We start from the raw sequence: 144,179 nt of genomic DNA, 5'->3' as shown, positions 1-144,179 counted from the left end.
CTTGGTTTGGCAGGCAGGTTTTAAAAAGCAGGAAGAACATTGTTATCCTCAGGCTTCCCCCAATTAAACATTCTTGGTGCAAAAAACATGAATATTAATAAACATAATATGAAGTACACTTATGACAGTCAACCAACAAAACTTGATATTGCAATAATTTCCAATTCATGAGCTATAACTAATGATTGAGCTTGCACAGACCCAGCTAAGTGGTAGCTAAGCTTTAAGCTTTGGTCCTAACTTTTTCCGTGACGATCGTGGTAGTTGTTGGGGATCAAGTCTTACCACTGGATATGCTGTATCAGCGCTTTCTTCTTCCAGGACCTGTAAGACTCTGACTTGACTGTGCCCTGGAAGGGAGAGGGGAAAACATCCCCAGGACCACATCTACCCCCACACCCAACTAAGGGGGATGGGAGGAGCAGAGGTGTCTAGATTTGCAAAGGAAAGGTTCAGCACTTCAGGGGCTGTTGAGCCTTGAATTTAAAAATAAAGACCAGACTTTTCAATGAATTAATTTAATAATCAGGTGTTAAGTGGCTACGGAGGGCCAGATATTGTGCTTTGGAATGTACTGTTGGTATAGGGGGAGTGGCAAGTTCAGCAAATAGTTCTACCCTTAAGCAACTCCCATGGCAGAGACCAGATATGTATGTACGTGCTCTGGAAGAGAGATCAGGGAAAGCAGAATCTTAGTTGCTGGCTGAGTGAAGACATTTTGTTTTCTCAATCTTGAGTGGAATATGCAGTTTTGAAATTGTAGTTAAATTGGAGGAGCAGGGGCTGGGCTGAAGCATGATTTCCTGTGATACTTCCTGTGTGGGCCATTGGGGAGTATCTAGCTTTTTTTAAATGAAGTGATTACACCCACAGGGAGTGATTTAAAACCCACCCTTCCCCAGCTATCTGTGACCACCACCTAAGGACCCCACCTTTGTTCAGTGACAAGAGGCACAAAATGGAATAGACAAACTGTATTGGCCTTTACTTTCTTATCACTTCATGTTGATCTCTAACTGCCCAGAGGCTCTGAAGCTCCAGACCTCAGAGACCTATTTCCCTTCCCCACTCCCACCTCACAACATAGCAGCTGGCAGGTGTTGTACTAAGTGCTGGAGACAGAAGGAGAAACGATGTGGTTATCAACCTCAGACTGTCTGGAATCTAATGTGGAGGACAGACACAGTGATGCACAACTATAACATGACGTGATCCTTTCTACAACGGAGGAGGGATTGTGCATGTCAAATTTAGGAGGGATTTTGGAGCATGCTAAAGACTCCCTGGGAGAGGAGGTGACTGCTTCGGCTCACTTTCAAAGTATGAGTTTGCTATGGGGACGAGAGTAATAGTATTCCAGACCAAGTGGCCAGATTTGCACAGTCCAAGTAATGTAGAACCCCAGGCATGTTAGAGATGAGGGTAATCAAGTGGGACTGGAGTGAAACAAGCCATGATTGTGGGACCTCTGGAAGTCTAAATCTCTTTCACATATGTGGTTCTGGGACCCCTGCACCTAAGGAAGGGCAGGACCAATATGGGGGGTGGGGCTAGGGGGCCTGGGTCTATCCCTGGATGAGGGTAAGCTCTAGATGTCCACATGGTGGAATAGATGGGATGTGTCCTGACATAAAGGAGAAGAGGAAGATTTCTTCCCCTCAACCTAAATTTTCCCCTAGATTAGAGGTAAGGGTGGAGCTTTTTGAGAGGTTATAGCCATTCTCTTTTTTCTCAGCTTCCGTTACAGGAAATGCTGTGTTGATTTAGTTACAGTGGTTTGGTTTGTGTTCCAAGATCAGTCAGCCCACAGCACTTGTAGGGAGGGAGCACCCACTCTGTATAGATCACACTGGGCCCTAGAGACTGGGTTCCTGCCCTCAGGAAGCTCCCAGGACCCAGCCGCCACTGCAGGCACAGAGCACTGAAGGGAGAACCCAGAGAAGCCAGACAGCAGTGCAGAGCCAGCCTTGGTGTGGCTGGAGTAGAGGAGGGGAAGATAGCAACTGGAAGTGGGCACTCAGTTTGGGAAAACTGTCTGGAAGCAGGTTTGGGAAAGAGGAAGATGTGTGTTCCCAAAGCCCATGGGTAAGCACTCAGAGTGGAGGCCACAGATCTCTATGTTGAGATATAGAGGCAAGTCCAGTATTCATTTCCCATCTCAGGAACACGCAGTGGAGTTCCTACCCAAGTGGTAGCATCAGTACATGATGTTGTTATGTGCCGTTGAGTTGAGTAGAACTGCCTGGTAGGGTTTCCAAGGAACAGCTCTTGGATTCGAACTGCTGACTTTTTGGTTAGCAGCCAAGCTCTTAACCATTGTGCTACCAGGGCTCCTAATACATCATAGCTGTGGCCAAAAATTGTTGTAAAAGATGCCATGAGGATACATCTCTGTCGTCACTACTTAGAAAAAATTTTTGTTACTCAAGTCCCCAATATTCTTCTCTGAGGAACCAAAGACTTCCATAAGCTTCGTATATAAGAGATCAAAAACAAAAACCCATTGCCGTTGAATCAATTCTGACTCATGACAACCCCGTGTGTTACAGAGTAGAACTGTTCCATAGGGTTTTCTTGGCTGTAATCTTTACAGAAGCAGATCACCAGGCCTTTCTTCCATGGTACCACTAGGTGGGTTCAAACTGCTGTCATTTAAGTCGGTAATCAAAAAAACAAAACCTGTTGCTGTCGAGTTGATTCTGACTCATAGCAACCCTAAAGGACAGAGTAGAACTGCCCCATAGAGTTTCCAGGGAGCAGCTGGTGGATTCGAACCGCCAGCCTTTTGGTTAGCAGCTGAACACTTAACCACTTTGCCACCAGGGTCCCTTAGGTTAGTAGTCGAACACATACCTTGTAGGAACGGATACTCAAAAAACCAAACCCACTGCCATGGAGTCGATTGTAGGAAAGGATAGGAAGCCAATAATTAATTACCTTGAAGAATACCATGGTCTTACATGTTAATGGTGATTGTCTCTGGGAGATAGAGTTTCAGATTATAATTTATAAATTATTGTTTATAAAATAATTTATAAATTATTTTATACTTTTCTTTGTTGCTTGAAATTTCTTACAGAGGCCATGCAAAACTTAAAAATAAAGTTTTCTCCAAAAAAAAAAAGCAAACAAAGCATTACTAAAGGTCTTCAGGACCTTGGTATGTTTTATTCATAAAAATCTAGCAGAAACTCAGGGTCCCTCTTAGGCATGGGCTGGAAGTTCTGAACTTAATTTTTTAGTCAGCATTCACTGACCCAGGCACTCAGGGACTGAGCCGTCTAGGAAATATGACATCATTTAACCTTCAGAGCAACCAGTAAGGTATCAATATTTCCATTTTAAAGATGAGGAAAGTTTGAGAGAGGGAGGTTAAGAAAATTGCCCAAGGCCACAGTGTCACTGCTAGACCTCTCCGATTCCAAAACTAGTGCTTATCAAGTTGTACTCCATGGAACATCAAGGTCTTTGAGCTATTAATAAGCAATTTTCCATGTAAGAATAGGATTTGTAGTTATATGACCAAAAAGCCAGTTGTCATCCTCAAGTTGGCTCCAACTCATGGCAACCCCATGTGTATCAGGGTAGAACTGTGCTCCATAGCTTTCTGATGGCAGATTTTTTTGGAAGTAGGTCACCAGGCCTTTCTTCCAAGGCACCTCTGAGTGGACTCAAACCTCCAACTTTTCAGTTAGCAGCTGAACACATTAACCATTTGGGCTACCCAAGGGGACTCCTGTAGTTATTTAGGTCTACTTTACTTTCTGTTAGAGACCCAACATGTACATTCTGTTACTTAGAAGTCATTCATTAAAAAAAATTTTTTTTAACAACTTTTTATTTTTTTAATTTTTCCTTTTTTTTTTTTTTTTACCATGGAGTGCCCTTACTCTCTATTGTTATTTTTTGTTTGTTAAACATAGTGGTCTGTGTAATGCCAAGGCTGCCTACTGGAGCTCCACTGACTGGTAAGATAAGGCTAAAGATTGAGAACTGATAGGGGTTTTTGATGCTTCTGTCTAACTGTATCCACTTCTGTTGTTGTTAGCCCCTGACTCATGGAGACCTTATGCACAACAGAACAAAATGGTGTCTGGTCCTGCCCCATGATCTGTTGCAGATTGGATCATTGTAAGCTATAGGGTTTTCATTGGCTGCTTTTTGGAAGTAAAGATCACCAGGCCTTTCTTGCTGAAGCCTCATAAGCATCATAGAAACATGCAAGCCACCACTGACAGACTGGTGGTGGCTACATGTGAGATGCCCTGGCTGAGAAGCAAACCTGACTCTCCTACATGGAAGATGAAAATTCTACCACTGAGCCACCTTTTATCTGCTTCTAGGCTTGGTTAAATTCAAGGCTGGATTAGACGGTGCTGCAAGTACAGGTCAAAGAAAAGAATGAGGATGGAACTAGAAATCCACAAGACAGTTTATTAGCCCAAGCTCTCTACCTGGAGGAAACTACAGGTTGAACTTCTGTATCAGGCCTTGGGAGGTGGCCACAGCTAACTGTCATTTGGTCAGGGAGGTTTCCTGGAAGCTGATGTCAGGGACTTTCTTCACAGAGCCATGAATCATAGGACTAGGAGTCACAGACTTTGACTGCAAGAGGAATGTCAGTTCTTTTGGGACTCTAAGGGTTGGTAAAGTGGAAGGCTTGATAATTAGCCAGTGGCGGTGAGAGAATAAATAAGGATCTCCAGGCTAGAAGAGAACGCTGCCCTGCAAAGGGAACCTGCCTGTCTCAGGGAATTGAAGAAAGGGAAATGGAGCAGCAGTCTCTCTAAGTTTATGAACATTGGGGCCATCATTGCAGTCACTGAAGTAGTGACAGCCTTCACCAAATGTGCATATTTCCTCCATCAGTTGGGTGTGAGTCTTTGTAAGCAGAAAATCAAGGAAGGAGAAAAGGGAGGTTTTCCTTCCCTTCCATGAAGGAAGGAATCAGTGGGGAAATTCCTAGAGCTGTTGGTACCTCTTTATTGGGAGCTCTGTGGACAATTAGGTTACTAGGCCTGAGGCAGCTGCCATAGAATCCCAGAATGTTGGAACTGAGGTGATTCTAGGAGGCATTTGGCCCAATCCACTTCTGTTATGATGGTAAATTATTTGCCTATGTCCAAACGATAGCTTATTGGCAGAATAAAATCTCAGATCATGGCTCCTGATGCTGTCGTCTCATGTTCATTCCACTGTACCATATTACTTGGAGTTAATGAGCTAAAGTCCAATTATTTGCTCATCGAACAAGCTTATTTTGAGCACACTGCACTATGGTTTTTTATGAGTCCTGGGGAGAATGGTTAAGTGCTTGGTGGCTAGCTGAAAGGTTGGCAGTTTGAAATCACCCAGTGGCTTCACCAGGAGAAAAGACCAGGCGATCAGCTCTTGTAAAGGTTATAGCCTAGGAATCCCTATAGGGTAGTTCTTCTCTGTCATGTAGGGTTGTTATGAGTCGGAAACAACTGGATGGCACAAACAACATATACCAGGTACTCTGTTAGGCCCTGAGGATTCAAAGATGAATAAAATAGCTCTTGCCTTCAAGGAGCTCATAGGCTAGTGAGGAAGGAGATAATTATAAAAGTGGTTAGTACAATGACAGAGATGCACAGATATTACAGGTACTCATTGGAGGGTTGGAGAGTTGAGCTTGGATGTTCTCTCTTGCTGTCTTCAAGTTCAATAATCTTTTCTGATGCAATGTCTAAGCTGCCATAATCCATTCCGGTATTTTAGTATATTTTCCATCTCACACATTGCAGTTGTTATCTTTAGAATCTAAATTTCAGTCTTTTTAATATTTTCATCTCTCTACTTAATTGTTTGAACATATAAAATCTACTTTAATGTCCTTACCTGCTATTTCTAACATCTGGGTCAGTTCAAATTGATTAATTTATCTCCTCATTGTGAGTTGTGGGTTTCTGCTTCTTCTGTGTTTGATATTTTGAGTGAAGCCAGACATTGTGATTTTTACCTTGTTGCGTGCTAGGTATTTTTTTATTCCTATAAGTCTTGAACTTTTTGGGGGATGCGCTTAAGTTACTTGGAAAGTGTTTGATGCTTTTGTGTCTTGCTTTTAAGATTTGTTAGGTGGAACTGGGGCATTGTTCAGCTTAGGGCTACTTATTCCCCACTACTGTGAGTTGGAACCAACTCAACGGCATCTAACAACAATAATAGCAACAACAACTGAGGAAAGACCCTCTGTGTCCTCTACCCAATGCCTTGTGAACTTTGAGGTTTTCCAGTTTAGTGGGTGGGAACAGGCACCTAGTCCCAGCTCTAGATGAGTGCCAGACACTGTTCATAGGACACCCAATCTTGGATAGTTTCTTCACATGCATGTATTGATCAGTACTCAGCTGAATTCTTTTTTTTTTTAATTGTCATTTTTTTTGTTGCACTTTAGATGAAGGTTTATTGAACAAACTAGTTTCTCATTAAACAATTAATACGCATATTGTTTTATGACCTTGGTTGCCAACCACACATGTCAGTACTCTCCCCTTCTCGACCTTGAGTTTGCCATTCAGCTGAATTCTTGATGGGCTTTGAGGTAATGGGCCTCCAAAAATGTCCGTGTTATGATCCCTGGAACCTATAAATGGACTTAGCAGATGTGAATGAATTAATATCTTGTGATGGGGACATTATCCTGGTACACCCAATCTAATCATATGGATTCTTATAAGAAAGAGATAAGACAGCAGAGTGGGAAGTAAAAGACGTGACAACAAAAGCAAGAGGTTGGAGTGATTCAAGGAAGGAGCCAAGGAATGCAGGTGACCATCAGAAGCTGGCAAAGGCAAGAAAATTGATTTTTTTCTAAACTCCTTAGAAAGCGTGCATTACTGCCAAAACGTTGATTTTAGACTCCTAACCTCCAGAGCTGTAACAAATAATTTGTTTTTTCAAATGACTAAGTTTGTAGTAATTTGTTATAGTGGCAATAGGAAATTAACACAGGCACCCTCTGCAGTTCTTTGGTGTTTGCTTTCTGTACATCTCTTTCCTTTGGCGTGTGAACCCTAGCTGCCTTGGCCTTCTCAGAATCTCAGTTCTGTCTCATCAACTCAACGAGTCTGCCAGGCTTCCCCTCTCTGCCCCATGGCCTGAAAACTATGTCAATACAGGAAGCTGGGGCAGTCATAGGGCCTACATAATTTATATCCCATGACTGTCTCCCATCGTCTGATATCCTGTATCTTGCAAGCCATAGTTTTATATAATTTTTCCATTTTTTGGTTGTTTCAGGTGAGAAAGTGCATATGATTCCTACTAATCCATTTTGTCCAGAAGCACATATCCCAAATATGTGATTTTATATTTGCTTGTGTTGTTGTTGCTGTTAGGTGCCATTGAGTCTATTCTGACTCATTGTGACCCACGTACAACAGAACGAAATGCTGCCTTGTCCTATGCCTCCATTGCTATATTTGAGCCCATTGTTGCATTGTGTCAATCCATCTCGTTGAGGGCCTTCCTCTTTTTCACTCACCCTCTACTTTACCAAGTATGGTCTCCTTCTTCAGGGATTGTTCTCTCTTGATAACATGTCCAAAATACGAAAGACGAAGTCTTGTCCTCCTGGCTTCTAAGGAGCATTCTGGCTCTACTTCTAAGACAGATTTGTTTGTTCATCTGGACGTCCATGGTATATTCAGTATTCTTTGCCAACACCATAATTCAAATGCATCAGTTCTTCAGTCTTATTCTTTGTCCGACTTTCACATGCATATGAGGCGATGAAGATACTATGGCCTGGGTCAGGCACACCTTAATCCTCAAAGTGTCATCTTTGCTTTTTAACACTCTAAAGAGGTCTTTTGCAACAGATTTGCCCAGTGCAGTACATCATTTGATTTCTGGACTGCTGCTTCCGTGAGCACTGATTTTGGATCCAAGTAAAATGAAATCCTTGACAACTTCAATCTTTTCTCCACTTATCATGATGTTGCTTATTGCTTCAGTTGTGAGGATTTTTGTTTTCTTTATGTTAAGGTGTAATCCATACTGAGGGCCATTCTGTAGTCTTTGATCTTCATCAGTAAGTGCTTCAAGCCCTCTTCACTTTCAGCAAGCAAGGTTGTGTCATCTGTATATCGCAGGTTGTTAATGAGTCTGTCTCCGGTCCTGATGCCATGTTCTTCTTGATACAGTCTGGCTTTTCAGATTGTTTGCTCAGCATACAGACTGAATAAGTGTGGTGAAAAGATACAGTCCTGAAACACACCTTTTCTGATCTTAAACCATGTAGTATCCCCTTGTTCTGTTCGAATGACTGCCTCTTGGTCTATGTACAGGTTTCACATGAGCACAATTAAGTGTTCTGGAATTTCCATTCTTCACAATGTTATCATAATTTGTTATGATCCACACTCTTGAACGCCTTTGTATAGTCAATAAAACACAGGTAAACATCTTTCTAGTGTTCTCCACTTTCAGACAAGTTTCATCTGACATCAGCAATATTCTTCATTCCACGTCGTATTCCGAATCTGGCTTGAATTTTCTATAGCTGTATTTTCTTATAGACATATTTTTTATAAAGGTGACATTCAGCTTTTTTTTGTACTAAGGCTTCAATATCTGGTGTGTATATATATACATATATATACGTACACTTAAAGCACATCTTAAGTCAGACTGTTGTTTTTTCAGAGTAGAACTAGTTCTTAGGGTTTGCTTGGCTGTAGTCTTAATGGAAGCAGATTGCCAGTCCTATCTTTCTTGGACCAACAACCTTTAGGTTAGTAGTAGAATGCAAACCATTTATGCCACTTAGGAACCTTTAAGTGGGATTAACCAGATGGATTTAAGTGCTCAATAGCTACAGCATAGCTCCAGAGTGTAGCAGAATCGTCATAGTCAATGTTTAGCTGCTAAAAAGGACTACACTCAGTTGAATGTATCAGCTTGAATGTCACCTCCTCCATGAAATAATCCTTGATCAGCAGAACTAAAAATCTTCGAACTTTTAAGGCATTTTGGTACTGTTTTCTGGGTGTTGACATACTGTACTGTGCAAAAAGCCTATGGTAAGGACTCCCAAGATGAAAAATGATAAAAGTCACATCCTAAGAGTTAAACTAATAAAAAAAATCTTCTAGATAAAACTAATCAGTTTATTTATCCATAGGTGTGTCAAAGCCTTTGTCTACTTCTAACTAATATAATAGAGTGGTTCTTTAAAACTAAATAATCATGAGTTCCATTTGTTGAGTACTGACAATATATGCCAAGCTCTGTGGTAAAATTATTTAATCTTCCCATCCGTTCAATGAGGTATAGGTATTATTTTCATTTCACATATGAAGAAATTGTGACTAGACATGTTAAGTAGGTTTCTAAATCTCACATACCTATTCAGTGACATATGTGAGAGTCAAATTCAAGTTTGACTTCAAAACCTGTATATTAAATCATTACATACTTTTTAACCCTCCAAGCTTATCTGTCTTAGTTCCTAGTTCTGCTGTAACAAAAATACCACAAGTGTTTGTAGTACATGAGGAGACCCCATACCCATCACATTTATAATGGATGGATCGCTTTTGTGTGGCCCTTCTCACCATGGTCTTGTAACCCCCACCCAAGTGATTGGGTGGGATTGTGCAAATAGGGTAATTGTAGCCCACCAATTGTGACTGGTCTGTTTTGCTATCCTGCTGGGCTTGCAATGAGCCATTGCAGAGGCAGGAGAGAGAGGATCCCACCACCACCAAGGAAGAAGAACCAGGAGCAGAGAATATATCCTTTGCACCTGGGATCCCTGCGCTGAGAAGCTGCTGGAACCAAAAGATAGGGAGAGAGAGCTCGAGAAGTAGTGGCAGAGAAAAGATGGCAGGAGATGGCACGGCTGCCAGGAGAGAAAGCTGAGTGCCTCTGGGCAGGAGGCTTGCTGACGGTGTAAAGTGCCTCTGGGCACTTATTGGCAGCACTAAAGAGCTTTGTAACACTTGCCTGAGCAGGGTAGAGGCTGAGGGCCAGAGAGACATGCCTTTAAGCACGGCTTGGAAGAGGCTGTCCTGATGGAAGAACTATATCCTGAGTGTTCCTGAACCTGAACTGTAACTGGTTACTTCTCTAATAAGCCCCATGATCATGAGTATTGTCTGTGAGTTCTGTGTGGCTATTGCAGTGAATTATTGAACCCAGCAAAGAATTAAACAGTGCCATGGGAGGGATGGTTGTTGTCAGAATTGGTAAAGATGGCGGAGAGAAGAGGCATGTCTGGCCTTCACCTCATAGTAATCAGCCTTGTGCTGTTGGTCCTGATTCTCCTTTCCACTTGTGAAGTTAGAGGAGGTCAGACACCGTGCCCACACCATTTTTACACCCTTTAAGCATATCCCCTCCCTACCCCCACCCCCAATCCCTGACAGTCACCAATCTGCTTGGCTCCATGGATTTACTTATTCTGGATATTTCACAAAAATAGAATGTCTTAGCCTCCTGGTTCCATCGTAACAAAAATACTACAAGTGGATGAGTTTAAAGGGCAGGAATTCATTGTATGAAAGTTTTAGAAGCTAGAAGTCCAAATCGGGATTGGCTCTTGTGGAAGATCCTTCCTTGTCAGTAGCCCTCAGTGTTCTTTGGCATTTCTTGGCTTATAGAGGGTTCCTTGAATGGTCTGCTCCACCTGTGTGTGTCCCTCCTTACCTGTTTTCCATTTTCATAAGACTCACTCATAGGGATTAGGCTTAGGACCCACCCTACTCCAGTATGATCTCATTAACAGAAAGGAAAAAAAGCCCTTATTTCCAAACAAGGTCACATTCAAGGTACAGGGATTACGATTTCAACATATGTTTTAAGCATTTTGTCTTTTTAACAGAGAAATTTACTCTGTTGTGAAACAAGTGGCTCAAGTTTATCCATAGCCTGGAGATCATCTGATTCCTGAGTACCTTGACGCTACAAAGAGGGTACTATAGATTGTACAATCAATCCATGTACTGCAAAGGCATAGTTCAAATTGAAAAAAAAAAAAAGTTCACATTTTGCTTTATACATCAGTTTCATGTGCAGTTTTTAAAGATTATTCACTTAACAAAACCTCATTACCTCTGAAAGAAAGTTGAAAATTATGTATCTGGATCTCTAGAATTGAAGACTAGACACTGGGTATTGATGTCCTCACACATACACACAAATGATATGCTATTAAAAAAAAAAAAGTAAGCTTTCATTGCTATATCTTTTTTCCTTCTCCATTGGATACTTGTTGGTCTGTTTTTATTTCAGCTGTGAGATTGTCAGATTCAGGAGGATGGCTATTGCTTAGTCATAGTTGTATCTACCACAGCATCTAGAACAGAAAACACCATGAATGTTTCTACAATAAAAGAATGAATGAGGCATAGCTATGTTCTACCTACGTTCATGTAAAGTAGGTAGAACATAGCTATGAGCATTAGGCCATGGGCTTGATGAGCCATGGGCTTTCTCCACAACTGATTGGCTAGCCAGTCTCTGACCTTGAAGCCTACCTTTCTGAGTAAGTACCCAGGTGCTAGTCACTGACGCTGCACATGGACCACAAAGCACTGTCCTTGCTGTGTATCACTGTGACTTATCCTCGTCTAAGGATGCCTCTATTGTTCTCTTCTACAGTTCTTTATTCAATGTTAAGCATTTTAGATTTGCAAAAATGAGTGTCCAGGATGAGCCAACTGATATCTCAACTCAGAGACTAAGAGAGCACAGAGATTGGAGAGACTTCCCAGAGCAGAACCACAGCTCAAACCCAACATGATGCTGATGATCCTTGAACTTCGAACATTTATGTCCTCTGATCTCCCATGTCACATTGCAGAGTCAGGTCACTTATTTTTTCTCTTCCTTCTAATTTTTAGGGTGAGCATATCAGCATGGGCGTAAGTAGCCTGAAATTGCTGAAGTATGTCCTGTTTTTCTTCAACTTGCTCTTTTGGGTAAGTGTGTCTCTTTTGAGCATGGTTGAGCTTACCATTCCCCGGCTAAGCTCTACTTCTCTCTACTGAATAGCCTGATGTGGAGTGTAACCCCTGTCTGGGTCATGTTTAGCTTAGGAGCAAAGAAATAATAATTTCTTCCCCACTTCCTGTCTTGCCACATGTAAGCCTGCAAAATGTAAATATACCAATGTAATTATTAACAAGGGTGCTTTTGCTTGCTACTGCTCACTGCTATGGTGGGAAACTTGAGCCTACATTCTGTATATCTGGATACTGGTTTGTTTTGTTTTGTTTTTTTGTGGACACCTTGGAAAAGTGGCTGATTGAAGTGGAAGTCACTCTTCCCGAGGAGGTTTCACTGTCAGATTCAGTAACCAAATTTCAGACATAGGATGGATTGGTACTTACATTTCAAGGAGAAGATTCTTAAAAGTTTGTGTTCTCTAGCTGACTGCCTAGCAATATGAGCTTCCTCAAGCAGGGTGTCCTCTCTACATGGTCATGGTTTCCAAAAGGAAGGTCATGTGAGCAGTTGAGGGAACAAGGAGTAGGGGATTTGAAGTATTAAGTTAGACATACTATATGGTAAAGATACTGTGTGGCTCTACACAGTGAGTTTTCCCTGGTATTTGGAAATGAGTAGGATGAAGCACAAATGGGACTCCACAGGAGGAAACTGGAATTACCTGTCTTTTAGGAGCATGGGAAAGTTGGGTAAGTAGGTTGTTCATGAGAGTCTTTATACAGCCAATGGAAAAATGTGATTCTGATCTAAAGCAAGTGAGAATAGGAGGAGATACTCAAGAACTAGCACAGTATTCTTCCTCAGATGTTGTGGGATTCTTGTTTTCAGTTCTGTGGCTGCTGCGTTTTGGGATTTGGGATTTACTTCCTGATGTACAACAACTTTGGGGCGCTCTTCCATAACCTCCCCTTCCTCACACTGGGCAATGTACTTGTCATCGTGGGATCCATTATCATGGTAGTTGCCTTCCTGGGCTGCATGGGCTCCATCAAGGAGAACAAGTGCCTGCTTATGTCGGTGAGTCCCTAGCAGCAGATGTGGTACGTTAAATGCAGAGTGGTAATGCCTTAAGTCCTAAGCAAGATGTTGCTTGGTAGCTCACCTGTAAGCCCAGGGAAATCATAGGAACATAGGACTGGTACCTCAGGATAGCCAAGTATGTCCAGAGCAACAGTATTTTATTTCTGACTGGGAGCCAGAGGGATAGATGGGAGACTGCATTGCTATCCTCCTTGGCATCCATCTTACACTGTAAATGATAACCATTGTCATTACTGTAATTTCTCTTCATGACATTTTATTTCTTCTCCATGTCTAGCTGAGATTAAGTGTCATCCATTCACCTAAGCCCTCCTCACAACTAGTATATATTTTCAGGAGCTGATTCAGAGTCAGTAACTCTGATGGAAAATCTAGTCTCTAGACTCTGGCCTCACCAAAATGACAAAGGACACTTCCCTAACCCACATTTTTACAAGATACCCCATAGTGTCAGTGACCCAACTTGAGTGAGAGTGTAGGCTACAGCCATTGAAATCTAACATGAGGATGCTAGAGCATCCTCTCAGCAAACTGTCCTGAAGGAGCATCTTCAGGCTTAGATTTTTCCTAGAAACTTGATGAAAAAAAGATCTCATTTCTCTCTTGACCCCAGCACAGAGTTTGGTATAACAGTGCCACTTTATCCATAGGTATGGCTCCTAATCACTTTGGTTCTTCCTTAAGTCATTTGGTTAATCCTCTTTCTCGTATGAGTCAACTGTTAAACTGGAAATCAGAGAAAATAAGAAAAAGTCCCTGTTCTCACAGCAAAAGGTGGGAGAAAATAGACATGGAGAACAGGTTTTAAGTAGTCAAAACCAGTCTTGGGGTAAAAAAGTGATGGAGAGAGTATGTGAAAATGTGTTTTCTTTTGTGTATGATTAGCACAAAGGGGGAAAGTGTCTAAAGCTAGGAACAAATATGAGTCAGGACTGTGATTAGAGCACCTCTGCCTCCATCTGTACAAGGTTTTTCTTAGCTTCCACCAGCACCTGCCCCCACCATGCTAACTCTGATCTCTCAGAAAGGCCCAGGCCCAAAACTAAAGACACATGGTTCAGTTTTCTGGCCTTTTGCTCAACTGTTTTGGTAGGCTTTTGCCAAAATTGCTTCATTTATTCTCTTTCACTCAACAGATGGTATTGAATACGTGTTGTGTGCTTGGTGCTCTGATAGGCACAATGGGTAGGAAGGAACAGTGTTAGAAGACAGCTGATCTACCCCCTAAAGGCTTGGAGTCTAGTTGTAGGAAAAAACCCGTTGCTGTTGAGTCGATCCCAACTCATGGCCACCCTATAGGACAGAGTAGAACTGCCCCATAAAGTTTCCAAGGAGTGCCTGGTGGATTTGAACTGCCGACCTTTTGGTTAGCAGCCATAGCTCTTAACCACCATGGCACCAGGGTTTCCAATTGTAGGAAAAGAATACGTATTTCTCACAAAACAAGAGAAGGCTTACAAAGGGTTGAGCAGGCAGGAACAGAAACCTCCTTAACCCCCTGCACATGTGTAGAGACCTGCTTGGTTGCTTCCAGGGTGGAATGGGAGTGGGAGGAGAACCAGAATTTGTGCTGTGAACATGTTTCTGCTTTGCAACAGTTCTTTGTTCTACTGCTTGTTATCCTCCTTGCTGAGGTGATCTTGGCCATCCTGCTTTTCGTGTATGAACAGAAGGTACGTCATAAAGGGCACAACTCATTGTCTCATTTGCTGAAAGTGAGGTGTATGTGGTGGAGAAGAAATTGGCATAGAGTAAGCCCTATAATAGGGGAAGGATCAAAGTGGATTTATGGAGGAAAGGGAGATTAATTGTAATTGGGGATAGAAAAAAACTCATGGAGGAGATTATATTTGAGTGGTGCCTTGAAGGATGATTAGGAAGAGTAGTAAAAACCAGTTTATCTTCCTATAACTACTTAGTTTTCTGTCTGCTTGGCAGTAGGGAATGTGGGGGTGCCTAAGAGAGCCCATATTTTGATGGCCCCTTTTTGTTCTGTGTAAACCAGAGTTCTGGAAAGTCAAGAGTCCATTGTGTACTTCATCCTTCAACGCCATCACACTCTCAGCTCGTCTTCCTATATACAACTTACTCCCCTCATTTCCTTAGCTTTGAGGAGACAGTTCAGAAAGGAAGAGGAAATTGAACTAGTAGAATATGCTAAACTTAAATTTTGAGTCCTAAAAATTACTTATTCCTTGAACTCATCTGTTTTTTACAATGTCTCCACTGCTGGAATGTGCCTGCTCAGCTGGGTGAGTATGTGGCCAAGGGCCTGAAAGACAGCATCGATCACTATGGCTCAGACAACAGCACCAAGGCAGCGTGGGACTCCATCCAGTCATTTGTGAGTACAGGTGGAATCCTCCTGAGCTTAACCGTTCCTTTTCTGGAAGTTTCAGAACCTAAAGTCCAGAGCCCTGACGTCCAGAATGATGCCATGGCATCACAAACAAGGGAGCACAAGAATCAACCTGACTGATACCAAGTTATCCACACTCTCCCTTTCATCCCTCATCAACTCAGATAGACTCACTGTTTAAGCCCTACTAGTATGTAAGGAAGACCTAAACATGTCATACTGGATTAATTGATGTATTTTCTAAAATTTTACTGTAAACAGGAATTATATAAGAAATCTCTATTGAATTCCTGAGTAACCCCAACTAAGTATCTGCATTCTGTTTCTCATGCCCTCTCCCCACCCACAAACATGCATGTGGTACTCTGCATTCCTACGGTGGTGGTGATTGATGATGGGCAACATAGATGGGGTCAGTGGAGCCAGCCTGGCATTGGCACAGTCTGTGTCCCAAACACTACCCCTGTGACCACATGGAGCCACACTCATGGCCTTGTCATGCCTGCTTAGTGCGGAGTAGGAGAAGTAGCACAGGAATTAGAGCTTAGAAGCCAGGATTGGGTAACTTTGGGCAAGTCACTTAATCTCTCTGGATCCCCAATTCCTTTTTTTAAATTTTTGTTTATTTTTCCAACTTTGTATAGAAACCTTTTTATTATAGGATTTTCAGGCATATACAAAATAAAGAATAGTAGCAAAATGTATCTCCATGGACATATCATATAGGTTGAACATTTACAGTGGTGCAGTGGTTAAGCACTTGGCTGCTAACCAAAATGTTGGCGGTTCAAACCCACCAGCTGTTCCATGGGAGAAAGATGTGGCGGTCTACTTCCATAAGGATTACAGCCTTGGAAACCCTATAGGGCAGTTCTACTCTGCTAACAGGTGCCAGTGTTGCCTCGTTTAATCCCCTAAACTTTTGTTATTGTTGTTGTTAGAATATTTTAAAACAAATCCTAGATATAGCATTTCATCCATTAAATATAAAGTATGTGTCTCAAAAGTAAGAATTTCTTTTTAACACAACTAATTTCTTTATTGGAGCCCTGGTGGGACAGTGGTTAAGTGATACAGCTGCTAACCAAAAGGTCAGCAGTTCAAATTCACCAGCTATTCCTTGGAAACCCTACGGGGCAGTTCTACTTTGTCCTATAGGGTCGCTGTGGGTCGGAATTGACTCAATAGCAATGGGCTTGGTTGATCAGGTTAATTTCTTTATCATACCTAAAAATTTACAATAATTCCTTAACATCAACTAGCAAATAGTCTATAATCAAATTTTCCTCATCTTCTCAAAAACATTTTTAACGGATTTGTTCCAATCAAGATCCAAACAAGGTTCACATGTTATGTTTGGGTATGTCTTTTAAATCTCTTTTAGTCTATAAGAGTTTTTCTCTCTGCTCATGCTATTTATTTGTGGAAAGAAATTAGGTTATTTGTCCTATAGAATTTCCCACTTCCTGGATCTGGCTAGTTGCTTTCTCAAGGTATTTTGGTGTCATGGAGACTTATCTCCCATAAACCCTGTAAATCTAGAGGGTTGATGCAGGCTCAGTTTTTTGCCAAGACTACCTCATAGGTGGTACTTCCCATTGCATCATGTGAGTAGGCACATAATGTGTCTGATGGTCCTACTTTTAGTGATTTTAAGATTGATCATTGGTTTCAGGTATGGTCAGCCCAATCTCTCCATTATCAAGTCCCCTAGGTACCTATTTCCTAATATGTAAAACGTGAATAAGCTTGCATTCTCTACTTCACAGGGTTCTTATGTGAATTAAATGGTATAACCAAATGTGAAAGCACTTTGTTCTAAGAAGCCTATAAGTCAGGGCAATTCTGGATTTTCTGTTATAGAGTCAGATCTGAAGGGATCATCTCTCCATCTCAAGGATCAGTTTTTTTTTTTTTTCTTTTCGTTTTGTTTTTCCTGTTAGCTTTCTAACCATCATGTTTTTGGGGTTTGGCTTTTAGCTGCACTGTTGTGGTGTAAATGGTACGATGGATTGGAAAAAGGAAATACCAAAATCTTGCGAAGGTCAAGTTGAGGTAATTTTTGGGGCATCTTTCCTGTTATTAGCCTCTTTGATTAAACTTTTAATTACCTTAGAAACTTTAGTTGTGCACATCCTAGTCCTCCCAGACAGAAACAGGAAACTTTGAACAAAAGAAAGACTAAGGAGACAACCCCAGGTAGCTAGACAAATCAGGGAAAAGCAGGAACAAACTCATGTAGATTAAAGACACTGTGAAGAATCTTGTTACACTGAAATATTACATTGCAGGGAGAAAGTTTGTATGAAAGTGGCAGAGTAGAGTCTAGATTTTTCTTAAGCAAGAGGTAGGTCCTCTTATGGTTGAAAGTGAGATTAGTAGAGCTGAAGTAGAACAGATTCTCCTGCTGTCTGTTCCCCTGCTCTCCTTCCTTGGAGATGGCAGGATACAGCCCCTTAATGAAATCTATCATAACTTCAAAGTGAAGGAATGATGAGATGGGAGAGAGAGTTAGTAGAACTGCTGAAACAACCTATACACTTAATTTGTACATTCAGAATAGACTCAGAGAAGCCAAAATCATCTTCCAACCACACCAAGTCCCTAAGGTCCTGTCCTCACCTTATGTTACCATCTCTTGGGGTTGTTTGGAAGTCTCCAGAATTTTCACATCTGTGGAGGAAGATGATGACACCTACCAACCAACCCTAGAGCTAGGTAGGGATATCAGGGGCTTACTGGCTGTTGAAGCAAAAGATGAAATGCCAGTCAATCCTAGGATTGCAGAGCCCATAATTCCCATTTGTTAACCCCAGGTCAGCAGTAAGTGTTCAAAGAACAAAAGATCATCTGCTGCTGACATGCTTCTTTGGAGCTAATTTAACTCAGTGGGTAACAATTTAGGACTTTTACATTATTGTATCACTGTCAGAAAATCCTCTAGTTTAATATTCTCTATGGAAACTCTGGTGGTATAGTGGTTAAGAGTTACGGCTGCTAACCAAATGGTCAACAGTTCAAATCCACCAGGCACTCCTTGAAAACTTTGTGGGCCAGTTCTACTCTGTCCTATATGGTCACTTTGAGTTGGAACCAACTCAACGGCGACGGGTTGTTTTTTTTTTAATGTTATGCCTCAGTTTCTCCATCCATACAAAGAAGATAAAACTACAATAATTAGCCTAAGTTTCTTGGCATTACATAAGTCAAAATAAAAAGGTATCTTCCCAAATAAACCTCCTGATAAGGTTGAATAATTCAGTAGCATCACTTGCACCTGTAATTTTTTTCTAGGGTTGCTATGTGAAAGCAGAACAGTGGTTTCGCTCCAATTTCCTGTATATTGGAATCATCACTATCTGTGTATGTGTGATCCAGGTAAGAGCTTAGCCGTAGGAATATTGTGAGAATCAAATGAATTTATCCAGATGAGGTTTTAGAACAGTACAAGGTATGTAATATATGCTAAATGATTGTTAGCTATTTGTATTAGTTTAAAACTCCCCCTGGTCAAGTAGTAAATGATATTATTGCCACTTTGTCTTATGGCATACAGTACCTATGTCACAAAACGATGTATCTGGTCAACATATCCGTCAGAGTTATGAGTGATTCACAGTCAAACTAAAAGCCCCCAAGCAGAGCCCCACTTTGGTTCTTCACTCAACTGGTCTGGAAAAGAGCCTGTGATGAATTAAACATTTTACTTGAAAAAAGTGGTTTTGCATGCTAAGAAGGAGTTGATAATTAAAATTATAATCAATCTGCTTAGTTTGCAAGTCTGGGTTGAATGGGGGTAGTTTTGGGTCCTTTTTTATTATGTGATATTTTGACCATTTTCTCACCCATGTATAGCACAGATTAGCTAAGATTTAATCAGGAAGCTCAGAGAAGCCATTTTCTCTGTTTGGAAAACCAATGAGGCATAGAGAATGGGTAGAGATAACTCACCACACGATGTGTTCGATGAGCAGAACTTAACTATACTGGCAGCAAGACTTCTTTCACATAAGGAAACAAAAGATGTCCCAACGCTTTATAGTCTACTGTCTTGCCATCATTATTTTCAGTCCATCCTCAAGCATGAGGAGGGAACTCCTGAGAGGGAATTGGAAGTAACGGAGGGAAGGGTAGTCTCAGTATGATGGACAGTTTCTCTGTCCCTGGAGCCAATCCCAGGGGTTGTGGAGAGATGACTTCTCCTACGAAGACCTCACGTTTTCCCAACTCTTTTCTCAGGTGTTGGGGATGTCTTTTGCGCTGACCCTGAACTGCCAGATTGATAAATCCAGCCACATCTTAGGGATGTGACCTGCAACTACCCTGTATTGGAGAGACTTGTTTTATCTTTGGAAATCCAAAACCACTTGTAACATGAATCCCTAAATGATCACCTCCTGGACTGGCACTTTTGTCCTCCACCCATCTCTTCCCTGGTTTCATCACTGCCTCAAACAACTAGATATGAGGGTATTGGTCAGGAGTTTCCCATCTCAGGCAGCAAACCAATCATACATCAGCTCGTGGCAGCAGCCCCATGCCACTCAAGGTGGTGACACTAACACCAAGGGTTTTTCAGACATGACAGGGCCAGAGAATCTGTGGCATTAACATCTCAAGATCAAACGGTAGGTCCAGGATTTGAATTTTGGTATCTTCCCATTGTCAGCCTCAAGCCTCTAAATCATGTTCAGTCTACTCTACAAAGTTAAGCAAGAGACAGGCTAAAGCTAAAGGGTGTTCTGGGGCCACACTCACTGAATCATTGTCACAACCCTCTGTTTCCTTTCGACTAGAAGAATGACAGAGTACTGTTTCCCCAAAGGGTGAGGTTTCTTTTCAATTTCCTTATTAAATGGGCTTGCTGACTTATTCTAAGTCGTTCCAGAAGAAACTATCCAGTGATTCATATCCTGACTTTAACCAGTCTCTTAGCTTTTGATTTACATAGTCATGGAGGAGCTCAGTAGCACCTGTGTCTCTGATAGGTTAGCTGATAATCCCATTTAGAAGAATTCTGCTGTTATTTCTTTATCAGATAAGGTTTTATAAATGTACTATTTTAACACTTCAATAAATAAAATATCTTATGTTCTCAACCACAGTATTCTTATTCTTATACCTCATACCTACCTTCCATGACTCAGCCTGATGTCCCAGCCTTAAAAGTGAGCTCAAATAGTGTCAGTAAGCCAGGTGTATTAGTTATCTTTTGCTGCAAAACAAATTATTCCAGAACTTAGTGGCCGAAAACAACAGACATTTATTATCTCACAGTTTTTGTGGATCAGGAATTTGGGAGCACCTATGTAGGTTATTCTGGTTCATAGTCTCTCAAGGCTGTAATCAGGGTATAGGCCAGTGCTACAGTTATATCAAGGCTCAATTGGAAGAGGATCTGCTTTCAAGCTTTCTTACATGGCTGTTTGCAGCCCTCAGTTCTTTGTTACATGGGCCTTTCCACAGGGCTTCTTTAAGACAGGCAGCTGGCTTTCCCTATAGCAAGAGTTCCAAGAGAAAGCATGAGAGAAAGGACCCAAAGCAGAAGCCACAGTCCCTTTATAGTCTAACTCAGAATTGATATCACTTCTGGCATATTCTTTTCCTTAGAAGTGAGTCAATAAGTTCAGCCCATATTCAAGGAGAGATTACACAAGAGTGTAAATATCATTGGGGCTCATTGGGAGCTAGCTTAGAGATTTCTAACCACACTATGTTTGTTGGGTAAAGAGAAGCAGCTAAATTGAATTATCTGTGAGTCCTAGATATGGTGACTGTATTTTGTAAAGCAAAAAATAAAAACATATCTAATAAGGAAGTGAACATCCAAATAAGGAGCCCTGGTGGCACAGTGGTTAAAGTACTTGGCTGCTAACTGATAGGTTGGAGGTTTGAACCCAGAAGCTGCTTCAAGGGAGAAAGATGTAGCAGTCTTCTCCCACAAAGATCCTGTTGGGGCAGTTCTACCCTGCCTTATAGGGTCACTATGAGTCGGAATTGACCCGACAGCACACAGCAACAACAACATTCAGGTGTAGAGAAGTCAGGGGTGGGAGAAGAATTGGTTTCTACTCTCAAAGTTTTGTACATGATCTCCCACCTTCAATTAAGGAGAATTGGTCATTTGAGTGATAGTCTATAGAGAAACCTACATCTTTTGCACTTTCATGAGGAAAACAAAGAAGGTACAGCGGAGACATGCCCTTGAGTACCATAGGTGTCAAAAGTATCTCAAATTCAATGTGTACAAAATGAAATTTATCATAGTATCTTCCAAACCAGCTCTTCTTTGTTTCCTATATCAGTAAGTGATACTACCACCCACCTAGTTACCCTAGCCTGAAACCTGGACTTTGTCCTTAACTCCAGCCTGTATTTCACTCCCAACATCTAATCACTCAGGAAGTTCTAAGGATTCACCTACCAAATAATCTCAAATCCATCCATTCTCCTCGTCTCATTTTTGCCTGTGTTCCTTCAATAACCTCAACAGCCCACTCTCTGGTCTAGTATCCACCACTGGCCCCATCTAAGCTATTTTCTACACAGCAGCCAGAGTAATACTTCTCAAACATAAACATAACCAGGACACTTTCCTGCTTGGAACCCTTCAATGACCCTCTGTTGCTGTTAGGACAAAGTCCAAATTCCTTATTATACCTACCAGGCCCTCCATCATATATCCTACTCTTAGCTCTCCAGCCTCACCTCTTGCCGTTCTCATCCTTGCATTCTACGGTTTAGCTATATTGAAGTTTAGTTAGTTTCTCTAGGCTTTACTTATATTTCATTTTTCCCACTCAACCACTGATTCCCTTTGTCCAAATATTTCCTAGTCCCTCATTCCTCTGAGAAAGATTTAATTTCACTAAGCTGAATGTTGAGGTCTTTCTATGTAGGAGGAACCCTAGCAGTGCAGCAGTTAAGAGCTTGGCTGCTAACCAAAATTTCGGCAGTTCGAATCCACCAACCACTCCTTGGAAACCCTATAGGACAGTTCTACTCTGTCTTACAAGGTCGCTATGAGTTGAAATCAACTCAATGGTAACAGGTGGCTTGGTTTTTGGTTTTTCCACGTGCGAGGCACCATGCTAATTACTTTACACACATCTTCCCATTTAAACCTTGACAGAATGTCCCTTGTATGTGTTTCCATAACACACTAATAGAAACTTCATAGAACTTGCCACATTTTATTTTAATTGCCTATTTTTTTGTCTTTATCATCCATTAGCCTGGTCAAGTTAAAAAGTGAGAGAAAATGTACAAATTAATTATAATTAAGAATGGGGGCATAACCACAAATACAGTTAAGGTTTAAAAGCCCATCAGAGAATATGATTTAAAAAACAAAAAACTAGGCAATTGTCATGGATTGACTTATGTCCCCTGAAAAATGTGTGTATCAATTTGGCTAAGCCATGATTCCCAATTGTGGTTGTTTTCCATTTTGTGATTGTAGTTTTATGTTAAAGAGGGTTAGGGTGAGATTGTCTCATCCTTGCTAAGGTCACATCCCTGATCCAATGTAAAGGAGTTTCCCTGGGGTGTGACCTGCACCACCTTTTACCTTACAACCAAGCAGAGAGTTTGGGGACCTCATACCACCAAGAAAGTAGTGCCGGGAACAGAGTGTGTCCTTTGGACCTGAGATTCCTGTGCTGAGATGCTCCCAGACCGAGGGAAGACTGATGCATCACAAGGACCTTCCTCCAGAGCTGACAGAGAAAGAAAGCCTTCCCCTGGAGCTGGCGCCCTGAATTCTGACTTCTAGCATACTGTACTGTTAGAGAATAAACTTCTCTTTGTTAAAGCCATCCACTTGTGGTATTTCTGTTACAGCAGCACTAGATGACTAAGACAGTGATCAATATGGGAAAAAAAAGGAGAAGCTATATAAAATAGATATCATCCAAGTTGACTGAAAAAGCAAAAGAGAATTTCTGTTTCTGATAATACAGCAAATAATGTTACTAAACTAAAATTCCCACTATGAACAACTAAAATGCTGGATAAAAGCTTTAAAACATTTTCTTAAAACAACTTTTGAGCTGAAAAGGAAGTAAGGAATACTCAAATCAGAGAATGAGAAATGGTGGAAGCCATAGAAGAAAGAGGAGTTTGAGGGCACTTGCAAACCAGGTGAACTTGGGCATAAAATTTTCATGACCTCATAGGACAAGGGGCATAGGAGGCAAAGTTCAAGGCCTGCCTAATGTGGGGCGTCTAATCAGAGATCTTCCACTTCTAAGCCAAGGACCCCAAACGTCTCTACACTCAATGTATGAGTGAACTAGAAATATGACTCACTTTCAACAAGGATTGCATGAACAACTGTCTGAAACTTGGCAACTTAGCAGAGGGGGACAACACCCCTGAGAAGTTATGTCAATAATATGACTACCATGGAGGCTTAAAACTCAAATTTACAGCACCTGAGTTATCCCAAAACAAAGTTAGAATTTCATTTAAAGTAGCCCCAAACTGAAATTTTTCCAAGTTTCTGGCAGAATCAAAATACACATACCTTCTGTAGAAACACACATTAATACCAGGTTTCCATAAATTTCCCAAAACAAATTTAGAATGAAATTGAATTACTTACAGTCCAAATTCACTAAACACATGATGAAAGAAGGCGCTAAGATCAAGAACCAAGAGAAACCACAAATAGCAGAAACAGACCCATAGATCTTCAGGTATTGGGGTTACTTCACACACACAAAAAATGGAAACTCTGGTGGCATTGTAGTTAGGAGCTATGGCAGCTAACCAAAAGGTCAGCAGTTCAAATTCACCAGGCACTCCTTAGAAACCCTATGGGGCAGTTCTCTGTCCTATAGGGTTGCTATCAGTCTAAATTGACTCAACAGCAAAGGGTTTGGTTTTTTGGTTTGGTAACACAAAATATAAAATAGCCATGTTTTCCTGTATTTAAGAAAGTAAATAGAAGTTTTAAAATATGTGCATAAAATATGAAACTAAGGAAAGACTAAGCATTTTGAAAAATGAAAATATGATAATTAAAAATTAAACCCCAGTGCTGTTGAGTCGATTCCGACTCATAGCGACCCTATAGGACAGAATAGAGCTGCCCCCCACAGAGTTTCCAAGGAGCGCCTGGCAAATTCAAACTGCCGACCCTTTGGTTATCAGCCATAGCACTTAACCACTACGCCACCAGGGTTTCCAAAAATTAAACAAATGTGTTTAATAGCTGATTTGATATAACTTGAGAGATTAACAAAATGGAAGATTTATACAAGGAATTTAATCAGAATGTAGTTGTGAGTTGAACTGTATCCTCCCACTCTCCCAATATATGTGTAAGTCCTAACCCCAGCACCTGTGAATGTGACCTTATTTGCAAATACTGCTAGTCCCCAACTTATAATGGGGTTCTGTCCCAATGAATCTGTCTTAAGTTGGTTCTGAAGTAAACCAAATGGAATACCTTTTTTTGTTTGTTTGTTTTCATTATTATTGCCTTTTGTTATCAATATCTTTATAAATCTGATCTTTATTTGCCTTTGAGGCTTGGAAATATTACATATAAACTTAGAGATATGTTTTCGTACATACATAAAAAATATACAAATCATAAAAACTTATTCTGACAATGAAGAAGAGTTGGACGATGTTGGTGTTTTGTCAGATGTGATAATAACTCCACTTGTGGAAGGTTCTACATCATCTGGACTATCCGTGGGAATGGGGATGGCATTTCTAGTCATAAAATTAGTGAGAGTTTTCTGTATGGCCCTTTTCTTTTTTTCTTCATATAATTTGCAGTAACATCTCACTGCTTCCTGACTGAACCTGCCTATCGACTTTAGCAAAGCAACCAGACTTTGTGTCCATGTCTTCAAGCAGCTGAAGCACCTGAGCTGGAATCGACTCAATGGCAACAGGTTATGGGTTAATCCTTTCACTGTAAAGTTTTTTTTGACAACTTCTCTCCTTCCTCTTCCTCAGTATCTCTTTCTTCTTTGGCATTTCTTTCCTGTTTAAAATCCATTAAGTTCTGATCTGTCAATTCTCCTTCTTTGTAATCTATAAGCTAGCTGTTCCGCATCAGCAATATCAAGTTCTAAATTCAGTGTTCTTGCCATATGGACTATTTTTCCACCAATCTCTTCCATCGTATTATCCTGATCAGAAGCTTGGAATGAGTTCACATAACTCAGCAATTTTTTCCATATCATCTGCATGCATTTTCCCATAACTTCCTCCTAGGAAGATGCAATGTTCCAGATACACTGACAGTTGCAAGTGCTATTTGTCATAATTCAAATACGGTGTAAGTCTGGGATTGCCTGGAGGGTCTTTGAAGATGTAAAGAAGTATCTTGAGATGACATCTTCCTGGATTTAGGATGGACCCTTGTAAAAATGGCACGGCAGAGGCATCTGATGTCCTCTAACTTCACAAGGGGGAAGAAGAATCAAGATCAACAGCCCAAGGCTGATTCCTATGAGGTGAGGTCAAACATAACTCCTCTCGCCAGCCCTTTTTACCAATTCTGACACTATCTGTCCCTCCCATGGTGCACTCTACTTCTCTGTTGAGTTTGATAATTCATTACAATGGCCACACAGAACTCACAGACCATACTCAAGATTATGGGGTTTATTAGGGAAGTAACAGGTTACAATTCAGGTTTAGGAATGCTCGGGATACGGTTCTTTGATCAGGACAGCTTCTTCTCAGTTGTGCTGGCAGGCTCACCTCTCTCTGACCCCTCAGCCTCTGCCCTGCTTGAGTGTTACAAAGCTCTTTTAGCTCTGCCAATAAGTGCCCAAGGTACCCCAATCCACCACGAAGCCTCGGCCTGAAGGCTGTCAGCTTTCTCGCTCTACTGGCTAGGGAGCCCACTGCACCATCTCTAACAGTCTCCTGCTGTTCTCCTGCTGACATTTTTCTTCTGCTGCTTCTTGCCATCTCCAGTGTTATAGCTTTCCCTCTCTGTATTCTGTGTTACAGCTCCTCCTCTCTCTTAGAGTCTCCCTTTAAGCCTAGCAGGATGGGAAAAATGATCAATCCCCTCATTATACTTCCATACACCTCATTTGCATAGTTCTACCCAGTCATTTGGTAAGAGTTACAAAAACTATGACCAGAAGGGTCATATTAAGTAATTCACTGCTCTGCAACCCTAAACCCTATGACTGGTGTACTTATAGAGTGAGATTTGAGATACAGACACAGAGGAGAGACCCAGAGAGGAAGTCCATGTGAAGACAAAAGAAGCATCTACAAGCCAAGGAACACGAAGGATTGTTGACAACCAGAAGCCAGGAGAGAGGCATGGAATGAATTCTTCCTCAGAGAAACCAATCCTTCTGACACTTTGATTTTGGACTTCTGGCCTCCAAAACTATGAGAGAATATGTTTCCGTTGCTTTAAGCTACCAAGTTTGTGTATTCTGTTACTGCAGCCCTAGTACAGTAACACATAGAAAGAGTAGAAAATAGGAAAGCAAGCTTAAGAAATGATGAGGATGGAGTTACAGTCTAACATAAGTGTAACTGGATTTCCAAAAATAGGAAATACAAAGCACAATAGACACAATATTTGAAGTTGTAATGGCTGAAAATATTCCATAGCTGATGAAAGACACAATCCTCAAATAAGAGGCCCAATGAATGATATTCATGGGGGAAAAAGAAATGCACACCTAGACACATCATGGTTAACTTGGAGTAAAACAAAGAAAGCAATTTAAAAACGGCCTTAGAAATTGTGGTTCTAGTAATGGGTAAGCAGAGGTGAAACACTAGAGACCAAAGCTGTCTATGTCCAGAGGGCATGAGCAAATATCACGAATACTTGTGTTTGGATTCTTTGAGAGGATCTATTCATTATGGGAGCAGGGGATGTTATGTGATACTTTCATATGGAGCCTCATTCTCAGAGTAAGGGCAAACCACTTGAGTGAGGTTGACCCACTACACTTATCTCCAAACTCTGAGAATTCCAGAATGTACTGCTATAGGTCTGAACCAAGGAGAAGAGGAAAAAGAACAGGAAAAGCAAGAGGAAACCTGTGTGGCTGTGGCCACAGATTACATTTCCCATAGCTTTGCACACTAAGTAAGCAAGTTCTGGGTGGACTAGTGACTTTCAGAGCTTAAACTTGGTTTGCAATGGTCCCAACTAAACATACTCCTGAAACCTGGCAGAAACAAACCCAAAACCTATCTGGAGAAGGGAAAGTCCATCTTATACCTCAGGAAACTCCCACAAATAATTTTTCAGGGACAATGGACAGCAAACAGTCAAATATTACAAGCCATAAAAGAAAATCAAGGAAATGGTTTACTCCATAAAAGAAAATAAAATAACATACCATGAATAACAACCGATATAAACCAGTCAGCACAGACAGAACTGCACAGACTTTAAATATAAGACTTTTCAGGCACATTTTTCAATCAGCTATGCTTACAATGCTATTAAAGTAAATTACAACTTTAAATTTTCTGCAGGTAATGTTGTTGTTGTTAGGTGCTGTCAAGTCAGCTCCTACTCACAGCAACCCTATGAACAACAGAACACTACCTGGTCCTGTGCCATCCTCACAATTGTTATGCTTGTGCCCATCGTTACAGCCACTTTGTCAATCCACCTCATTGAGGGTCTTCCTCTTTTTCACCGACCCTTTACTCTACCAAGCATGATGTCCTGCTCCAGGGATTGATCCCTCCTGATAACATCTCCAAAGCGTGTGAGACATAGTCTAGCTATTCTCACTTCTAAGAAGCATCCTGGCTATACTTCTTCCAAGACAGATTTGTTCACTCTTCTGGCAGTCCATGATATAGTCAATATTCTTCACCAACACAATAGTTGAAAGGTGTCAATTCTTCTTCAGCCTTCCTTATTCTTTGTTCAACTTTTGCACGCGTATAAGGCGATAGAAAACACCATGGCTTTGGTCAGGCTGAACTTAGTCCTTAAGGTGACATCTTTGCTTTTTAAGACTTTCGAGAGGTCTTTTGCAGCAGATTTGCCCAATGCAAGTTATCATTTGATTTCTTGACTGGGCATTGACTTCCATGGGCATTGACTGTGGAGCCAAGTAAAACAAAAGCCTTTACAACTTCAATATTGTCGCCATTTATCATGATGTTACTTTTCGGTCCAGTTGTGAGGATTTTTTTTTTTTTATGCTGAAGTGTGTCTTAGGCTGGGTTCTCTAAAGAAACAAAACCAATAAAGCATATAAGTATATATATAGAGAGAGATTTATATCAAGGAAATGGCTTATGCCATTGTAAAGGCTGAACATCCCAAGTCCTTGGGTCAGCATAGAGGCTTCTCCTGATGCACGTAGCCATAGGGCTGGTGAACTCAAGATCCACAGGGCTCTTGCTCACAGGCTATGAAGATCAATTAATCCCAAGATCAGCAGGCAAGACCACAGGCAAGCTGCTAACTCAAGTACCAAGAACTGGAGGTCAGATGAAACAAGAGCCAGCTGCAGGATCCAGAATGAGCAAAACCCCTTTAGCCTTGCCACAATGTCAATTTATATTTGAAGCAGGCCACAGGCCCAAGGAAACTCCCTTTCAACTGATTGGCTACTCACTGCAGATCCTATCATGGAGGTGATCACATTATATCAAATCTCATCATAGAAGTGATCATAACATCACACAACTGCCAAACCACTGAGAATCATGGCCCAGCCAAGTTGATACACAACCTTAACCATCATAAAATAAGCATGAGGAATAGAAAACCATAAAAAGTCATGGATTTAAGAAAAAACCAAACGACTTCTAGAAATAAAACAGGCAATAACAAATTAAACACTCAATGTATTTGACAGCAGATTAAATGTAAGTAGAAGACAGAATTTGTGAACTGGAATATAGAACAGAAGAAAATGTTCAGAATGCAGCACAGAGATATAAAAACATAAGAAATGTGGAGAGGGCAAGAAATGTAGAAAACACAGTTTGAATCCATTTGATTCAAGCCCTAGAGAAGTGGAGAAAATAAATGGGCAAAAAATATTTGAAGACAGTATAGCTAAAACCTGATGAAGGACCCCAATGCATAGTTTCAAAATGTCCACTTAATATCAGAAAGAAAAAATAATAAATCCATACCCATAAGCATCATAAAGAAACTGAAGAACACCAAAGACAGAGAAAGTCTTAAAAGCAGTCAGAAAAAAGACAGATTTTTTTTTTTTTTTGTACTTTAGGTGAAAGTTTACAGAGCAAATTAGTTTCTCATTCAAAAACTTTCACACAAATTTTTTCACAACATTGGTTGCAATCCCTGCAATACGTCACCATTCTCCCCCTTTCTGCTCCAGATTCCCTTGAGTGTGTTTGTCTAGTTTTCCTGTCCCTTCCTGCCGTCTTATCTTTGCTTTTGGGTACAAGTTGCCCATTTGGTCTCATATACTTGATCAAACTAAGAAGCACATTCCTCACTTGTGGTATTGTTTGCTTTATAACTAAAACCAAAAACCAAACCCACTGCTGTAGAGTCAATAATTTTTGGCTGAAAGGTGACTCCAGGCTTGGCTTCAGCTCTGAGTTAGAAGGGCGTTTGGGGACCATAGTCTCAGGGGTTTCTCCGGTCTCTTGTCAGAAGAGTAAGTCTGGTCTTCTTTGTGAATACGAATTTTGTTCTACATTTTTCTCCAGCTCTGTCCTGGATCCTCTATTGTGATCACTGCAGAGCAATTGATGATGGTAGCTGGGCACCATCTAGTTCTTCTGGGCTCAGGCTGGAGGAGGCTGTGGCTCATGTGGTCCATTAGTCCTTTGGACTAATATTTTCCCTGTGTCTTTTGTTTTCTTCATTCTCCTTTGCTCTGGATGGGATGGAACCAATAGATGTATCTTAGATGGCAGCTCGGAAGCTTTTAAGACCCCAGATGCTCCTCACGAAAGTAGGATGTAGAACATTTTCTTTATGAACTATGCTATGCCAGTTGACCTAAATGACCCTCAGGAACACAGTCCCCAGCTCTCAGCCCCAGTAACTCAGTCCCTCAAGGTGTTTGGGTGTGCCTGGGAAGCTTCTATGACTGTACTCTACTATGTGTCTGAATATACATGCTGTATATACAAATATGTATGTAAAAACATCCACAGCCTAACCTATATATGTATGTGAGCATACATATCTGCTGTCTTAGTTATCTGGTGCTGCTATAACAGAAATACCACAAGTGTATTTCTTTAACAAACAGAATTTTATTTTCTCACAGTCTCATGGGCTGGAAGTACGAATTCAGGGCACCAGCTCCAGGGGAAGGCTTTCTCTCTGTGTCGGCTCTAGAGGAAGATCCTTCTCATCAATCTTCCCCTGTCAAGGAGCTTCTCAGTGCAGGGATCCCAGGTCCAAAGCATGTGCTATTCTCCTTGCTCTTGTTTCTTCGTGGTATAATGTCCCCCCCTCACTGCTCGCTTCTCTCTTTTATATCTAAAAAGAGATTGACTTAAAATAAAACTTAATCTTGTAGATTGAATCCTGCCTCATTAACTTAACTGCTGCTACTCCCACCTCATTAACATCATAGAGGTAGAATTTACAACATATAGAAAAACCACATCAGATGACAAAGTTGTGGACAATCACACAATACCGAGAATCATGGCCTAGCCGAGTTGACCTATATTTTGGGGGGGCACACGATTCAATCCATAACATCTGCCTATGTAAATTATTATTTGTTTTTACTCTTGTTGTATGGTTGTATGTGCTATAGTATTTACTGTGGTTGCCTCTTTTTTTTTTTTTAATCTCTTCTGTTCCCGTAAGTGTCTTCCTTTGCCTTGGTCAAGTTGTGCTGATTTCCCCTATATTGTAGATTGTCTTTCCCATCACCAGAGTTAACACTTCTCAACTATCTAGTTAGTAATTTCCCCTCCTTACCCCTCCTCTCCCTTGAAACCATCAAAGATTGTGTCTTTCTTCATGTAAACATTTTCTTGAGTTTTTATAATCATGGTCTCATACAATATTTATCCTTTTGTGATTGACTTATTTCACTCAACACAATGCCCCCCAGATTCATCCATGTTGTGAAATGTTCCACTGATTCATCATTGTTCTTTATTATTGTGTAGTATCCCATTAAGTGTATGTACCATAATTTGTTTATCCGTTCATCGTTGTTGGGCCCTTAGATCGTTTCCATCCTTATGCTCTTGTGAATAGTGCTACAGTGAACATGGGTGTGCTTATGTCTATTCGTGTGACAGCTCTTATTTATCTATGATGTATTCCTAAGAGTGATATTGCAGATCAAAAGGTATTTCTATTTCTAGCTTTTTGAGGCGTCGTCATATCATTTCCATAGTGGTTGTACCATTTTACATCCCACCAGCAGTGTATGAGCGTTCTAATCTCCCCACAGCCTAGCCAGCATATATCGTTTTCTGAATTTTTAATCAGTGCCATTCTTGCAGGAGTGAAATGGTATCTCATCGTGATTTTGATTTGTATCTCTGTAATGGGTAATGAAACCCCAGTGGTGTAGTGGTTAAGTGCTATGGCTGCTGACCAAGGGGTTGGCAGTTTGAATCCACCAGGGGCTTCTTGGAAACTCTGGGGGCAGCTCTACTCTGTCCCATAGGGTTGCTATGAGTCAGAATTGACTCGACGGCAGTGGGTTTGGTTTTTTGGAATGGGTAATGATCACGAGCATCTTTTCACGTATTTGTTGGCCACTTGAATGTCCTCTTTGGTGAAATGTCTGTTCATGTTCTTTGCCTATTTTGTGATTGGTTTGCTGGTCTTTTTATTGTTGAATTATTGACATTTTCTGTATATTTTAGAGATTAAACTGTTATCAGATATGCCTTTGCCCAAAATTTTTTTCCCAGTCTGTAAGTTCTCTTTTCATACTCTTGGAAAAGTCTTTTGATGAGCATAAGTATTTAATTTTTAGGAGGCCCTAATTATCTAGTTTATTTTCTGGAATTTGTGCATTTTTAGTAATGCTTGATACTCTATTTATGCCATAAACTAGGGCCCCTAGCATTGTCCCTGTGTTTTCTTTCATGAACTTTATAGTGTTAGGTTTTACATTTGGGTCTTTGGTCCATTTTGAGTTAGTTTTTCTGTGTGAGGTGAGATATGGATCCTGCTTCATTTTTCTGCAGATGGATATCCAGTTTTGTCAGCACCACTTGTTGAAAAGACTACCTCTTCCCCATTTAATGAACTTTGACCATTTGTCAAGGATCAGGTGTTCATTAAAAAAAAAACATTGTTGTTGAGTCTATTCCGACTCATAGCGACTGTCATGAATTGAATTGTGTCCCTCAAAAATATGTGTCAACTTGGTTAGGCCATCATTTCCAGTATTGTGTGGTTGTCTTCCATTTCATGATTGCAATTTTATGTTAAAGAGGATTAGGGTGGGATTGTAACACCACCCTTACCCAGGTCATGTCCCTGATCCAATGTAAAGAGAGCTTCCCCGGGATGTGGCCTGCACCACCTTTTATCTCTCAAGAGATAAAGAGAAAGGGAAGCTAGCAGAGAGTGGGGAACTCATACCACCAAGAAAGCAGTACTTGGAGCAGAGTGCATCCTTTGGGCCTGCAGTCCCTGCACCTGAGAATCTCCTCAACCAGGGAAAGATTGAGGACAAACACTTTCATCCAGAGCCAACAGAGAGAGAAAGTCTTCCCCTGGAGTTGACACCCTGAATCTGGACTTTTAGCCTATTTTACCGTGAAGAAACAAATTTCTCTTTGTTAAAGCTGTCCACTTGTGGTATCTCTGTTCTAGTAGCGCTAGATGACCAAGACAGAATTTGGTGCCAAGAGTAGGGTGCTGATCTAACAGATACATAAAATGTGGAAGCGGTTTTGAAACTGTGAATGGATAGAGGAGTGACAGTGGCAGAGAACCAGCACAACAGAGAACTGGCAGCAGCAGAGCCAGGAGACCAGTGAGAGACTGCACTGGAGCTGACGCATGCAGTGAGAGAGCTGAGTGCCTGTGAGCAGAAGGCTTCCTGGTAGTTTGGGGTGCCTCTGGGCACTTATCAGTGGAGCTACTTTGGAACATTTGCCCCAGAAAGGGAGATGTGGGCATGAAACCCCAGGGCCAAGAGGCCAAAAAACCGGGAAGCAGAAGCTGAAGAGACAACAAACACAGGAATCCAAGCTGCCTCAGTCTCCAAAGGTATGGCCTTTTCCTCTGGGGTTTCAAAGGATGGAGCCATGGCCTCTGCTGTTTCTAAGGGGAGAGTAAGCACTCAGAGGGACTAAGAGAATGGTGCACCTAAAGCTGAGGGAGTAGAGTTACTGTCTCAGTGGGCCTGGAAGGCAGAGATGAAGCCCAGGGCCTATGAGCCTCCACTCAGAATCCAGAGAGTGTGGCCAATGTGTAGAGTTTAGAGAGCATGGCCATTGTGTAAATTGTTTCAGAGGACAGACTATTATTTACAAAGCCTTGAGAGCTAATGTAACGTGTTCTGCTGATTTGCTTGGTGCCTGTTACCCCTTCTTTTCCTCTAGTTTCTCCCATTTGTAATGGAAATGTGTAGCTTGTGCCTGTTTTGCCATTGTACCTTTGGAATCAGATAACTTGTATTCTAGATTTCACAGATGAAGAGGAATATTTGGATCTTAGACTTGGAGTTAAGACTTTTGCTATGCTATGATGGGGTGAATATGTTTTGCATGTCACAAGGATGTGACTTTTGGGGGGCCAAAGGATAGAATGTCATGGATTGAATTGTGTCCCCCCAAAACTGTGTTGACTTGATTAGGCCTCCATTTCATGATTTAACATAAAAGTTAAAGAGGATTAGGGTGGGACTGTAACACCAGCCTTACCCAGGCCAAATCCCTAATCCAATGTAAAGAGAGTTTCCCTGGAATGTTGCCTGCACCACCTTTTATCTCTCAAGAGATAAGAGGAAAGAGAAGCTAGCAGAGAGTGGGGACCTCATACCACCAAGAAAGCAGCACTGGGAGCAGAGTGCGTCTTTTGGGCATGGGGCCCCTGCACCTGAGACTCTTCTCAACCAGGGGAAGATTGAGGACAGAGAGAGAGAGAGAGAGAAAGTCTTCCTCTGGAGCCGACACCCTGAATTTGGACTTTTAGCCTATTTTACTGTAAATAAATAAATTTCTCTTTGTTAAAGCCGTCCACTTGTGGTATCTCTGTTATTGCAGCACTAGATGACCAAGACAGTGACCCTATAGGACAGAGTAGAACAGCTCCATGGACTTTCCAAGGGGCGCCTGGTGGATTTGAACAGCTGACCTTTTGGTTAACAGCTGTAGCTCTTAAACACTATGCCACCAGGGTTTCCGGGTGTCCATAGGTGGATGAATTTATTTTGGGGTTCTCAATTCTGTTCCATTGGTCTAAGTATCAGTTGTTGTACCAGTACCATGCAGTTAACTACTGTAGTTGTATTGTAATTCTGAGATCGAGTAGTGTGAGACCTCCTACTTTGTTCTTCTTCTTCAGTAATGTTTTACTCATCCAGGGACTCTTTCCTTTCATATAAAGTTGGCAATTAGCTTTTCCATCTCATAAAGAATACGGTTGGAATTTGGGTCGAGATTGCATTGTATCTATAGATTGCGTCAGGTAGTGTTGACATTTTCACAATGTAAAGTCTTCCTATCCATGAGCATGGTATGTTTTTCCATTTTTGAAAGTCTCTTTTGTTTTCCTGAAGTCGTGTTTTGTAGTTTTCTTTGTATAAGTCTTTTACATCCCTTGTAGGTTTATTTCTAACCATTTTATCTTTTGGGAAGCTATTGTAAATGGTAGTTTTCTTAATTCCCTTTACGGAGTTCTCTTTTTGGTGTAGAGGAATCTAAACTTTTGTATGTTGGTCTCATACCCTGTCACTTTGGTGAATCCTTCCTTCTATTAGTCCCAGTAGCTTTCTTGTGGGCTCTCTAGGGTTTTCTATGTATAGAATCATATCGTCTTTGAATAGAGATAGTTTTACTTCTTCTTTACCAATTTGGATGCTCTTTATTTTTCTTTCTTGTCTTATTGCTCTAGCTAGGACCTCCAGTACAATGTTGGATAAGAGTGGTGATAAAGGGCTTCCTTGTCTGGTTCCCATTCTCAGGGGGAATGCTGTTGGTCTCTCTCCATTGAGAATAACGTTGGCTGTTGGCCTGGTGTATATGCCCTCAATTATGTTGAGGAATTTTCCTTCTATTCTATTTTGGTGAGAGTTTTTATCAGTAATGGGTGTTGGACTTTATCAAATGACTTTTCTGCATTGATTGAGATGATCATGTGATTCTTTCCCTTTGTTTTTTTTATTTGAACTTTAGATGAAGGTTTATAGAACAAACTAGAGTTTCATCAAACAGTTAGTACACACATTGTTGTATGACACTGGTTAACAACCCCACGACATGTCGACACTCTCCCTTCTCAACCCTGGGTTCCTTATTGCCAGCTTTCCTGTTCCCTCCTACTTTCCAGTCCCTGCCCCAGGGCTGGTGCACCCCTTTAGTCTTGTTTTTTTCCATGGGCCTGTTCAATCTTCAGCTGAAGGGTGAACTTCAGGGGTGGCCTCATTACTAAGCTGAAAGAGTGTCCCGGGGTCATACTCTCTGGGTTTCTCCAGTCTCTGTCAGGCCAGCAAGTTTGGTCTTTCTTTTTGAGTTAGAACTTTGTTCTACATTTTTCTCCACCTCTGTCCCAGACCCACTATTGTGATCCCTGTCAGAGCAGTCGGTGGTAGTAGCCAGGCACCATCTAGTTTTACTGGACTCATTCTAGTGGAGGCCATGGTAGATGTGGTCCATGAGTCCTTCGAACTACTCTTTCACTTGTGTCTTTAGTTTTCTCCATTCTTCCTTGCCCCCAAAGGCATGAGACCAGTAGAGTGTTCTAGATGGCTGCTCACAGTCTTTTAGGACCCCAGAAGCTACTCACCAAAGTAGAATGTAGAACATTTTCTTTATAAATGATGTTAAGCCAATTGAGCTAGATGTTCCCTGAGACCATGGTCCCAACAGCCCTCAGCCCAGCAATTCGTTCCCTCCGGGAGTTTGGGTCCATGGAGCTATCATGGCCCTGTCTTGTACAGGTTGTGCTGGCTTCCCCAGTATTGTGTACTGCCTTACCCTTCACAAAAGTGTTTATTAAGTGTTTTTCCATCCCCACTACTCCCCACCCTCATAAGCATCAAAGATATTTTCTTTTTGTATGTAAACCTTTTCATGTGTTTTTACAGTAGTGGTCTCATACAATATTTGTCCTTTTGTGATCGACTTATTTCTCTGAGCATAATGCCCTCCAGATTCATCCATGTTATGTGATGCTTCACAGATTCATCGTTGTTCTTTAGCGTTGCATAATACTCCATTGGAAAACCTGGTTGCGTAGTGGTTAAGTGTTACGGCTGCTAACCAAGAGGTTGGCAGTTCAAATCTGCCAGGTGCTCCTTGGAAACTCTATGAGGCAGTTCTACTCTGTCCTATAGGGTCATTATGAGTCTGAATCGACTCGACGGCAGCAGATTTTTTAATACTCCACTGTGTGTATGTACCACAGTTTGTTTATCCACTCATCTGTTGACGGGCATCTAGGTTGTTTCCATTTTTTTGCTATTGTGAACAATGCTGCAATTTTCTTTGTTTTTTTATGTGGTAGGTTACATTGATAATTATATTGAACCATCCTTGCAAAACTGGCATGAACTCCACTTAGTCATGGTGTCTTATTTTTTTGATATGCTGTTGGATCCCATCAGCTAGAATTTTGTTGACAATTTTTAATGTCAGTTGTTCACAAGGGATATTGATCTATAATTTTCTTTTTTAGTGGTGTCTTTGCCTGGCTTTTGTATCAGAGTTATGCTGACTTCATAGATGAATTTGTTTGTTTTCCAAATTCTGGAATAGTTTGAGTAGTGTTGGTGTCAACTGTTCTCTGAATGTTCGGTAGAATTCTCTGGTGAAAACATCTGGGCCAGTGGTTTTTCATTGTTGTTTTCTTTTTTATGAATTCTTCAATTTTGTCTTTTGTCATGGGTTTGTTCATATTTTCTACCTCCGTTTGTGTTAGTTTAAGTAGGTAGTGTGTTTCTAGGAATTTGTCCATTTCCTGTAGGTTTTCAAATTTGTTGGAGTATAACTTTTCGTAGTATTGCTATGATCCTTTCTATTTCAGCTTGTTTTGTTGTGATGTCACTCATCGCATTTTTTATTTGGGTTATTTTTATCTTCTTTTTTTCTTTTGTCAGTTTGGCCAGTGGTTTGTCAATTTTATTGATCCTTTCAAAGAACCAGCTTAGTCTTGTGGATTGTTTCAATTTTTTTTTTTTGTTTATTTCTGCTCTAATCTTTATTATTTCTTTTCTTCTGACATCTGTGACCTTCTTTTGCTGCTCTTTTTCTGTTTGAGTTGTAGATTTAAGGTATTGAAAAATTTGGCCCTTCTTTTTGGGTGTGTGTGTTTATTGCTATAACTTGGCTTCTGAGTACTGCTTTTGCTGTGTCACGAAGGCTTTAATATGTTGTATTTTCATTCTCGTTTGATTCTAGGAATTTTTTAAATTTCATTTTAAATTTCTTTTATGACAGTGGTTTTTAAGCATGGCATTGTTCAGTTTTCAAGTATTTGATTTTTTTCCTTGTACTCCCTATTACTGATTTTTAATTTTACAACATTGTGATCCGAGAATATGCTTTCTATTATTCCTGTATTTTCAAATTCATTGACATTTGCTTTGTGGCCTAGGATATGGTCTCTTCTAGAAAATGGTCCATGTGTGGTGGAGAAGAATGTGTACTGCATGGCTGTTGGGTGGAGTGCTCTGTATATGTCTATGAGATCAAGTTGATTGATTGTACTATTTAGATCTTCTGTATCTTTGTCGAATTCTTTCTAGTTGTTCTGTCCATCATTGAAAGTGGTGTGTTAAAGTCTCCTACTATTATTGTAAAACCAACTATTTCTGTTTTCATTTCTGTTTGGGTTTGTTTTATGTATTTTGGAGCTCTGTCGTTGGCTGTGTAGATATTTATTATGGTTATGGATTGATCCCTTAATCATTTATAATGTCCTTCCTTGTCTCACATGATAGAGTTTGATTTTAAAGTATATTTTATTAGAGATTAATATTGCCACTCTGACTCTTTTTTGGTTATTGTTTGCTTGATATATTTTTTTCCATCCTTTGATTTTTAACCTCTTTATGTTTAAGGTGTGTCTCTGTAGGTAATGTATTGATGGGTCATGTTTTCTTATCCATTCTGCCACTTTGTGCCTCTTGATTGGTGCATTTAACCTGTTTACATTCAGTGTGATTATCAGTAGATATATATTTACTGCTGTCATTTTGTTATGCTTTTTTGGGAGGAGGGAAGATGATGTTGACACTTTCGTTTTCCACTTAATTTTCTGTGCTGACTTCTTTTTGTTTGTGGATTGTCTTCTCATTTCATCTTTGTGGATTTACAGTTTACTTAGTCTTTTTTTATTTTGGTAAGTAGGTTTGCTAATTTTCTTTGTGGTTACTGTGAGGCTTACCTTTATCATCTTATGCTTCAAACAGTTTGCTATTTTAAGATATCACCTTGACTTCCTCTGTAACTGCACCATTCATTCCCCTTTTTTGTTTCAAAGTTGTTGTTGATTTCAGATTGATGTCCCTGGTTCCCTGTTTTTGGTTCTGTAGCTTTATTTTGCTTTTGAGATTTCTCTATCTTGGTTGGCATCTTGTTGATGCCATCATGTAGCTTGCTCTCAGGTTGTCATTCTGCTGTTGTTTGTTCCCTAACCCAAGGACTCCTTTTAATATTTCTTGCAAAGATGGTCTGGTTTTTACAAATTCCCTTAATTTCTATTTATCTGGGAAGTCTTAATTATTTGAGAGACAGTTTTGCTGGGTATATGATTCTATGTTGGCAATTCTTTTCTTTCAGGGTTTTATATATGTCATCCATTGCATTCTTGCCTGCATGGTCTCTGCTGAGAAATCAGAGCTTAGCCTCATTGGAGGCTCTTTGTAAGTGTTATTTTATTTTTCTAGAGCTGTTCTCAGAATTCTTTCTTTATCTTTGGACTTGGAAAGTTTGATTATGATATCTGTTGTTGATTTTCTTATCGGGTCTATTCTGTATGGGGTTCATGGAGCTTCTTGGATGGAAATATTCTCATCTTTCATGACACTGGTAATGTTTTCTTCCAGCAAATCTTCAAAAATTTTCTCTGTGCTTTTTTTGTTTTTGTTTTCTTTATTTTTTTTTTGGACTCCTCCTTTTCTGGGATTCCCATCACACCTAAATTATTCCTCTTCATAGTGTCCCACATAACTCTTAGGCCTTCTTCATTTTTTTTCATTCTTTTTTCTAATTATTCCTTAAACAAATTGATATCAAGGATTTTGTCTTCTTTTTCACTAATTCTTTCTTCCATTGTTTCAATTCTACTTCTATGTCATTCTACTGAGATATCTATTTCTGATGTTTTATTGTTAATATTCTGGATTTCTAACTGATGCTTTTGTATGATTTCTAATTGTCTATTTAATTTGTCATTTTGTCCTTGTATTGCTTTCCTGAATTGATCTAAGGTTTTGTCTGTTTTCCTTGATGTCTTCAAAGACTCTGTATATAAGCCTTTTGAATTCCTTACCACACAGCCCCGTTACCATCTCTTCCTCAGGAATATTTTCTGCCTCTTTATTTTGGTCATTTTGTTGAGCCATCTTGTCTTGTTTCTTTATATTATTGGGTATTATCTGTTAGCTCTGAAGCATTAATGTGTTGTTTTATTTATGATTTTTTTGTTTTCATTTGATTTATCAGCATGGGTGGGTTGGGTACTCCTTGACGATCACTTGCCTGGCAGCACAGGGGTGTTCACTTCCTGCCCTGAGTTGGGTGGAGAAACAGTGGGCAGGGCGAGCCTTCATAGCTGTTCACTGTACATGTGAGATGGCTGAGGTCATATGGGGCCAGGGCTATAGAGTGGAATAGGAATGCTCACAGTCACTCATCAGGTGGGTGGGCAATGGTCAAGGAGCAAGGCAGGTATCTAGGGGGTATTGAGGGATCCTTCTGATGGAGGAGGTGTGGGGTCACCAGCTGAGGGGTGCACAGGCACACTCTCTGACAGGAGAAGGGCAGGGTGGGCCACTGGGTAGAAGCATAAGCACCCTCTCTAGTGGGGGAGGGGCAGACTGGTAAGCCAGGGGGCCTACAGACACTTTCCACAACAGGAGAGGAGTGGGACAGGTGACCGAGGTGAGCACAGCCACTCTCCCAGTTAGGGGAAGTGTGGGGCAGGTAGATGAGGGTCATGCAGGTGCTTTCTCTGGCGTGGGAGGGACAGGGCAGGTAGCTGGGCATCACACAGGCATTCTCCTGGGCAGGGAAAGTGTAGGGCAGGTGGCCAGGGATTGCACAGGAGCTCTTTCCAGCAGAGGAGGGGTGTAGCAGGGGCCAGGTGGGAGAAGTGTGGGATGGGGTGCCTAGATGGGCTCATGGTCCTCTCTCTGGTGGGGCAGGGGTAGGTCAGGCAGCTGAGGTTATGAAGCTGCTTTCCTGTGCAGGAGAGGGGCAGTGCAGGTGGCTGGGGGTCATGCCAGCTCTCTCTCCAGTATGGGAGGGGAGGACAGATGGCCAGAGAAGGGGTCAGCAAGAGAGAAAAAGAATGTGTTTGAGATTTGTCTATTGTTCTGTGCTCACCACTCATCCTAACAGTCAGGTACTGGTGCTGGAGAGTCACCCTGTCTCTGGGTCCTGGCTCCCTCCCTGGTCTGTGCATGCTGGGATCCCTGATGCTCTTGTCCTCCCTCCTGTACTTTCCCTCCTTAACTCCAGTTCAAGGTGAGCATCCTGCTCATCTTGCTTCACTCCAATATGTCAACACAATTTCTCTGTCTCCTACTGGGAGTTCTGTGATGTTGTCTTCCTGTGTTCCTCACCCAGGATGGCTGCTGGCCTTGTCTCAAAATGGCCCTGCTGTGCCAGGCTGTCTGGCAGGGCACCTGTACTCTGTATCTCTCCCTTATGGCAACTCATTCAGTTTCTTTTTCCAACTGGTGTTTGATCTAATTCTATGTCCTTTCATTTGATGCTCAGGGTTCCAGGGCTGTCACCTGTATCTGTTTCACTTTGTTTCTCGGGTTTTTGCTAAAGAGGGATGGTGTGGTGCAACTGAATAGGCCACAATCTTGAATCCTCTCTTAGAGACAGATTATTATGTTCTGTCTTGAATTACATTTAGATTGAAGAACCTGTGACACAGTGGTTAAGCACTGGGTTGCAGTTCAAACCCACCCAGTGGCTCCACAGGAGAAAAGACATGGTGATCTGTTCCCATAAAGATTACAGTTTAGGAAACACTTTGGGGGAAGTTCTACTCTGTCACATGGGTTGGCTATGAGTCAGAACCAATTCAAAAGCACACAGCAACATAGCAACAATAGTTAGATTGACCACTGACTTATCAGTAGTAACTCTTTCCAGAAGACAGTAAATTCCAAAGTACTTAAATTCAAATAAGAATGTTCTTAGACAAATAACAACCAAGAGAATTTGTCACAAACAGACACTCACTAAAGGAAATTTAAAAGCCTATATTTAAGACAGAAAGTTATCCTAGATAGAAGGTCTAAAATACAAGACAATCAAGAGGAAAAAACGTGATAAATATGCAAGCAAGTGTAAATGACCATTGATTCTATTAAAAAAATATTATTATAAAGTATTATAACGTATTGTGAGAGTAAAAAAAAAGAGAGATAGATTTAAAATACCAGGCAACAATAGGTCAAAACAGGGATAAATGGAGTTAAAATGTTCATTGCGTATCCAGAAGATGAGTAAATATTTTGATTAACTTTAGACTTTGATAAGTCAAGGGTATATTGTATAATTTCTAGGATATCCACCACAAGAAGAGAAAAAAACAGTTTAAAATTTTCAGTAGAATACAGTAACATAAAAACAACATTTACTCAATTAAAGAAAAGTCAAGGAATGGGACAGAACAGAGTGAACAGATGCGATAAATATAAAGAACAAAATAAGAGAGTAGAAAGAAATCCTAATTTATCAATAATTAAAAAGAATGTAAATAGACTATATGCATTAGAGAAAAGATAAAAATTGTCACGTTGGAGTAAAAATAAGTCCGGTTACATACTGTTTATAAAAGAAATATCTAAAACATTAGAATATTGAAAGTAAGAGAATGGACAAAAAAGATCATTGGTGTGACCATATTAATATAAGACAAAATGATATTTAAGTAAAATAGCATACCTAGAGTTAATGAAGGTCATTTCATAATGCCAATAAACTAATTTCATTAGGAAGAAATGATCATTTTAAATGTATCTTCATCTAATAACATGACTTTAAAATATGTAAAGCAACTATTGACAGTACATCAACAATCGTAGTGAGGAACTTCAACATGTCTCTTAGTAATTGATGCATAACAAAAATGAGTAAGGATATAGGAGTTTTAACAACATAATTAACAATCCTGGACATTATGCAATAGGATACAGCATCAAACAACTACAGAATACAAATTATTTTTTAGCACAAGTGGAACATTTACAAAAATTGAACATATACCAAGTTTCAACAAATTGCAAAGGACTGCAAACATGTAGAATATTTTCTTTATTCATAAATAATTTAGGTTAAAAGCCTATTATAAAAAGATAATATCTCCATGTATTTAATAATTAAGAAATACACTTCCAAGGAGGGGACAAGATAGTCAGACACTTCCGGTGAACCCTCTTACAACAAAGGCCTGAAAAAACAAGTGAAATGATTATATTTCTGCCAAGCTAAGAGCCCTGAACATCAAAGGCAAATTTAGAAAACGGACTGAGCAGGAGGCGGAGGGAGAGACAGTTCAGAAGTGTAGAGGAGTTGCCGGACCTGAATCACCAGGAACTCTCAGGCTGCAGTGGGCTGATGGTAGTGTTCGGCCGCAGTTTCCTCAGGGGGAAACAGCCAACCACACAGCCTGCTCACACCTCCACAATGAGAGAAGAATGGCACTCTCAGCAAAAGTTAAGTACTTCCGTATATTTTACCGCACCCCCAGCTCCCAAGCCAGCTTCAGTGGCTGTCGATTTCTCTGGGCCTGAGATATGTTCTGCTGCGTGACTTGAGCCATTTTCCCAGCCTTGGAGAAGGAATAGGTTCACAATTGGGAGAAAACATAATCTGCCAGCTCCACTAACCTGGGGAGCTTAGGACAGAAGACGCTCCTGTACAGGCATAAATGATCCGTGGGCTTTGAATACCTTTACCCCATGTGTGGACCTATGGTGCCTATTTCAGGCAAATAGGCCGTTGTTGGCAGACTGCAACAGTTTCAGTTGTGTGGTGGAGAGGTGGGTGTTTGATGTTTGACAATGCTTTGCCTGTTAAACAGGGTCCTCACCTACCCACATCAGGGGTCTAAGAACTGATGGCTCCACTCATGTAACCCAGCCACCCGTGAAAAGTGTCCGAGAATAACTGGTACCTCTCAGGCCTTACAACAAAAAGCATTGGGTGTCCATGGTCCATCTGCAGAGCCCACCCATTTGTGTGCTCTAGGGAACAGGGATGTGCTTTCCTCTCAGACATTCGGGGAACAGTTGTCAGCCCCCTACCTTGTTCAGAGCATGACCCCCTGCAGCAACCAGATACTGGTATCTACACGTATCACCCCTGCCCCTCTAAGACTATAGGACAGAGCCTGTACCACCCACTTGATAACCAACTACCTAGACACCTGACCTGAATCCGTACAAGAAAGTTGAATGGACTCCTAGGCAGATATACCTGATAACAGCTCTAGCCTTCTGGTGACAGGATGTTAGAGCTTCAAAGGTGAAAATAATCAAGCTATCCCATTCAAACAACCTATTTGGGCACATCAAAACAAGACAAAGCAAGAAGCTAGGATACAGTAAGCAAACATAAAATAAACTAATAAAATAACTTATAGATGGCTTGGAGACAACAGTCAGTATCAAATCACATAAAGAAGCAGACCATGATTGCTTCAGCAAGGTCTCAAAACAAAGAATCAAGGGATCTTCTGGATGAAGGTACCTTGCTGGAATTACCGGATGCAGAATACAAAGACTAATATACAGAACTCTTCAAGGCATCAGGAAGGAGATCAGGCAATATGCAGAACAAGCCAAGGAACAGAGATAAAACAGTGGAAGAAATTAAAAAGGTTATTCAAGAACATAATGAACAATTTAATAAGCTGCAAGAATCCATAAAGAGACAAGAATTAGAAATTCAGAAGATTATCAATAAAATTAGAGAATTAGACAACTCAGTAGAAAGTCAGAGGAGCAGAATTGAGCAAGCGGGAGGCAGAATTTGGTGAGATTGAAGATAAAGTACTTGGCACTAATATATTTGAAGAAAGATCAGATAAAAGAATTTAAAAAATGAAGAAACCCTAAGAATCATGTGGGACTTCATCAAGAGAAATAACCTACAAGTGATTGGAGTACAAGAACAGGGAGAGATAACAGAAAATACAGAGAGAATTGTTGAAGATTTGTTGGCAGAAAACTTCCTTGATATCATGAAAGATGAGAAGATATCTATCCAAGATGCTCATTGAACCCTCCATGAGGTAGATGTTAAAAGAAAGTCACCAAGACATATTATAATCAAACTTGCCAAAACCAAAGATAAAGACAGAATTTTAAGAGCAGCTAGGGATAAATGAAGAGTCACCTACAAAGGAGAGCCAATAAGAATAAGCATGGACTACTCAGCAGAAACCATGCAGGCAAGAAGGCAATGGAATGACTTATATAAAGCATTGAAAGAAAAAAATTGCCAGCCAAGAATCATATATCCAGCAAAACAGTCTCTCAAATATGAAGGCAAAACTAGGATATTTCCAGATAAACAGAAGTTTAGGGAATTTGTATAAACCAAACCAAAACTACAAAAAAATACTAAAAGGAGTTCTCTGTTTGGAAAATCAATAATATCAGATATCAGCCAATGACTAGAACACAGGACAGAGCAATCAGATGTCAACCCAGATAGAGAAATCACAAAAATAAATCAAGATAAAAAAAAAAAACCTCAAAACAGAAAACAGCGATGTCACTACATAAAAGAAGACCACATTAAAGCAACAAAGAGGGGCTAAGGAATGTAACCAAAGATCTTTCATATAGAGAAGACGACAGGGCGATATAAAAAAATAAAAGCTAGGTTTAAACTTAGAAAAATAGGGGTAAATATTAAGGTAATCACAAAGAAGACTAACAATCCTACTCATCAAAATAAAATCCAAGAAAAAAATACTCAGCAGAAACAAAATCAACAATGAATAAGAGGAAAAGATAATATATGAAGATAAGCTACAGCACAAAAAAATTAAGTGGGAAAAAGAAACTGTCAACAACACACAAAAAAGGCATCAAGATGACACACTAAACTCATAGGTATCCATAATTTCATTGAATATAAATGGACTAAATGCACCAATAAAGAGACAGAGAATGGCAGAATGGATAAAAACACATGATCCGTCTATATGCTGCCTACAAGAGACACACCTTAGACTTAGAGACGCAAACAAACTAAAATTCAAAGGATAGAAAAAAAAATATACCAAGCAAACAACAGTCAAAAAAGAGTAGGAGTGGCAATACTAATTTCTGACAAAACAGACTTTAAAGTTAAATCCACCATATAGGATAAGGAAGGACACTATGTGATGATTAAAGGGACAATATTCCAGGAGGATATAACCATATTAAATATTTATGCACCCAATGACAGGGCAGCAAGAGACATAAAATGAACTCTAACAGCATTGAAAAGTGAGATAGACAGCTCCACAATAATAGTAGGAGACTTCAACACACCACTTTTGGTGAAGGACGGAACATCCAGAGAAGGTCAATAAAGACATGGAAGGTCTATATGCCACAATCAACCAAGTTGACCTCACAGACATATACAGAACACTCTACCCAACAGCAGCCAAGTATACTTTCTTTTCTAGTGCACATGGAACATTCTCTAGAATAGACCACATATTAGGCCATAAAGGAACCCTTAGAAGAATTCAAAACATTGAAATATTACAAAGCATCTTCTCTGACCATAAGGCCATAAAAGTAGAAATCAATAGCAGAAAAAACAGGGAAAAGAAATCAAACACTTGGAAACTGAACAATACCCTGCTCAAAAAAGACTGGATTATAGAAGACATTAAGGATGGAATAAAGAAATTCATAGAATCCAGTGAGAATGAAAACACTTCGTATCAGAACCTTTGGGATACAGCGAAAGCAGTGTCAGAGGTCAATTTGTATCCATAAATGCACACATCCGAAAAAGAAGAAAGGGCCAAAATCAAAGAATTATCCATACAACTTGAACAAATAGAAAGAGAGCAACAAAAGAAACCCTTAGGCACCAGAAGCAAATAATATAAATGAGAGCAGAATTAAATGAAATAGAAAACAGAAAAACAATTGAAAGAGTTAACAAGACCAAAACCTGGTTCTTTGAAAAAAATTAACAAAATTGATAAACGATGGGCCAAACTGACAAAAGAAAAACAGAACAGGAAGCAAATAACCCGAATAAGAAATGAGAGGGTCGATATTACAACAGACCCAACTGAAATTAAAAGAATCATATCAGATTGCTACAAAAAATTGTACTCTAACAAATTTGAAGAAATGGATGAATTCCTAGAAACACACTACCTAGGTAAATTAACACAAAGAGAGCTAGAATAACTAAATAAACCCATAACAAAAGAAGAGATTAAAAAGGTAATCAAAAAACTCTCAAAAAAAAAAAAAATCCCTGGCCCAGGTAGCTTCACTGAAGAGTTTAACCAAACTTTCAGAGAAAAGTTAACACCACTACTACTAAATATATTTCAGGGCATAGAAACGTATGGAATACTCCCAAACTCATTCTATGAAGCCAGCGTATCCCTGATACGAAAACCAGGTAAAGACACCACAAAAAAGAAAATTACAGACCTATACCCCTCATAAACTTAGATGCAAAAATCCTCAACAAAATTTTGGCCAATAGAATTCAACAACATATCAAAAAAATAATTCACCATGACCAAGTGGGATTCATAACAGGTATGCAAGGATGGTTCAACATTAGAAAAACAATTAATGTAATGCACCACATAAATAAAACAAAAGACAAGAAACATGATTTGATCAATTGATACAGAAAAGGCATTTGACAAAGTTCAACACCCGTTCATGATAAAAACTCTCAGCAAAATAGGAATAGAAGGAAAATTCCTCAACATGACAAAGGGCATTTATACAAAACCAGTAGCCAACATCATCCTAAATGGAGAGAGTCTTAAAGCATTCCCATTGAGATCGGGAACCAGACAAGGATGCCCTTTATCACCACTCTTATTCAACATTGTGTTGGAGGTCCTAGCCAGAGCAATTAGGCTACATAAAGAAATAAAGGGCATTCAGATTGGCAAGGAAGAAGTAAAAGTATCTCTATTTGCAGATGACATCATCTTTTACACAGAAAACCCTGAGGAATCCTCCAGAAAACTACTGAAACTAACAGAAGAGTTCAGCAGCGAATCAGGATACAAGATAAACATACAAAAATCAGTTGGATTCCTCTACGCCAACAAAAAGAACATTGAAGAGGAAATCACCAAATCAATGCCATTTACACTAGCCCCCAAGAAGATGAAATACTTAGGAATAAATCTTACCAGAGATGTAAAAGACTTATACAAAGAAAAATATAGTACACTTCTGCAAGAAACCAAAAGAGACCTACATACGTGGAAAAACACACCTTGCTCATGGATAGGAAGACTTAACATTATAAAAATGTCTATTCTACCAAAAAGCAATCTATACATTTAATGCAATTCCAATCCAAATTCCAACAACATTCTTTAATGAGATGGAGAAACAAATCACCAACTTCATATGGAAGGGAAAGAGGCCCGGGATAAGTAAAGCATTACTGAAAAAGAAGAACAAAGTGGGAGGCCTCACTCTACCTGATTTTAGAGAGTATTATACCGCCACAGTAGTCAAAACAGCCTGATACTGGTACAACAGATACATAGACCAATGGAACAGAATTGAGAATCCAGACATAAATCCATCCACATATGAGCAGATGACATTTGACAAAGGCCCCAAAACAGTTAAATGGGGAAAAGACAGTCTTTTTAACAAATGGTGCTGACATAACTGGATATCTATCTGCAAAAAAAAAAAAAAGAAACAAGACCCATACCTCACACCATGCACAAAAATGAGCTCAAAATGGATCAAAGACCTAAATATAAAATCTAAAATGATAAAGATCATGGAAGAAAAAATAGGGAGAACACCAGAAGCCCTAATACATGGCATAAACAGTATACAAAATGTTACTAACAATGGAAAAGAGAAGTTAGTTAACTGGGAACTGCTAAAAATCGAACAGCTATGCTCATCCAAAGACTTCACCAAAGAAGTAAAAAGATTACCTACAGACTGGGAAAAAGTTTTTAGCTATGACATTTCTGATCAGTGTTAGATCTCTAAAATCTACATGATACTTCAAAAACTCAATTACAAAAAGACAAATAACCTAATTAAAAAATGGGCAAAGGATGTGAACAGGCGCTTCACTAAAGAAGACACTCAGGTAGCTAACAGATCCATGAAGAAATGCTCACGGTCATTAGCCACTAGAGAAATGCAAATCAAACTATAATAAGATTCCATCTCATTCCAACAAGGCTGGCATTAATCCAAAAAACACTAAATAACAAATATTGGAGAGGTTGTGGAGAGACTGGAACACTTATACACTGCTGGTGGGAATGTAAAATGGTACAACCACTTTGGAAATCGATTTGGCACTTCCTTACAAAGGTAGATATAGAGCTACCACACGATCCACAGCAATCCCATCCCTTGGAATATATCCTAGAGAAATAAGAGCCTTTACATTAACAGATATATGCATACCCATGTTCATTACAACACTGTTTACAATAGCAAAAAGATGGAAGCAACCAAGGTGCCCATCAACGGTTGAAAGGATAAATAAATAATCTCAATAAGTGCAGAAAACTAATAAAATCTCACATGATTTTTTTTTATTAACTTTTATTGAGCTTCAAGTGAACGTTTACAAATCAAGTCAGACTGTCACATATAAGTTTATATACACCTTGCTCCATACTCCCACTTGCTCTCCCCCTAATGAGTCAGCCCTTCCAGTCTCTCCTTTCGTGACAATTTTGCCAGCTTCCAACTCTATCCTCCCATCACCCCTCCAGAAAGGAGATGCCAACACAGTCTCAAGTGTCCACCTGATATAATTAGATCACTCTTCATCAGCATCTCTCTCCTACCCACTGTCCAGTCCCTTTCATGTCTGATGAGTTGTCTTCGGGAATGGTTCCTGTCCTGGGCCAACAGAAGGTTTGGGGACCATGACCGCCGGGATTCCTCTAGTCTCAGTCAGACCATTAAGTATGGTCTTTTTATGAGAATTTGGGGCCTGCATCCCACTGATCTCCTGCTCCCTCAGGGGTTCTCCGTTGTGCTCCCTGTCAGGGCAGTCATCGATTGTGGCCGGGCACCAACTAGTTCTTCTGGTCTCAGGATGATGTAGGTCTCTGGTTCATGTGGCCCTTTCTGTCTCTTGGGCTCTTAGTTACCGTGTGACCTTGGTGTTCTTCATTCTCCTTTGCTCCAGGTGGGTTGAGACCAATTGATGCATCTTAGATGGCTGCTTGTTAGCATTTAAGACCCCAGACGTCACACTTCAAAGTGGGATGCAGAATCACATGATTTTTTTTTAAGTCTCAGGAAACCAGGAACAGAAGAGAAAATTTAGTTCTTAATTTCATTTACTTTGTCTTTCACTTATAGAATTTCTACTTGGTTCTTTCTTATAGATTCCAATTATGTGATAAAATTCTGTATCTTAGTCATCTAGTGCTGCTATAACAGAAATACCACAAGTGGATGGCTTTAACCAAGAGAAATTAATTTATTCACAGTAAAGTAGGCTAAAAGTCCAAAATCAGGGTGTCAGATCCAGGGGAAGGCTTTCTCTCTGTCAGCTCTGGAGGAAGGTCCTTGTACTCAGTCTTCCCATGGTTGAGGAGTTTCTCGGGAGCAGGGACCCCCGGTCCAAAGGACACGCTCTGCTCTTGGTGTTGCTTTCTTTGATATGAGGTCCCAAGCTCTCTGCTTGCTCTTAAGAGATAAAAGGTGGTACAGGCCACACCCCAGAAAAATTCCCTTTACATTGGATCAGGGATGTAACTTGGGTAAGGATGGTGTTACAATCCCATCCTAACCCTTTCAACATAAAATTGCAATCACAAAATGGAGGACAACCACAGAATACTAGGAATCATGGCCTAACCACGTTGATATACACATCTTTGAGGGGACATAATTCAATCCATGAAATCTTTTCCTTTATTTTCTCAGCCTTTTCCTCTATTATATTCAACATAGTTACTGTAAAGTTCTTGTCTGGAATGACCAATATCTGGATAACCTCTTGGTCTATTTCAATTATCTATTTTTTCCTTTGATTTTAGGTCATTTGACTCTCTCTTGGCACGCCTGGAAATTTTTGTTTGAACGCCAAACGCTATGTATTAAAGAATTGAGAAGCCTCTGTGTGACATTCTTTCCTTTACATTTTTCCCTACTGAACATTCAGAATGGGGCTGATCATACTAATTCAATCATTGGCTCGAGGAGTTGTGTCACTTGGTAAGCCTCTGACCACTTCTGTTTCTCCTCCATTTCTGTGACATGACTCTCAGGGGCCAGGTGTGTTCCCTGGGCTCCCACCTCCTGATACATTCTGAACAAAAATCCTTTTTTTTTTTTTTTTTCTCAAGCATTACCAGAGATTCTACTCTGATTTTTAAAGGCTTTTTTTTTTTTTCTTTTTTTTAATTTATAGCTTCCTCTCCTGTGCAACTTCAGGACTTAGCAAATGTCTTAAGGAGAAAACTAGCTAAGTATCAAACCGAATTCTCTGTCTCTTCTTATTTGGACTCTGTCCCTCAAGTATTTACTTTTTGTTTTTCACCCTCCATGACACTGGCAAAAGCTCTTCTGTTCCTCTGCCTCTTGGTAGTAGCCCTTTGCCTGAACTCTTTACTTGGATCTTCAGCTGCTAGCCCTACATCCAAGATTGGCAAATGTCCAAAGGGGAAAGCAGTTGTGAAATATCTGGTCAATTCTCCACAGTCCCCCTTTTTCTTAGATTTTGGACCCTGAAGTCATGACTGCCTCTTTAGCTCTTTGATGCTTTCTTACACACACACACACACACATATATATACTTATTTTTTTTTTAATCCATGTATTCTAGCTGTTTTTTTTAATAATTTTTATTGTGCTTTAAGTGAAAGTTTACAAATCAAGTCAGTCTCCCACACAGAAACTTATATACACCTTGCTAAAAAAAAAAACATACTGCCAATTGCTCTCCCCCTAATGAGACAGGGTGCTCGCTCCCTCCACTCTCTCTTTTAGTGTCCATTTCACCAGCTTCTAACCCTCTCTACCCTCTCATCTCCCCTCCAGACAAGAGATGCCAAAACATTATCAAGTGTCCACCTGATCCAAGAAGCTCACTCCTCACCACCATCCCTCTCAAACCCATTGTCCAGTCCAATCCATGTCTGAAGAGTTGGCTTTGGGAATGGTTCCTGTCCTGGGCCAACAGAGGGTCTGGGGGCTATGAACACTGGGGTCCTTCCAGTCTCAGTCAGACCATTAAGTCTGCTCTTTTTATGAGAATTTGGGGTCTGCATCCCACTGCTCTCCTGCTCCCTCAGGGGTTCTCTGTTGTGTTCCCTGTCAGGGCAGTCATTGGTTGTAGCCAGGCACCATCTAGCTCTTCTGGTCTCAGGATGACGTAGTCTCTGGTTTATGTGGCGCTTTCTGTCTCTTGGGCTTGTAATTACCTTGTGTCCTTGGTGTTCCTCATTCGCCCTTGATCCAGATAGGTTGAGACCAATTGATGCATCTTAGATGGCCGCTTGCTAGTGTTTAAGACCCCAGACGCCTCTCTCCAAGGTGTGATGCAGAATGATTTCTTAATAGATTTTATTACACCAATTGACTTAGATGTCCCCTGTAACCATGGTCCCCAAACCCCTGCCCCTGCTACGCTGGCCTTCGAAGCATTCAGTTTATTCAGGAAACTTCTTTGCTTTTGGTTTAGTCCAGTTGTGCTGACCTCCCCTGTATTGTGTGTTGTTTTTCTCTTCACCTAAAGTAGTTCTTATCTACTATCTAATCAGTGAATACTCCTCTCCCATCCTTCCTCCCTCCCCCCTCTTGTAGCCACAAAAGAATGTTTTCTTCTCAGTTTAAACTATTTCTCAAGTTCTTATAATAGTGATCTTGTACAATATTTGTCCTTTTGCAACTAATTTCACTCAGCCTAATGCCTTCCAGGTTCCTCCATGTTATGAAATATTTCACAGATTCCTCACTGTTCTTTATCGATGTGTAGTGTTCCATTGTGTGAATATACCATAATTCATTTATCTATTCATCCATTGATGGACACATTGGTTGGTTCCATCTTTTTGCTATTGTAAACAGTGCTGCAATAAACATGGGCATGCATATATCTGTTCGTGTAAAGGCTCTTATTTCTCTAGGATATATTCCAAGGAGTGGGATTGCTGGATTATATGGTAGTTCTATTTCTAGCTTTTTAAGGAAGCACCAAATCGATTTCCAAAGTGATTGTACCATTTTACATTCCCACCAGCAGTGTGTAAGTGTTCCAATCTCTCCATAGCCTCTCCAACATTTATTATTTTGTGTTTTTTGGATTAATGCCAGCCTTGTTGGAGTGAGATGAAATCTCATTGTAGTTTTGATCTGCATTTCTCTAATGGCTAATGATCATGCACATTTCCTCATGTATCTGTTAGCTACCTGAATGTCTTCTTTAATGAAGTGCCTATTCATATCTTTTGCCCATTTTTTAATTGTGTTATTTGTCTTTTTGTGGTTGAGTTTTGCAGTATCACGTAGATTTTTAGAGATCAGACACTGATCAGAAATGTCATAGCTAAAAACTTTTTCCCAGTCTGTAGGTGGTCTTTTTACTCTTTTGGTGAAGTCTTTGGATGAGCATAGGTGTTTGATTTTTAGGAGCTCCCAGTTATCTAGTTTTTCTTCTGCATTCTTAATAATGTTTTGTATACTGTTTATGCCATGTATTAGGGCTCCTAAGGTTGTCCCTATTTTTTCTTCCATTATCTTTATCATTTCAGATTTTATATTTAGGTCTGCGATCCATTTTGAGCTCATTTTTGTGCCTGGAGTGAGGTATGGGTCTTGTTTCATTTTTTTGCAGATGGATATCCAGTTATGCCAGCACCATTTGCTAAAAAGACTGTCTTTTCCCCCATTTAACTGTTTTGGGGCCTTTGTCAAATATCAACTGCTCATATGTGAATGGATTTATGTCTGGATTCTCAGTTCTGTTCCATTGGTCCATGTATCTGTTGTTGTACCAGTACCAGGCTGTTTTGACTACTGTGGCGGTATAATAGGTTCTGAAATCAGGTAAAGTAATGTCTCCCACTTTGTTCTTCTTTTTCAGTAATGCCTTATTTATCCGGGGCCTCTTTCCCTTCCGTATGAAATTGGTAATTTGTTTCTCCATCTCATTAAAAAACATCGTTGGAATTTGGACCGGAATTGCATTACATGTATAGATCGCTTTTAGTAGAATAGACATTTTTATAATGTTAAGTCTTCCTATTCATGAGCAAGGTATGTTTTTCCACTTATGTGGGTCTCTTTTGGTTTCTTGCAGAAGTGTACTGTATTTTTCTTTGTATAAGTCTTTTACATCTCTGGTAAGATTTATTCCTAAGTATTTCATCTTCTTGGGGGCTAGTGTAAATGGCATTGATTTGGTGATTTCCTCTTCAATGTTCTTTTTGTTGGCGTAGAGGAATCCAACTGATTTTTGTATGTTTATCTTGTATCCTGATTCGCTGCTGAACTCTTCTGTTAGTTTCAGTAGTTTTCTGGAGGATTCCTCAGGGTTTTCTGTGTAAAAGATGATGTCATCTGCAAATAGAGATACTTTTACTTCTTCCTTGCCAATCTGAATGCCCTTTATTTCTTTATGTAGCCTAATTGCTCTGGCTAGGACCTCCAACACAATGTTGAATAAGAGTGGTGATAAAGGGCATCCTTGTCTGGTTCCCCATTTCAAGGAGAATGCTTTCAGGCTCTCTCCATTTAGGGTGAAGTTGGCTGTTGGCTTTGTATAAATGCCCTTTGTCATGTTGAGGAATTTTCCTTCTATTCCTATTTTGCTGAGAGTTTTTATCATGAACGGGTGTTGAACTTTGTCAAATGCCTTTTCTGCATCAATTGATCAAATCATGTTTCTTGTCTTTTGTTGCATTACGTTAATTGTTTTTCTAATGTTGAACCATCCTTGCATACTGGGTCATGATGAATTGTTTTTTTGATATGTTATTGAATTCCACTGGCTAGAATTTTGTTGAAGATTCTTGCATCTACATTCCTGAGGGATATAGGTGTATAATTTTCTTTTCTTGTAGTGTCTTTACCTGGTATTGGCATCAGGGGTATGCTGGCTTCATAGAATGAGTTTGGTAGTATTCCATCCTTTTCTATACTCTGAAATACCTTCAGTAGTACTGGTGTTAACTCTTCTCTGCAAGTTCGGTAGAACTCTGCAGTGAAGCCGTCCGGGCCAGGGCTTTTTTTATTGTTGTTGGGAGTTTTTTGATTAACTTTTCAATCTCTTCTTTTGTTATGGGTCTGTTTAGTTGTTCTACCACTATATGTGTTAGTTTAGGTAGGCAGCGTGTTTCTAGGAATTCATCATTTGTTCCAGGTTTTCAAATTTGTTTGAGTACAATTTTTCATGGTAATCTGCTATGATTCTTTTAATTTCAGTTGGGTGTGTTGTAATATCACCCATCTCATTTCTTATTTGTGTTATTTGCTTCCTCTCCTGTTTTTCTTTTGTCAGTTTGGCCAATGGTTTATCAATTTTGTTGATTTTTTCAAAAAACCAGCTTTTGGTTTTATTAATTCTTTCAATTGTTTTTCTGTTTTCTATTTCATTTAGTTCTGCTCTAATTTTTATTATTTGTTCTCTTCTGGTGCCTAAATGTTTCTTTTGTTGCTCTCTTTCTATTTGTTCAAGTTGTAGGGATAATTCTTTGATTTTGGCCCTTTCTTCTTTTCGGATGTGTGCATTTATGGTTACAAATTGACCTCTGACTGCTTTCGCTGTGCCCCAAAGGTTCTGATAGGAAGTGTTTTCATTCTCACTGGATTCTATGAATTTCTTTATTCCATCCTTAATGTCTTCTATAATCCAGTCTTTTTTGAGCAGGGTATTGTTCAGTTTCCAAGTATTTGATTTCTTTTCTCTGCTTTTGCTGTTATTGATTTCTACTTTTATGGCCTTATGGTCAGAGAAGATGCTTTGTAATATTTCAATGTTTTAGATTCTGCTAAGGCTTGCATTATGACCTATATGTGGTCTATTCTAGAGAATGTTCCCTGTGCACTGGAAAAGAAAGTATACTTGCTTCCTGTTTCATGAAGTATTCTGTATATGTCTATGAGGTCAAGTTGGTTGATTGTGGCATTTAGATCTTCCATGTCTTTATTGAGCTTCTTTCTGGATGTCCTGTCCTTCACCAAAAGTGGTGTGTTGAAGTCTCCTACTATTATTGTGGAGCTGTTTATCTCACTTTTCAATGCTGATAGAGTTTGTTTTATGTATCTTGCAGCCTTGTCATTGGGTATGTAAATATTTAATATGGTTATATCGTCTTGGTGTATTGTCCCTTTAATCATTATATAGTGTCCTTCTTTATCCTTTCTGATGGATTTAACTTTAAAGTCTTTTTTGTCAGAAATTAATATTGCCACTTCTGCTCTTTTTTTATTTTTGTTTGCTGATATATTTTTTCCACCCTCTGAGTTTTAGTTTGTTTGTGTCTCTAAGTGTAAGACATGTCTCTTGTAGCCAGCATATAGACAGATCTTGTTTTTTAATCCATTTTGCCACTCTCCCTCTCTTTATTGGTGCATTTAGTCCATTTTCATTCAGGGTAATTATGGACAGCATGAATTTAGTGCTATCATTTTGATGTCTTTTTTTGTGTGTTGTTGACAGTTTCTTTTTCCCACTTAATTTTATGTGCTGAGTAGATTATCTTTATATATTGTCCTTTACTTATATTTGTTGTTGTTGATTTTATTTCTGCTGAGTTTATTTTTTTCTTGTATTTTATTTTGATGAGTAGGGTAGTTTGTCTCCTTTGTGGTTACCTTATTATTTACCCCTATTTTTCTAAATTTAAAAGTAACTTTTTTTTCTTTGTATCACCGTATCTTCCTCTCCATATGGAAGGTGTATGATTACATTTCTTAGTCCCTCTTTATTATTTTAATGTTGTCTTCTTTTATATACTAACATTGCTGCTACCCTGTTTTGAGCTTTTTTTATATATATATATAATCTTGATTTATTTTTTTAGAGTTCCCTGTCTGGGTTGACTTCTGGTTGCTCTGCCCAGTGTTCTAGTCTTGGGTTGATATCTGATATGATTGATTTTCTAACCAAAGAACTCCCTTTAGTATTTCCTGTAATTTTGGTTTGCTTTTTGCAAATTCCCTAAGCTTTTATTTATCTGGAAATGTCTTAATTTTACCTTCATATTTAAAAGACAGTGTTGCTGGATATATGATTCCTGGCAGGCAATTTTTTTCCTTCAAATTTTCGTTTATCCCTCGCTGCTCTTATAATTCTCTCTTTATCTTTCATTTTGGCAAGTTTGATTATAATATGTCTTGGTGACTTTCTTTTAACATCTACCTTATGTGGAGTTTGATGAACATCTTGGATAGATATCTTCTCATCTTTCACGATATCAGGGAAGTTTTCTGCCAACAAATCTTCAACAATTTTCTCTGTATTTTCTACTATCCCTCCCTGTTCTGGCACTCCAATTGCTCGTAGGTTATTTCTCTTGATACCGTCCCACATGATTCTTAAGGTTTCTTCATTTTTTTTTAATTCTTTTATCTGATTTTTCTTCAAATATATTAGTGCCAAGTGATCTATCTTCGAGTTCAGAAATTCTCTCTTCTACTTGCTCAATTCTGCTCCTCTGACTTTCTATTGAGTTGTCTGATTCTGTAATTGTATTGTTAATCTTCTGAATTTCTGATTGCTGTCTGTCTATGGATTTTTCCAGCTTACTAAACTTTTCACTATGCTCCTGAATAATCTTTCTAATTTCCTCAATTGCTTTATCTGTGTGTTCCTTGCCTGGCTCCGTGCAGTGCCTCATTTCCTTCCTGATGTCTTGAAGTGTTGAGTACATTAAACCTTTGTATTCTCGCTCTGGTAATTCCAGGAATGCATTTTCATCTAGACGATCCCTGGATTCTTTGTTTTGAAAGCTTGTTAAGGTGATCATGGTCTGTTTCTTTATGTGACTTGATATTGACTGTTGTCTCCGAGCCATCTATAAGTTATTGTATTAGTTTATGCTTGCTTACTGTGTTGTAGCTCCTTGCTCTGTTTTGTTTGGTATGCCTCTATGGGTTGCTTGAGTGAGCTAGCTTGATTATTTTCACCTTTGGAGCTCTGACATCCTGTCCCCAGATGCCTAGAGTTGTTATCAAGTATATCAGTCTAGGATTCCATTCACTTTTCTTGTATGAATTCAGCTCAGGTTTCCAGGTAGCTGGTCATCAAGTGTGTGGTATAGGCTCTGTCCTACAGTCTTAGAGGGGGAGGGTGATTGGTGTATATACCGGTATCTGATTGCAGCAGGGGGTCATGCTCTGAGCAAGGCAGGAGGCTGAGAACTGACCCCCGAGTGTTTTTGAGGAAAGTGCACCCCTGTTCCCTAAAGCATGCAGGTGGTTGTGTTCTGCAGGTGGGCCGTGGGCACCCAAAGTTTTTGGTTGTAAGGACTGGAAGGTACCAGTTATCTTTGGACCCCTGTCGTGGGTGCCTGCATGACCTGAATGGAGCTACCAGTCCTTAGGTCCCTGATTTGGGTAGGTGAGGACCTTGTTTAATAGGCAAAGCAATGTGAAACATCAAACACCCACCTCTCCACCGCAGAGCTGAAATGGTTGGAGTTTGCCAACAAGGGCCTATTCTCCCAAAATAGGCCCACACAGGTCCATGCAGAAGGGAAAGGTGCTCAAAGCCCTCAGACTGTTTTTGTCTGGACAGGAGCCACTTCTGTCCTTAGCTCCCCTGGTTAGTGAAGGTAGGAAATTATCTTTTCCCCCAATTGCAAATTTTTTCCTTCTCCAAGGCCGGGAGGATGGCTCTAGGTGCTCAACAGGGCCTATCACAGGCCCAGGGAATTCAGCCGCTGAAGCTGGCTTGGGTGTGGGGGGGGGCACAGTAAAATATATGCAAGTAGTTAGCTTTTGCTAAGAGTGCCGTTCTTCTCAGGTTCCGGAGGTGTTTGTAGGCTGTGTGGCTGGCTGCTTCTCTCTGAGGAAACTGTGACCGAACACTAGTATCAGCCCACCACCACCGCCACTCCAGGAATGGTGCCCGAGGGCTCCCCATGATTCAGGTCCTGTAACTCCTCTCCGCTTCTGAACGGTCTCTTCCTCCACCTGCCCCTCAGTTCGTTTTCTAAGCTTACCTTTGAAGCTCAGGGCTCCCAGCTTGTCACAAATATACTCGTTTCACTTGTTTATTCAGGTCTTTGTTGTAAAGAGGGCTCACCGGAAGTGTCTGTCTATTCTGCCATCTTGGCTCCGCCTCCTATCCTAGCTATTTTTTTTTAGGAGCACTGTTATGCTGCAAGCTTCTCCATTATTGTTTGGAAGCAGAAATTTAAAAAAAGAAGGACTCTTTAAAATATGATTAAAAATAACTCTAAAACTATTATAGCAAATATCAAACCAAATAGTGACCCATTTGAAAACGGTGCAATCAGGAGTAAGATCTCTATTTCTTCCCAAAGCGGTAGTAAATCAAAAAGTGGCAGTACAGCAAGAAAAAGAAATAAGGGATAAAGAATGGAGTGGATGAAACAAAAGTTTTATTCTTCATAGATGCCGTGACTATAAAGGTATAAAATACAACAGCATTTACAGATAAGCTCTTAGAATTAATAAGACAGCTTGGCAATGATATTGGACATAAAATCAATATACTAAAATCAATTTTATTTCTAAATACCAGCAACAGACAATGGTAGAAAAAAAGAGATCACATGTATAATTGCATCCAAAAAATTGAACACTTAAGATTAAAGCTGACAAAAGATATGCAAGACCTTTACACAAAAATTATCAAATTTTTTTGAAATGCTAAATAATAGAAATACACTGTGTACCCGTGGAGAACTCTATCATAGTCACTAATTGGAAGACACAATATTTTATATGTGTGTATTCTTCCCAAATTGGTTTATAGATTCAAAGCAATTCCAATAAAAATCTCAACAAAAAATTTTGGTGGAACTTGACAATCTGGTTCTATAGTTTATATGTAAAAACAAAAGGCTGAGAACAACTGAGGTAACTTTTGAAGAAAAAGGACAAAGTTGGAGAAACTACTCTATAAATGTTGATACATACTGCAAAACAATAGTTACAGTAATTATAATAGTTTTTTAGTGCATCGACAGGCAAACAGACCAGTGAAACAGATTAGAGAGTTCAGAAGGATACCTATTCTTATATGACACTTGATGTATACCCAAACCCAGCTGCTGTTGAGTCAATTCCAACTTAGGCAACCCCATGCATGTCAGAGCAGAACTCTACTCCACAGGATTTTCAATGGCTGAGTTTTCAGAAGTAGATTGCCAGGCCTTTTTTCTGAAATGCCTCTAGGTGGCCTTGAACCATCAATGTTTCAGTTAGCAGCCATATATGTTAACCATTTATACCACCCAGGAACACAGTTGAGCTTTTAGGCCAATGGTGAAAGAAGGGTGTTTTTAACCAGTGGTCCTGTAACCGAATGAGGTTCTTGCCCTGTCTTATTAGCTGATTGAAATAAGACAGATGCCACATCACCAGTTGCAAGGGAAACAGAACGTGGAAATTTATTGTCTATGTGGACAAGGAGCAACATGGGATCTAGCAACTATAAGGCCACCCGTGCTTCCTGTCTGAGGGGGCTGGGGAACTTTTTATTTCCAGTGGTGTCTGGGGGTTGGGTTTGGTGCCCAAAACTCTCCTCCCTTAGCCCTCCTGTGTCCACATTTGGAGGTCCAGATGTTGAATCATGTCGGTGATGTTCAGGTCCAAGGACAGATTTGAGGACAGAGCTCTTCAGGTCCTGCACATACTGGAAAATCTGGTTCACCCTTGCGTGGGATTTTGCACCAAATTCAAACTGCAGTTAGGGCCGCAGTATGGTCAGGCCAAACCACAGTTAGAAGCCATGGCTTGGCGGGCTGTGAAGGGAGGAACCACAGTGGGGGGGGAGGGTCTCAACGGACTCTTCAATCCCCTCTTGAACAGGTTCCTTTTAATTTTAAAAGGGGTTCAGAGCTGAAGGTATCATCTCCTGTAGCTTCTTCCTGCTGGCTAGGTGCACTGGCATAGAACTGGGCTCTAGCTGGAACCTGCTTGAGGGAGATGGGGTAATATCCCCATCACAGCATCATCTGTAGGTGGAACTTCTGAAGCCTGAAAGACACAAACTTTACTAAAAGGTTAAACAAATGAGGTTCAAATACAAGCAGCAGGATGACCATGGCCAAGGATCTTAGAAGGGGAAGACACCATGTTAAGTTCAAGATTGCTGCCTTTACTATATCTCAGATATCCTGTGAAGTTGGGCCTTGGTTGAACTTGTGTAACCATTTACTAGGGAGGGACTAGAACCCTCCCCAAGAGACCAGGAACCCTATTATCGTATCTGCCCCAGTTAGGATTAAACCAGGTGCCCTCTTTAGTCTATAACCTGAGGCTCAGCTGGAGGCCCAGTACATTCGGACACTGGTGTCTGAGAGGAACAAAAATCTTAGGGAACATTGACCAGTGGTTGTGACAGGGCCAATGTAAGGAGTTGTCCATCCACAGCCAGGACAATGACAAGCCTGGCTGAGGTCACCCAGGCATAAGCTGGACCCACTCACTCAGACACATCTGCCGGGGGCACACAAGGATTCAGTGATGACACAGCCACTGAGCGTGGCACCAGCTCGCTGGAGCCAAGTGTCACTCCATAAGTTCAGGGCCAGGGACTACAAAGCCCAGGTCGGCACGCAGGGCTTTGGTATTTTATTTATTTATTTATTTATTTATTTATTTATTTTTGAGGCATTGTAAATGTGTTTCGAAGATAATTGAGTGTGCCCAGTGGCGTAGGCCCCATGTGGTTGGGCAAGCAACAGTTGAGGAGCAAATAAAAAGTTCTTGGGAAATTCTTGGATATCTTCAATATCTTCTCTCAGTGGGTGTCCCTGTGCAACAGACTTGGTTGGTCAGATTGGTCTGGAGATAATTTGTCTCATTCTAATTGTCTTGGGTTTTAGCAGTGGAGTCAGTGAAACCCTGGATGGTCTGTTGGACAAAGTTTCTATTCCAGGCACCAAACCCAACCCCCTTCACTTTGAATCTGGGCTACCCATAGCTTAGGTCAGCCAAGCAATTTCAGGTTATAAACTGACTTTGAGTTGGTTCCTGACCAGTGCTGCCCCCAAGTGTCTGGCAAAAGTAAACATAAAGCTGTTCTGACAGAAGGAACTTCCATCTGAGATTTGAGGAAATTCTCAAAGACAATTTTTGAAGGTTAATGACCAGCTATCAGCCAAAGATAAAAAGGCAAACAATCAATAATGCAACATCAGTTAGAGTCAACAAAAACAACAGGTAGCAGAAATGGACCCACACAGATAAGATATTGGAATTACCAAATGAAGATTTTAAAATAAATATGCTTGCTATGTTTAAAGAAATCACAACCTTTAAAACACTTACAGGAAAATATCAAAGTGTCTTAGTCATCTGGTGCTACTATAACAGAAATATCTCAAGTGGATGGTTTTAACAACAGAAATTTCTTTTCTCACGGTCTAATAGGTTAAAGTCCAAATTCAAGGTTTCAGCTCCAGGGGTCTGCTTTCTCTCTCTGTTGGCTCTGGAGGAAGATGCTTTTCCTCAATCTTCCCCTGGTTGAGGAGCTTCTCAGGTGCAGGGACCCCAGGTCTAAAAGACACACTCTGCTCCCAGTGCTGCTTTCTTGATGGTATGAGGTCCCCAACTCTCTACTTGCTTCCCTTTCTTTTTTATCTCTTGAGATATAAAAGGTGGTGCAGGCCACACCTCAGGGAAAATCCCTTTGCACTGGATCAGGGATGTGACCTGGGTAAGGGTGGTGTTACAATCCCACCCTAGTCCTTTTAACATAAAACTATAATCACAAAATGGAAGACAACCAACAATGCTGGAAATCATGGCCCAGCCCAATTGATACACATGTTTTTGGGGGGACGTATTTCAATCCATGACACAAAGTAACAGAATGTATGAAAAATGACTAGTATATTTCCAGAAATTAAAAACACAACAAATAAAATTTCAGTGGATGCATTTTGCAGCATAACGGAAAATTAGTGAATTAGAAAATAGAGCAGAATATATTGTTTGTAAAGCAGATTAGAGAGACATAAAGACGGAAATACTAAAAAAATTAAGGATTCAGCAACAATGAAAATTATAGCTATTTTCGCTCATGAAGATAGATACAAAAATCCTAAACAAAATATTAGCAGACTTAGTGGTGGAATAATGAATAAAACATCATGATAAAGTTAAATTTATCTCAGGAATTTATTAGGAAATCAATGTAGTTCACCATATTAACCAAATAAAGGAGAAAAATCTATGGTCATCTCAATAGATGCAGAAAAAGCATTTGATAAAATTTAACTTCCACTGATTATTAAAACAAACAATTCTTTTTTTTTATTAAATGTTGGAATTTGGTAATTTTTAAAAAACATTGTTCATAATTTAAGAAACATTTTGCATATGATTCAGCCTTCGGGAGCATGAGTGTGTTTTAATTAATTTTTGTGCTTTAAGTGAAAGTTTACAAATCAAGTCAGTCTCTCATACAAAAATTTATATATACCTTGCTGTACACTCTTAATTGCTCTCCCCCTAATAAGACAGCACACTCCTTCCCTCCACTCTCTCTCCTCGTGTCCATTTGGGCAGCTTCTGGCCCTCTCTGCCCTCTCATCTTCCCTCCAGACAGGAGATGCCAACATAGTCTTATGTGTCTACTTGATCCAAGAAGCTAGTTCTTCACCAGTATCATTTTCCGTCCCATATTCCAGTCCAATCCCTGTCTGAAGAGTTGTCTTGGGGAGTAGTTCCTGTCTTGGGCTAACAGGAGATCTGGGGACCATGGCCTCTGGGGTCCTTCTAGTCCTGGTCTGACTATTAAGTCTGGTCTTCTTATGAGAATTTGGGGTCAGCATCCCACTGCTCCCCTGCTCCCTCAGGGGTTCTCTGTTGTGTTTCCTGTCAGGGCACTCATTGCTTGTACCAGGCACCATCTAGTTCTTCTGGTCTCAGGCCGATGTAGTCTCTGGTTTATGTGGCCCTTTCTGTCTCTTAGGCTCATAGTTACCTTGTGTCTCTGGTGTTCTTCATTCTTCCTTGCTCCAGGTGGGTTGAGACCAGTTGATACGTCTTAGATGGCCACTTGCTAGCGTTTAAGACCCCAGATGCCACTGTCCAAAGGGGGATGCAGAATGTTTTCTTAATAGATTTTATTATGCCAATTGACCCAGATGTTCCCTGAAACCATGGTCCCCAGACCCCTGCCCCTGGTACACTGGCCTTCGAAGCATTCAGTTTATTCAGGAAACTTCTTAGCTTTTGGTTTAGCCTAGTTGTGCTGACCTCTCCTGTATTGTGTGTTTTCTTTCCCTTCACCTATAATAAAACTTATTTACTGTCTAATCAGTGAAAACCCCTCTACCTCCCTCCCTCCCCGCTTTCGTAGCCATCAAAGAATATTTTCTTCTCTGTTTAAACTATTTCTCTAATTCTTACAATAGTGGTCTTATACAATATTTGTCCTTTTGCAACTGACTAATTTCACTCAGCGTAATGTCTTCCAAATTTCTCCATGTTATGAAATGTTTCATGGATTCATCATTGTTCTTTATCAATGCATAGTACTCCATTGTGTGAATATATCATAATTTATTTATCCATTCATCTATTGATGGGCACCTTAGTTGCTTCCAAATTTTTGCTATTATAAACAGTGCTGCAATGAACATGGGTGTACGTATATTTGTTTGTGTAAAGGCTCTTATTTCTCTAGGATATATTCCAAGGAGTGGGATTGCTGGATTGTATGGTAGTTCTATTTCTAGCTTTTAAAGGAAGTGCCAAATCAATTTCCAAAGTGGTTGTACCACTTTACATTCCTGCCAGCAGTGTATAAGTGTTCCAGTCTCTCCACAACCTCTCCAACATTTATTATTTTGTGTTTTTTGGATTAATGCCAGCCTTTAAAACAAACAATTCTTGATGACCTAATGATAGGAGGGAATTTCCTTAACCTATAAAACGCTATTTATTAAAAAATACAGCAAACATCATTCTTAATGGGTAATGAAAATTTTCCCTTTGATATTCAGAACAAAATACTTAGCATTGCATTAGAGCATCTAGGACTAGAAAATAAGTTAAGAAAAAGAAATGAGATATAAGGATGAGAAAGGAAGAAATAAAATCATCACTACTTACAGATGGTATGAAAATGGCATGGTATGTATATAGACAATCCAAAGTATTTACCAACAAACTAGTAGAATTAATAAGTTTACCATGGTTGCTGGATACATAGTCCATATCTGGAAATTAATTATATTTTGATATACCAACAACAGTCAGGTAAAAAATGAAACTGAAATCAGGTATTATATTTTTTTAAATCAAGAATGTCAAGGAATAAATATAACTGATGCATAATAATTATATGGAGAAAATCATAAAGCTTTATTGAGAGTAATTAAGGTAGACCTAAGTAATTGGATACCCTGTTTCATGAATTGAAAATGTTGATAAAAATTGACTTATAGTTCTAACATTGTCACAGTCAAAATCACAATACTGTGTGAGTGAGTATGTGTAAGTCAGAAGCTGCCAATGATTCTAAAGTTCATGTACATTCAAAGGACTGGAAATAGCTAACCATCTCTTGGAGAAATATGTTAGGAGATTTAATCTATTAAATATAAAGGCTTAGTATAAGGTTGTGGTAATCAAGACAGCATAAAACTGGCATAAAAATAAAACTGGCATAGGGATAGATAATTAGACCAATGGAATAGAATATAGATAATACAAACATACATGCATATAAGGAAACTTGATGTATGGTAAAGGTGGCACTGCAGAGCACTGACACAATGATGGACTTCATATTGGGGCATTTGAATATCTATAAGAAATAAATGCTGCCATTAAAATTCAATTCTACCTGAAATAAATACATAACTATGAAATGAAAAACTATTAGATTTTTAGACCGTTTCTTCATGATAGGTAAGAACTTTTAAAAAACATGACTAAGGAAGCATAAAAGGAAAAGACTGATAAAATTGACTATATTTACTTAACAAAAAAAAAGTCCTAAAATACTGAAAGGACAAACCAGAGAACGGGAGAAAATGCCTACTTTACATATAATCAACATATATACATACAGAATGTATAAAAAATTCCTATAAATGAATTTTTTAAAATTCAGACAATGTGATAGAAAATGGGAAAAAAATGGCACTTCACAAGCAAGGAAATTCAAATAGCCAGTAAATATATGATAAATTACTCAACCTCATTAAGAATCCAAAGATATCTTGAAATCAGCAGTGGAAATGGGGTACCATTTATACATCATATTTGCAATAAAACGAACTGAAACATTCTTGTGCTGGATGGGATGTAGAACACTGGGAATCTTATACGCTGTTGATAATATATGTTGTCATTGTTGTTAGGTGCTGTTGAGTCTGTTGGGGCTCATAGTGACACTATGTACAATAGAACAGAACAATACCCAGTTCTGCGCCATCCTCACAATCATTGTCATGCTTGAGCCTGTGGTTGTAGCCACTGTGTCAGTTTCTCTCATTGAGGATTTTCCTCTTTTTTGGTGACCCTTGCTTTATCAAGCATGATGTCCTTCTCCAGGGACCGACCCATCCTGATAACGTGTCCCAAGTGTGTGAGATGTAGTCTCACCACCCTTGCTTCTAAGGAGCATTCTCTCTGTATTACTTCCAAGATGGATCTGTTCATTCTTTTGGCAGGCCACGGTATATTCAATATTCTTTGCCAGCACTATAATTCAAAGGCATCAATTCTTCTTCAGTCTTCCTTATTCATTGTCCAGCTTTTGCATGCATATGAGGAGACTGAAAACACCATGGCTTGTGTCAGGGCCACCTTAGTCTTCAAGGTGACATCTTTGCTTTTTAACATTTTAAAAAGGTCTTTTGCAGCAGATTTGCCCAATGCAATGTGTCATTTGATTTCTTGATAGCTGCTTCCATGAGTGTTAATTGTGGATCCAAGTAAAACGAAGTCCTTGACAATTAGAATCTTTTCTCTGTTTACCATCATTTGCTTATTGGTCCAGTTGTGAGGATTTTTGTTTTCTTCATGTTGAGGTATAATCCATACTGAAGGCTGTAGTCTTTGATTTTCATCAGTAAGTGTTTCAAGTCCTCTTCACTTTCAGCAAGCAAAGCTGTGTCATCTGCATAACACAGGCTGTTAATGCGTCTTCCTCCAATCCTGATGCCCCGTTTTTCTTCATATAGTCCAGCTTCTCAAATTACTTGTATGCTCAACATACAGATCAAATACGTATGGTGAAATGATACAACCCTGACTCACAGCTTTCCTGACTTTAAACCATGCAGTATCCCCTTCTTCTGTTTGAATGACTGCCTCTTGATCTGTGTACAGGATCCTCATGTGCACAGTGTTCTGGAATTCCCATTCTTCCCAATGTTATCCATAATTTATTATGATCCACACAGTCAAATGCCTTTGCATAGTCAATAAAACACAGGTAAACATCTTTCTGGTATTCTTTACTTTCAGCCACTATCCATCTGACATTCTTCCACATCCTCTTCTGAATCTGGCTTGAATTTCTGGCAGTTCCCTGTCAACGTACTGTTGTAACCGCTTTTGAATGATCTTCAGCAAAATTTTACTTGTGTGTGGTATCGATGATATTGTTCAATAATTTCCGTATTTGGTTGCATCACCTTTCTTCAGAATAGGCCTAAATATGGAACTCTTCCAGTTGGTTAGCGAGGTAGTTGTCTTCCAAATTTCTTGGCATAGATGAGTGAGCACTTCCAGCCCTGCATCCGTTTGTTGATACACCTCACTTGGTATTCTGTCAATTCCTGGAGCCTTGTTTTTTGCCAGTGTCTTCAGTGCAGCTTGAATCTCTTCCTTCAGTACCATCAGTTCCTGATCAATGCAACCTCCTGAAATGGCTGAACATCGATCAATTCTTTTTTTTTTTTTTTTTGTGGTGAAAAAATTTATATTTAGAATTAGCCAGCTGGACTCAGTTTATATGATCCAAATTTTGTTGGCAACATCCAAAGCATCATAGTCAGGAGCCAGTCGAACATATGCCTTCTTCTCTCCATCGGGTCTAATCAAGGTGTGGACCTTGGCCACATCAATGTCATAGAGCTTCTTCACAGCCTGTTTGATCTGGTGCTTGTTGATCTTGATGTCCACAATGAACACAAGTGTGTTGTTATCTTCTATCTTCTTCATGGCTGACTCAGTGGTCAGAGGGAACTTGATGATGGCATAGTGGTCAAGCTTGTTTCTCCTGGGGGTGCTCTTCCGAGGATATTTGGGCTGCCTTCACAGCCTCAGTGTCTTGGGCCGTCAGAAGGTGGGTGAAGTGAGGATCTTCTTTTTTGTGTGGCTATGGATGCTTTTCAGCACTGCCTTCTTCGCCTTCAACGCCTTTGCTTTGGCTTCAGTTTTGGGAGGCGCAGGGGCTTCCTTCTTAGCTTTTGGCGCCATCTTCGTAAAAAGGCGACCAATTCTTTTTGGTATAGTGATTCTGTGTATTCCTCCCATCTTCTTTTGATGCTTCTGCATTGTTTAATATTTTCCCTGTAGAACCCTTCAATATTGCAATTCAAGGCTTAAAGTTTTTTGTCAGTTCTTTCAGCTTGAAAAATGCCAAGCATGTTCTTCACTTTTGATTTTCTAACCCTAGGTCTTTGCACATGTCATTATAATATTTTCTCTTCTTGAGCCACCCTTCAAAATCTTCTGTTCATCTCTTTTACTTCATCATTTCTTCCATTTGCTTTATCTGCTTGACATTTGAGAGCAAATTTCAGAGTCTCCTCTGACATCCATCTTGGTCTTTTCTTTCTTTTCTGTCTTTTTAAGGACCTCTTGCTTTCCTCATATATGATGTCTCTGATGTCATTCCACAACTCCTCTGGTCTTTGGTCATTAGTGTTGAACATGTCAAATCTATTCTTGAGATAGTCTCTAAACTCAGGTGGGACATGCTCAAGGTTGTAAAACAAACTGACAGACATGTGGGAATTGATGATATATATAAGTTAATACAACTCCTTTGTACAATGGCGTGACATTATATATGAATCAGTAATTCCATTCTTGGATAAGTACCCTACAGAAATGCATACTTACATGCACAATGACAAAGGGCAAATTTTTTTTCACAGAAGCATTGTTTGTAATGAACAAACAGTGGGGAAAGCCCTGATGTTTACCATCAGTAGAATGGAAAAATTACTGAATGTTCATTTATGCAATAAAGTACTGTACAGAAATGAAAATAAATGAACTATATTAACTAATCTTCAAAACATTATGTTGAGTAAAAAAATACACATTAATAAGTAATACGGTATGCTTCCATTAAGCATTTTTTAAAAGTTAAATGCTATATTTCACACTACAAATATTTTTAATTTCAACATTCAATATATAAAAATGTCAAATATCTAGGAATAAATCTACCAAAAGTTGTGGAGGGCATTTTTAGAGAATATTTTCAATCTCAATTGAAAGGCATTACACAAGATCTAAATACATGTAGAAATATATTGTGATAAGAGATTGGGCCTATCAGCATCCAACATTGTATACTTGTCAATTATCTCCAAGTTAACCTATTGATTTCATTCAACCCCAATACACACCCAGCAGAATGCATTATGGAATTGAAAAAGCTACTTCTAAAATCTCTATAGAAGTGCAAAACATTGACTTCTAAGATGATGACATGAGCAGGTCTAAGATCCCAAAGCTCCCACGTGAGCATGAAGGAAAGCAACTGGAAATCTGTAATCTCAACTCCATAAGAACTTCCAAAAGTAGGCAGAGGTTTGGAGAAACTAACCACAAACAGAAACAAGAAAATGGCAACTCTTAAACAGTAGTGAAGTTTCTTTTTCTATTGTCCCCATTCATCCTCCTTATCCTTCTCCTGGTGCAGACCACAACTCATACTCTCAAAGAGGGAGCTTTCAATCTCTGGTTCTGGAGTGAGTAGGGCAGAATTTGTTGGCGGACTGTTCAGTGTGTCTGTTCTGATCTGAGAACTGCCTGAAGAACTGAAGTCTCAGTCCTCCATCCTAAATCAGAACTCACACAGGGCAGAAGAGGGAGAGGTGGGAAAAGACTGAAGGCTGTGACCACCTGATAGTTTCTAGTAGAAATCATCACTTTTGAAAGAACCATGTGTCCAGGGGATTGAGAAAGTGAACACATTGTAATATTCTAATGTCCTGACTTTAATGCAAAAATCACAAAGCATACAAATAAACCTGGAATGATGGCCTGTTCAAAAGAACAAGATGAAAGGAGAGAAGTTGTCTCTATGGAGGCATAGATGATGGATACATTAGAAGACTTTCAAACAACAGTGCTAAACATGCTCAAAGAGCTAAAGGAAAACACTGAGAATGAACTAAAGGAATCAGGAAAATGATACAAGAATAAAACAAGAATATTGCTTTACCTATTAAAAAAGGTCCTCACCTGCCCACATCAGGGACCTAAGGACCAGTAGCTTCACTCAGGTCACCCAGACACCCAGGACAGGAGCTCAAGGGTAACTGGTACCTCACAGTCTTTACAACCAAAAACTTTGGGTGCCCATGGTCCATCTGCAGAACCCACCCACATGCACGCACTAGAGGACAGGGACGCGCTTTCCTCAGAAACACTCAGGGGTCAGTTCTCAGCCTTCTGCCTTGCTCAGAGCATGACCCCTTGCTACAATCAGATGCCAGTACATACAACAATCACCCATTCCCCTCTAAGACTGCAGTACAGAGCCTGTACCACACACTTGATGATCAGCTACCTGGAAACCTGAGCTGAATTCATACAAGAAAACTGAATGGACTCCCAGACTGATATACCTGATAACAGCTCTAGCCATCTGGGGTCAGGATATCAAAGTCCAAAGACAAAAATAATCAAGCTAGCTCACTCAAGCAACCCATTTGGGTATGTCAAAACAAAAAAAAGCAAGAAGCTGTAACACAGTAAGCAAGCATAAACTAATACAATAACTTATAGATGGCTCGGAGACAACAGTCAATATCAAGTCACATAAAGAAACAGACCACGATCACCTTAACAAGCTCTCAAAACAAAGAATCCAGGGATCGTCTAGATGAAAGTGCATTCCTGGAATTACCAGAGCAAGAATACAAAAGTTTAATATACAGAACCCTGCAAGACATCAGGAAGGAAATGAGGCAATGCACAGAACAAGCCAAGGAACACATAAAGCAATTGAAGAAATTAGATTGTTCAGGAGCATAACAAAAAGTTTAGTAAGCTGGAAAAATCCATAGACAGACAGCAATCAGAAATTCAGAAGATTAACAATACAATTACAGAATTAGACAACTCAATAGAAAGTCAGAGGAGCAGAAATGAGCAAGTGGAAGGCAGAATATGGTGAGATTGAAGACAAAGCACTTGGCACTAATTTTTTCTGAGGAAAAATCAGATAAAAGAATTTAAAAAAATGAAGAAAACTTAAGAATCATGTGGGACTCTATCAAGAGAAATAACCTACGAGTGATTGGAGTACCCGAACAGGAAGGGATAATAGAAAACACAGAGAGAATTGTTGAAGATTTGTTGGCAGAAAACTTTCCTGATATCGTGAAAGATGAGATGATATCTATCCAAGATTCTCATCGAACTCCACATAAAAAAAAAAAATTTTTTTTTTTGTAGATGTTAAAAGAAAGTCACCAAGACATGTTATAATCAAACTTGTAAAAACCAAAGATAAAGAGAGAATTTTAAGAGCAGCTAGGGTTAAGTAAGCAGTGGGTGGTGGGTTAGGGATAAATGAAAAGTCACCTACAAAGGAGAGTCAATAAGAATAAGCTTGGACTACTCGGCAGAAACCATGCAGTCAAAAATGCAATGGGATGACATATTTAAAAAATTGAAGGGAAAAAATTGCCAGCCAAAAATCATAAATCCAGCAAAACTGTCTCTTAAAAATGAAGGTGAAATTTGTACATTTCCAGAAGCTTAGGGAATTTGTAAAAACCAAGCCAAAACTACAAGAAATACTAAAGGAAGTTCTTTCATTAGAAAATCAATACTATCAGGTATCAACCCAAGGTTAGAACACTGGGCAGAGCAATCAGAAGTCAACCCAGAAAGGGAAATAAAAAAAAAAAAACAGAGCAAGATTATTTAAGAAAAAAAGCTCAAAACAGGGTAACAGCGATGTTATTATAAAAAAGAAAACAACATTAAAACAGTAAAGAGGGATTAAGAAATGTAATCAATGATCCTCCACATGGAGAGGAAGATATGGCAATACAAAGGAATAAAAGTTAGGATTAAATTTAGAAAAATCGGAACAAATAATAAGGTAACCATAAAGGAGACAAACTATCCTACTCATCAAAATAAAATACAAGAAAAAAAATAGAGACTCACCAGAAACAAAATCAACAACAACAAATATGAGGAAAGGACAATATATAAAGATAATCTACTCAGCACTTAAAATTAAGTGGGAAAAGAAACTGTCAACAACACACAAAAAAAGACATCAAAATGATAGCACTAAATTCATACCTATCCATAATTACCCTGAATGAAAATGGACTAAATGCACCAATAAACAGAGAGTGGTAGAATGGATTAAAAAACAAGATCCATCTATATGCTGCCTACAAGAGACACACCTTAGACTTAGAAACACAAACAAACTAAAACTCAGAGGATGGAAAAAAATACATCAAGCAAACAACAATCAAAAAAGAGCAGGAGTGGCAATATTAATTTCTGACAAAATAGACTTTAAAGTTAAATCCATCAGAAAGGATAAGGAGGGACACTATATAATGATTAAAGGGACAATACACCAAGAAGATATAACCATATTAAATATTTATTCATCCAATGACAGGGCTGCAAGATACATAAAACAAACTCTAACAGCACTGAAAAGTGAGATAAACAGCTCCACAATAATAGTAGGAGACTTCAACACACCACTTTTGGTGAAGGACAGGACATCCAGAAAGAAGCTCAATAAAGACACGGAAGATCTAAATGCCACAATCAACCAACTTGACCTCATAGACATATAAAGAATACTCCACCCAACAGCAACCAAGTATACTTTCTTTTCTAGTGCACATGGAACATTCTCTAGAATAGAATACATATTAGGTCATAAAGCAAGACTTAGCAGAATCCAAAATATTGAAATATTACAAATCATCTTTTCTAACCATAAGGCCATAAAAGTGGAAATCAATAACAGCAAAAGCAGGGAAAACAAATCAAATACTTGGAAACTGAACAATACCCTGCTCAAAACAGACTGGGTTAAAGAAGACATTAAGGATAGAATAAAGAAATTCGTAGAATCCATTGAGAATGAAAACACTTCCTATCAGAACCTTTGGGGCACAGCAAAAGCAGTGCTCAGAGGCCAATTTCTATCAATAAATGCACACATACAAAAAGAAGAAAGGGCCAAAATTAAAGAATTATCCCTACAACTTGAACAAATAGAAAGAAAGCAACAAAAGAAACCTTCAGGCACCAAAAGAAAACAAATAATAATAATAAGAGCAGAACTAAATGAAATAGAAAACAGAAAAACAATTGAAAGAATTAACAAGATGAAAAGCTGGTTCTTTGAAAAACTCAACAAAATTTCTAAACCATTGGCCAAACTGACAAAAGAAAAACAGGAGAGGAAGCAAATAACCTGAATAAGAAATGAGACGGGCAATATTACCACAGACACAACTGAAATTAAAATAATCATATCAGATTACTATGAAAAATGTACTCAAACAAATTTGAAAACCTAGAAGAAATGGATGAATTCCTAGAAACACACTAGCTGCCTAAACTAACATAAACAGAGGTAGAACAACTAAATAGACCCATAACAAAAGAAGACATTGAAAAGGTAATCAAAAAACTCCCAACAAAAAAAAGCCCTGGTCCGGACGGTTTCACTGCAGAGTTCTACCAAACTTTCAGAGAAGAGTTAACGCCATTACTACTAAAGGCATTTCAGAGCATAGAAAAGGATGCAATACTCCCAAACTCATTCTATGAAGCCAGCATATCCCTGATACCAAAACCAGGTAACGACACCACAAAAAAAGAAAATTACAGACCTATATCCATCATGAACTTAGATGCAAAAATCCTCAAAAATTCTAGCCAATAGAATTCAACAACATATCAAAAAAATATTTCACCATGAGCAAGTGGGATTCATACCAGGTATGCAGGGATGGTTCAACATTAGTAAAACAATTAATGTAATCCATCACAAAAATAAAACAAAAGGCAAGAATCACATGATTTTATCAATTGATGCAGAAAAGGCATTTGGCAAAGTTCAACACTCATTCATGATAAAAACTTTCAGCAAAATAGGAATAGAAGGAAAATTCCTCAACATAATAAAGGTCATTTAGGCAAAGCCAATAGCCAACATCATCCTAAATGGAGAGAGCCTGAAAGCATTCCCCTTGAGATCCCAGAGAAAGATGCCCTTTATCACCACTCTTATTCAACATTGTGTTGGAGGTCCTAGCCAGTGCAATTAAATAAATTCGGCTAGATAAAGAAATAAAGGGCATTCAGATTGGCAAGGAAGAAGTAAAATTATCTCTATTTGCAGACAACATGATCTTATACACAGAAAACTCTAATGAATCCTCAAAAAAAACTTCTGAAACTAATAGAAGAGTTCAGCAGAGTATTGGGATACAAGGTAAACACAGAGAAATTAGTTGGATTCCTCTACACCAACAAAAAGAACATTGAAGAGGAAATCACCAAATCAATGCCATTTACAGTAGGCCCCAGGAAGAAAAAATACTTAGGAATAAATTTTACCAGAGATGTAAAAGACTTATACAAAGAAAAATACAGTACACTTCTGCAAGAAACCAAAAGAGACCTATATAAGTGGAAAAACATACCTTGCTCATGGATAGGAAGACTTAACATTATAAAAATGTCTATTCTACCAAAAACGATCTATACATTTAATGCAATTCCGATCCAAATTACAATGACATTCTTTATTGAGATGGAGAAACAAATCACCAACCTCATATGGAAGGGAAAGAGGCCCTGGATAAGGAAAGCGTAGCTAAAAAAGAACAAAGTGGGAGGCCTCACTCTACCTGATTTTAGAACCTATTATACCATCATAGTAGTCAAAACAGCCCGGTACTGGTACAACAACAGATACATGGACCAATGGAACAGAACTGAGAATCCAGACATAAATCCATCCACATATGAGCAGTTGATATTTGACAAAGCCCGCAAAACAGTTAAATGGGGGAAAAGACAGTCTTTTTAATAAATAGTGCTGGCATAACTGGATATCCACCTGCAAAAAAATGAAACAAGACCCATACCTCACTCCAGGCACAAAAATGAGCTCAAAATGGGTCAAAAACCTAAATATAAAATCTAAAACAATAAAGATCATGGAAGAAAAAATAGGGACAACCTTAGGAGCCCTAATACATGGCATAAACTGTATACAAAACATTATTAAGAATGCAGAAGAAATACTAGATAACTGGGAGCTCCTAAAAGTCAAACGCTTATGCTCATCCAAAGGCTTCACCAAAAGAGTAAAAACATACCTACAGACTGGGAAAAAGGTTTTAGCTATGACATTTCCGATCAGTGTCTGATCTCTAAAGTCTACATGATACGGCAAAAACTCAACTGCAAAAAGACAAATAACCCAATTAAAAAATGGGCAAAAGATATGAACAGACACTTCACTGAAGAAGACATTCAGGTAGCTAACAGATACATGAGGAAATGTGCATGATCATTAGCCATTAGAGAAATGCAGATCAAAACTACAATGAGATTTCATCTCACTCCAACAAGGCTGGCATTAATCCAAAAAATACAAAATAATAAATGTTGGAGAGGCTGTGGAGAGATTGGAACACTTATACACTGTGGTGGGAATGTAAAATGGTACAACCACTTTGGAAATCGATTTGGCGCTTCCTTAAAAAGCTAGAAATAGAACTACCATATAATCCAGCAATCCCACTCCTTGGAATATATCCTAGAGAAATAAGAGCCTTTACACGAACAGATATATGCACGCCCATGTTTATTGCAGCACTGTTTACAATAGCAAAAAGATGGAACCAACCAAGGTGCCCATCAACAGATGAATGGATAAATAAATTATGGTATATTCACATGATGGAATGCTGCCCTTCGATAAAGAACAGTGAGGAATCTGTGAAACATTTCATAACATGGAGGAACCTAGAAGGCATTATGCTGAGTGAAATTAGTCAGTTAGTTGCAAAAGGACAAATATTGTATAAGACCACTATTATAAGAACTTGAGAAATAGTTTAAACTGAGAAGAAAACATTCCTTTGTGGTTACGAGAGGTGGGAGGGAGGGAGGGTGGGAGCGGGGTGTTCACTAATTAGATAGTAGATAAGAACTACTTTAGGTGAAGAGAAAGACAACACACAATACAGGGGAGGCCAGCACAACTGGACTAAACCAAAGGCAAAGAAGTTTCCTGAATAAACTGAATGCTTCAAAGGCCAGCGAAGCAGGGGCAGGGGTTTGGGGACCATGGTTTCAGGGGACATCTAAGTCAATTGGCATAATAAAATCTATTAAGAAAACATTCTGCATCCCACTTTGAAGAGTGGCGCCTGGGGTCTTAAATGCTAGCAAGCAGCCATCTAAGATGCATCAATGAGTCTCAACCCACCTGGATCAAAGGAGAATGAACATCAAGGACAGAAGGTAATCAGGAGCCAAAGAGACAGAAAGGTTCACATGAACCAGAGACTACATCATCCTGAGACCAGAAGAACTAGATGGTGCCCGGCTACAACCAATGACTGCCCTGACAGGGAACACAACAGAGAACCCCTGAGGGAGCAGGAGAGCAGTGGGATGCAGACCCCAAATTCGCATAAAAATGCAGACTTAATGGTCTGACTGAGACTAGACGGACCCCGGTGGTCATGGTCCCCAGACCTTCTGTTGGCCCAGGACAAGAACCATTCCCGAAGCCAACTCTTCAGACATGGATTGGACTGGACAATGTGTTGGAGAGGGATGCTGGTGAGGAGTGAGCTTCTTGGATCAGGTGGACACTTGAGACTATGTTGGTATCTCCTGCCTGGAAGGGAGGTGAGAGGGTAGAGGGGGTTAGAAACTGGCAATATGGACACGAAAAGAGAAAGTGGAGGGAGGGAGCAGGCTCTCTCATTAGGGGGAGAGTAATTGGGAGTATGTAGCAAGGTGTATGTAAGTTTTTGTGTGAGAGATTGACTTGATTTGTAAACTTACACTTAAAGCACCATAAAAATTATTTAAAAAATAAAAATAAATTGGACTTCAAAAACAAGACCAAGCATATCAACAAAGAGATGAGCACTATAAAAATGAACCAAATGGAATTGCTGGAGCTGAACAATACAACTGAAATAAAAAATTTAGTGGAAGGGCTCAACGGCAGATTTGAGCTTTCAGAAGAATCAGTAAACTAAAGGATAAGGCAATCACAATCATTGAGTGTGAAGAGCAAAAAGTAAAAGTATCAATAAAGCTGAGCAAAACCTAACTATGCATGACAAGAATCCTGGAAGAAAGAGAAAGGGTCATAAATAATATTTGATGAAATGACAGAAAACTTTCCAAATTCAAAAAGGACATGAATTTTAAAATCCAGGAAACTCAATAAACACCAAGTAGGATAAATACAAAGAGATCCAAACCAAGACTCATTATAACCACTACTCTTGAAAACCAAAGATAGAGTCTTGAAAGCAGCTAGGGAAGCAATTATCACATACAAGGGATACTCAATGAGATTAAGTGGTAATTTCTCCTCAGAAATCTTGGAAGCCAGAAGGCAGAGAATTGACATATTTAAAGTGCTGAGGAAGAGGACTGTTAACAAAGATTTCTGTCCATATTCCATTTTGGGTCCTTCCTATTTCCTGGCTGGCTATAATCATTTGTTTATTTTGGGAATATGTGAAGCATAAGTAAGACATTACTATGATTCTAAGAGTCAGACCTACACCAAAAGATATAATCACAGAAACGTTACTGCATTTCCTCCCTGCTAACTCATTCCCAAAGGAGCTCTGGCGATGCAACAGATAAGCACTTAGCTCCTAACCTAAAGGTTGGTGGTTTGAACTCGCCGAGTGGCTCTGTGGGTGAAAGATCTGGTGATTTGCTCCTGTAAAGATCACAGCCTAGAAAACCCTGTGGGGAAGTTCAACTCTGCCACACGGGGTTGCTAGGAGTTGGAATCGACTTGACAGAACTTAACATCAACAATAAAAACCCATTCCAAATCTTCTGCCTGTCCCTTTCCCACCTATGCCCTGTAGATAACAAACTAGTTTTTCATTCGTCCTTCCTATATTTATTTTGTACAAATGAGTATTTTCTCATATCCCTTCTTTCTTACATGAAGAGTAGCATACTGTAGATGCTACAATATAAATGCCCTTTTGTGCCTTTTTTTTTTTTTTTTCTCTTTTTAGGGTATGTCTTGGAAATCATTCCATATCAGTTCACAGGGCTCTTCTTCATTCTTTTCTTACAGTTACATAATATGTAGGCATTACGTAGTTTATTCATCTACTCTCTTATGAATGGGCATTTAACTTGTTTTTAATACTTTGCCATTAAAAACCACACTGCAATTAATAAACTTTTGCATATATACTTTTATATTGTTGAGGGTTTATTTTCAGGATAGAATCGTAGAAATGGAGTTACTTTGTTAAACGGTAAGAACATATGTAATTCTGTTAGGTATTGCCAAATTTCCATCCAGGAGAATTACACCAATTTGCATTCTCATCAACAATGTATGAAAGTGCCTATATCCCCCCCCAGATTTGCCAAAAGAATATGTCATCATATTTTAAAATTTTTTACCAGTCTCATAAATGAGAAATGGTGTTTGAGTGGTTTAAATTTGTATTTCTTTAATTTTGAGTGAATTTGAACATTTTTCATATATTTGAAGGCATTTCTGCGTCTTTTTTGTTTTTGGTTGATTGAATCTTCATGTTCTTTACCCATTTTTCTATTGGGTTCTTTTTCTCTCCTCATTTGTATCTGTTAATAAATATTTTATTCATTAGTAAAATCACATTGACTATTGTGCTGAGGACAGGACATATGAGGACACCGGTGGGAACAGGGAGATTATTAGTTGCTTATGTCAATAATCCAGATGAGAAGTAATGCAAGATAGTCACAGTAAAGTCACAGTAGAAGTGAGCTGTGATCAGATTCCAAGCATAATTAAATATAAACCAAGAGAATTTCCTAACAGACTGGCTGTAGGATATAAGAAAAACAGAGAAAACAAGTTGAACTCCAAGTTACCACCGTCCCCCTCCCAAGCAGTGGAAGCCTGTACTTGTCACTAACTGAGATGGGGAAGTCTTTGCTTAAGGCAAGTTTTGGGTAAGGGTGGTAATCAAAATCTGTGTTGGGATCACCTGAATATTTAGATGACCATTAGACATTTTTTAAAAAATAAATTTACATCTTTGTCTCTAAGGTGTGTCTCTGGTAGGCAGTATATTGATGGACCCTGTTTTTTTAATCCATTCTGTCACTCTGTCTCTTTATGGGTACATTTAGGCCATTTACATACAGTGTAATTATTGATAGGTGTGAGTTTATTGCTGTCATTTTGTAGGGCTTTTTTTTGTGGTGCTGACATTTTCTTTGTTCCTCTTGCTCTCCTGTGCTGAATTCCTTTTGTTTGTGGACTCCTTTTTCATTTTTTATTTTAGTTTTTGTAGATTTTGTTTTTACTGAGACTTTATGTTTCTCTTCTTTATTTTGGTGAGTAGGTGTGTTAACTTTCTTTGTGGTTACTTTGAAATTTACCCTTATCTTCCTAGGTTTGAACCAGTCTTTTATTACTTTGTATCACCTGGCCTTCCTCTCCATTAGAAAGTTCTATACCTATACCATTTATTCCCTTTTATTTTTCTGACATTGTTACATTTACAGATTAACCTTTCTGGTTCCCTGTTGTAATTCTTTTGGTTTTGGATAGTCCTTGAGAGTTCATTTCCTAGGTTGGTGTATGGGTGGTACGATCCTGCATCCTAGATTCAGGCTGTGGTCTGATGTTTGCTCTCAAACCAAAGGACTCCCTTTAATAATTCTTGTAAGTTTGGTTTGGTTTTTACATATTTCCTTAATTGCTGTTTATCGGGAAATGTCCTAATTTCACCATCATATTGGAATGAGAGTTTTGCAGGATATATTACTCTTGGTTGGGAATTTTTTTCTTTCAAGGTTTTATGCGTCTATCTCATTGCCTTTTTGACTGCATGTTTTCTGCTGAATAATCAGGACATAGTCTTATTGTTTCCCCTCTGTATGTGACTTTTCTTTTTTCTTGACCTGCTCTCAGGATTCTTTCTTTGTCTTTAGTTTTAGTGAGTGTGATTATGATATGCTTTGGTGATTTTATTTTGGGGTCTATCCTATGTGGGGTTCTTGGATGGTCAACTTTTCATCTTTCATGATGTTAGGGAAGTTTTCTGTCAGCAATTCTTCAAGGATCCTCTCTGTGTTTTTTGTTTTCTCTACCTGTTCTGGAATTCCAATCACTCACAGATTTTTGCTTTTGAGTGTATCCCACACAATTCTCATGGTTTCTTCATTTTTCTTCATTCTTTTTTCTGATTTTTCCTGAAGCGGAGTTGTATCCAAATGTTTGTCTTCAATTTCAATAATCTTGTATTCCATCATTTCAAACCTACTCCTTAGGCCTTCTATGACACTGTCCATTTCTGAAATCTTGTTGTTTATCTTTTGGATTTCTAATTGTTGTTTTTGTATGATTTCTAGTTGTGAATTTATTTTGGCATTTTGTTCCAATATTATTTTCCTGAATTCTTCCATTTTTTCCTGCATTTTCCATGAATTTGTTTGCCTTTTCCATGAATTTGTCAATTTTTTCATTTTTGTCTACTTTTTGTTTCAACTCTTGGATAGCTCTGCATATTAGAGATTTGAACTCCCTGTCAGGCAGTTCTAGTGCCTTTTCTTTTTTACTGGAAGCTCATCTGGTGTTTTATTTTGGATGCCTACTGGCAGCTTCCGGTCCTGTTTTTTTTAATATGATTTGATATTGTCTGCTGTCTTCAGGACATTCAGTAGCTAATTTCTTCATTTATTGATTGTAAATCTGTTTGTTTCATCCTGCTTTTTTGTTTGGTTATGTCTGAGCAGGTGGGCTGTGCATTCTTTGTTGTTTACTCAGCTGTGGTCTTGATACTTTTCACCTCCTTGTCTGATGGGTAGGTCAATTGCTCAGCTATGGTGCAGCAGGGCATGTCCAGCTGAAGGGGAGGGGCTGGGAAGCTTTTTTGTGACATGTACTAGGGCCGATAGGGTGGGCCAGGAATCAGTGCTGGGCAGGTTCCAATAGGCTGTGCCTGTGCTGCTTGGGGGTATGGTGTTCAGCACACAGGGCAAGTAGGCAGGAAGGAGGGGGAAGACTGTGATATGTGGGGCTAATATGGGTATGGGAAAGATGAGAGAGAGGAAAGAGAACCAGGAGCCAAAAAAAAAAAGAGTGCTAAGGGAGCTTGCTGTTGGAGTAGAGAGACGAGAAACTGAGGAATGGAGAAAAAAAAAAAAAAAACTAGATAAAAATTTGGAAGGAAAAAAGAAAAGAAAAGCCCCAGGGGTCCCACTTGTGCAGCTGAAAAAACCAGGAAAGTGCCTCCCAGGGTGCACAATATAGTCTGGGTAGAGGGGGTATAGGTGTCACACAGGGCCAGGAATTCAGGAGACAGGAAAAGAAGGTAAGTATAGGGAGATGAAAACTGAGAAATGAAGAAAGACAGAAAGGAAAACAAGAAATAAAGAAAGGAATAAAAAGAAATGCACCCAGAGATCTCACCTAGGCAGCTGCACAGATTGGATGAGTGGCTCCTAAGCTGTGCAGTGCAGCCCAGCTAGAAGTGGCTCCCAAGCCCAGAAAAGAAAAAGAAAACAAACTAAACAAAACAAAGCAAAAATAAAAGCCTTGGGGATTTCACCAGCATGGTGCAGCAGGCTGGGGGAGTGGTTCCCCAGTCGAGTCGTGTTTCACAGCATTTCAAGAGGAAGCAAAAATGGCACACAGAGCCAGGGGTTCGAGACAAAGGTGGAGCAGGTGGTGGGAGGCATGGAAGAAACCAAAAGAAAAAAGCCACGCCAGCGACTGAAAATGGCACTCAAGGAGCTGGCCAGCGTGGGTGGAGTGAATCCACCTGATTCAGGGTGGAAGCAGTTGCTTCTGGGCCAAGAGACTGTGGCCAGTGGGAAGCAGAGGAGGGTGGGGGTGGGAGAACAAGGGTGGGGGTTAGGAAAGCGTATATCACTGGTTACCAGGTGCTCTGTCTCCTGCTGGGAACTTCGTGAAGCTGCCTTCCCGTACTCCCTGCTGCAGATCTGTGATGTGGGTGGGGCGAATCAAAGTGGCATGGAGGCTGCGCTTCCTGGCTGGCAGTGCATGGAGGTAGAGAAGTGAGGAGAGGATGGGGGGGTGGGAAAATGTGTATCACTTGTTACCAGGTGCTCTGTCTCCTGCTGCGAGCTCGGTGAAGCTGCTTTCCTTTGCTTCCTTTCTGCCAATCTCTGACAGGAGTCCAAGATGGTGAATCCCTGCTGCCTTAGCTGATAGGGGACCTCTGCACATATCTCTCCTTGCTCTCTGTTCTCTGTTAATTTCTTATTTCATTTGGTGCTTGGGTAAGTTATTTCTTCATTTGACACTTCAGGTTCCAGGACTGATGTTTGTCTCTGCTTAGTTTTTCAAGTCTTTGCTGTGGAGGGACAGCGTGGTGCTTCTGTCTATAGCACCATGTTGGCCAGAAGTCCTTAGATGCCCACCTGACTTTTAATGCGGATTATTTGTTCAGATTTGTTCAGATTATTTGCTTAACAAGCAATTTGAGAAGCTGGACCACGCGAAGAATTCATGGCATCAGAATTGGAGGAAGACTCATTTACAACCTGCAATATGCTAATGACACAACTTTGCTTGCTAAAAATGACGACGACTTGAAGCACTTATTAATGAAGGTCAAAGACTATAGCCTTCAGTATGGATTATGCCTGAACCTGAAGGAAACCAAAGCTCCCACAACTGGGCCAATAAACAAAATCATGACAAATAAGAAAGAAATTGAAGTTTGTCAATGATTTCATTCCACTTGGATCAACAATCAACATATATAGAAGCAACAGTCAAGAAATCAAACAACGTATTGTATTGGGCAAATGTGCCTCTTTACAGTTTTCAAAAACAAAGATGTCACTTTGATGAGTAAGATCTGTCTGACACAAGCCATGGTCTTTTCAATTGCCTCATACGCATTTGATAGCTGGACAATGAAAAAGGAAGACAAAAGAAGAACTGATGCATTTGAAATGCGAGTGTTGGTGAAGAATATTGAATATATCATGGACTTCCAGAAAAATGAGCAAATCAGTTTTAGAGGAAATACAACCAGAATATTCCTTACACGTAAAGGGCAAGACTTTGGCTCACTTACTTCAGACATGTCATCAGGAAAAATAACAATCACTAGAAAAAGGACATGACGGTTGGTAAAGTAGAAGGTCAGAGAAAACGAGGGAAACCCTCAACGAGATCAAGTGACACAATAGCGAAAGAAATGGATTCAAACATAGCAGTGATCATGAAGATGGCTCAGGACAGGGCAACATTTCATTCCTTCACTATAGTTGGAGCCAACTTGACAGCACCTAACAACACTAAACCTTCGAGTGAAACTGTCAAGGAGGCTGCTGGTTATACAATTTTGTAGTTCAAAGGAGAGTTCCTGCATATAGATATTTTGATCCGTGAGAACCGAATGAGATTATCGCATGAGTGATATAGATGGAAAGTAAAAGACATACAAGCACTGAACTCTAAGTAATTGCAACAGGAGGATGTCATGGAGAAGAGGAAGGACCAGCCAAAGAAACTGAGGAGCAACCATTTAGGCAGTTGGAAAACAAGGAGAATATGGTGTCTTGGAAGCCAAGCAAAGTACATATTTCAATAAAGATACAAAGATAAAAAATGTCAAATGCCACTGGCAGATCAAGTAAGATAAAGAATTGACCATTAGATTTAGTAAAATGATGCTTATTGAAGACCTTAACAATGGCAACTCTAGTGAAGTGGTGAAGATAAAACTCTAATTTGAGTGAATTTGAGGATGAGAGGATTGGTATTCGAGACCATCAGTATAGACAAACTTTGAAGAATTTTGCTGTAAAGGATTCAAGCCACATATTCAGTATCATGAAATACAATGTCGGAAGAAGTATGGGTACTTGATTTCATGAGCATCAAAGCCTTTGTAAGAAAGAAAAGGAGAAAGTAGGCTGAAACGAAAAGGTAGAAAAATGAAAAGAAATGGAAGATGGATGGAATATTTCTTTAGGATGATTTTAGTTGAATTTATTTTATTTAACAAACACATAATACTTACTATGGGTCAGACATTATTCTAAGAATTTATAAATATAACTCATTTAATACTCTTCTTCCAAACCTCAAAATTCATGTAAGATTGTCCTTTGTTCCCCAGCTTTTAAATGTACTCAGAGAGGAGCCCACAATTTCATTTCTTCCCTGTTTATACAATCTCCTTAGATGATTTTATCCAGCCTGTTACTTTAAATACCTATTTACCAATAACCTTAATTATGCATCTCCTAGTCCTAACTTTCCCTCTGAGCTTCAGAGTGCTATAGTCAATTTCCTACCTGTCATCCTTACTAGGGAGCCCATTAAACTTTTAAATGTGACATGTCCAAAGCTGAAATCATGGTTTTACTGCAGTTCACTCCTTTCCTGTCTTCTCTGTCTTAACAGACACTATTTAAGGATTTATAAATATAACTCATTTAATACTCTCTTTTTTTTTATTATATACTACTATATTGTATATTCATCTAATATATACTATTCACCCAATTCCTCAGGTGAAAACTTATGAATCATCCTCAATTATTTTTCCCCCTACCTCACATCCAATCCAGTCACAAGTCTAGCAGCTGTTTTCCTCAAAATATGCTCTAGACATTTGTATCGTGCTCAACGCTGCCGCTCGGGTCCAAGCCATCATCTTTCACTTCAACCTCTGAAATGGCCTCCTAATGGATTAATTTTTACTCCCCCTATGCACTTACTTCACAGCATGCAGTGATCTTGGCCAAATTGCCTCAGTTTCTTTACCTATATGATTCAGACACAAACGTACATCGGAAGATTTTTGTGAGCATTAGATGAGTTAGTACCTGCAAAGCAGCAACTACTGGAAAATAGTGAAAAATCATATCTTATTATTGTGTGATCGTATTTGTTTTATTTTAAACACATAAAGAGAACTATATCCCTCCATGCTTAAAGTCCTCCAATGGCTTCCCTCACTATGCTCTATAATTCTCTACATATACTGGCCTATGCCCACCTTTTAAACTTCATCTCTTACAATGTTTCCTCTCATTTACTATGATCACACTGATCTTCTTTCTGTTCCTGGAACAAGGCAAACTCAGTCCTACTTCAGGACATTTACTCTTATAGCTAGGTCCACTTGCAATGCTCTTCCCTCAAAATTTTGCAATAATCACTTCTCACCAGTAGGTCTCAACTCAAATGACACCTCCTCAGACACTTTCATTGACTACCTATCTAAAATAGTCACAACCTGTCACTCTCCAACCCTTTGCCCTGCTTTCTTTTTCTACATACCACTTCCCAGTCTCTATAATTATATAACTCTTCATTTTCATTCTTCCTTACTAGAACTTAATTTACATGAGGACAGAGACTTTGCTTCATTCACCACTTATTCGTAGTACCTAAAAAAATGCCTGGCATAAAGCAGGGACTTCATAAATATTTGTCAAATGAGTGACTGAAGTTACGGAAAAAACTATTCTAATTGTCTTAAACCCTAGATCATGTAACTAAAAAATCCAGGGGTAGGCATGGTTTCAAGGAGCCCTGGTGGTGCAACAGTTAAGCGCTCATCTGCTAACCAAAAGATTGGCGCTTTGAACCCACCTAGCAGCTCCATGGGAGAAGGATCTGGTGATCTGCTTCTGTAAAAATTACAGCCAAGAAAACTCTATAAGGAAGTTCTACCATGTCATATGGGTTCACTATGAGTTGAAATCAACTTGACAGCACCCAATAACAATAACAACAACAGGCATGGCTTCACACGTGGTAGCATAAGGATTCCAGCTCCATGTTCTTCGTGATTCTCTTGATTTTGTGCTCCTTCATGTGTCAGCTTCATCTTCATGCTGGCTTCCCTCTTGATGGCAAAATAGCTACCTCAGTCCCAGCCATTTTCTGCGTATCACACAATTCAGAAGGAGAAAAAATATCTATGTCCCAAATTTCCTAGAAGAAGCATGATAAGACCACCCCTGAACCAATCCCTGTGGCCAGAAGAATGTCACAAGCTACAAAAGTACTGGAAAGAAACTACATTAAGTGGTTTAGCCCTGCAGTTCCCAAATTGTGCACTGAGGGGCCCCCAAGACACCAGATAAAACTTACGGAGATGTAACGAGGTATTTTGATTTTTTGAGGGTAATACTCAGTATCTGCCAGATACTGCACAAACCACTAGCTCAAGGTACAGTCAATCCTTATTATTTATGGATTCTGTATTTGGGAATTCACCTATTCACTAAAAATTTATAAACAGCAAAATCAATACTTGTGGCACTTTCTCAGTCATTCACAGGCATGCAGTGAAAAATGTGAATTGCCTAACATGCACATTCCTAGCTGAGGTGGAAAAAAGGTGAGGCTCTGCTTTCTTGTTTTACCTCTCATTCCATAAATAGATGTCCTTTTGTGGTCAATTTAGTACATTTTTGCATTTTTCTGTTTTTTGTGGGTGATTTCACTGTTTAAAATTGCCCCCAAGAATAATGTTGAAATGCTGTCTAGTATTCCTAAGCACAAGCAGGTTCTGACATGCCTTATGGAGAAAATACGTGTTAGATAAGCTTAGTTCAGGCATGAGTTATAGTGCAGTTCACCAAGAGCTCAGTGTTAATGGATCAACAACATACATATTAAAATGTGTTTTTAAGCAGAAACACACATATAACAAGGTTATGTATTTATTGGTTAGTAAGAATGTTGTGACCGGGGGCTTACAGGGACCTCACCCTGTATTTCCCCTAAAGCAATGGTACAGTATTTATTAATTCAGTGTTAGCAGCAACTCTATAGAACATAACTACTGCAAACGAGAATCAGCAGTTCACATTTTCAACATTAAACGTTGTTGTTACGTGTCATTGCGTTGGTTCGAACTCATAGGGACCTTATCTATGTACAACGGAGGGAAACGCTTCCCGATCCTGCGCCATCCTCACAATCGTTATTATGCTTGAGCCTGTTGTAGCAGCCACTATGTGAATCCATCTTGTTGAGGGTTTTCCTCTTTTTCACTGACCCGACAGCACTGGGTTGGTTGGCTACTCTACCAAGCATGATGTCCTTCTCCAGGGACTGGTCCCTCCCGATAGATAACATGTCCAAAGTTCTTGAGACGAAGTCTCATCATCCTCACTTCTAATGAACATTCTGGCTGTACTTCTTCCAAGGCAGGTTTCTTCGTTCTTCTGGCAGCCTGTCGTATATTCAATATTCTTTGCCAACACCATAATTCAAATGCATTGATTCTTCTTTGCTCTTCCTTATTCATGGTCCATCTTTCACATGCATATAAGGCAATTGAAAATGCCACAGCTTGAGTCAGGTGCACCTTAGTCTTCAAGGTGACATCTTTGCTTTTTAACAATTTAAAGAGATCTTTTGCAGCAGATTTGCCCAATCCAATGCATTGTTTGATTTTTTTGACTGCTGCTTCCATGGGCGTTGACCGTGGAACCCAAGTAAAATAAAATCCTTTACAGTTTCAATATTTTCTCCATTTATCACGATGTTGCTTAACAGCCCTCTTGTGAAAATTTTTGTTTTCTTTATGTTGAGGTGTAATCCATACTGAAGGCTATGGTCTTTAAGCTTCATCAGTAAGTGCTTCAAGTCCTCTTCACTTTTAGCAAGCAAGGTGGTGCCATCTGCATATATATGTCCTATCTTTGCAAAGCTGGGTTTTTTTTGTTGCTGTTAATTGCTGTGATAAAAAGCAAGCACTGCATTCAATTAATATGGAACAGGAATCGAGGGTGGCAGTGTCTAAGTTGATTGTGAAGTCTGAGAAACTGTGCATTGCCCAACAGGCACATCATTCTTTTTTATTTTATTTATTTTGCTATTGTCGTTCAGTGACATTGAATACATTCTTCAAGTTGTGCAACCACTCTCATCCTCCTTTTCTGAATTGTTCCTCCCCCATTAACATAAATTCACTGCCTAAGTTTTCTATCTTATATTTTGAGTTGCTGTTGTCAGTTTGACCCCATATGGATCTTGAAAAATCAAAATGCTCAAGGCAGACATTCTTTACTAGTTAAGCTAAACTACTATTTGGTTTCAAGAAGACTTCAAGGAATATCCCTGGTTTAAGATTTAAAGATTATCTCAGGACAGTAATTTTAGGGTTTCATTCAGCCTCCATGGCTCCAGAAAGCCTAGAGTCCATGAGAATTTTCAATCTATTCTGCATTTTCCCCTTTTGATCAGGATTCTTATATAGAATCTTTGATCAATATGTTTGGTAATGGCAGCTGGGCACCATCTAGTCCTTCTGGTCTTGTGCAAAGAAGGTGGCAGTTATTCATGGAGGCAAATAGCCACACATTCCATATCCTTCTCCTATTCCTGACTCTCATTCTTCCTCTGTTGAAGAATAGAGATGAGTTGTCGTGTCTTGGATGGCTGCTTGCAAGCCTTTAAGACCGTAGGCACTACACAACAAACAGGTAGAGCAGAAGCACTAAAAGTGTTATTAGGCCAATTAAGTGGGTTGTCCCATGAAACTATGACCCTAAACTTCTGAACCAAGGAGCCAAATCCCATGAGGCTTTTGGTTGTACATAAGCAGCCTTAGCAGCTACTCTTTTTTTTTTTTTGCCATTGTTGTAAGTGTATCTATCACACTTTTGCCAGTTCAACTTTTTACAGGTGCACAACTTATTGACAGCAATTGCAGTAGTCAGCTGCAGGCACATCATTCTAAGTTTTTAAGAATGAAATAAAAATGTTTTTACTTCATGTATTTTTTCAAATGGCTAAGATATTAGGACTTGCAATAGGTAGAATTCTAAGAATGACCTGCCCGATGACCCTTGCCCTTGTATAATTCCCTCCTTCCCCCTTGAGTGTGGGTGAGACCTGCAAATATGAGATATTACAGCCATGATTATGTTGTTATATGGCAAAAGAGAGATAATCTGAATGGGTCTAATCTAATTAGAAAAGCCTCTTAAAAGCAGAGAGTTTTCTATGGCTGGTGGCAGAAGAGGAAGTCGGAGAGATTCAAAGTGTGAGAAGAATTTGATGGGCTCTTGCTGGCTTTGAAGCAAGAGGGGGCCTTATGCAAGGGCTGGAGAACAACTTCTAGGAGCTGAGACTGATGACCCTCTGACAGCCAGCAGGAAAATGAGGACCTCAGTCCTGCAACCACAGGAACTGGATTCTGCCAACAACCTGAATGAGTTTGAAAGTAGATTTTTCCCGAGGGCTTCCAGGTAAGAGCTCAAACTAGTTGATGCTTGATTTCAGCTTTGTGAGACCTTAAACAGAGAACCCAACCAAGCCTATCTGGAATTCTGACCTACAGAATTGTGTCTTTGTGTTTTTGTTTTAAGCTGCTAAATTGTGGTGATTGGTCATGCAACAATAGAAAACTAATACAAGACCTAAATACTTGTTATATTATTTGGACTTAACTAGTAAACACAGCCTAGGAGTGCCAAGAACAAATTACTGAGACAGGGTAGCCTGAACTGAGTTTGCAAATCTCTGGTTTAGATGAGTCAGGGCTTACTCTGGGAGCTGAGGGGTGTCAATCCCATTGTCTTAGTTATCTAGTGCTGCTATAACAGAACTACCACAAGTGGGTGGCTTTAACAAATGAATTTATTTTCTCACAGTTTAAGATGCTAGAAGTCCATACTCAGGATGCTGGCTCTAGGGGAAGACGTTCTCTATCGGCTCTGGAGGAAACCCTTGTCTCTTTTGAGCTTCTTCTCCTGGTGATCTTCATGTGGCTTGGCTTCTCTCTTTCCCCATCCCTGCTTCTCCTGCTTGCTTGTTTAATCTCTTTTATATCTCGAAAGAGATTGATTTAAGACACATCCTATACTAATCCTGTCTCATTAACACAACGAGACAACCCACTCCCAAATGGGATTATAACCACAGGCATAGTGTTTAGGATTTGCAACACATATTTTTTGGGGGAACACAATTCAATCCATAACACCTACCTAAACTGAATGACTGCTGTTCAATTGGGAAGAGTGGGGAGAAAAAACACAAATGTACACATCAAATAAGGAAAGAATACAAAGAAACCAAATACACAGTAATGGAACTGAAATTAACCAAACGGAAATAATAATTAAAAAAAAAAGAATGGATGCAATTAAAAATACAATGAATGATATGAATAACTTTCTGACAATGGAGAGTAAAAGAGAACTGAGATCAGAGGGCTAACATACGGATAATTCCTTTTCCTGAAGGAAAGCCAATAATAAATGGGTCAGAAGCAATAATAAGATACTTAAAAGAAGAAAAGCCTGTGTAGGCAGTTGAAAGGACTCATTGTGTTGTTGGAGAAATCCAATAGAACTTTTGAATTACAGTCTGAAGACAAACACAAATATTCAAGCAGAAAAATCAGGATCTAACATTTCGATAGTATTAAAAAAAAAATACTATGAGCATTCAAGCAGAAAAATCAAATTGCCCTTAAAGGAATAAAGACCAGATTGGACTCAACCACCTCTTCAGCAACAAAACCTTTTCTTCCAGCCATCATGACCATGCTCTCCTCACACAGCATCCAGCTACACTGGTCTTTTAGTTCTTCACATATGCTGTGCTGTTTCCTGCTTTAGAACCTTTCAGCTTGCTGTTTCCCTTCTGGGGAAAGTCCTTCCACCCCTACCTCTACCCTTTTGCTTATTTAATTCCTACTTTCCCTTCAGATCTCAGGCCAATCATTTCTTTCGAGGAAAAATTTATGACCTCTCTGCCTAGGCAAAACCAGTGGTACACGAGGCTATGACAGTGTATCAGGGATATTTAGGGAGGTTAATCCAGTTTGTACTTAATCCAGTTTGCTCACCATGGATCTCTAATCCTTACCATAATGGATTTTACTGCATGAAATGAAGAGTCACTGCTGGACAATGAGAAATGACTTTGTTTTAAAAGATTCACTCTGGCTGTAGAATAGGCTGTATGGGTGCAAGGGTGGAAGAAGGGAAACCATTTACAAAGATACCAATAATTTAGTCCAGAGCTGACAGAATGTGGTTGGATTTTAGCAATTTTGAAAGTAGAACCAACAGGATTTAGATTGGATGTGGGATGTGAAAGAAGTCAAGTATGACTACAAGTTTTTTTGAGGGTATAAGCAACTGAAAGAATGGATTTATCACCAGCTAATTTTAAAATGAGTGACTGTGGGTGAAACAGGTTTGGACAAAGATGTAGGTTTCAGTTCTGAATGTAAGTTTGAAGTAGTGACTTAGACATATAATAGAGATATCAAATATGCAGTTGGCTATGCAAATATCCAGGAAAGAGGTGTAGAAATAAAGCTAAAAATTTGAGTTGTGAGTATGCACCTACTATTTAAAACCATGAAACTGGGTGAGATCACCAAGAGGGTGAGTATAAGTAGAAAAGCAAGCCCATGGCCAAGACCTGGGGTACTTAAATGTTAAGGGTTGGGGAGAAGAGAATCAACAAGGGGAGAAGAGAATCAAGAAGGAGGCTGAGCATGAGCAGTCAATAACGCAGGAGGGGTGTAGTCTGGAAGCGAAAGAATATTAAGAAAAAAAGGAGTCAGGCAACTGACTGGTTTCTTAATGAATCAATGTCATTAAAAAATGAAGACTCTGCTAAATTAAAGAACTCTACAGCAAGATAAAATGCACAGTCCTAGATCTGATACTGCTTTGGAAAAACTAGCTGTAAAAAATATTCTGGAGTCAAACCCGGAGTATCTGAATTTGGCTTGGGTATTAGATTAAAATTTACTGAAATTGGAAGGTAAAGATTATTGACTTGATGATTGTTTCAGAACAGTAGGACTTCATTTTAGTAAAAGCATATATGTATTTTCCTGTAAGTTATAGGTTTATAACTCATTTTCCTATGAGTTGTAAATCATAATCTCTGCCTGTGATTAAAGACAATTACAGTGGTCCTTGCTCAGGCCACATCCCTGATCCAATGTAAAGGGATTTTCCCTGGGGCGTGGCCTGCACCACCTTTTCTCTCTTGAGAAAAGGGAAGCAAGGAGAGTTGGGGACTTCATACCACCAAGAAAGCAGCACCTGGAGCAGAGTGTATCCTTTGGGCCCAGGGTCCCTGTGCCTGAGCTCCTTGACCAGGGGAGATTGAGGACGAGGACCTTCCTCCAGAGCCGACAAAGAAAGAAAGCCTTCCCCTGGAGCTGATACCCTGAATTTGCACTTTTAGCCTACTTTACTATGAAGAAATAAATTTCTCTTGGTTAAAGCCATCCCCTTGTGGCATTTCTCTTATAGCAGCACTAGATGACTAAGACAGGTGGTAGGAGTGGTGATCTCTGGATAAAAGGAATGTTGTTTTAATTTTTAATATTTTACCTTGCTGTATTTTCTAATTTTCTACAATGCACATACACTCCTATAATAAAAACTTTACATTTTTTTTTTAAGGAAGTAACAATTCATAAAACTCTATTTCTGCTGATAGGTAAATTAAGAGGACTGACAATTTGCTCATTTGGATCTAGCAACGTGGAAGTCATTGGTGACAAGATCTGTTTTGGTGGTGCAGGGGAAACAAAACCTGACTGGAACAACTGGGCAGTTCTTCAAAATGTTACTGAGTTACCACATGGTCCAACAATTCCATTCCCAAGAGAACTGAAAACATGTCCAAACAAAAACTTTACATAAATGTTCACAGTAGCATTATTCCTCATAACCAAAAAGTGAATGTAACTCAAATGTCTATAAACTGATGGATAACCAAAATATGATCTATTCATACAATGGAATATTTCTCAGCAATGAAGTACTAACGCATACAACGTGAACTTTGAAAATATTAATGCCAAGTGAAAGAAGCCACTCTAAAAGAAAACGTTTTGTATGTTTCCATTTGTATGACACATCAAGGATAGGCAAATCCATAAAGACAGAAGATATATTAGAAGCCCCTGGGTACTGCAGTTCTACTCTGTCCTCTAGGGTCGCTATTCTGTCCTATAGATTGACTTTGATGGCAATGGGTTTGGTTTTTTCGGGTGGTGCAAAGTTAATTGCTTGACTAATAGCCAAAAGGTTGGCAGTCCAAACCACCCACAAGTGTCTCAGAAGACAGACCTGGTGATCTGATTCTGAAAGGTCACAAACTTGAAAACCCTATGGAGCACAGTCCTACTCTGACACACGTGTTCACCATGAGTTGGAATCAACTCAAGGGCAACTTATCAACAGGGCTGGTTGGAGGGAAGAACGGGGAGTGACTGCTAATTGGTCTGGGGTTTGTTTCTGGAGTGATGAAAATGCTCTAAAATTAGTGTTGATGCTTGCAAAACTCTGTGAATGTAATAAAAACCATCGAATTGTACATGTTAAAAGGGTGAATTTTATGGTATGTGAGTTGTATCTCAATAAAGCTGTTAATTAAAATGCGAAACAGGAGAATCTAGTTGATGTTGTTTTTGTTTCACTCCCTCTCAGTATTTTCTGGTTTACTGTTTCCTGTTTTGTTGCCCACGTTCAGGGTTTTTTGACCTCTAAAACCATCTCTTACTTTCAGGGATTTGTTAATCACTCTGAGTAACCTCATCCTCCCTTCTTTTATTCGCATTTTAAGCTGAATTTATTCCCAAGCCCTAATTTTTTTTTTTTTTCTTGAGTTTCTTGTGGGGTATCTTTTTCTTCTGGGCAACTTCCTCTTCTGGCTTAGGAACAATTTGTTCCTTTTCAGTAACGATCAACTCAATGTGGCACGGGGAACTCATGTCTGGGTTAATTTGACCATGAGCTCTGTAAGTGAAGAACATCTTGGGGGTTTTATTCACCTGGATGTGGCTCAATGACCAGAGTATCTACATCTAAATTCTTAAGTTCAGCATTACTCTCTACATTTTTAAGCATGTGCAGCAAAATTTCACCATTCTTTTTGGGCCACTGACCCTGTGTCCAACCCCACTGTCTGGCCTGGGCACACATACCAACTCCACCATTGTAACATCGGAACGGCACACACTGCTTCTGCCAAGTGGCATCTTTCAGATACTTGGTGGCTTTCTGGATATGCATACCCTTGATGGCCTGGGCAGTTTCATGGGTGTTCTTAAAATGGACCTGAAGATTTGAACCTCTTGATATGCATGATTTTGTGCAGTTTTCCAGATGAAGTAGTGAACCATTTTGTGAGATCACCTCAGGTCACTTATGGGAAGGGAATCCCTTCTTCCATTTTCATCTCTACCATGCACCACTCCCAGACTCTAGCAAATAAAAGGTTAACCAAACAGAAAAATATCTTCTATTGAGAAACTACACATTACCATTTTTTTTTTAAAGTGCTAAATGTGGCCATTGTCCAGATCTTTTTTTTTCCCTTAAATTTTATTTCGTTGTTGTTGAGAATATACACAGCAAAACATACACCAATTCAACAGTTTCTACATGTACAATTTAGTGACATTGATTACATTCAAGTCGTGCAACCATTCTCACCCTCCTTTTCTGGGTTGTTCCTCCCTCTTCACATAAACTCCCTGCCCCCTAAGGTTCCTATCTTCCAAGTTACTGTGGTCTATATGGGATCAAACTGATGACTTCGGGGGAGATTTTTGGTTTAAGGTTTAAAGATTATCTTAGGGCAATAGTTTCGGGGATTCCTCCACCCTCCATGGCTCAAGAAAGTCTACAGTCCATGAGAATCTGAAATTTTGTTCTGCATTTCCCCCTTTTTGATCAGGATTCATCTACGGAAACTTTGATCAAAATGTTCAGTAGTGGTAGCCAGGCACCATCTAGTTCTTCTGGTTTCCTGGCAAAGGAGGCAGTTGTTCACAGAGGCAATTAGCCACACATTCGACAGGCTCTTCCTATTCCTGACTCTCCTTCTTCTGTTTCTCCAGCTGAACAGACAGCAATTGTTGTGCCTTGGCAGATCTATTTTTCATTTACTCCACATAAAGTGTGTACATATTCAACAAAAGAGAGAGATGTATTTGCCTAGGAATAATAACATCACTTTAAGAAAACAATACATCATATAGCCTGAATTCTGAAATCTGTTTTGGATTATATGAAACTGCTTTGTAAGTTAAAAAACATTCTTCATTCTTCAGAAACATTTGAAATATTTAAATAATGCTGCTGTAATACATTTTCTTTCATGAAATTTAAAAAACATTATAACACATAGTCAGTAGAAGCTATCATCATTTTATGGGAAAGAGACCAAGTAAGTACATATACAAGCCCATTGGCAAAGTTTAGAGCTGGTTTCCTCTCCAGGATTACAGAAAGTCAATAATATACAATAATTATGTATTGTTGGAGTTAACACCTGAGCAATTTAACTATTAAAGATACAAACAACAATAACAAAAACCCTGCAAAAATATTCAAATTGGAGAATTCTAATTAAAATAATTGAAAAATACAAATTTTTTTCCTTCCAAAAAATGTATCTAAGTCAGATATCCCATGTAGATTATTCACAGGAGTCATATGTCAATCAATCTTTTCTGTATCCCTTACATAAAATTTTATAATTCACTGATGAAAAACAAACTGCATATTCAAAAACATTTTCAGGATGTATCTATAATTAACTTAGTACAAAAGTATATGGAAAAAACCAGGTATTTCAATGAAGTCTTTAAGCTTAGCTATATTTTATTATTTTTGGTGCATCTTCTTACGTATTTCTTCAAGAGCTGCTTCCTTCTCTCTCAGCACCTGCTTAAGTCTTCTTATTTTCTCATCTCGAATGGTTTCTTCTAACTCTGGTGGTGTCATGGGAAAAACATCCTCGGTATAATTTTTATTAAAGGAATGACTTTGTTCAAAACTTGCATTTGAACTCAGTGTGCCTTTCTCCTGGTTATCATGAATATAATGTTCTATATCAGTTCTCTTTTCTTCTCTGCTTTTCTTGTGGCTTGTGAGACTGTTACGTTGTGACACCTCCGAAGTCGGTAAAATACTGCTTCGGAGTTGGGAACTGGTGACACTGGTTTCTCCATTTACACCTGTGTTACAAGCACTCTCGGTTTTTCTCTTTTTTGCATAATCCATCTTCTTAACAGTTTTTGGTTTTCTTTTTTTATCAACACCCTGTTGCAATGTTGAGTAGGATTCCAAAAGAAAAACAAAATGTTATTGCCACATATATAGTATGCTCCCAAATTTAAAAAAGTGTAGATACAAATATTTAGCAATTAAATTCAACAAAGAAAAATTTTATTTGGGCCAACTAACGCAGAAAAGCAATGCTTACCAATATGAATAGCAATATTTTACTGACAGTCACTGAGATTAAATTGCTTAACATTTTCTTGCTAAAGTCAAGTGTTAGAAGTAGTACTGACCTACACCAAAATATAAAGTCTGAGAAATACAACCCATTTTTTTTCTTTTCCTCGCCAAGGCAGGAATCACATAAGGAGAATTTTCATTGATGAACTAACAACTGATTGCTCTCTGATGTTCAGAATATTAAACAGTATAATAATGATATATTCATAAGTAGGACGATGGTAGGTAAAGTTGTAAGGGCATTTCTTTTCATCATTATTGACCATGTAGGTTGCTTAAAATGTCTGCATTATAAGTAACACTGCAATGAACATCTAAATGCTTTTATTTTCCCTATGCTTATTTCCTTTAGAAAATCCTTAAAGATAACTAGAAAGTTGGTATAATACATATATTTGCAAATTTGGTGACAACCATCATTCATATTAATGAACAAAACTAGAAAAAAAAATACAATCAAGAAAATCACTTTGTAGTACCTACAAAGGGCACTGTAAAATTACCTGTTTTCTCTCTGCCTTCTTCACCATCACCTCTGTCTTTTTGTAAGTATCACCCTTCACCAAACTGGTAAAGGCATCAAAACTTTTTCCAGAGTTCAAATGGTCAGGAATTCGAGTAAGGCACACTCTCAAATCTTTAGTGAGCCCAAATATCTTTTTAAATTCAGCATCATTCTTCAGACATAGTGCCTTATTACCCACTTCTTGAGTATCCTTCATATCATTTCTTTCTTGAGTATCTTTTTTTAACGTTGATGCCATTTCATTCTGGATCTGGAATTAAGGAAGAAAACACACAAACAAGACTGCAAATTACTCGAACTATTTTATTAGATCAGCAACTAAATGAATACCCCATCTCACATAAAATAAAACATCTTAGAATACTACATGATTGGATTGCCTTACTGTCTACACTCCAAAAATTAAATTTAACACTGAAAACATAAAATGTTCCTCTGTAACTTCTCACTTATTTTCATTTCCTGTACCATAAAAGTAACAGGTGGTCAATTCTCAAACAACTAAAATGAGAATACAAAATAATGACAAGTTAAAAATAATCTGTATGACATTGTTTAGAAATCACAGTCTTCTTGAAGTCTTATGCCTTAAATCAATCTTATACATAGCAATTAGGAGTTACCTCCTTGCATCTCTCAAGTTCAACAAATTTTTTACAGAAGGGAAGAAATGCTGACATTATTAAACAGACTACTACATAAGCAAGGAAAATACTTAGTGAACGCAGGCACGTATACCTTAAGTAGAACAGAAAGGTAATTATGTGGGTATGTTGGGTAATTGGAATGAGAAGTCAGAGAGAACAAAGCGAAGGAAACGCTCCTTAGAAGAAGGAAAAAAAAAAAAGATGCTGATAAAATCTTATTTCCACAAAATGACTGAAAGGCACTGATTTAACTAGCCCTGTCTCAACCTTTCCACCTAAAAAAAAAAAAAAAAAAAAAATCACTGAATATCTTCCCTCCTCCCCAAAGAGAAAAAAAAGACAGCTCTCCTGTACGCCTAACGCTGATCTCTTTATATACTAAAACTAGTATTAAATATACATGTATATGTATGTATGTACAGAGTCCCTAGGTGGTATAAACGGTCAACACACTAGGCTGCTAACCAAAAGGTTGGAGGTTTGAGTAGGTGCCTTGAGAAAAAGGCCTAGCAATCTACTTTCAGGGGGGAAGGGGGGACAGGGACAGGGACGGGGACCGGGAAGCCGTTGAAAACCCTATGGAGTACAGTTCTACTCTGACACACACTGGGTCACCATGAGTCAGAATCTACTCAATGGCAACTTTTTTTTTTTTAAATGTATGCATACATATACATATACACACATACAATTTTACTAAGCTTTAAATATATACTATCCTTCCTCAACTCTTCTAAACCTGGTTGCTCTATTACTTTTTGTTTTAAAAGATCTGGCATTACAAATGATTGAAGAGAAAGATATTGCTGAAACCTAATTATACACTTTCTCAAACATTTCCTCAGATGAAAGCTTTTACTCAATTAAGCATTCATGTGTGTTTATGTGTATGTGGTATGTGTGTGATGTGATGGGATGTGGCAGGGAAGAAAGAGATATCTCAGATGATAACTTTGAGAATTAAGAAAGAAAATGTTTCTATATAGATATATAAAAAGAATACCCTAACATGGCAAAATTACCTTTGGTTCTTGGTCTCTGAAAACACCCTGCTGTGAAGTAACAGCTCTTGCATCAATAGAGGAACTTATTTTCTCTATGCTCTGGATATTTCCTTTTCTGGGGGTATTTTCTCCTGTACTAAATCCATCTGGAAAGACTGGGTTTGTGAATGAAGTCTTACATGGTTTTAAGTAGTTAATGGATTGGTTCATATTATGTGGGTTTAGGGTAGAAAGAGATGGTTGCTCCACCTTTTTATTCTTCTCTGACGTTAGACTGGCCATGGAAGCAAGTTGGATATTTGAAAGTGATTTTGTCTCCATCTGGGAAGATTTACTTTTTGCCAAGACAATGTTTACAACCTCTCTGGATATGTCTGTGACTGGACTTGAACTCACTATCTGTGATGTGTCTTTTCTTGGTGGAGTATCAGGAGAAACAGAATTCTGTTGGTCAATTTGTGACGGCAAAACATCCGACCCCTTTTTAGCCAACAGATAGACTTTCCCATTGAACATAACCAAAGCATTATCTTTAATAGGTATACTTTTGGATTGCGTCCCACTAGCACTGATGGTACTCAATGGTGGCATATTTACAGTGTTGTCTCCCAAATTTTTCCTATCTACAAATGTTTTTAAAATCTTTGAAGCCACATTATTTGAAGACTTAACAGGAACAAGTGATGGAGTACAAGGCTGGAGGGTTTCTTGAAAAATCCATTTCACTGGAGCAGCTTGAGAATGCTGGCCACTTTTTGCCTCTGTAGCAACATTCACTGGAATTTGTGTGGTACTTAGTATCACTGGATTTGCTACTTCTGTAACAGGTTTTGGGTAAATGTTTTGAAAGTTCTTGGTAACTACATTTTTCACTGTTTTTACAGGAGATACATAAATAACAGTAGGTATCTGGGAGGCCTCCACTGTTCCTGAAGTACTTGTGGCTGCAGCTGCAAGAATCTTTTGCTGAACTGAAGGAGGCAACGATGACGCTGGTACAGATTTCACTTCAGCATGGGCTGGAATCTGTAAATGATGCCCAGAAGGCAACACTGGAGACTTGACAGTCATTGGAAGACTCTGAGTATTTACTAAAATATAAGATGAATCATTTTGTGTTGAGGAAGGAGGAACAGCAAATGTTTGCATGGTGAGTCCATCAATTTTCACACCATGACTCTGAACTTTAGAAACTGATGAGGTAAAATTTTCAGTTCCCACAGAAGTAACTCTAACTTTTTCTGATGTATCTACTGTTCTTGAAAGAAAATAGTTTGTAGAATTGGCTGGCTGAAAAACAGGCAATTGAACTGAAGTACTTGTGGAAGAGCTGGAAATCTGAGTCTGAAAAGTAACATGAACTGGGCTTCCTGTGTTCCCTTTCAAAGCATCAGACATGACTGAAGATTGAACTAGTGGTATAAGATTTCCAGAGGAATTAGGAATTGGAAGTAATTGCAGAAGATTTTTTCCATCCGAGCCAATCGTCTGAACTACTTGGTATATGCAGCCTGAAACACTTAAAAGAACATTATGAGTAAATAAAACAACATACTACATGGTATATACATTTTATTTAAAAAAAACTTGCAAATATTATTGTAAATATAAAAACTTCTAACAAAATATAATAAAGTATATAACTTCTCATTCTGAGTTTTCAAAGCAAAATACTGTAAAGCAAAGATTTTTTGAAATAGAAGAGATAATCAAAGACACAGTCAGCTTTGATTTAGATCTTATGACATGATTAGGCAATGGGAATGAGATATTAACATTTATTCCTAAAACTAAAAGTAGACTTTTCTAAGATTTTACCTTGTAAAAAGTTACGGCTACTACAATAGGCTCCTCTTAAACTATTAGCATTCTTCTGTTCTCCTTTTCCTTGAATTCTAATTTAACCTCCACTTATTCTTTTTTTTTTTTTTTTTTTATACTTACTCTCCCTATGGGGGCAGTTCTACTCTTGTCTCACAGGGTTGCTATGAGTCAATCTACTCAACGGCAACAGGTTTATATTCTATTTCCCTGGCTCCTCTTTTTTTTTTTTTTCTGTCCCTAATCTGTTCTGTCTTCTTCCCACTGATAATTACAATTATACTGTCAGCCATACTTTTGCTTAAGATCTCTCTCTTACGGTGATATTCAGTGTGCCGTATTTTTGTACTGTGAACTAAACTAAGTTACCCATGTAGAAACCATTTTCTTGTTTCATTATTGATTGTTTTGGCACACGTGAGGTATGGTGCTCACATGGCAATTACTTACATTAATTCCAACTGCCTATCAATACATACATATAAAGCACCACAATTCAGATGAACGGTTGGTTTTCAATGAATGTAGAGGAGACTGGAAATCAATAAAATATTTTTTACCTAGCCAATTTTGATCTTCACACTTACAAGCTACTTCTTAGTACAAATTGTCCGCTTTTAAGAAAAGCCAATATATACTAATCCCTGTTTTTGTAAAATGAATTATTTGGGGATTACTTGAATGCAGACTATTTATGCTACAACTCCTTTTGGTTCCTGGGAAATACCAAGGTCTCATGGGACTCGGGGCCATTACACATGCTATTTCTCTAGCTAGATACTCCTTCCCCACACAACTCTTCCATGGCTCAATTCTCAGTATAAATGATACATTCCAAGAGGTACATTCTCGAACCACCTTAACAACCCCTGCCCTCCTTTATAATTAATCTATATTACACCTGTTAATCTCCTTTGGTACATATCACAGGTTGCAACAGCTTAATCTGTCTCTTATGTTAAACTCTGAGTAACCCCAGTGTCGCGTCCATCAGCTTATAGGCCCAGTAATGGTCTTATATAACTAAAATCAAATGAAGACAAAAAATTTAAGGGCAAAAAAAAAAAAATATTTGCATTCTCTACAGTATAAAAATATGTTTTAATACCTACAAGGTGTTTTTAAAACCTTCATGAATTAATAAAAATCAATGCTAAAAATTACATGCATCCTAGAAAGTACTGGAACTCAGTTTTACCCTTCTGCAAACAGAAATAACATCATTATATCTCTATAAAAATTTAAATCAGTCTTGTGACTACTTGATAGTACTTTAAAATGTTATAGTGACTTTTAATAAACTAAGTTAATCTCTACACAGAAGCATGAACCCAAAGAAAAGTATGAATTCTTGCTCTCCAGGCTTGAAGAGTGAAAATACACCTTCACTACTCCTCCACCACCAAAAAAAGCACACATGAACTGGGGGCAGAACTTAGTTAGCATTAATTCATTAAGCAAAAATGTACTGAGTTATATGGTCAGGCACCAGGCTCAGTCTGGGAAAACTGAACTACAGTTGGTGGGCCAAATCTGGCTCTTTGCCTGTTTTTGTGCAACCCACAAGCTCAGGATGGTTCTTACATTTTAAATTATTGGATAAAAAATCAAAAGAATAAAATTTTGTGACATAAAAATTATATGAAAAATCAAATTTCATTGCCATGAAGTTTTATAGGAACACAAGTTCATTTTTTTTATTACCTATGGCTGCTTTCACGCTACAATGGCATAGCTGAGTAGCTGCTGCAGAGATTAGGTGACCCACAAAGCCTAAAATATTTACTATCTGGCCCTTTAGAGGAAAAGTTTGCCAGTCCCCAAGCTAGATCAACCCACAACGCCTAAAATAATTCAAACTAGTGAACACATGGACATGTCAATAGGCAAATAACTAAATGACTTAAATGATATATTTGCATGAATATAAAATGCTTGTTTTTCTTCTTAAAGTAGTCTCTTCCCAAAGCTTCCAAAATATGGCATTGTCCTACAAGTACTACGGCTGCTAACCAAAGGTTCAGCAGTTCGAATCCGCCAGGTGCTCCCTGGAAACTCTATGGGGCAGTTCTACTCTGTCCTATAGGGTTGCTATGAGTCAGAATCGACTCGACGGCACTGGGTTTTATTGTTCTACCTTTATCTATAGTGACTCCTCAGTCTTCTTTGCTAACTCATCATGCTTGAATCAACCTCTGAATGCTGGAGTTCACCAAAGCTTGGGCCAAGCTCTTCTCTTCCTACTCTGTATTCTTTCCCCAGATTATTTCTTTCATTTGCATGGCTTCAATTACCACTTATATGTCGACAATCCCAGTATTTATATCTGTACCTCCTTTGAGATTCAGGCTTACATACTCAACTTTCCTCTTGGTATCTCCATTCAGAATCTCAAAGACACCTAAAACTCAAAGGACCAGAAGATCTTTGTTCCCCTCCCCTCATTTCCTTCTCCTCCAGTGTTTTCTTCTTTGGTAAATAAATGGCACGACCATTCTATCTTAGATACCTGAGTTAGAGCAGGTAATTCCTGTTTTCTTGTCCTCTACATTTATCGATCCATCACAAAATACTATTGCTATTCTCTCTTAAATTTCCCTTGACCTGTTAAACTCTTTCCAAATAAAGTTATCACTCTAGTTCAAGTAAACATACCTCTGGCTTAGACTACTACAGCAGGTTTGTAACCGGTCTTCTTTGCTTCTATCACATCCTCTCCCTTTCAATTCATTCAGCACACTAGAACTGGTCTAATGTCACTTCTCTGCCTAAAACATTTCAATTGTTCAGTTATATACAGATAGCTCTCTTACGAACTCTGACTGTAAAAAGGAAGAGAAAGACTAGCAATGAGTTGGAGAAAAAAATGGAGTCTCAGAATATATCTTTCTTATTCTTTTTAAGGTTAGATGAGCCACATCATATAAAAATGCTTATGTGAATTAGTCAAGAGGAAGAGACTGAGAATTAAAAAGAGAGGGATAATCAGCAGTGTAAGGTCTGAGGAGGAGGAAGGAAATGCAATCTACAAGATGTTGTAATTAGGTGGCATTGAGTTGGTTCTGACAGCGACCCTACGTAGAACAGAATGAAACACTGCCCAGTCCTGTGCCAGCCTCACAATCATTGCTATTTTTGAGCCCACTGTTGCAGCCACGGTGTCAATCCATCTCGTTGAGGGTCTTCCTCTTTTTCACTGACCTTCCTCCTTACACCAAGCATGATGTCCTTCTGCAGGGACCCGTCCCTCCTGATAAGATGTCCAAAGTACGTAAGACAAAGTCCTGCCATCCTCCCTTCTAAGGAGCACTCTGGCTATACTTCTTCCAAGATAGACTTGTTCATTCTTCTAGCAGTGGATGGTATATTGAATTTCTTCGCCAACGCCATAATTCAAAGGCATTCTTTTTCAGTCTTCCTTATTCATTGTCCAGCTTTCCCATGAATACAAGGCAACTGGAAATATCATGGCTTAGGTCAAATATCATGGCTTAGTCCTCAAAATGACATCTTTGCCTTTTCAACACTTTAAAGAGGTCTTTTGCAGATTTGCCCAATCCGTCATTTGATTTCTTGGCTGCTGCTTCCATGGGCGTTGACTGCGGATCCAAGTAAAATCTAGAAGATAGGTGGAGGGAATGGACTTTAAAGATGGCTGGAGAAATATCCTTCCATTGGAATTGCAGAGGATGGGTGCATTTACATGTAGGTGTATAGCTTTGGTGTCAGAAGGTTATGGCAATTCTGATAGAATGGCTTTTATTTTCTCTGTGAAAAAGGACATGACATCATCTGCTAAGAATAACAGCAAAAACAAGGGAGAGATCTGAGGAGAAGCAAGAAGATTTGAAATAGTCTTTGTGAAAGAATAAGGCAGCCACAGAAAATAATAGGGCTGCAAAGCAGTGTTAATATCAAGGAAAACAGGAAATAGTGATGCCAATCTATGCTCTTGTGAGATTTTGTCTCACTAGGTATAGGCAAAGAGAAAGCAGATAGTTGAATTCTTCCAGGGTTTGGGTGGCTTCAGAAGGGTGAAACAAAAATCAAAGAGGAGCAAAGGAGTTTAGGTTGTTGACAAAAGTTATTAAAATGATCAAACAATCTAGGCTAGATGGGAGGGAAACAGTTAACACATTAAGGGCCAAAGTATAGGGAGAAAATAAAGAGATTATTGCACTGGAAGGCTAGGTAAAGTTAAAAGAACAGTCATGGTGGGAATACTTAAGTTAGAAGTACAGGAAGTGGTGTTTGGGAAGCAGGATGCAGCAATTTCATCCAATAACAAGTTCACCACTTGTCTGTCAGTTTGTTGTACTCTGGTGGCTTGGTGTTGCTATGATGCTGGACGCTACGCCACCAGTATTTCAAATACCAGCAGGGTCACCCATGGAGAATATGCTTCAGCAGAGCTTCCGGACTAAGATAGACTGGAAGAAGGACACGGTGATTTACTTCTGAAAAAAGTGGCCAGTTAAAACCTTATGGATAGCAGTGGAATATTGCCTAATATAGTGCCGGAAGATGAACCCATCAAGGTTGGAAGGCACTCAGAATATGACTGGCGAAGAGCTGCCTCCTCAAAATAGAGTTGACCTTAATGACGCGGATGGAGTAAAGCTTTTGGAACCTTCATTTGCTGATGAGGCACTACTCAAAATGAGAATAAACAGCTGAAAACATCCATTAATAATAGGAATATGGAATGTACAAGGTATGAATCAAGAAAACTGGAAGTTGTCAAAAATAAAATGGAATGCTTGAAGATCAACATCCTAGGCATTAGTGAGCTGAAATGGACTGGTATCGGCCCTGTTGAATCAGACAATCACATAGTCTGCTATACAGAGGATGACAAATTCAAGAGCAATGGCGACACATTCATCATCAAAAAGAACATTTCAATCTATTTTGGTGAGTAGCATCTGGGGTCTTAAAAGCTTGTGAGTGGCCATCTAAGATACTCCACTGCTCTCGCCCCATCTGGAGCGAGGGAGAAAGAAGAAAACCAAAGATACAGGGGAAAGATTAGGACTAATGGGCCACAACTAACCCCAGCCTCCACCAGAAAGAGCCCAGCACAACTAGATAGTGCCCAGCTACCACCACCAACTGCTCTGACAGGTATCATAATAGAGGGTCCTGGACAGAGCTGGAAAAAAATGTAATAAGTTCTAACTCACAAAAAAAGACCAGAATTACTGGTCTGACAGAGACTGGAGAAACCCCAAGAGCACGGCCCCTGGACACTCCTATAACTCAGTGATGAAGTCACTCCTGAGGTTCACGCTTTAGCCTAAGATTAATCAGGCCCATAAAACAAAACCAGACTAAATGGACACACCAGCTCAAGGGTAAGAACGAGAAGGCAGGAGGGAACAGGAAAGCTAGTAATGCGGAACCCAAGGTCGAGAAAGGGCAAGTGCTGACATGTCACAGGGTTGGCGACCAATGTCGCAAAACAACTTAAAAAAAAGAACATTTCAAGATATATCCTGAAATATAATGCTGTCAGTGATAGGATAATATTCATACGCCTACAAGCAAGAACAGTTAATATATTATTCAAATTTACACACCAATACTAATGCCAAAGATGAAGAAATGGAAGATTTTTACTAACTTCTGCAGTCTGAAACTGATCAAACATGCAATCAAAATGCATTGAAAATTACTGGTGATTGGAATGTGAAAACTGGAAACAAAGAAGATACGTAGCTGGAAAACATGACCTTGGTAGCAGAAACAATGCAGGAGATCACATGATAGAATTTTGCAAGACCAATGACTTATTCATTGAAATAACCTTTTTTCAACAAAAATGGCTACTATACCGTGGACCTTGCCAGGTGGAATACACAAGAATCCAATCAACTACATCTGTGGAAAGAGATGAAGAAGCAGCTCAGCATCATCAGTCAGAACAAGGACAGGGGCCAACAGTGGAACAATCAATTGTTTATACTCAAGGTCAAGTTGAAGCTGAAGGAAATTAAAACAAGTCCACAAGGGCAGAAGTATGACCTTGAATATATCCCACCTGAATTTAGAGACCATCTCAAGAAGAGATCTGACACACTGAACACTAATGATCAAAGACCAGACGAGTTGTGGGATGACATCAAGGATATCATACATGAAAAAAGCAAAAGGTCATTAAAAAGAAAGAAAAGACCAAAATGGATGTCAGAAGAGACACTGAAACTTTTTCTTGAATGTAGAGTAGCTAAAATGAAAGAAGAAATGATCACGTAGAACAGCTCAACAGAAGGTATCAAGGGGCAACTCAAGAAGACAAAGTGTTGTAATGTTGGACACAGGAAGCTTCAAAAAAAGATGGAAGGAAGACACAGAGTCACTCTACCAAAAAGAACTGGTCGACGTTCAACCCTTTCAGGAGGTAGCATATGATCAAGAACGGATGGTACTGAAAGAAGCCCATGCTGCACTGAAGACATTAGCAAAACATAAGGCTCCAGGAATTGACAGAATATCAATTAAGATGTTTCTACAAATGGATTTAATGCTGGAGTTGCTTGCTAGTCTATGCCAAGATATTTGGAAGAGAGCTACCTGGCCGATCAACTGGAAGAGATCCATATTTGTGCCATTCCAAAGAAAGGTGATCCAATGGAATGGTGGAAATTAACGAACAGTATCATTAATAACACATGCCAGTGAAAGTATGCTGAAGATAATTCAAAAATGGTTGCAACAGTACACTGTCAGGAAACTGCCAGAAATTGAAGCCAGGTTCAGAAGAGGACGTGGAATGAAGGACATCACTGCTGACGTTAGATGGATCTTGGCTAAAAGCAGGTAACACCAGAAAGATGTTTACCTATGTTTTACTGACTACACAAAGGCGTTTGACTATGCTGATAATAGATTATGGATAACACTGTACAGAATGGGAATTCCAGAATACGTACCCAGGGCAGAATTAAGGCATGTGAGGCCCCTAAACACTGATGATCTATGGCGCCCCTCCCCCGCCGCTTAATCACACATTAAAACGGGTTACGTGTTTATATATATATATACACACACACGCACGCATACAAATGTGTGTGCCTTAGCTATCCACAATTTAACTTCTTTTTGGTGGTGCAGCGGTTAAGAGCTCAGCTGTGCTAACCAAAGGTCAGCAGTTAGAATCCACCAGCCGCTCCCTGGAAACCCAATGGGGCAGTTCTACTCTGTCCTATAGGGTCACTATGAGTTGGAATCAACTCCACGACCGAAAAGGCGGCGTATGCCATTTTAACGGAATGAGATGAACTGGATTATAAAATTTTTTATGGATGGGGGTATTAGGATTTTTACTATATACTACATTCTCTACAAAAGGGATATTCCATATATTCTACAAGAAAATACATCAGTGAGCTTGTTTCAATGATTGATGTAAAATTCTATTGATCTCCCACAATGAAAAACTGACTTTCACCAATTTTGCTTTAAATGGCTCACACTTCAATTTTGATGCTTGTTTTGTAATAAAAAATAGCTGTCATAAATAAAAAGATGTCATAAAAGAAAATTTAATCATCAGAAAACATTACAACAAATTACTATAATTTATTTTTAGATAAATCTTTCATCTCTGACATGTTATAATTAAAAACATTTCTATTCTTTGCTCTTACAAATTCTTCAATGATTTCATCAAAATTAAGCTGCTGAACAATATCTATACCCATAATAAGGATACTGAATTGAATCTTCCTTGAACCACTGCTGTACACTGAGGGTCTGTGAGTCTCTTTAGGGACGAAAATGAGCATTCTGTTCTGTAGTTTGCGATCATTAAAGTTAGGAATATGTGTAATTTCAACATTGGGAAATACACATTGTATTTTACCTTCTATTATGCCTACATGAAAAAAATGTCTTTCTTAAATCTGTAAACTCAATTCTCATTTAATAATGAAATTGTTGCACTTCTCTATGAAGGTTTGTATTTAAGTCATTGGGATAAGTGTTCCTGGAAGCCTTCATTCATTCTTCATCAGGTATATCCACATTGTTTAAGAAGGAAAATCTATTTGAAAGAACTTCATACACTTTCGCCCTTCTTTTCATGCAAGATTCAAGTGTGTCAATGATGGTGTAGTATGTGGTTATGTGAAATTGATCTCTGGCACTCAATAATACTACTGGAGCACTTCCATCATTTACTTGTTTCTTTCTAATGTTTCTGTGACAACGAACTGCTTGATAATCAGTACCTGGCAATACTGTTTTGTTGTTTTCAAAGTCTTCCCTTAATTTATGTATATACCCTGTTAAAGACTAGTAGAAATATGAGCGTGTCTTTAAATTTACTTCTGAATCTTGGAGAGCTTGACTCATTCGATGAAACTGCTACAATATATTATTCCACATAACCAATATAAATACATAGTCTAGCGTTCAGACTTTGTTGGCGATGTTTTCAGCTTCCATTTTGGTTATCTCCTTTTTGTGTCTGGTCTAGCAATATTTTCTATGGCATCTAGAATCTGACTCTAGGATTCCAGGATTGCACTCGTTGCTACAGCATGCGCTTTCCAACGTGTACTAGAAAGACATTTTAATACTCGATCATTGCCTAAATATGTTTTAAGAACTACCAGTCAGTGAGTAGGGATGGCAAAAAATGTGTAGAGTAACTAACAGCAGAAAAAAAAATTAACTACTTCCAAACAAGGTACTGCACTACATCCTAGAAGACTAAGTCAATGTGCAGCACAAGCTATGAAAATGACATATTACGTTCTAAGTTTTCTTCTGCATGCCGTTATAATGCCCTGACATATTGGCAGGACTGTGAATAGACTGGTCTCTGCACTTAGAAAAATCAATTTTGTAAACTTCACATAAACAGTGAAGTGCTTGATTTGCAATTTCTTTACAAGTTATGTTTTTCTAAGCTGGTAAATGTGATAAATCCCACAACAGGTTTATCCATCTGTTAGAGATACATATCTTAAAACAATACTTATGATCTGCATGAGAAAGATCAAGAGTGGAATCTACAAACTGAAATATCAAGCTATACTTATTCCACTGAAAACAGTTGATCCAACTTTATCACTTATTAAGTACATTAATTCTTAACAAGTTGTTTTAGACATACACGATGGGTTGCCCTTTCCTGTGTTACCATACTTTGATATGTGACCTGATAAAAATGGATCAAACTGAGCAACAAGTTCAAGTAAACACCCCAAATCTCCATTTTGGGGACCCAAACATTTCATTTATCCCGCAAAAAGATAGTCCATGTTCAGGTATTGTTATAATGACAGCAACAAACATCGCAAAACGGCTTTCCAATACTGACATTCTTCATTAATTTCTGTTCCCGGTTTATGAATTAAACCAAAACCACATCTTTAGTTTAAATATGACAACAGATCTCTGTGAATTAAACTGTTTTCATGTTTAGCCATCATATTGGAGTTGCACCAATCACTAAATCCATCCATAGCAAATTAAGAATTAAATGATTTAGAACTAAAGAGTTTACAAACAAAACAATACACAGAGCTGACTGATGTAGAAGACAGCAGCCATTCCCTCTTATAATTTTCGCCATTTGCTTTGCACCCTAGACAAATACTGTCTATAGAACCTTGTTTGTTTACCATCCAGAAGTTTTTGACATGAATTTACAATTGGCTCACTGTGATGTCAACAATCACTTGTCCCCTCTTTTCATCCAATAAATTTACATCATTAGAAGAATAATTATCCCACAAAGCAGGGTTTGTATTCTGTTATTTATGGAGTCTGCAGATGCAACAACTTCAGATTCTGAAATAGTTTCATTTTTTACAGCATTATTAATTTTTTTTTTACTATAGCAAGGACTGGATGCAGAATTCGGGAACAAATTCTGTTATATTCATATTGCTCTTAGTAATTTCAGCACTAGCGGTACTAGCACAACGATTTGCACCCATTAAGCTAGAGCATTCAACGAAGTCTCTTCTGATTCGCTATGTTTTAAAAAGGAAGTTACTTCTGGAGTTGTCTTTAGGGATTCACACATCTTTTTTTTTTATCTTCTGCAAGCTTTTATTTTTGCACTCCACTTAGTTGTTGCTGTTTCCTTTTATACAGACATAAAATTGTCACTTTTTAAATTTGATGCTACTGCAGCAAACAAATTTGAATAACTGAAAATAAATAAAATTTTAAAACAAGTAAAATTTATAAAATAAAATATACATTCGAATTTGGATGTTAACACAAAAATTTATATTTGAAAATTAGTAAGTAAAAAAAGTTGATTTGGAACATGTAATTTTATTCTTCAGGTCTGAGGCAGCCAACAGTACTTAAAAACCAATCAGAAATAATTTCATTCGTTTGTCATACAATGTTTGTTGGCAACCCCTTGGCAGATCTCAAGTGTTTTTCATCTTGAAATACCACTTAAAAACTTGAGCACTCACTTTCTGTCCTCTGGTGCTGCATCTTCACAGTTCACTGAACTACTGCTGATGCCCAACAGCGAAAAGAGTGATCGCAAAGAGCACAATAAAAATACAAGGGCATGCTCCATATGAAGACGCATTTCAGCTTGCTTTGTGCAGGACCAGATATGCCACAAGTGACGTGATTATACTGCCACTAACATGTTCCTATGTGGTTGACAAAAGAGAACTGAATGTGAGGTTATATACCCCATTAGCCCGAAATGAAAAAGAGAATGTAACTGTTATCATACACAAAATTTTAAAATGGTATCAATTTCATTTGGTGCCCTGCCAGTTCCCTTCAACTTCAGTGCTTGCTTTAACTTGTGTCCTGTCTGCTTGGCATTTATAGGTCTTTGCTTTGGACAACTGGTGCCCATTTTATTTATGCCCTAAGCACATGTTTACCTCACTTATTGGATAATCCATCCTTGCACTTACCCTATTTTTACACAAATAGCAAGTGCCTTCTACATTTGTCTGCCAATAGCTACCTCCCCTCTCAAAGTATGTTCATAAGCCTGCTATGCTGTCTTTTATAGCAACATGTAAAAAAATTAGCATAGCGGCGCTTATGAAAATATCTTGTGGGGAAGGGAGAGGTTGGCAAACAAACACAGAAGGAACATGTTATTTGTGTAAAAATAAGGTAAATGTGCACATGCAGAACCTGTACACAGACCAAGGTACAGTTTTTCAAACAGAACAAGGGGATACTGCATGCTTTAAAATCAGGAAAGGTATGCATCAGGGTTGTGTCCTTTCACCATACTTATTCAATCTGTACGCTGAGCAAATAATCTGAGAAACTGGACTATATATGAAGAACAACATGGCATCAGGACTGAAGAAAGACTCATTAACAACCTGCGATATACAGATGACACAACCTTGCTTGCTGAGAGTAAAGAAGACCTGAAGCACTTACTGATGAAGATTAAAGACCACAGCCTTCAGTATGGATTGCACCTCAACATAAAACAAAAAGTCACAATTGGACCAATAAGCAACATCATGATAAATGGAGAAATGACTGAAGTTCTCAAGGATTTTCTTTTACTTGGATCCACCATCAGTGCCCACGGAAGCAGCAGTCAAGAACTCAAATGACATATTGCATCGGGCAAATCTGCTGCAAAAGAACTCTTTAAAGGGTTAAAAAGGAAAGGTACCACCTTGAGGATTAAGGTGTGCCGAACCCAAGCCATAGTATTTTCATTCACCTCATAAGCATGCAAAAGCTGGACAATGAATAAGGACGACTGAAGAATTGATGCCTTTGAATTATGGTGTTGGCGAAGAACACTGAATATACCATAGACTGCCAGAAGAATGAACAAATCTGTATAGGAAGAAGTACAGTCAGAATGCTCCATAGAAGCACGGATGGCAAGACTTCATCTCAAGTACTTTGGACATGTTATCAGGAGGGACCAGTCCCTGCAGAGCAACATCATATTTGGTAAAGTAGAGGGTCAGAGAAAAAGAGGAAGACCCTCGATGAGATGGACTGACATAGCAGCTGCCATAATGGGCTCAAACGTAACAACGGTGAGGGAAGCACAAGACCAGGTAGTGTTTTGTTCTGTTGCATATATGGTCTGTATGAGTCGGAACCGACTCAATGGCACCTAACAACAAGGTCCAAGTAGATGGCTAAGAGAGAATGGAGAATAAGATCACTGGAGAAAAAGATCTTTGTACTGAAAGACCAGGGTGGCAAATATGTTATCAATATAGATGTTGAAGTTATGCAGGATTGGAGAGAAGACTGAGAGGTAGGTGACAAGTTTTCAGAGACAGCAAGTTGATAGATGATGGTAAGAAAAAAAATGTTAGGCACTGATATGCCAGAAAGGTTTCTTGAAGCCCACTCCCTTCAGCAGTCTATTTTCTTTCCCATTATTCTACTAAAATCTCGTTTCAAAGATAACCAAATATATGTCCTCGCAATTAAATCTGTCTTTATCTCATCCCCTAGGTGGCTCTCTGCTACAACTGACACTGCTACCTAATTACCCCTCCATCCTGAAGCTTTTCCCTATCCCGGTTTCCACTACATAAACTTCTGTTTCTCTTGTCTTTCTTAATGCTCATTTAGTTTATTTATATATTTCATCTGTAAGTAAAAGATTAGAAGCTCCAACAAAGCAGAACACATACCTTTGTAATTATCTGTTTAGGGGCAAGCACACTTATTAAATCTTTAGTAACATTTTAATTGACATGGTATTTAAAGAAATGACACACACTGCTGATAACACTTAACATACTTCATTATTGTTGTTAGTTTCCATCAAGTTGATTCCAATTCGTGATGACCCTGTGTATGCAGGGTAGAACTGCTCCATAGGGTTTTCAAGGTTATGCTCTTTCAGAAGCAGACTGCCTGTCTTGTCTTGTGAGTCACCTCTGGGTGGGTTAGAACTGCCAATTTTTTAGCTAGTAGCTGTGACACTCAGCTGCCTTTACTTCATTATATGAGCCTCTACATCTCTGCTCTACTGAAAAAAAAAAATTGTGAATATTGCACAAACTATTCTCAAAAATTCCATCATTAGATTTTCCTCTCTTCTCCTTCTTGATTTCCCCTCTAAAAAGTGAAGAAAAATACAGCTTTTTCCAGGTAAACGCATTAGTAGAAATTCACATACTCTACCATACCATGAGTTCCTTAAGGGTAGGCTATCCTATTCATATCTATTTCCTCTACATTTAATGAAGCAACTGGCACACCGCAGACACTCAACAAACATGAACTGAATTGAATTCCACCAGCTATTTTTTAAAAAAAATCTATGACTTCCTGCAACAATATGGAATGAACTCTAAAAATTAAACTGAAATGCAGAGTGCTAAAGAAGCGATAAATGAAGGTGAAATCATACTTCTTCAATCAACGTACATTTTTTTCAGAACTAAAAGAACGTTCCATTTAAGAGACTAAATAACTAAGATCCTATAAAGATTCTATTAAAGATCATATCCTGCTAGTTAAGGTCAGAACTAGATTCTGCATCCCATGCTCTGGTTTGGTCATTTAAAAAGAAAAATCATCAATATGAAGCTGATTTTTGAGCAAGGAAACTACATCAGAAAAATAATGCTGTTTAATACTTTAAAAGAGAAAAGAACATATTAGAAAGATAAGCTTCTTCTAATCCTCACTCTTGCAATTACTAGTTGATTTATTTGGAAAACTTACTTAACCTTTTTGAATCCTGAGCTGCTAATTGTTAATGCTCTTGGCTGCTAACTGAAAGGGGAGGTTCGAATCCACCCAGAGGTGCCTTGGGAGAAAGGCCTGGCAATCTACTTCCAAAAAATCAGACATTGAAAACCCTATGGAGCACAGTTCTACTCTGACACACATGGGATAGTGTCTCGTCCTTACACACACGCCCACACACAAACTCATACAAATCACAAAATTTAAGATAATAAAACTTCTATTGTATACAATTGAATATAAACTGAACTGACTGACAATGAAGCATAATCTTTCTAACCACACTAGGCCCCCAGCTAAGCATAATACTTTTAGCTCCCCATTTGAGAACCAGCGGTTCAGGGAGCATACACACCAACTGCCAATTACGTGATATCCTGATTCTTATTATCGTAGGATGTATTATCAAAAACTTGTATTACGATACCTCTAAGCTGGTAGAGGAACCCTGGTGGCACAATGGTTAAGTACTCGGCTGCTAACCAAAAGGTCAGTGGTTTGAACTCACCACTCTGTGGGAGAAAAGACCACTTGTTCCCGTAGATTTACAGCCTAGGAAACCCTATGGGGGCAGTTCTACTCTGTCCTATAGAGTTGCTGTGAGTTGAAATCAACTCCATGGCACACAACAAGCTGGTAACTCTATTTTCAGTTCTGATCCTGCCTTGAGTTTCAGATTCAAATGATCTTCCTAACTGCTTTTTTGGTGTGTTCCCATCTCAGTTAATTTACCCATATCCACCCAGAAAACTGACATCATAACTTATACACCTCTGTTCCTCATCTTTCAGTGCCAATTCACTAACAAGGTCTACTTCTTTTCCCTTCTATATCTGTGAATCCCAGTGCTTGGGTTATCTGTGAATCCAGCCCCTATCCTGCATCAGCTAATTCAGGCCCTTAAAATCTATGAAAAAACAACAAAAATAGCATCCTTATATGCCTGGCCCCTCACCCCCAAATCCACACTGCCATCAGTTATCTAAAATGCACTAACCACGCGAGAGCTTTTCTTAAAATCTGCGGAACTCCAATAGACCTCTTTAGCAAGACGCCTGGTGGCACAGTGGTTAAGCGCTCAGCCACTAACTGAAAGATCAGTGATTCAAACCTTCCAGCAGCTCCATGGGAGAAAGATGTGGTAGTCTGCTTCAGTAAAGATCTACAGCCTCGGAAGCCCTATGGGACAGTTTTACTCTGTCCTATACGATAATTATGAGTCTGAATCGACTCAACAGCACCCATCAACAATCTCTTTAGTGGGACAAACCACACCCTCAAGAGCTATCTAGTTATTCTACTTGTAGTTTAGAATCAAGCAATTACTAATAAAAAAATCATACTATTTTACGCCTCTGTGCTTTACTTACCAGTTCCCTCTGCCTTGCTATATCCTTGTATTCATCTTTAACTGGATAGCTGCTTATGTTTCCCAACTCAGCTGCTCCAGGTATCTTTCCCACAGCTACCTTCCTCTGCCCTCATAGCACCCTGCACATAATGTTATCATAAAATTTATTACATCATCTCCCTCCCCATCCCTGTAAACTGTAAAGTTTTCATGGGCATGGATCAGTCTTATTCTTTAGTGCAGCCTCCCCAGCTATCATAGCCTATCACATAGTAGGCACTCAATGAATGTTTTTAACTGAATTTCTGAAATACACAACTACTAAGAGGTGGAATTAAAATATGAACCCAGATCTCTATAACTCCAAAGCTTATCTTCTTTCAACTATACCATTATAATTCCTGTTTTGTTATTTGATAATAAGGTCCAAATTCAGATAAACGAAATGTATACTATCACGAATATCTTCCAGATTTTTCCTTTGTGCTATAAGCTTAAATTTAGATTTTACATTTTAGGTCCGGATAAATTAGAGACACTTTAAACAATAAACATTTTATATCAGTTTTGAAAATTTTTTACCAGTGGAAAGCAATAACTCAAATATCTACAGATACAGTCATTTTTAAGTTCATGATAAGCAACTTATTACCATCAAAAATATTACTTGAAAAATAAGAAAAAAAAACTAAGTTTCCCATAAACTGAGGAGCTAACATTAAACATACTACTTACAAAATTATATCTGTATACCATGTAGATTGTTACAAAATAGAATGGAATCAAATATGCACTCAGTAACCAAAATATATGTCCAATATCTTCAGAAAAGTATCTTGTAAATGTCCCAAACAGGTGATGTAAAACCTCAGTGATTTGAAGGCAGTAAGGAAAAATAAATGCATTCAAAGACTTTTAAAGCAATAATGTATAAATTTATGAGTTAATGAACTGGAAAATACAAATGTAACCAAAATATAACGAGTTATAACACTTTTTAAAACCCCAAATATAGACAGTCAAAAGAATTAGAAACTGGTTAAGAGAGTTAAAGTAAACAATAAATAAAAATATAAAGTTCTTACTCTATTGTATTTCTGATATAGAAAAAGAATGCACTGTAAAAACATACAATTAGGGTAAGTCAGATTTCATCTAGTATCCAGGTATTAAAATATGGTAGAAAATATTAAACAATCATTAAAAAGTAATTCTACTTTTGCGTATTTGTACAGGATACTATTTCTGCTGCCTACCTCCAAATTCTACCACAAAATTAAAAAAGCGAGAATTTTTTATGATTCCACATACAATGCTTTTTTCTTGATGGTTCTTCAACATTGTCTTAGCTCACCACTGTTGTTGTCACTTGCCATAGTGTCAATTCCGACTCATGGTGACCCCATGTGTGCAAAGTAGAACTGCTCCATAGGGTTTGCAAGGCTATGGCCTTTCAGAAGCTGATCATCAGGCCTGTATTGCAATGTGCCTCTGGGTGGGTTTGACCACCAACCTTTAGGCTAGAAGTGGAGCATTCAACTCTTTGTGCCACCCAGGAACCCATCATTGATGGGTGCTGTGGAGTCAATTCTGACTCACAGCTACTCCGTGTTACAAAGTAGAACCGCCCCATAGGGTTTTCTAGACTGTCATCTTTAAGGAAGCAGATCTCTGGATCTTCTCTCCCCAGGAGCCACTGTGCGGGTCCCAACTGCCACCTTTTGGGTTAGCAGCTGAGCGCTTAACGATTGCACCACCAGGGCTCAAAGACTCCTTAGCTCACCACCATTAGTGATCATTTCCCTTTACAATATCGTGCATGCTTTTAAAAAATCACAATTATATATTTACTACAATTAGATTTTGTTATCTACATGTAATTAAGTCTACCTCCTGCGTTAAAATTTGTACAAAAGTAAAGTTCTATTCTTATAAGGTGATAACAACACAGTGTCCTATTGTTTTCCTATACTAAGTATTTTACGTATATTCATTTTCAATCCTTAAACTAATTCTTGGTGCTATTATTTATAGACTAGCAACCGAGACACAGAAGTATGAAATACTTTGCCCATGGACTTGCGAACAGTAATGGGCAAACCCAGAATTAAACCCAGGTGCTTCCATTTTCTTCAAACACAAATCCTCTTTCATGAATTTTGCATCTTAATTTCCACACTTTTCCCTTCACATTTTCCTTCTGCAAAAGATTCATTAACTTATCTTTTCCTCACCATTTACCATCACCCACTAACCATGGAGATGTAACTTCAAATATTCTACCTTAGGTAACACCTTGTTCCCATTTCATTTGTTTGATAAATACAAACTTTTAAAAAGCTGCTAAATTACTGATGTTCTCTAAATTTACAAATAAATATGTCCTTCTAAGAAATACTGGACTCTCCATGTCAAATATGTATTTCCTCTACATAGACATCTAACTAGAAATAGCACTCTAATCACACCTGCTACAAATACGCTATTCCAAAGGATTGGTTTTATAAAAGAATTTCTATTTTTACTTTCCTCTCTCTTCATATAAAGCTAATATTTTTTAATAAAGCATTCAATTCTATTTCCTTTTTTTAAAGGAATTTTTCAATTTCTAAATTCATATAGTATTACCAATTACACAAAAATAATATCCTTACTTTTTTCCTAACTCTATTAAATTATGATTATTTTCACTTAAGGTCCAGAACCATCAGGGCTGCACTTGCTAAAACGCGCAGACTGCTGCATATATTTTCCTACGTATGCGCCAGAATCTTCCAGAAGGTTTTGCTCACACAGGAGCGTCGGCCATGTTGGTTTCTCTCTCCCGTGGAGCTCTACTCTGTAGGCCCATGAAACTTGAGACGCTGGATTCCTCCGGAGCCAGGGCAGCGGATGAATGCGTCAGGCTCTGAGGAGGTTTTACGTTTCCAAGAGGAACGCGCTCAAACGACTCCCTAAGTGCCAAAGTGAAGAGCACTTCCCGCTTGAGTGGCTCAACCTGCCGGGTCAAACTCATCTGAACTGCAGAACAGGAAACGACGGGCGACTCGACATCCAGCTAAGAGACGGGGCCAGGGGCGGGCGTGTGGAGGAAGATTCGAAACCGGTACTTACCAATGCGAGGCGTTGCCTTTATTTTCCTCTGCGGGTTTCAGGAAGACCCTCTGTAGATTATTGGACATTTTAGAGGGGGTGGGAGGGAACAGCACAACCAGAAAAGGGGGTTGTGTAGGGCCGAGTTCTCAAGGGGGCGAGAACCAGAGCGAGAGAGTGTTGGGCTAGAGTTGCCCGGAGCAACTCTGAGGGGTTCGATGCTGAAACGGTGGCGACAGCTGGCACTCGAGAGGGCGTATCCTCAGACTTCGGAGGAAGTCGGCGCAGCCACCCATACACCGGAAGACTAGAGGCTGGTGACGGCGCCTGCCCTACCCTAACCTCCGAGAGAGTCGGTCCGAAGTCCCCGCCCCCAGAGCCTACGACATCGCCCCATAGCCACCCGGACGAAGAGCGGGAGGCGTGGCCTCAATGGCGTCACTCCTATGGGCTGGGTCAGTGGGTGAAGACAGAGCCAACCTACCTTTGACGGCCCCGCCCACCGAAGCCGCTAGTCGGAGCAAACCTCAGCCGGTGGCTTCCGGGATCGTCACATCCGGTTGCCAAGGTGACTGGCTCGCCAAAGCCCCGCCTTTATGGTACAATCCAATCGCGAGTGGCATTTGCTACCTCTTTTTCCGGATCAAGTGACGAATCACTAGAGAAAATTCTCCAGACATCTACGCGAATTAAAATGTTTCCGGGGTCAGTCGTAAATTTTCTGCCTTTGTGTTCGCCTCTGGTGTAAGTTTTTCGTTCCCTGCAGTGCTTCAGAAGAAGCTGGCTGTCTTTTGGAGTCGCCACGCTCCCATGGCGTGAGGAAATTTTAGACGCTTGCCTCTAGCCAGCGGTGTGTTGTTGCTACTTCTAGGAGGTTTTTTCGTTTTTATCCTCTTTTCTTGATGTTTTACTTTTAGACCGAACCTAACTCCCTCCCCCCACCACACGTTTATGCCAAGTCAAAACCGTCATTTACTGTCATACAGTTAATTCATTCGTTCTCTACAAGTTTCATTCCCGATATAAGCTTTTTTTTTTTTTTTGGTATCTTTATTTGAATGTCCAGATAAAAAGCTTTTCGGAAGTGTCATTTCCTGCGGTTAAACCATTTATCCCCGAAACAGGTTCTCGGGCTTAAAAAGTAAAAATTTTAATTTAGTTGGGAATATAAGGAAGGTATTTTTTATAGGAGAAGTGGTCTGGAACATCCAGTTTCATCTGGTATAGTCAGTCCCTGGGTAAACTGGCTTACACTGTTCCAATTTAGGAGACTGACATAAAGTAGACAGTTTATGGCTTATTTTGATCTTTTTAAGAGTGTCATTCTCCTGAGTCTTTAAGAAACTAATACTAAAGAATCTGATGTTCTGATATATTTAACAGAAAGTGATACTTTACAACTACTGTTCACTCTCTGATAGAGATAACTTCAAGTATATGGAATCCTGTATCTATAACGTTTTCAATTAATGAGCACTCGCAAATATTTCCCATCCTAAAGGGAGGGAGGTGGTGAACCCTCAATGCTCTCTTGGTTTTGATTATCCTATCTGTGATACTATACTATCCTGTGCTTAAAAGAGTTGTCTATTCTTGTCCCAATTTCTCCCTCTTCATCCCTTCAGGTCCCTGAGTGGAACAAACGATTTGTGCTCAGCTGCTAATCTAAAGGTTGGCGGTTTGAACCCACCCAGCAATGCCACTGAAGAAAGGCCTGGTAATCTGCTTTATTGTCAGAGATTGGGTTCCCAGTGAAGCTGACTTTTAAGATGGACTTTGATATGAAAGGAGTTTATTAAGAATTAGTACCTAGAGAAGGAAAGGAAGCAAAATTGGCCCAAGGGAGAATTTGGGCTATTAAGTTTCAACAAAAGAGATCGCCTTTCCTGCGTGGAGCTCTAAAAATGAGATGAATTTTCAAAGTTTTACTGAGTTTGGTGAGTGGGCTAGACCTTTATACCCCATGGCAATCTATCACTGAATGCCGGCTCTCCCAGGGAAGGGGGCATGCCCTTGGGCAAGAAAGATTTCTTTAGCTAAGGCGCTTACTCAAGGATGCTGATAGCCGAGGCCTGTCTGCTGGCAGCACTGCCCGCAGCTGGAGGAATAAGAGAGCTTTGGGAGGTGCATCACAGCATCCGCTGCACTTGTTAAACCGCTGATGCAGCTATGTGTTACAATTGATGCTGATTATCTCACACTCATTCAAAATACTCTGCTCAGCAGCACTATTAATTCTCTCTCTCTTGATTCCACTGACAATATACTTTCCTGGTTTTTCTCCTACCTTTTTGTCTACTTCTCAGATTCCTTTGCAGATATAGTCTTCCCTTTTCAACCATTAAATAAAAGAGTTCCTTAAATCTTGACCATTAATGCTTTATTGTCTCAAACTTTCTTGAGGAAAATTATGAATTGGTAAAAGGAACAACAAACAAGAAGGTAAAACTTATTTTACAATACAACCTCAACATATTAAGCAACAGCTGAAGGGAGGGAAACCAAAAAAAACCAAACCCTTTGCCATTGAGTCAATTCCATCTCATAGTGACCCTATAGGACAGAGTAGAACTGCCCCATAGGGTTTCCAAGAAGCAGCTGGTGGATTCAAACTGTGACCTTTTGGTTAGCAGCCAAGCTCTTAATCACTTTGCCACCAATAGATTAATAAGTTGAAAGATGCAGAAAATGATTTTACACACACCCCTGAGAAATTAACAGTTAAAGGCAAAAAACAGGTATGGATATCAAGCTCTAAATACAATGAACACGATCAAGCTATTAAATATATAAGAAACTCTCATCAGATAGCTCACATTTTCTTTTTTTTTTTTTGTAGCATACATAGAACAAGTATAAAAATAAACCATGTATCAGGCTACAAGGAAGCCTCAATAAGTTTCAAAGAATCAGTATTATACAAACTACGCTTTCCAAACAAAGCAATTAGCAAGTCAGAAAACAATAACAAAACATACTTAGAAAACAAATAACCTACTAATAATTACCTTTTGATTGCACACAGAATCGTATGGAAAGTGAAGTGAATATATCATAAAGTAAGAATGTTAAAAGCAAATGAGTTAAACATTGAACTCAAGAAGTTGAGAAAACCAAAAGAAATAATAAATGAAGGAAATACACATCAAGAAAGTTAGTCTAATAAACTGACTCTAAAAAGATCCATGGTAGAGAGAGGCTTTTGGCAAGATCCATAAAGAAAAAAAATAAGAGAAGATACAAGAAAAATACAGGTGAAAAGGGAGGAATTACTATAAAATACTTTTTTACAGCAGAGATGTTTATTTGAGAATATTATAAACAATATATACAATACTTGCTGGAACCTGTTAGGATGATAAACTACCGTGAGTTGCTGGTTTCTTTAAATTACAAAATGTGAAATATATATTCTAGGTATTAAGAGGAATTTTAAAAGTTGTCAGGGAGGCCAAAGGCGGTCTTAAAATTATGGATGTATGTGGCAGGAGAGGCAACTGCAGCCCAGGGTGGAGCACAGAGGACACAGTGAAAGAATTGCCTGGAAAAGTGCAGTTTTAAGTTTTTCAGTTGTCTTCCTCCCACATTTCCTTGAGATAATCAGTGTCTGCCCAGTCACAGAAGAAATTTGAGGAAATAGTCCATACCTCTGGTGCAGGTGTTCATGAAGGTAATACCAGGTAAGCAAAGCAGTACCACTGAGGTGATGAGCTGAATAAAACAGATATGACCAGGATAAGGCATTTATTTCTCCATTTCTCTCCTTCAAAATCCTTAAGTTTTGTAGATTATCATCTAGGGAGACAGTCTCCTATAATTCTACCTACTCTAAGGGCTTAAAGGTGAAATACTGACTCAAGGAGTTGGTTTGTGGGAGAGCAGCAAATAAGAATGACTAACTGGTTTGGTGATGCCCAGAATTCTGTGTCCTAAAGCTCAACCCATTCCAAACCTGCTTCATTTTACTGGAAAATGACATAAAGATCTGGTCTTTGGCCCTCATTCAACACACAATAGCAGACAAAACAACCAAAACCAGTAGGAGAATATGATATTATAAGCCAAAGTAACTAAAAAGGAATACAACTATCTCAAAAGAAAACAAATAGAACAATTGAAATACACAATATGAAGAAAAGTTATCAGAAGAAACAATCCAAATACCTAAACTATGCATTATCAAGTTAAAGTGATACAGGAAAACAAAAGCAATAGAAAAATATCAAAGAAAATTAAAAAATTAGGTCTAAAAATATGAATTAGGATAAAGAACATGATAAAATCAGAAAAACCAGACCTGTTGCCTTCGAGTCAATTCCCACTCATAGCAACACTATAGGACAGGGTAGAACTGCCCCATAGAGTTTGCAAGGAGTGCCTGGTGGATTCAAACTGCCAACCTTTTGGTTAGCAGCTGTAGCACTTAACCACTATGCCACCAGGGTTTCCAAGAAAGTGGTAGATGAGACAAATAGCTTAATGCATTCATGTAAGAAGAGAACAGATGGAGAAATTTAAGGAAAACTTTAGAACAATGGGAAGGATTAAAAGCAAATAAACAACGAGCTTGAAGATCTGTCCATCCAAACGTAACAAACTGAAACGTAAAGAGAAAAAAGAATGAAAAAGAGAACAATATCCAAGAACAGCGGACCAATTAAAAATGTGCAACAATATGTAATGGGAATACTAGGAGGGGAAGAAAGGGAGAAAGGAGCAGAAGAAATATTTGATGTAATAATGGCTGAGAATTAAAAAAAAAAAAAAAAAAGAAAGAAACTGAACCACAAATTCAGGAACATAAGAGAATACCAAACAGCGTAAAACCAAAAAACCGCAAACCCATTGCTGTCAAGTCGATTCCGACTCATAGTGACCCTATAGGACAGAGTGGAACTGCCCCCATAGAGTTTCCAAGGAGCTTCTGGTGGATTTGAACTGCTAACCTTTTGGTTAGCAGCAGTAGCACTTAACCACTATGCCACTAGGGTTCCCCCAAACAGGATAAATACCCAAAAAACTACTCCTAGGCATATCATACTCACTGCAGAAAACCAAAGACAAAAAGGTAATCTTGAAATCAGTCAGAGGAAGGGAGGTACCTTATATATAGTGGAACAAGAATAAAAATTACATCAGATTCCTTATAAGAAACCATGCGATCAAGAAGAGAGGGCAATAGAATAGTGTCAAAAGAAATAAACCATTTACCTAGAAGTTTGTACCCAGCAGAATTATCCTTCAAAGGTGAAGAAGAAATAATGATTTTCTCAGAAACACAAAAACTAAGCTTTCTAATGAAATAAGTATAAGTGAGGTAATTTTTTTTTTTTTAAAGGTAATGTCACCAGTAGACCTGTTCAGGGCAGTGGGTTTCTATATGTATGGCCTTTCCGGCTCTGGGTTTGTAGCTCTGCTAAAAGGCGATTTGTTAGTCCACAGTCTTGCAAAGGAATTGGTTAGTCTACTATGCAAATAAAGTGTGTAAAACCCCTGCAGGGATTGGTCAAAAAAAAAAAGTGTAAAACCCCTGCAGGGACTGGTCAATTACTATGTAAATAAGATGCTTCTGGCCAACCAAGGGGACTGATCAATTTTACCATCCTGCTAGGCTTAAAAGAGCCAATCCCACAGAGGTTCCTATCTGATATGATAGGTAATTGTTTGTTCAAAGTAATAATAGCAACGATGTATTGGATAGTATAGCATATGGATACGTGAAATGAATGGAAGCAATGTTATAATGGATAGAAAGGAGAAATTGGAAATACTCAATTATAAGACGACTGCCCTACTCCTGAAGCAGTATAGTGTAATTTGAAGGTACACTTAGATTAGTTGTAAACATATAATGCAAACTCTAGAGCAACTTCTAAAAATTTTGAAAGAGAAGAATTGATATGCTAAGAGAGGATAGAAAGTTGAATCATACAAAATGACCAATTAAAAGCAGAGAAGTGAGAAAAAAAGTGGAAGATAAAAAGAGAAAGAAACAATCCCAATTGAAGCCCTAGCAAGTTAATTTGTGGATACTGACAAATTGATTCTAAAGTTTAAGATAGCTTAATGCATGCATCTAAGGAAAGAATTAGAGAACTGATAGAACAATCTAAGGAAAACTTTAGAACAATGGGAAGGAATTAAAAGCAAGTAATCAATGGGTTTGAAGATCTGTCCATCCAAACTTAAAAAACTGAAATGCAAAGAAAAAAATGAAAAAAAAAAAAAAGAACAGTATCCAAGAACTATGGACCAATTTAAAAGATGGGAATAATAATAGTAATACTAGAAGGGAAGAAAGAGAGAAGAAATAAATATTTGATGTAATAATGGCTGAGAATTAAAAAAGGAAAGAAACCAAAGCAAAAGTAGGAAGGGTGAAAGTAGACATTTAGCCTCTGTATTCAGCCTTTGTTGATGATGGTGGGTGTGGAGCCACTTTTTTGTGTGTGATGTTTGGTTAGAGTACAGTAATTACTGTCTAAAAGTTTTTCGTCTTGTTAAGCTGCTCCTTTCCTTGTCCTTTGGATAGAAAGCATATTTTTCTTGCAGCTTTTTTGTTCTCTGTTCCCATTGACATTTTTATATTGCTGGCTTATCCAGCATCCAGTTCAGGATATATGAGGCAAAGGAAAATGAGGGAGTTCACTGCCAGGTCATTCCTTAGGTCCCAAGGTTTCTAGCCACCAGTCTGTATCCAGTGTCCATTCATCTGTCCGTCCAGCCATCCATCCATCTATCATATATATACAGAGTTTTTAGCTACACTTACTATATGTGAAAATACATGTACTGTATTTTTCCAGAAGTGAAAGTCTCAATTTTTAGCAGTTTGTAAGATTTTCAGCAGTTTAAGTATGTCCTTTGGTGTGGTTTTCTTTGCATTTAACTTATTTTGAGTTTATAGACATTGTTGAATTTGTATTTTTATGATTTTCATTAATTTCAGAAATTTTTTCACTAATATTTCTTCAAATATTACACCTCCTCTCTTTCTGTCTGTATCTCTGTCTTTTCTCATATATGCCAATTATACATATGTTAGAACTTTTATTAATGTCCCTCCCATATGTCTCTTGTGACTTATTCCATATTTTCTACACTTTTTTTCCTCTCTGTGCTTGATTCTGGATATTTTCTTCTCCCCTGTTTTCCAGTTTACTAATACTCTCAACAATTATGTCTGATATATTATTTCAACCACCTATTAAACTCCTAATTTCAATTTTAGATTTTTCAGCTCTATAATTTCCATTTTACTTTCTTTAACATGCACTTCATATCTCTGGCAAAGTTTTCTGTTATATTTATGTGTCTATTAATAGTAGTTTAAAAATACATGTTTAGTAACTGCAATATCTGAATCATCCAGGGTCTGATTTAATTGTCTACTTTTACTACTTGCTTTTGCTACTGTTGTATAGAATATGTCATAATATTTTATTAGATGCTGAACACTGCATGTGAAAAACTTTAAAAAGATTAAGTTTGTATCTGGTAAGCAGATAGAGTACCAATAGACCCCATCAATCCCGTAAGACTTGGTTTGAGATTTTGTTAGGATTTGTCCATTTCAGTTTTATTATTACTTCTAGGGTATGGTCTGTGTTCCTAGGATGTGGCCATTCTGGGAACTAAACTGAATGCCCAGATGTTTACTAAAGCCCCTTCTCATGCTTTGAACTCCAACCTCTGTCTCCTTGGTACAGCATGGCTGCTGAAATTTCTGCTCAGCTTGTTAGTTTTCCAGCTGCTGTGTTCATTATTGTAAAACTTCAATGTGCATATGCAGCTGAGGGTTTGGCCAATAATTTGATTTATGGTGAATTTTCTCTTGGGCTCATTTCTCTATGGTTTCCACCTCTCTGGGAATTTGCTTAAATTACAGTGAGTTGGTATCTCTGAAATTGATCTCTGCCTCCTTATTCCAAAACTAACCTATCATGATAGGGACCTGAGTAGCATTATCCTTAGTTTTGGAGTATTGACTGGTAAGATATGAGATGAAGCCTCCTAGGGTACCAGAAATGTTCTACATGAATGTATGCATAAGTATTGTCTTAGTCATCTAGTGCTGCTATAACTGAAATACCACAAGTGGATGACTTTAACAAAGAGAAATTTATTCTCTCCCAGTCCAGTAAGCTACAAGTCCGAATTCAGGACACTGGCTCTAGGGGAAGGCTTTCTGTCTCTGTGGCTCTGGCGGAAGACCCTCATCATCAGTCTTCCCTTGGTCTGGGAGCATCTCAGCGCAGGAACCTCAGGCCCAAAGGACACGCACTCCTCCCGGCACTGCTTTCTTGGTAGTATGAGTTCTCCTACTCTCTGCTTTTCTTTCCTTTTATCTCTTAGATAAAAGGTGGTACAGGCCACAGCCCAGAGACTCTCCGTTTACATCGGATCAAGGATGTGACCTGGTAAGGGTGTTACAATCCTTTTAACATAAAATTACAATCACAAAATGGAGGACCACCACAGAATACTGGGAATCATGACCTAACCAAGTTGATACAGACATTTTTGGGAGAACATAATTCAATCCATGACAAGTACCTAAGATTTCTATATTTTATCATATGTAAGTTATACTATGATAAAAATGTTTTACATTTTTTAAGAGCAAATGCAAATTCTCAAGGGAGGAATGCAACTTGTAAAAAGGAATAAAAAATTAACTAGTATTGGGAGACATTGAAAGTTGAAAATTGACATCTAGAACTTCCAAATCCTAATTAAACCAGGGAGAAAGAAGGAGCTATCATGGAGAGGAAGAGGAAATGGTAAGCACAGGCCAAAACTCTGTCCACCTAAGAGTTGGTGGTATAGTGGTTATGAGCTCAGCTGAATACAAGTGGACTTTCTGGCAAGGCTCGTGAACTTTTACTCACTCTGGACCCTCTGAGTCCTGTTCATCTCACCTCCAGATCTTGGGATTGGAGCCAGCAGCTTACCTGCCATCTTGCCTGCCAATCTTGGGATTCATCAATCTTCATAGCCTGTGAGCAAGAGCCCTGCTCTCTGATGTGCTGATCATGGGTTCGCCAGCACCCATGACTACAAAAATCAGGAGAAGCCTCAAGTCTGACCCAAGGACTTGGGACGTTCCACTCTCTGCAACCGCTTGAACCATTTCCTTGATAACAATTCTTTCTATATAGATATTTATACACTTTACTGGTTTTTCTTCTCCAGAGCACCCAGCCTAAGACATTCAGTACTGAGAGTGGTTCTAGAGAACTAAAATTGTAAGGATGAGTTTTCTAAATTGGTTCTCAAGTCTGGTTAGTCTTAAAGATGTGGATAACTCTGCTTCCAGCACAAAAGAGGGCACTGCTAATCCATGGTGTGAGGTGGTAATAGAAATACACAAAATATCACCACCAACAGATCAGGTATTGGTGAAAGGCAAGGATCTAGGTGCTTGTATGTTTGATACCTTTCTCCAATTTTGTCATAAAGAGAAGTATAACGAAGCTAGTTGGTTGGTCCTACTTCTGCTAAACAATCCAGTGAAAGAAAGAGATGAGCTCAGGGCTTCAGATTCAAAGCTCAAGCACTGCATAAATGACCTCAAAGTTTCTACTTGTGCCTTGAATGAAATCCTTATATCTTGTAGTAACAGCTGATATTGCCAAAAACTAAACCCAGAGTGTTATTGTAAGAGTGGCTGAATTACAATGCCGACTCAATTCCAACCTGGAGCAGTGTCTGAAGTTAAAGTGAGGGCATTGATTGGGAAGCAATGGGGTCCTGAAACTTGGGATGGTGACATATGGGCAGATAATCAGGAAGCTGGACACACTGAGTCCCTATATGCCATTGAATCATTCCTGCCAACAGAACCAGCCCTCTCACTGTCATCTGAAGAGATTACTACAACTTTGCTAAGATACCCTCTGCAGTAAAACCATTAGCCCCTATACCCCATCTAATAAGATTAACCCAGCTGTGTCAAAAGAGCCTTTGCCGTAGTCATTGCCTGGAGCATCGCCTGAGGCAGTTGCCTTACAAGACAATGCTGAAGGTTCTCAAAACCCATCGCCACCAATTTTGGCTTCTAAACCTAAAACTAGACTTAAGTCCCAGTGAACCCCAAAAGGTGAAGTACAAAGTGTGACCCAGGAGGAGGTAAGCTACAAAACAACTGCTTGACTTTTCTAATAGGTACAAACAGAAACCTGGGGAATATGTGTGAGAATGGCTATCAAGGGTGTGGGATAATGGTGCAAGGAGCATAAAGATGGATCGGTCTGATATGGGCCCACTAAGCACAGATTCTTCATTTTGTGTTTCAGCTCAAGAGGTTAGGAAAGGATCTAATAGTTTATTTGGTTGAGTCACTGAAGCATGGATTATGCCATGGCCTACACTAAATCAAGTTAAAGTACCAGGCCTACCTTGGTATACTGTAGAAGAAAGTATCCAAAGGCTTAAGGAAATTGACATGCTAGAGTGGATTTAGCAAGTTAAACCCACAGATTCATACACAAAGTGCCCAGAAGACACACCTTTTACCACAACAGTAAGGAACAAATTTGGAAGGGACCGCCAGCGTTCTTGAAGACTGCTGTGACTGCTATTTTATGTACGTCAAATTTAACAGTGGGAACTGCCCTAACTGAATGAAGACACCTAACCACAATGGGGTTGATTGGACCCTGTGGTAGTAGGAGTCAAGTGGCAACACTCAGTCAAGAAAGACAAGGTGGGCTTGGTTACTGTAATGGATAGTGGAGTCAAAGTAGTAATCAGAATAGTATGATTCATGTGGACTTAAGGCATTGGCTACTTAGTCACGGTGTCCCAAGGAGTGAAATAGATAGGAAATCTACTGGATATTTACTTGATCTGTACAAGCTGAAGAATTCTAGGACAAGTGAACACCAGTCTAACTTGAATTGCAAGAATAGAAAGTCACAGCCCCTCAATAAATTCCCAGACTTGAGCAAGTTTAAAGATCCACAACTCCTTAAAGGAAGGGGAGGCTGGGTCCCCTTGAGGAAGGACTTCAAAACACTGCAAAAAACTTATACTCTTACACTTTCTCCAAGCATTCCCCAAAGGGATCTACGGCCTTTTACGACAGTGACTGTTCATCAGGGAAAAGGAAATATCAGATTTTTCAGGGATTACTGGAGATTGGCTCTGAACTGATACTAATTCCAGGAGACCCAAAACATCACTGTTGCCCAACAGTCAGAGTGGGAGCATATGGTGGTCAGGGTATTAATGGAGCCTTGGCTCATGTCCATCTCACAGTAGGTCCAGTGGGTCCCTAAACCCATCCTTTAGTGATTTCCCCAGTTCCAGGATGCACAATTGGAATGGATATACTCAGCAACTGGTAGAACCCCCACATTGGATCCCTGACAAATGGAGTAAGGGCTATTATGGTAGGAGAAACCTAGTAAAAGCCATTAGGACTGCCTCTACCTAGGATAATAGTGAGGCAAAAGCAATACCACATTCCTGGAGGGATTTCAGAGATTAACGCCGCCACCAAGAACTTTAAGGATGTGTGGGGTGGTGATTCCTACCACATCCCCATTCAACTCACCTGTTTGGCCTTGCAAATAGATAGATCTTGGAGAATAACAGGGATTATCAAAAACTTAACCAAATGGTGACTCCAATTGCAGTTGCTGTTCAGATGTGCTTTCATTGCTTGAGCAAATTAATACATCTCCTGATACCTTCTGTGCGGCTATTGATCTGCCTAATGATTTTTTCTCCATACTTGTTTTGATGGACCACCAGAAGGAAGCAGTTTACCTTCAGCTGGTAAGGCCAGCAATATGCCTTCAGTTGACTACCTCAGAGCTATGTCAATTTTCCAGCCTTATGTCATAATTTAGTCCGCAGGAAACTTAATCAACTTTTCCTTCTACAAGACATCACCCTGCTCCATTATATAGAGGACATTATGCTGATTGGACCTAGTAAGGAAGAAGTGTCAATGATTCTTGACTTATTTCGTAAAACATTTGTGTGCTGTTGTTGTTGTTAGGTGCCTTTGAGTCAGTTCCTACTCATACTGACCCTATGCACAACAGAATGAAACACTGCCCGGTCCTGCACCATCCTCACAATTTTTGTTAGGCTTGACCCATCGTTGCAGCCACTGTGTCAGTCCATCTGCTTGAGGGTCTTCCTCTTTTTTGCTGACCCTCTACTTTACCAAGCATGATGTCCTTCTCCAGGGACTGATCCCTCCTGTTAACATGCCCAAAGTATGTGAGACGCAGTATCGCCATCCTTGCTTCTAAGGAGCATTCTGGTTATACTTCTTACAAGAGAGACTTGTTCATTCTTTGGCAGTCCATGACCTATTCAATATTCTTCATCAACATGACAATTCAAAGGTGTCGATTCTTCCTCTTTATTCATTGTCCAGCTTTTCCATGTACTAGAAGGTGGGAAATTAATTCAACAAAAATTCAAGCATCTTCCACCTCTGAAATTTCTAGGGGTCCAGTGGTGTGAGGCATGTCGAGATGTTCCTTCTCAAGTGAAGGATAAGTTATTGCATCTGGCTCCTACACAACTGAAAAAGAGGCACAATGGCTAGTGTGCCTCTTTGGATTTTGGAGGCAACATATCCCTCATTTGGGTGTGCTACACTGGCCTATTTATCAAGTGGCTCCTAAAGCTGCTAGTTTTGAGTAGGGCCAAAAACAAGAGAAGGCTCTGCAACAAGTTCAGGCTGCCGTGCAGGAGGCTGTGCCCCTTGGGCCATATGATCCAGCTGATACAATGGTGCTTGAAATGTCAGTGGCAGATAGAGATGCTTTTTGGAGTCTTTGGTAGGCACCTAATGGTGAATCACAGTGCAGACCCTTAGGATTTTGGAGCAAAGCCCTGGCACCCTCTGCAGATAACTACTCTCCTTTTAAGAAACAGCTTTTGGCTTGTTGCTGGGCCTTGATAGAGACTGAATGCTTAACCATGGGCCACCAAGTCACCATGTGACCTGAGCTGCCCATCATGAACTGGGTGTTGTCTGACTCACAGAGCCATAAAGTTGGATGTGCACAATAGCATTCCATCGTTAAATGGAAGTGCTATATACGAGATCGGGCCTGAGGAGGACCTGAAGACACAGGTAAGTTACATGAGGAAGTGGCCTAAATGCCCATGGTCTCCACTCCTGTCACATTACCTTCCATCCCCCAGTCTGCATCTATGGCTTCATGAGGAGTTCCTTATGATCAGTTGACTGAGGAAGAGAAAACTTATGCATGGTTTACAAATGGTTCTACTCCACATCCAGGTACCACTTGAAAGTGGACAGGGGCAACACTACATCCCCTTTATGGGACCACCCTGAAGGACAGTGGTGAAGGGAAATCCTCCCAATGGGAAGAAGGTCAAGCAGTGCACCTGATTGTTCACTTCACTTGGAAGTAGAAATGGCCAGATGTGCAATTGTATACTATTCATGGGCTGTGGCCAATGGTTTGCTGAATGGTTAGGGACTTAGAAGGAATATAACTAGAAAATTGGTGACAAGGAGATATGGGGAGGAAATGTGTGGATAGAAGTCTCTGAATGGACAAAGAAGTAAAGATATTTGTGTCTCATGTGAATGCTCAACAAAGGGTGACCTCACCAGAGAAGGATTTTAACAATCAAATGATATATTGACACATTCCGTGGATACCAGTCATCTTCTTTCCCCAGCCACTCCCATCATTGCTCAACTGCCTCATGAACAAAGTGTCCATGGTGACAGGGATGGAAGTTATGCACGGGATCAGCAATTTGGACTTCCACTCACCAAGGCTGACTTGGCTACAGCCACTACTGAGTGCCCAACTTGCCAGCAGCAGAGACCACATTGAGTCCTCGATATGGCACCATCTCTGGAGGTGATCAGCGTACAACCTGGTGGCAAGATGGATACATTGGACCACTGCAATCCTGGAAAGGGCAGTGTTTTGTCCTTACTAGAATAGAAACTTAACCCTGGATATGGATTTGCCTTCTCTGCACACAATGCTTGCCAAAACTACCATCCGTGAACTTACAGAAAGCCTTATCCACCGTCACGTTATCCCACACAGCAACACCTTGGAGCAAGGGACTCACTTCACAGCAAAAGAAGTGAAGCAATGGGCCAAGCTCATGGAATTTACTGATCTTACAATGTTCCCCATCATCCTAAAGGTGCTGGCTTGATAGAATGATGGAATGACCTTCTAAAGACACATTTGCGGCACCAGTTAGGTGGCTTGCAGGGTTGGGCAGTGTTCTCCAGCAGGCTGTATATGCTCTAAACTAGCATCCAATATATGGTGCTGTTTCTCCCAAGGCCAGGAATCATGGATCCAGGAATCAAGTGGCGGAAATAAGAGTGGCACCACACATTATTATCCCTAATGACCGACTTGCATAATTTTTGCTTCCTGTCCCTGTGGCCTTATGCTCTGCAGGTCTAGAGGTCTTAGTTCCAAAAAGGAGGAATGTTTCCACCTAAAGACAGATCACTGATTCCATTGAACTGGAAGCTAAGAATACCACCTGGCCACTTTGGGCTCCTTATGCCTCTGGATCAACGGGCAAAGAAGGGAGTTACCACGTTGACTGGTGTGATTGATCCTGATTACCAAGAGGAAATCGGATTGATGTTACATAATGGAGGTAAAGAAGAGTATGCCTGGAATGCGGAGATCCCTTAGGGCGTCTCTTAGTACTACCATGCCCTGTGATTAAAGTCAATGGAAGACTACAGCAACCCAATTCCAACAAGATTACTAATGTCTTAGGCCCAGGAAAGACCTTAGAAGAGCAGGTTTAGGTCACCCCACCAGGTAAAGAACCACAACCAGCTTAGGTGCTTGCTGAGGGCAAAGGGAATACTGAATGTTTGGTTGGAGAAGGTAGTTCAAAACAACAGTTAAGACCACGTGACCAGTTGCAGTAACAAGGACTGTAAGTGTTATGAGTATTTCTGCTTTGTATGTGTACATCAAATACTTTTGTTTTCTTCACTTATAAAACATAAGATGTAAACAGAGCAGGGCTAGTGCATATTCAATCTTTTATGCGTTCATTGCATCATGTTAGGAGCAAGTATGACTTTATAATTATCTTTATTCAGAGATTGTGTATGGTTTAAGGAGATGCGTACAGTTGACAAGGGGGGGACTGTGATCATTAAGGTTGTGTATCAACTTGGCTTGGTCATGATTCTTAGTGGTTTGGTAGTTACAATGTAGTTTTGCAGTCTATGATAATGTGATCACTTCTACAATGAGATTTGATATAATGTGATCAGCTCAATGACGGGACCTGCTGTGAATAGCCAGTCAGTTGAAAGGGAGTTTCCTTGGAGGGGGGTGGCCTGCATGAAATATAAGTGTACTTTCTGGTAAGGCTTTTGGGCTTTTGCTCATTCTGGATCCTGCAGCTGGCTCCTATTTGTCTGACCCTGGATCTTGGGACATGAGCCAGCAGCCTACCTGCCATTTTGCCTGCCAATCTTGGGACTCATCAACCTTTGCAGCCTGTGAGCAAGAGCCCTCATGTCTGACTTGCCAATCTTGAGTTTGCCAACCCCTGCAGCTACGTGAATTAGGAGAAGTCTCCGGTCTGACCCATGTTCCAGCCTCTACACCTGCATGAGCCATTTCCTTGATATAAATCTCTCTATATAGATATTTATATGCTTTACTGATTTTTCTTCTCTGGAGAACCCAGCCTAAGACACTCACCAAAGGGTGAGTTGGATAGAGGAGGATTTAATAATCAAGTGTATAGGATTTTGCATTCTGCAGATAACAATAAGTCTCTTTTCCCAGCCTTTCCTGTCATTGCCTAATGGGCTCATGAACCAAGTTACCATGGTGAAAAAGATGGAGGTTAAGTGTGGGCTCAGCAACATGGACTTGTGCTCATCAAGGCCAACTTGGCTACAGCCACTGCTGAGTGCCCAGTCTGCCAGCAGCAGAGACCAACAATGCATCTTCAGTATGGCACCATTCCTAGGGAAGATCAGCCAGCAACCTGGTGGTAGACTGATTACTTTGGACCACTTCCATCACGGTGAAGGCAGCATTTTGCTCTTACTGGGATTGATATGTACTCTGGATACAGATTTGCCTTCCTTGCACAGAATACCAATTGAGATGTTTCAACAAACGGATGCAGTGCTGGAAGTGTTCACTCATCTCTGCCAAGAAATTTGGAAGACAGCTACGTGGCCAACTGACTGGAAGAGATCCACATTTACATCTATTCCCAAGAAAGGTGATCCAGCCAAATGCAAAATTATCAAACAATATCATTAACATGGAAACCCTGGTGGCATAGTGGTTAAATGCTACAGCTGCTAACCTAAAGTTCGGCAGTTCAAATCCACCAGGCACTACTTGGAAACTCTATAGGGCAGTTCTACCCTGTCCTATAGGGTCACTATGAGTCGGAATCGACTCGACGGCAACGGGTTTGGTTTTTTTGGTATCATTAATATCACACCCAAGTAAAACTTTGCTGAAGATCATTCAAAAGTAGTTGCAGCAGTACCTTGACAGGGACCAGCCAGAAATTCAAGCTGGAGTCAGAAGCGAATGTGGAACTGGGGATATCATTGCTGATGTCAGATGGATCCCAGCTGAAAGCAGAGAATACCAGAGAGATGTTTACCTATGTTTTATTGGCTATGCAAAGGCATTGGACTGTGTGGATCATAACAAATTATGGATAACAATGGGAAGACTGGGAATTCCAGAACACTTAATTGTGCTCATGAGGAAACTTTACATAGGTCAAGAGGCAGTCATTCAAACAGAATGAGGGGTTACTGTGTGGTTTAAATTCAGGAAAGGTGTGTGTCAGAGTTGTATCCTTTCCCCATAGTTATTCAATCTGTATGCTGAGGAAATAATCTGAGAAGCAGGACTATATGAAGAAGAACAGGGCATCAGAATTGGAGGAAGACTCATTAACAACCTGCATTATACAGATGACACAACCTTGCTTGCTGAAAATGAAGAGGAATTGAAGCACTTAGTGATGAAGATCAAAGTCCACAGCCTTCAGTATGGACTATACCTCAACATGAAGAACACAAAAATCCTCACAACTGAATCAATAATCAACATCATGATAAATGGAGAAAAGATTGAACTTGTCAAGCACTTCATTTTACTTGGATCCACAATCAACACCCATGGATGGAGCAGTCAAGAAATACAAATACAAATTCCATTGGGCAAATCTTCTGCAAAATACCTCTTTTAAAGTGTTAAAAACCAAAGTTGTCACCTTGAAGACTAAGGTGTGCCTGACCCAAGCCATTGTATTTGTAATTGCCTCAAATGCATGCAAAAGCTGGACAATGAATAAAGAAGACCAAAGAATTTATGCCTTTGAATTGTGGTGTTGGTGAAGAATATTGAATAGACCATGGACTGCCAAAAGAACAAACAAATCTGTCTTGGAAGGAATACAACCAGAATGCTCCTTAGAAGCAAGGATGGCGAGATCACATCTCACATACTTTGGACACGTTATCAAGAGGGATCAGTCCCTGAAGAATGACATCATGCTTGGTAAAGTAGAGGGTCAACAAAAAAGAGGAAGACCCTCAAGCAGATGGATTGACAGAGTGGCTGCAACAATGGGTCAAGCATAACAACGATTGTAAGGATGATGTAGGACTGGGCAGTGTTTCATTCTGTTGTACGTAGGATCGCTATGAGTAGGAACTGACTCGACAGCACCTAGCAACAACAATATACATATATATATATATATAATATCTTTGTTTTCTTCCCCCAGTCCCCTTATTCTATTACTTATTATAAAATACAAGACGTGAACAGGGACTAGTGCATTTTGGTTGAATGCATGTTAATTGTGTTATATTAAGTACAAGTATGACTTTATAATTGTCTTTATTTAATGGTTATGTATTGTTTAAGGAGATGTGTACATGTGCTAAGTTGACAAGCAGTGAACTTGGATGGTTAATGTTACGTGTCAACTTGGCTAGGCCATGATTCTCAGTGGTTTGGCTGATATTATGTAACCATCCTCCATTTTGTGATCTGATGTGATCCACCAATCTCTTGGAAGGGGAGTTTCCTTGGGGGTATGGCCTGCATCCAATATATATGAATGTTCTGGGAAAGCTCACTCTCTCTTTTGAGCCTGTATTCAGATCATTGCCTGATCTCCAGTTCTTGGAGAAGCCTTCAGCCAGCAACCTGACCTGTAAATTTTCAATTTGCCAGCTCCCACAACCCCATGAGCCAGCATTCTGCCACCTGATCTGCAGATTTTGGATATGTCAGCCCCTGAAACCACATGAATTAGGAGAGGCCTTCAGTCTGACATCTGACCCATGGATTTGGGACTTGTCAGCCTCCACAATTGCATAAACTATTTTCTTGAAATAAATCTCTCTATATATGTTTTTATATATGCTTCACTGGTTTTGCCCCTCTAGAGAACACATCCCAGACAGAAGGGAAAAGACATTAGAAGCTATTTAAAAAAAAAAAAAAATGAAAGCAATGCATAAAAATAAAGATCTCGAGGTGGGGCCAAGATGGCTGACTAGGTAGAAGCTACCTTGGATCCCTCTTGCAACAAAGACTCGGAAAAACAAGTGAATCGATCACATACATGACAATCTACGAACCCTGACCATCAAACACAGACCTAAAGAGTTGACCTGAGTGATAGAGACTGAGAACAAACAACCACGGGGAAGCAGTGACTGTTTTCGGAGCCTGGAGTCAGGGTCCCAGTCAGGAAACCTTGGCGCCAGGCTTTGGACTGGGCGCAGGGGAGCTGAGCACGGCATCCTGAGACGGCACAAACACGGGATGCAGCCCTAGCCCCCAGAAGTGACCTCGGGGGAAGCCTAGCCAGTGCACGCAGACAGTGCAGCGACGTGGCTGACAGGAGGAGAAGTCACCGGGAGACAGCAACTGGTTTTGGAGCCGGGAGTGCGGCGTCCCAGCCGGGGAACCTTGGGCTTTGAACTGGGAGCGGAGGAACTAACCACGGCTTCTGAGACAGCGCAAGCATGGGACACAGGCCTGAACCTCAGGGGCAATCCCTACCCAGCCAGCGCACACAGTCGATGCGCCTCTCGGGAATCTCAGATAAAACAGTCATCCCAAGCAAGATAAGTAACTTTGTCTATATTCCAGGGTGCTTCTCTCTTCTGTTTATCTGAACCCTCCCCTCCCCTTCCCAGGCGGCTTCATTAACATTGGAATTTCCTGAGCCAGAGACTGAGCTGCCCTGCGGTTTTTCTTTCTTTCTTTCTTTTTTTTTTTTGGTCTTTTCCTAACCCATTCTCCTAGCCTGAGAGAAGCAGCTACAAAAAACCCAGGGTCCAAAAATCCTTCCCTAATTGGACTAAAAACTCAGAACCAGCTCCAGCCAAGCATATGTGATCCAGAGTCAGGCTTTCATCCCTACAGGGAACAAGGTGCCTATTATAATGCAAAGGCATTTCTGATAGGGATCTGACTACTTATTTTAGCGGTTTACTGGAAAGACAAGTTTCCCAGGTCTGATATCTCTGCATATTCAACAGAGCCCTCACTGACCCACAACAGGGAACTGAGGGCTGAAGCTCCCCCCAGACCACCTAGCCTCTTGCCTTAGGGGTCTAAGGAGGGTGACACCTACCAATCTGTAGAGGTACTTGCTTTGGGGGCCTAAGGTACAGCTGCAGAGCCCACCCACCAAAGTGCTTTAGGAATAGAGACACACTTACCTCATTGGCACTTGGGGGAAGCCTATCAGCATCCTGCCCCCCTCCCCAGAGTGTGAACCCATGCTGCTACTAGAATCTGGTGCACACAACTATCACAACTCCTTCTCTAGGTGGATAGGTGACAGTCTGCACCACACACTTCATGACCCAAAATCAGATTCTACTCAAGAATAGTGAATGGACTCTTAGGATTCTATATCTGGTAACAGACCAAACCAGCTGGTAATAGGACATAAGTGATTCAAGGGCTACAACAATCAACATAGCACAATCTAGTAACCCATCTACATATATTGAAAGAAAACAAAACAAAACAAGATAAGACTCAGTGAGCAAATATAATATAAATCATTACAATATCTTATAGATGGCTCGGAGACAACAGTCGATATCAAACCGCATAAAGAAGCAGACTGTGATTGCTTCTACAACTCCCCAAATTAATGAATCAATGACTTTCCCAAATGAAGACACAATCCTGGAATTGCCAGTTGCAGAATATAAAAAACTAACATACAGAATGCTTCAAGACGTCAGGAATGACCTCAGAAATGAAATAAGGCAATCTACAGAAAAAGCCAAGGAACACACTGATAAAGCAGTTGAAGAACTCAAAAAGATTATTCAAGAACATAGTGGAAAAATTAATAAGTTGCAAGAATCCATAGACAGACATCATCCAGAAACACAAAAGATTAACAATAAAATTACAGAATTAGACAACGCAATAGGAAGTCAGAGGAGCAGAAGCGAGCAATTGGAATGCAGGATGGGAGATCTGGAGGACCAGGGAATTGACACCAATATAGCTGAAAAAAAATCAGATAAAAGAATTAAAAAAAATGAAGAAACCCTAAGAATCATGTTGGACTCTATCAAGAAGATTAACTTGCGTGTGATTGGAGTCCCAGAACAGGGAGGGATAACAGAAAACACAGAGAGAATAGTTGAAGATCTGTTGGCAGAAAACTTCCCTGACATCATGAAAGACGAAAGGATATCTATCCAAGATGCTCATCAAACCCCATTTAAGATTGATCCAAAAAGAAAATCACCAAGGCATATTATCATCAAGCTTGCCAAAACCAAAGATAAAGAGAAAATTTTAAAAGCAGCCAGGGATAAAAGAAAGGTCTCCTACAAGGGAGAATCAGTAAGAATAAGTAGAGACTACTCAGCAGAAATCATGCAGTCAAGAAGGCAATGGGATGACATATAGAAATCATGCAGTCAAGAAGGCAATGGGATGACATATATAGAGCACTGAAGGAGAAAAACTGCCAGCCAAGGATCATGTATCCAGCAAAACTCTCTCTAAAATATGAAGGCAAAATTAAAACATTTACAGATAAACACAAGCTTAGAGAATTTGCAAAAACCAAACCAAAGCTACAAGAAATACTAAAGGAAATTGTTTGGTTAGAAAACCAATAATATCAGACACCAGCACAACACAAGGTCACAGAACAGAACATCCTGATATCAACTCAAATAGGGAAATCACAAAAACAAATTAAGATTAATTTTAAAAAGAAAAAAAAAACGCTCAAAACAGGGAATCACTGAACTCAATATGTAAAAGATCACAATAATCAAAAAGAGGGACTAAATACAGGTGGCATAGAACTGCTATATGGAGAGGGATACAAGGCGATATAGGACAATACAAGTTAGGCTTTTACTTAGAAAAATAGGGGTAAATATTAAGGTAACCACAAAGAGGTAAAACAACTCCATAACTCAAAATAAAAACCAAGAAAAACATACTGACTCAGCAAACATAAAGTCAAATACTATGAAAATGAGGAACACACAATTTACAAAGAAAAATGTCTCAGCACAAAAAAGTAAGTGGAAAAATGAAATTGTCAACAACACATATAAAAAGGCATCAAAATGACAGCACTAAACACATACTTATCTACAATTACACTGAATGTAAATGGACTCAATGCACCAATAAAGAGACAGAGAGTCTCAGACTGGATAAAGAAACACGATCCGTCTATATGCTGCCTACAAGAGACACACCTTAGACTTAGAGACACAAACAAACTAAAACTCAAAGGATGGAAAAAAATATATCAAGCAAACAATAAGCAAAAAAGAGCAGGAGTAGCAATATTCCGACAAAATAGACTTTAAACTTAAATCCACCACAAAGGATAAAGAAGGACACTACATAATGATAAAAGGGACAATTGACCAGGAAGATATAACCATATTAAATATTTATGCACCCAATGACAGGGCTGCAAGATACATAAAACAAACTTTAACAGAACTGAAAAGTGAGATAGACACCTCCACAATTATAGTAGGAGACTTCAACACACCACTTTCAGAGGGCAGGACATCCAGTAAGAAACTCAGTAGAGACACGGAAGACCTAATTGCTACAATCAAGCAACTTGACCTCATTGACTTATACAGAACACTCCACTAAACAGCTGCAAAGTATACTTTTTTTTCTATTGCACATGGAACATTCTCTAGAATAGTCCACATATTAGGTCATAAAACAAACCTTTGCAGAATCCAAAACATCGAAATATTACAAAGCATCTTCTCAGACCATAAGGCCATAAAAGTGGAAATCAATAACAGAAAATTAGGGAAAAGAAATCAAATACTTGGAAACTGAACAATATCCTGCTGAAAAAAGACTGGGTTATAGAAGACATTAAGGAGGGAATAAAGAAATTCATAGAATGCAACAAGAATGAAAACACTTCCTATCAAAACCTCTGGGACACAGCAAAAGCAATGCTCAGAGGTCAATTTATACCGATAAATGCACACATACAAAAAGAAGAAAGAGCCAAAATCAGAGAACTGTCTCTACAACTTGAACAAATAGAAAGTGAGCAACAAAAGAATCCATCAGGCACCAGAAGAAAACAAATAATAAAAATTAGAGCTGAACTAAATGAATTAGAGAACAGAAAAACAATTGAAAGAATTAACAAAGCCAAAAGCTAGTTCTTTGAAAAAATTAACAAAATTGATAAACCATTGGTCAGACTGACTAAAGAAATACAGGAAAGGAAACAAATAACCCAAATAAGAAACGGGATGGGTCACATCACAATAGACCCAAAAGAAATTAAAAGAATCATATCAGATTATCATGAAAAATTGTACTCTAACAAATTTGCAAACCTAGAAGAAATGGATGAATTAAAAAAAAAAAAATTTTTTTTTTTTTACCTAAACTAACACAATCAGAAGTAGAACAACTAAATAGACCCATAACAAAAAAAGAGATTGAAATGATAATCAAAAAACTCCCAACAAAGAAAAAGCCCTGGCCCGGACGGCTTTACTGCAGAGTTCTACCAAACTTTCAGAGAAGAGTTAACACCACTACTACTAAAGCTATTTCAAAGCATAGAAAATGATGGAATACTACCTAACTCATTCTATGAAGCCACCATCTCCCTGATACCAAAACCAGGTAAAGACATCACAAAAGAAGAAAATTACAGACCTATATCCCTCATGAACATAGATGCAAAAATCCTCAACAAAATTCTAGCAAATAGAATTCAACAACATGTCAAAAAAATAATCCACCACGACCAAGTGAGATTTATACCAGGTATGCAAGTTTTTTATGCAAGGCTGATTTAATATTAGAAAAACCATTAATGTAATCCACCATATAAATAAAACAAAAGACAATAACCACATGATCTTATCAATTGATGCAGAAAAGGCATTTGACAAAGTCCAACACCCATTTGTGATAAAAACTCTCAGCAAAGTAGGAATTAAAGGAAAATTCCTGAACATAATAAGGGCATCTATACAAAGCCAACAGCCAACATCACTCTAAATGGAGAGAACCTGAAAGCATTTCCCTTGAGAACGGGAACCAGACAAGGATGCCCTTTATCACCGCTCTTATTCAACATTGTGCTAGAGGTCCTAGCCAGAGCAATTAGGCTAGATAAGGAAATAAAGGGCATCCGGATTGGCAAGGAGGAAGTAAAAGTATCTCTATTTGCAGATGGCATGATCTTATACACAGAAAACCCTAAGGAATCCTCCAGAAAACTACTGAAACTAATTGAAGAGTTTGACAGAGTCTCAGGTTATAAGATAAACATACAAAAATCACTTGGATTCCTCTATATCAACAAAAAGAACATCGAAGAGGAAATCACCAAATCAATACCATTCACAGTAGCCCCCAAGAAGATAAAATACTTAGGAATAAATCTTACCAAAGATGTAAAAGACCTATACAAAGAAAACTACAAGGTACTACCGCAAGAAACTAAAAAGCACCTAAGTGGAAAAACATATCTTGCTCATGGATAGGAAGACTTAACATAGTAAAAATGTCTATTCTACCAAAAGCCGTGTATACATACAATGCACTTCTGATCCAAATTCCAATGACATTTTTTAATATGATGGAGAAACAAATCACCAACTTCATATGGAAGGGAAAGAAGCCTCGGGTAAGTAAAGCATTACTGAAAAAGAAGAAGAAAGTGGGAGGCCTCACTCTACCTGATTTTAGAACCTATTATACAGTCACAGTAGTTAAAACGGCCTGGTACTGGTACAACAACAGGCACACAGACCAACGGAACAGAATTGAGAACCCAGATATAAATCCATCCACATATGAGCAGCTGATATTTGACAAAGGCCCAGTGTCAGTTAATTGGGGAAAAGATAGTCTTTTTAACAAATGGTGCTGGCATAACTGGATATCCATTTGCGAAAAAATGAAACAGGACCCAAACCTCACACCATGCACAAAAACTAACTCCAAGTGGATCAAAGACCTAAACATAAAGACTAAAGCGATAAAGATCATGGAAGAAAAAATAGGGACAACCCTAGGAGCCCTAATACAAGGCATAAACAGAATACAAAACATTACTAAAAATGATGAAGAGAATCCCGATAACTGGGAGCTCCTAAAAATCAAACACCTATGCTCATCTAAAGACTTCACCAAAAGAGTAAAAAGACCACCTACAGACTGGGAAAGAATTTTCATCTATGACATCTCCGACCAGCGCCTGATCTCTAAAATCTATGTGATTCTGTTCAAACTCGACCACAAAAAGACAAACAACCCAATCAAGAAGTGGGCAAAGGATATGAACACACACTTCACTAAAGAAGATATTCAGGCAGCTAACAGATACATGAGAAAATGCTCTCGATCAGTAGCCATTAGAGAAATGCAAGTTAAAACTACAATGAGATTCCATCTCACTCCAACAAGGCTGGCATTAATCCAAAAAACACAAAATAATAAATGTTGGAGAGGCTGCGGAGAGATTGGAACTGTTATACACTGCTGGTGGGAATGTAAAATGGTACAACCACTTTGGAAATCTATCTGGCGTTTTCTTAAAAAGTTAGAAATAGAACTACCATACCCAGAACAAATCCCACTCCTCAGAATATATCCTAGAGAAATAAGAGCCTTTACACAAACAGATACATGCACACCCATGTTTAT

At 39.2% G+C, this 144,179-nt stretch overlaps 2 protein-coding genes and 2 pseudogenes across 5 annotated transcripts in view; 1 reads left to right on the top strand and 3 right to left on the bottom strand.

Moving 5' to 3' along the window:
• The window catches only part of CD53 (CD53 molecule), a 22,014-nt gene extending 1,539 nt beyond the window's left edge, over positions 1-20,475 (top strand). Inside the window, exons 2-8 of one of the 2 annotated variants that reach the window (XM_003409569.4) lie at positions 11,871-11,948; positions 12,805-12,993; positions 14,616-14,690; positions 15,266-15,361; positions 17,357-17,431; positions 18,671-18,754; positions 19,616-20,475. In XM_003409569.4, the coding sequence (XP_003409617.1) occupies positions 11,886-11,948; positions 12,805-12,993; positions 14,616-14,690; positions 15,266-15,361; positions 17,357-17,431; positions 18,671-18,754; positions 19,616-19,687 (654 nt within the window). In that variant the 5' untranslated portion in view covers positions 11,871-11,885 and the 3' untranslated portion in view covers positions 19,688-20,475. The remainder of the gene's footprint in view (positions 1-11,870; positions 11,949-12,804; positions 12,994-14,615; positions 14,691-15,265; positions 15,362-17,356; positions 17,432-18,670; positions 18,755-19,615) is intronic. The other variant, XM_023547453.2, reaches the window with a different exon arrangement.
• A 47,489-nt stretch (positions 20,476-67,964) lies between these two features.
• Positions 67,965-68,516, bottom strand: LOC135230778 (large ribosomal subunit protein uL23-like; annotated as a pseudogene).
• Positions 68,517-90,043: 21,527 nt separating this feature from the next.
• On the bottom strand, positions 90,044-94,704 carry LOC111750524 (large ribosomal subunit protein uL22-like; annotated as a pseudogene).
• A 157-nt stretch (positions 94,705-94,861) lies between these two features.
• LRIF1 (ligand dependent nuclear receptor interacting factor 1) lies at positions 94,862-119,312 on the bottom strand. Of its 3 annotated transcripts, none has more exons than XM_010589563.3 (4): positions 118,969-119,312; positions 99,003-100,503; positions 97,311-97,583; positions 94,862-96,606 (listed from the first exon to the last, which is right to left on the bottom strand). In XM_010589563.3, exons 1-4 carry the CDS (start codon positions 119,034-119,036, stop codon positions 96,169-96,171), a joined length of 2,280 nt encoding a protein of 759 aa, XP_010587865.1. In that variant the 5' UTR covers positions 119,037-119,312; the 3' UTR covers positions 94,862-96,168. The 3 variants fall into 3 exon arrangements, with proteins under 3 accessions (XP_010587865.1, XP_023403223.1, XP_010587866.1); XM_023547455.2 differs by having other exon boundaries at positions 99,003-100,495; positions 118,969-119,311; XM_010589564.3 differs by lacking the exon at positions 99,003-100,503 and having other exon boundaries at positions 94,864-96,606; positions 118,969-119,303.
• Positions 119,313-144,179: the final 24,867 nt, after the last annotated feature.

This window comes from Loxodonta africana, chromosome 3 (genome assembly GCF_030014295.1).
Source record: "Loxodonta africana isolate mLoxAfr1 chromosome 3, mLoxAfr1.hap2, whole genome shotgun sequence".
NCBI classification, from domain to species: domain Eukaryota; kingdom Metazoa; phylum Chordata; class Mammalia; order Proboscidea; family Elephantidae; genus Loxodonta; species Loxodonta africana.
The sequence above is the reverse complement of the archived record's forward strand: the minus strand, read 5'-3'. Positions and strand labels throughout refer to the sequence as shown.

Excerpts from the sequence above, each read along its gene's own strand:
- LRIF1 (XM_010589563.3), bottom strand. The coding sequence starts at position 119,036 with ATGTCCAATAATCTACAGAGGGTCTTCCTGAAACCCGCAGAGGAAAAT. Across the intron at positions 100,504-118,968 it reads AAAGGCAACGCCTCGCATTG|TGTTTCAGGCTGCATATACC; the intron begins GTAAGTACCGGT and ends TGTTCTTTTAAG. Across the intron at positions 96,607-97,310 it reads AGAAGGCAGAGAGAAAACAG|GGTGTTGATAAAAAAAGAAA; the intron begins GTAATTTTACAG and ends ACATTGCAACAG.